At 45.9% G+C, this 144,179-nt stretch overlaps 1 protein-coding gene across 1 annotated transcript; it reads left to right on the plus strand.

Annotated features, from left to right (window-relative positions):
* The first annotated feature begins 7,482 nt into the window (after positions 1-7,482).
* Positions 7,483-68,327, plus strand: LOC141243646 (uncharacterized). The gene is made up of 19 exons (XM_073668942.1): positions 7,483-7,539; positions 7,652-7,819; positions 7,903-8,026; positions 8,145-8,662; positions 10,728-10,745; positions 11,594-11,884; positions 11,970-12,069; positions 22,677-22,837; positions 26,996-27,818; positions 30,500-30,620; positions 30,700-30,876; positions 33,345-33,456; positions 33,562-33,729; positions 33,813-33,936; positions 34,055-34,152; positions 43,221-43,302; positions 44,544-44,746; positions 55,272-55,353; positions 63,485-68,327. Exons 1-19 carry the CDS (start codon positions 7,483-7,485, stop codon positions 64,243-64,245), a joined length of 4,188 nt encoding a protein of 1,395 aa, XP_073525043.1. The 3' UTR covers positions 64,246-68,327.
* The last annotated feature ends 75,852 nt before the right edge of the window (positions 68,328-144,179 follow it).

Raw genomic sequence — 144,179 nt, forward strand, 5'->3', positions numbered from 1 at the left:
GCACAGATACCGCAGAGAAATATATATATAGTACAATCCAAAGATTTCACTTCTTATATTACATGAGCGATATCTATTGTAAATTCCACAATAGCTCAGAAACCGGCGAATCGCTCCACACAGAATACTGTCCCCCATATAAGGTCCCATACGGAATACTGGGCCCCATATAAGGCCCCATACGGAATACTGGCCCCCATATAAGGCCCCATACGGAATACTGGCCCCCCATATAACGCTCCATACAGAATACTGGCTCCCATATTATGCTCCATACAGGATACTGGCCCCCATATAACGCTCCATACAGAATACTGGCCCCCATAAAATGCTCCATACAGGAGACTGGCCCCCATAAAATGCTCCATACAGGATACTGGCCCCCATATAACGCTCCATACAGAATACTGGCCCCCATATAACGCTCCATACAGAATACTGGCCCCCATATAACGCTCCATACAGGATACTGGCCCCATATAATGCTCCACACAGAATACTGGCCCCCATAAAATGCTCCATACAGAATACAGGCCCCCATATAACGCTCCATACGGAATACTGGCCCCCATATAACACTCCATACAGGATACTGGCCCCCATATAACGCTCCATACGGAACACTGGCCCCCATATAACGCTCCATACAGGATACTGGCCCCCATATAACGCTGCATACAGAATACTGGCCCCCATATAACGCTCCATGCAGGATACTGGCACCCATATAACGCTTCATGCAGGATACTGGCCCCCATATAACGCTTCGTACAGAATACTGGCCCCCATATAACGCTCCATGCAGGCTGTTCCCACACATAATGCCCCACGCAGGCTGTTCCCCCCACATAATGCCCCATGCAGGCTGTTCCCCCCCATATAGGAAGTCACCCCCCCTTATAATGCCCCATGCAGGATGACACCCCCCCTTCCTTATAATGCCCCATGCAGGATGTCACACACACACCCTCCCTTATAATGCCCCAGTTAGGATGTCACCCCCCCTCCCTTATAATGCCGTATGCAGGATGTCACACACACCCCCTCCCTTATAATGCCCCATGCAAGACGTCACCCCCCCCTTATAATGCCCCATGCAGGATGTCACACACACCCCCTCCCTTATAATGCCCCATGCAGGATGTCACACACACACCCCTCCCTTATAATGCCCCATGCAGGATGTCACACACACTCCCCTCGCTTATAATGCCCCATGCAGGATGTCACCCCCTCCCTTATAGTGCCCCATGCAGGATGTCACCCTCCCCCTCCCTTATAATGCCCCATGCAGGATGTCACACCCTCCCTCCCTTATAATGCCCCATGTAGGATGTCACCCCCCCCTTATAATGCCCCATGCAGGATGTCACCCCCCCTCCCTTATAATGCCCCATGCAGGATGTCACACCCCCCCTACCTTATAATGCCCCATGCAGGATGTCACCCTCCCTCCCTTATAATGTCCCATGCAGGATGTCACACCCCCCTCCCTTATAATGCCCCATGCAGGATGTCACACACACCCCCCTCCCTTATAATGCCCCATGCAGGATGTCACACACACCCCCTCCCTTATAATGCCCCATGCAGGATGTCACACACACACCCCTCCCTTATAATGCCCCATGCAGGATGTCACACACACACCATTCGCTTATAATGCCCCATGCAGGATGTCACCCCCTCCCTTATAATGCCCCATGCAGGATGTCACCCTCCCCCTCCCTTATAATGCCCCATGCAGGATGTCACACCCCCCTCCCTTATAATGCCCCATGCAGGATGTCACACCCCCCTCCCTTATAATGCCCAATGCAGGATGTCACCCCCCCTCCCTTATAATGCTCCATGCAGGATGTCACACCCCCTCCCTTATAATGCCCCATGCAGGATGTCACCCCCCCTCCCTTATAATGCCCCATGCAGGACGTCACACACCCCCTCCCTTATAATGCCCCCTGCAGGATGTCACCCCCCCTCCCTTATAATGCCCCATGCAGGATGTCACATCCCCCCCTCCCTTATAATGCCCCATGCAGGATGTCACACACACACCCCTCCCTTATAATGCCCCATGCAGGATGTCACACACACCCCCTCCCTTATAATGCCCCATGGAGGATTTCACCCCCCCTCCCTTATAATGCCTCATGCAGGATTGCAGGATGTCACACCCCCCTCCCTTATAATGCCCCACGCAGGATGTCACACACCCCCTCCCTTATAATGCCCCATGCAGGATGTCACCCCCCCTCCCTTATAATGCCCAATGCAGGTTGTCACCCCCCCTCCCTTATAATGCCCCATGCAGGATGTCACCCCCCTCCCTTATAATGCCCAATGCAGGTTGTCACCCCCCCTCCCTTATAATGCCCCATGCAGGATGTCACCCCCCTCCCTTATAATGCCCCATGCAGGATGTCACCCTCCCTCCCTCCCTTATAATGCCCCATGCAGGATGTCACACACCTCCTCCCTTATAATGCCCCATGCACGATGTCACACACACCCCCTCCCATATAATGTCCCATGCAGGATGTCACACACCCCCTCCCTTACAATGCCTCATGCAGGATGTCACCCCCCTCCCTTATAATGCCCCATGCACGATGTCACACCCCCCTCCCTTATAATGCCCCATGCAGGATATCACCCCCCCCTCCCTTATAATGCCTCATGCAGGATGTCACCCCCCCTCCCTTATAATGCCCCATGCAGGATGTCACACACACTCCCTCCTTTATAATGCCCCATGCCAGATGTCACACACACGCCCCTCCCTTATAATGCTCCATGCAGGATGTCACCCCCCCTCCCTTATAATGCCCTATGCAGGATGTCACCCTCCCTCCCTTATAATGCCCCATGCAGGATGTCACACACACCCCCCTCCCTTATAATGCCCCATGCAGGATGTCACACACACCCCCTCCCTTATAATGCCCCATGCAGGATGTCACCCCCCCTTCCCTTTTAATGCCCCATGCAGGATGTCACACACACCCCTCTCCCTTATAATGCCCCATGCAGGATGTCACACACACCCCCTCCCTTATAATGCCCCATGCAGGATGTCACACCCCCCCTCCCTTATAATGCCCCATGCAGGATGTCACATCCCCCTCTCCCTTATAATGCCCCATGCAGGATGTCAAACACCCCCTCCCTTATAATGCCCTATGCAGGATGTCACCCTCCCTCCCTTATAATGCCCTATGCAGCATGTCACCCTCCCTCCCTTATAATGCCCCATGCAGGATGTCACACACACCCCCCTCCCTTATAATGCCCCATGCAGGATGTCACCCCCCTTCCCTTTTAATGCCCCATGCAGGATGTCACACACACCCCTCTCCCTTATAATGCCCCATGCAGGATGTCGCACACACCCCCTCCCTTATAATACCCCATGCAGGATGTCACACCCCCCCTCCCTTATAAGGCCCCATGCAGGATGTCACCCCCCTCCCTTATAATGCCCCATGCAGGATGTCACCCCCCTCCCTTATAATGCCCCATGCAGGATGTCACCCTCCCTCCCTTATAATGCCCCATGCAGGATGTCACCCCCCCTCCCTTATAATGCCCCATGCACGATGTCACACACTCACCCTCCCTTACAATGTCCCATGCAGGATGTCACACACCCCCTCCCTTATAATGCCCCATGCAGGATGTCACCCCCCCTCCCTTACAATGCCCCATGCACAATGTCACACCCCCCTCCCTTATAATGCCCCATGCAGGATATCACTCCCCCTCCCTTATAATGCCCCATGCAGGATGTCACCCCCCTTCCTTATAATGCCCCATGCAGGATGTCACACACACCCCCTCCCTTATAATGCCCCATGCCGGATGTCACACACACGCCCCTCCCTTATAATGCCCCATGCAGGATGTCACCCCCCCTCCCTTATAATGCCCTATGCAGGATGTCACCCTCCCTCCCTTATAATGCCCCATGCAGGATGTCACACACACCCCCCTCCCTTATAATGCCCCTTGCAGGATGTCACACACACCCCCCTCCCTTATAATGCCCCATGCAGGATGTCACACCCCCCCTCCCTTATAATGCCCCATGCAGGATGTCACCCCCCCTTCCCTTATAATGCCCAATGCAGGATGTCACACACACCCCTCTCCCTTATAATGCCCCATGCAGGATGTCACACACACCCCCTCCCTTATAATGCCCCATGCAGGATGTCACACACACCCCCTCCCTTATAATGCCCCATGCAGGATGTCACACCCCCCTCCCTTATAATGCCCCATGCAGGATGTCACACACACCCCCCTCCCATATAATGCCCCATGCAGGATGTCACCCCCCCTCCCTTATAATGCTCCATGCAGGATGTCACCCCCCTTATAATGCCCCATGCAGGATGTCACCCCCCCTCCCTTATAATGCCCCATGCAGGATGTCACACACACACCCCTCCCTTATAATGCCCCATGCAGGATGTCACACACCCCCTCCCTTATAATGCCCCATGCAGGATGTCACCCCCCTTATAGTGCCCCATGCAGGATGTCACACACACCCCCCTCCCTTATAATGCCCTATGCAGGATGTCACACACACACCCCTCCCTTATAATGTCCCATGCAGGATGTCACCCCCCCTCCCTTATAATACCCCAATGCAGGATGTCACACACACATACCCCTTCCTTATAATGCCCCATGCAGGATGTCACACACACCCCCTTCCTTATAATGCCCTATGCAGGATGTCACCCCCCCTTATAATGCCCCATGCAGGATGTCACCCCCCCTCCCTTATAATGCCCCATGCAGGATGTCACACACACCCCCCTCCCATATAATGCCCCATGCAGGATGTCACACACACCCCCTCCCTTATAATGCCCCATGCAGGATGTCACCCCCCCTCCCTTATAATGCCCCATGCAGGATGTCACACCCCCCCTTCCTTATAATACCCCTTGCAGGATGTCACACACACCCCCCTCCCTTATAATGCCCCATGCAGGATGTCACACACAGCCCCCTCCCTTATACTGCCCCATGCAGGATATCACCCCCCTCTCTTTATGATGCCCCATGCAGGATGTCACCCCCCCTCCCTTATAATGCCCCATGCAGGATGTCACACGAGCCCACCTCACCCCCCCTCTCTTATAATGCCCCATGCCTCCATACAATAAAAAGAAAATCATATACTCACCTCACTTCTCACCTGCTGCCGCTGCTCCGGACTCCTCAGCGTCGCCGGCCTCATCCCGCTCTGCACTGTGACTGCTCAGGAGAGAGCGCGGTGTAAAGACGTCACCGCGTCCCCTGACCTGAGACGTCGCAGTGCAGCAGCCGCGGAGGATGCAGGAGCTGCTGCGGAGGCACGGGGAGGGGCAGGGCAGCAACTACAACCGGGGCAGCCGGGGCACTGCCCCGGGGCCCCAACCACCCAAGGGGCCCCAAACTGATGGTAAAAAATGGTATTTTAATACCTTAATTTCTCATAAAATACCCAGCTCCTATATTCTTGTCAGGCAATGTCACCCGGAGGACAGAAGAGACTATCATTTCAATAATTTCCAGGAGCTCTGCCAGCTGTCAATGAATGGAAACCTGCACTGGCCTGGAGAGTCTCATAGCACAAGATTTGTAACAATATATTAGTCTGGAGATCACAGAGAGTTGGCAAGGCCGGCACAGTGCCCACTGACCGTGACAAACTCTCAGAATCATGAAGAGGAGACAGTCTCAGCAGACACAAAGATCTCTGTGGCAAACTGTGAGGAGCCCGGCTGCTATTTAATAAACATATACAGTTATTTGAAAATTGTGCAATATTTGGAATTATTCACCTTATTAATTTTCCAAACATATTCACTGAATATTTAACTTCTAAAACTTGCATCATAAACAACAAAATCTATTAAAGGTCTTGCGGAAGGTGGTGAAGCCTGTGTGCTGTATACAACAATGCGTAGCAGCTTCACCACGTTCCGCACAACCTCTAGTGATTGAAATGTTGAAATGTTGAGGGGCCCCACTATGAAGTTTTGCCCCGGGGCCCCGAAGTTTATAGTTACGGCACTAGGGAGGGGTAAGTATTGTGCCGGGTGCCGGGGCCCTGAGCAAGCAGGGGGGAGCGGGCGCTGACACCGCTCTCCTCCTCTCACGGCTCCCATAGCGCGCGGGGTGCCCGACGGTGAGGGCCCCCCCTCCGCCTGCTCAGGGCCCCGTACTGGAGTCAGGACAGTCATGCCCTGATGGCGGCCCTGCTGGAGGTTGGAGGGGCCCCCTCTCCCTCGGAGCCCCCGTTCAATGAACGGGCTGCACGGGCGGTAGGTCCGCCCCTGGTGTGTGTGTGTATATGTGTGGGCAAAAAAAAGGCAACCTCCCGACTCTCAAAGCAGTAGGCAAAACTTCTGGGTATAACCTAAATGAGTATTTCCAGGGGGTGTCCTTTACCTGACTTAGGGATGCTCGTTCATTAGTATGGAGTCCAGTTACGCTTTCAATGAGTCTAGGTAGGGCCGTTTTCTCAAGGGTAACAAGCTTCTCACAACTTTCCACAATACACTCAAAAGAAGGGGAAATAGTTAAAATAAAAAATCCCGTGCAGTACCCATGATTGATATCAGTGACAGACTGGTAGGGAGGAACCAGCCCTGTGGTAACGTACAGTAGGTGCGGGGAGAAGCTGCTCATATGGCATCTGGTGGTTGTAGGCTTTCCTCAAGAGGTGGAATTTCAGATTGCTTTTGAAGATGGCAGAGTTTGATCAGCTGGGGTAGCATGTTCCAGAGTAAGGGCTCGTTCACACACTGCTTTTTTGCACCAAAAATACACTGCATTTTACTGTACCATTTCTGAAATCTCACGCACATGCAGCTTATTTTTTACTTGCAGATGTGAAGCAGTTACAAATCTGCATGTCGATCCTTTCACCGCTTATCAAATGAAGGGGAAAAAAACGCGGCAAAAACACACGTATTTTATGCAGCAGTTTTCTTGCCAAGAGACACATTTGTTGTGCAGAAATCTCTGCTGCAAATACTTAACATACCCTAACAGAGAAGCGTGGGAGAAAACTTCGAAATGCTTGTCGGAGAAACAGGGAATAGAGAGTAAAGGAGATTTTGTGAAGACCAGAGATTGACGGGAGGTATCGGTACACTATGGAGGGGATAGGTTGTGGACAACCAAGTATGACCTGAATTCTCTGGGAAGCTGTAGTGAAGGGATTGGCAGAAAAAGCAGAGGAATAACGAACGAAGAGTAGAGTTGAGGATGGATTGGAAGGTTACAAGGTGGTTAGTTGGAAAGCTGCAAAGTAGTCAGTTTGTGAAACAATGAATATTATGCTCTTCCAAATAAAATTTGGTGATCAGTTTTCCCTGTTTTCCCTCCGGTTCAAGACTCCGCTTAAGATTTTTTTGATATAAGATGAGTCTTTCCAACAATCGCCCTCTGGGTATGGAGCAGGACAGAGGCAACATGGCTGCTCGGATATTAGACCTCACATTGAAGATAATCTACTGGATCACTGGAGAGGTGAGAGCTTCACATCACATCACTCTGATCTCTAGGAATAAAGCAGAGAAATGACGGGAAAGGTGAAGGATCCTTAGAATAGATGTAGTGATCGGCGTCTCCCCATACACAGGATCACACAGTAGTGAAGACGTCGTCTGGGGAGTGTGTGACCCCCCGTGTGTCAGGAGGGCAGAGCAGGACCCCGAGTGACATCACCGAGCCTCCACCTCATTCACTGATACATGAGCAGAAGATCCTAGAACTGACCCACAGGATCACTGAGCTGCTGAGCGGAGAGGTGAGTGCTGCCGGGAATGCTGGGACATTATATAATAACGCCGGGGGAGGGGTCTGCTAATGACGGGTCATTGTGTGTGTCAGGTTCCTATAAGGTGTCAGGACGTCACCGTCTATTTCTCCATGGAGGAGTGGGAGTATATAGAAGGACACAAGGATCTGTACAAGGACGTCATGATGGAGGATCACCAGCCCCTCACATCTCCGGGTAAGAGGAGACCGTGCTGATTATAGAGGAGAGGCCGGGACTGAGTTCACCTAGACTCCCCCATCATCTGATCATCACATGTAGACGATGTATTCAGTCCTGTGTATATTTCCTATAGATGGGTCCAGTCCGAGAAATCCACCGGAGAGAAGTCCCAGTCCTCTATATTCCCAGGATCGTCCAGAGGAGAAGCAGAATGTCCCCCTGGATCATCAGGTAGATGGAGCTGAGATTTCTGGAAATCCACCGGAGAGAAGTCCCAGTCCTCTATATTCCCAGGATCGTCCAGAGGAGAAGCAGAATGTCCCCCTGGATCATCAGGTAGATGGAGCTGAGATTTCTGGAAATCCACCGGAGAGAAGTCCCAGTCCTCTATATTCCCAGGATCGTCCAGAGGAGAAGCAGAATGTCCCCCTGGATCATCAGGTAGATGGAGCTGAGATTTCTGGAAATCCACCGGAGATAAGTCCCAGTCCTCTATATTCCCAGGATCGTCCAGAGGAGAAGCAGAATGTCCCCCTGGATCATCAGGTAGATGGAGCTGAGATTTCTGGAAATCCACCGGAGATAAGTCCCAGTCCTCTATATTCCCAGGATCGTCCAGAGGAGAAGCAGAATGTCCCCCTGGATCATCAGGTAGATGGAGCTGAGATTTCTGGAAATCCTCTATATATGAAGCTTCCTACTGACCTCCAGCAGTGTCCGCTGGGATCGGTAGCTACAAATAGTTTCTGGATTCGTAAAAGATTGTGATAAATTTGCACTAGTTTGGATCCACTTGGCCATTGAATCAGGGAGGATAAATGTTCTGCCGTGTAGATGGAAATATCAGCACAATGCCAATATGCTGCTTCTAAGGTGAACAGAATAATGTTGTGTACAGTAAGAGCTAATCACTGATCTTAGCAAGACCTGGTAAAGAGCAGACTAAGCACTCCACGTCCGCAGTAGGGATCAATGATCCATATATGTAGTGTTTGTAGTCTCCAAGACATCTGATCAATTTTAAAAATTTTTAAAATGTCCAAGTTTAATTCATATCTTTAAAAAAATTCACGTCATCATAAAGTCGGTGAAGATGCTGTGGCATTTGGAACAAAATAGAATGTTCTTAATCAGAGAATAGTCTTCATTTCCAAACATTGGTCATATCCTGATACTGAAAAATTCTCATTTACAGCAATTTTTAACTACAATTTTGCCTTAGCCTCAAATTCTTCATTCTGAACCTGTAGGGAGCTAGAAAGCACAGAAAAATTTGTGAAGTTTTTACTGAAAGCATCGATACGCCGTATGTGCTCGGTATCTACTGTTTGGGCACACGGCATAGAGGGAATGGAGCGTTATTTCACTTTTGAAGCGCAGTTTTGGCTGCAATGGATTCTGGACGCCCTGTCGCATTAGCAGAGCCCCCAAAATGCAGAAACCCCCACAAGTGAACCAATTTTGAAAGCTACACCCCTCAAGGAATTCACCTTGGGGTGTACTGATCTTTTTGGACTCACAGGTGCTTCACGCAAGTTTTTAACATTGCCGATCTAATGTCAATTTTCACATCCCAATCAAACAAGTGGAAGTTGATGTCCTGTACTGGGTCTAAGTAAAAAAAGTGGAAAAAAATAACTAATACTTTTTTAAAAAATATGAAAAACAAAAACAGAATTTTTGTTTTCCCAACTAAAAAAAAAGCACACATAATTGGCAGAACGGCCTGGTCTATAAAAATGTCCCTTTATTTAACCTATAGTGTTAACAGCGTAATAATAAATTAAAAACATACCATAAATACAGCTTTTCATCATACTTACACACAAAACAGAATAAAAAGTGATCAAAAAGTCATATTTTAAAAAAGAGGTCACTGAAAATATCTCATTCCGCAAAAAAAACCCCTAAAAAATAAAAAAAAGTAATAACTAAAGCTACAATATTGAGATGCAAAAACTAATTGTTTGCAAAAAAAAGTTTAGTGTGGAAAAGTAGCAAAACATTAAAGATAAAAAATGACATAAATGTAGTATCATTGTGATTGTACTAACCCCTAGAATATTTTTTTTATTTATTACTTTTACTGCACGTGAATGGCATAAAAAAAAAAAAAAAAGTTCATGAGTTGAAAACCAACTCATCCCGCAAAAAAACAAGTCCCCAATCAGCTCTTTTGTCAGAAAAATAAAAAAGTTATAGATATCAGAAAATGGTGATGCAATTTTTTTTTTTTTTTTTTAGGAAAAACAGTGTTTTTAGTATGAAAAGTAGCAAAATATAAAATACTACACTGTATTTTATTGTATTGCTATTTTTGTTCAATCTATTTCTCAAAAATCGGAATAAAAAGCCATTAAAAAAATTATGTACCCCCAGCTCCCTGAGTGATATAGACCTATTTCTCTATTGACTGTGGATATCAAAATATTGGCTAAAATATTACCTAATAAGCTGTCAGGAATTATGTCTAAAGTGATACATCCAGACCCCACAGGCTTTATGGCCAACGAATCCACAGCAATTAATTTGCGCCGCCTCTTTTTGAATATGCAGTTCGCAGCAGATAACATCGGGCATAGAGCGGTGCTGTCATTGGATGCAGAAAAGCCGTTCGATAGCATAGAGTGGAACTTCCTCTGGGAGGTGTTGAAAAAAATGGGGTTCGGACCCACGTTTATATCATGGGTACAGTTGCTATACTCCTCCCCTGCAGCTAAAATCAAAGCAAACGGTGAGCTGTCTCAAAGCTTCAGATTATACAGAGGCACAAGACAGGGGTGCGCTCTGTCACCATTATTGTTTGCCATTGCAATAGAACCTTTGGTGGCAGTAGTGAGGAATTCTTCTGAAGTTAAAGGATTTCAATATGGGAACATAGAAGAGAAGATTGCATTGTATGCGGACGACCTTCTACTATTTCTGGGAGACTATGGTAGATCCCTGAATAGTGTAATGGATATACTTAAACAGTTTGGGCGGTTGTCAGGTCTGACTATTACCTGGGATAAATCTGTACTATTCCCCTTGCATGGCCCGGTAGACCGTTCAGCATACCCAGATAGAGGTGGTCTCCCAGTTCAAGTACTTGGGGTTGGCAATATCGTCCCCGCTAAGAGATTATGAAAAACAAAATCGGCTGCCTCTTCTAGACAAAATGAAGTGCAAAATAACGACATGGTGTAAACTCCAACTCTCTGTGGTGGGCAGGTTAAATCTTATTAAGATGGTGTTAATGCCTCAGATTTTATATATTCTACATAATGCTCCCATTTGGCTCCCGCTATCTAGATTCCTTAAGGCAAACAAGCTTTTCAGAGATTTGATCTGGCGTAAAGGGCAATCCAGAATAAGACTAGAAACTTTGCAGAGACCAAAAGACGACAGTGGCCTGGCACTGCCCAATGCATGGTTATATTTCCTCAATGCCAACATATGAAGGGCTGGAAAGAAAATGTCACGGGCAGTTCGGTATGCAAAATTATCCAAAACACTGTGGGACAGGAGCCCCTTGTGGAAAGCTTGGAGGCAGGGAGGTTTGGGGGTCTCTCAGTATACCCTACATTGAACTTAATTTTCAAGGTTTGGTGTAAAGTCAAACAAATAAGAGAGGTCATACACTTATCAATGTACACACCTATTTGGAATAATGACTTACTTTCAGAATTTGCCAAATTAACTGAGTTTGGGAACTGGAAGAATATGGGTATACAGTACGTTCAACAGGTGATCGGTAATGAGGGACTTAAATCCTTTGACTGTCTACAAAAAGAGTTCCATCTACCTGATAGTTGCTTCTACCAATACTGTCAACTCAAACATGCCTATAGAGCCCAATGTAAAGTGAAAGATGTTAAAACTCAGAGAGATGTGGTATTGGACACTATTTGCTCAGATGGAGCCACGAAGGAGGGTAATATCCAGTGTCTTCAATGACCTTCTCTTTGTCTTCCTTAAGAACTTCCCTCTGTTGGTTAAACGGAAATGGGAGACGGATATTAGTGTTATCACAGATGAGGGGGCTTCGGTGCTGGAATACAAACCCAATCTTTCGCCTAGTGAGCCTAAACGACTCTCACAGCTATGTCATCCACAGAGTGCACAGATCACCTAAAATGATGTTTAAAATAGGTCTTAGAACTGATTCTGGATGCCCAAGGTGCGCCCAACTGGAAGCAGGGATATTGCACATCTTATGGTCATGCCCACGTTTACACATATATTGGGGAGCAGTTTTGGGCTATATAGAGTCAGCGTATGGGTGCGTGGTGACTAGTAACCCTCTGACCTGCGTACTGGGATATGTAGACGAGAGGAGTACTGTTGAGACTGGGAAACTTGCCATAGCGCGATTACTATACATGGCTAGAAAACTGATTGCTAAAAACAGGATTTCTGCAACTCCCCCGACAGGCAGAGAGTTTACTAAACAAGTTGAGTCCCTTATATCATTGGAAAAAGGGGTATACCTCAAAAGGGATAGAAGTAAATATTTTGATAAACTATGGGGTCCCTGACTTGGAGACAACCAGTTATCAGCCTTGATAGGGTCTTGTTAGATGTGTAGCAGTTGTTATGGAATCACTACACATTGTGTTAGCAAATGCCAAATGGTTCTGTGCCTTTCGACTTGGTTGGTCTTGATCGACCTGATTTATTCTGTTTTGTTTGGACATATACCTACGATATGGTATTCTCAATAACATATGTTGATGTTGGGGGGGGGGTTCAGGGTATAGGGGAGAGGGTTAAACACATTGGTTGAGAATGTTATTTGTATATGTGCAACTGTTATAAAATGAATAAAAATTGACTTGATTAAAAAAAAATAATTATGTATCCCAAAATGGCACAAATAAAAACTTCGACTTATTCTGCAAAAAACAAGTCCTTATTCAGAGCTGTCGTCCGTCAACAGAAAAATGGAAGATTTCCAGGTCACAAGTAGCAACAGAATTCTCCAAAAATAATCCAGTAAAATCCAGGGCCGCTGTCCAAGCAGTTTTCAGCTGATCATCAGTGTTCGTCCCCACACCTCTAATTGAGATGAATCGTTAATTGTTAGGTTCTGGATAACTTAATTTATGGGGCGCATGACTTCAGAAGCACACGTCAGGCACAATGTACTAGGCACTAAAATTGAGTATTTTCACTTTTCACTCTGCAACATCCACTGTGCACACTAATTTCTGGAAAACACCTGTGGCATTAAAATAGTCATGACATCTATAGACTATTTCCCTAAGGCCTCAATCCCATCTGCATGAAAAAAAACAGAGGGGGCAATACACGGTATTAAGAACTGGGGTATGGGAACTTCTGATCAGGGTCATTTGGATGTTTTTTGTTGTCATTAAGATGTAAAAAGAGAAGACACAGGAGTTTGACAATAAATGGCTTCACCCAACCAATAACCATGAGGGGAGGAAAAGGTTTTTTGTTATCATTCATATTCTCTGAAACAAGACCAAGAAAGGAAAAATTCTGCCGGGGTATGTAAACTTTTGAGCACAACTGTATATATACTGTATATACTATAATATATATTGTGGCAAAGTATATAGTGCCCATATACATGAGAATGGATACAATTGAAACAAGAAGTTTCCATACACTATATAAAAAGACATGTTTTTCTCAATATCTGACATGAAATGAGAATAAACTTTTCCCGTTTTAGGACAATTAGGATTAGCGTAATTTTTAATATTTGCAAAATGCCAGAATAATGAGAGAGAGAATGTTTTAAGGCATTTTTATTACTTACTGCAAAGTCAAAAGTTTCCATCCATTTCATTAGTATTTGGTGCCATTGCCCTTACACTGAATGACTTGGGTCACACGTTTGGGATCTCCTTCCACAAGCTTCTCACAATAGTTGGTCGGAATTTGGGCCCATTCCTCCTGACAAAACTGGTGTAACTGATCCAGGTTTGTAGGTCGCCTTGCTTTCAGCCTTTTCAGCTTTCCCCATAAATTTTCAATAGGATTGAGATCAGGGCTTTGTGATGGCCACTCCAAAACATTGACTTTGTTATCCTTAAGCCACTTTGTTACCATTTTGGCAGTATGCTTCGAGTCATTGTCCATTTGGAAGACCCATTTCCGCCCAAGCTTTAACTTCCTGGTTGATGTCTTAAGATGTTGCTTTAGTATTGCCACAATCTTCTTTTGTCATGATGCCATCTATTTTGTGAAGTGCACCAGACCCTCCTGCAGCAAAACAACCCCACAACATGATGCTGCCACCACCGTGTTTCACAGTTGGGATGGTGTTCTTAGGCTTCCAAGCTTTTCCCTTTTTCCTCTAAACATAACGATGGTCATTATGCCAAAAAAGTTCCATTTTAGTATCACCAGACCACAGAACATGTCTCCAAAAATGAAGGTCTTTGTTCCTGCGTGCATTTGCAAACATTAATCTGTTTTTTCTATGTTTATTTTGGAGTAATGGCTTCTTCCTGGCAGAGTGGCCTTTCAGCCCATGTTGATACAGTACTCGTTTCACTGTGGATATTGACACAATCTTACCAGCTTCTGCTATCATCTTCACAAGGTCTTTTGCTTTTTTCCTTGTATTGATATGCACATGTCGGACCAAAGCACGTTCATCTCTGGGACACAGAACCTGTCTCCTTCCAGAGCAGTATGATGGGTGGACATTCCCATCTTGTTTGTACTTGCGTATAATTGTTTGTACAGATGAACGAGGCACCTTCAGGTATCTTGAAATTGTACCCAAGGATGAGCCAGACTTGTGCAAGTCCACAATTCTCTTTCTGATATCTTGGCTGATTTCTTTAGACTTTCCCATAATGCTACAGCGTGTTTCAGGTGTGCATTACAATACATCCACAGGTGTGTCTCTATTTGACCCAGATGTTGCCAAAAAACAGAAGCTTCCAAACACATGATATCATCATATGGGCAGTCCAGAATTGTTAAAAGGCATAGTAATCTTACTGTATGTAAACTTTTGACTTTGCAGCAAGTAATAAAAATGCCTTAAAACATTCTCTCTCTCTCATTATTCTGGCATTTGGCAAATATGAAAAATTATGGTATAATCCTAACTGACCTAAAACGGGAAAGGTTTATTCTGATTTCATGTCAGATATTGAGAAAAACATGCAGATGTGTCTTTTTATACAGTGGATGGAAACTTCTGGTTTCAACTGTATATACTGTACATACTGTACATACAATAGACAGAAAGATGTCAGTGACATATATAATTAGTGCAGTGAGAGGGTAGTTTACTGTACATGTATTTTAGCAATAAATTAATACATTTCTGAAAAAAATTTAAAAAAATGGCGTGGGATCCCCCGTAATTATATTGACCAGCAGAGGGAAAGCAGACAGCTGGGGGCAGATGTTTATAGCCTAGTAAGGGGGTAATATCTATGGAGGTTCCCAGGCTATTAATACCAGCTCTCAGCTGTGTACTTAGCCTATACTGGTTATTAAAATGGAAGACCCCCACCCCCCAAAAATATGACGTGGGGTCCCCCCTATTTTAACAACCAGGAAAGACTAGGCAGACAGCTGGGGGCCAATATTAATAGCCTAAGAAGGGGCCATGGATATTGGCCCCCTCCCAGACTACAAACATCAGCTCTCGGCCGCCCCAAAAATCATATGGATGCGCTTAGCCTCCGCTCTTCCCACTTGCCCTGGTGTAGTGGCAAGTGGGATAATAGGGTTGATGTCAGCTTTGTATTAGCAGCTGACATCAAGCCCAGGGGTTAGTAATAGAGAGGCATCTATAAGACGCCCCCATTACTAACCCCATAGTCAAATAGTGAAAAAAAACCACAAACACCCAGAATAAATTAATTTATTTGAAATAACCACACAGACTCCTTTAATAAATCTAAATTTAACTTAAAGTCATAAACTTACCATAACGCTCATTCCATTGAAGACCATGTCACCTGCAATAAAGTAAATTAATAAAGCAACATAATACTCACCTGTTCCCGACGTGAAGATAATCCTCCAGATGCCCTTGTCCCCTATTAAAAAAATAAACAACCATATTCCTCCCCTCTCCGACATGCAGATAATCCAATTGTCCCACAGCGCGTCCAGCTCTGCTACATCTGCTTGGCAGACTGAACACTGGCATGATGCTAGCGCTCAGCTTGTCAGGAAGCAGAGACAATGAGCTGTGCGTGCTGCTCAGTGCCTTGCGGTGCCGTCAATGACGTGAGCAGGGTTCATAACCAATGACGTCCGTTCACCTCAAAGACGTCACCGCGAGCGCCGTGGGAAAGTTCTGGGTGTTTGTGTTTCATTTCACTATTTGACTATGGGGTTAGCAATGGGGGCGTCTTATAGAGGCCTCTCCATTACTAACCCCTAGGCTTGATGTCAGTTGCTAATACAAAGCTGACATCAACCTCAACCCTATTACCCCACTTGCAACCACACCAGGGCAAGTGGGAAGAGCGGAGGCTAAACGCCAGAATTGGCGCATCTTATGGATGCGCCATTTCTGGGGCAGCTGAGAGCTGATGTTTGTACTCTGGGAGAGGGCTAATATCCATGATCCCTTCCTAGGCTATTAATATCAGCCTGCAGCTGTCTGCCTAGCCTTTGCTGGTTGATAAAATAGGGGGGGACATCTTTTTTTTCTGGGTCCCCCATTTTAATAACCAGTAAAGACTAAGTATACAGCTGAGAGCTGATATTAAAAGCCTGGGAACCTCCATGGGTACTACCCACTTCCCAGGCTATAAACATCTGCCCCCACCTGTCCGCTTTCCCTCTGATGGTTAATATAATTAGGGGGGATACCACACCATTTTTTCCAGAAATTTATTTTTTTATTGCTCAAATACATGTACAGTAAACTTCACTCACTGCACTAATTATATATGTCACTGATATCTGTCCATCTATTCTATGTATATATCTATACTTCTCTCTATTCTATAATGTCGGGTCCCGCTGTGATTTTACTGTACGCGGCTGATGAATTATCGGGATATCTATTATCTATCGTGGTAGATCGGCTCACTCGGCTGCACACGGAGGTAGACACGGAACACTCTTGTTTAGTCTCTTGTTGGTTTATTAAACGGTATAAACCAATATAGAGTTCATAAAAATAAACAAAGCCCTTCTGGCATAATAGAAAAACAAAAGATAACGTCCAGCATAGTCCTTGTACCTGACAGGGTCCGGCCACTCAGGGTTAGCAAAACACAACGTTCAGATTAGCCCAAGTTAACACAAGCTCCTCTCTCTGGAACTGGCCTCCAGATACTGAACCACACCTGAGTCAAAAGGCTGGCTATCTATAGGTCAGGCCACTCCCTGGGGTGGAGATATGGTGAGTGGCCTCTCACCTGCACTATGGCCATTCACAAACAAAAACCAGATCTTTTAAAATCACAATTTAACCCTCTCAGCACATAACATGCTGGAGAAGACTTTCCGGTTTCACATCACTGAAGCTCATAGCCTCAGTGAAACATATCTAGGATATATCACATATATAGGATTTTTACAGGATGAAAATTGTGAAATGGTAAGAAAGGATGTTGAGAAGACAGAACTTTTTAATTCTTATTTTGCATGTTTTCTCTCAGAAAGAAAATGTAACATCAACTGATCTTAACTTGGATTCTTCTATTCCTTTAATAGGACAGTGATCTGTAAACAGAGAGATTGTGAGGGAATATTTAGCTAACATAAATGAGTTCAAGTCTCCAGGTCCAGATGAATTACACCCCAGAGCACTGAAGGAGATCGTAGAAGAAATTTTAGAACCACTCTCCATAATCTTTGAAAATTCTTGGAGAACAGGAGAAGTCCCAGAAGACTGGAGAAGAGCAAATGTTGTTCCTATCTTCAAAAAGGGGAAGAAGGTGGACCCAGGGAACTATAGGCCGGTGAGTCTGACTTCTATACCAGGAAAGATCTTTGAACAAATTATTAAACAACATGTATGTAAGTACATGGATAAGAATGAAGTGATTAACCAGAGTCAGTATGGGTTTGTAACTAACAAGTCATGTCAGACTATGGTAACTTAATTTCCTTCTATGACAGAATCACTGACTGGGTGGATCAGGGAAATGCTGTAGATATAGTATATCTTGACTTTAGCAAAGCATTTGACAAAGTATCTCACACCATCCTTATTGAAAAAATGGCCAAGTATGGAATGGACTAGGCAACTGTTAGGTGGATTCATAACTGGCTTAGTGATCGGACTCAAAGAGTGGTCGTAAATGGCTTCACATCCAGTTGGATGAATGTCTCAAGTGGGGTACCACAGGGCTCTGTCCTGGGACCTGTATTGTTCAACATCTTTATCAATGATTTAGATGAAGGAATTGAGGGTAAACTGATTAAATTTGCTGATGAAACAAAGCTAGGAGGGATAGCTAATACAAAGAGAAGAGGGAGAGGATTCAAAAAGACCTAAACTGGAGCAGTGGGCAGCAACTAACAGAATGTTTTTTAACAGGGAAAAATGCAAAGTACTACATCTGGGCAATAAAAATGAAAAAAGCATATACAGAATGGGAGGAATAGAGCTAAGCAACAGTACATGTGAAAGACGTAGTTACTTACCGGTAACGGGATTTCTCAGAGCCCATGACGGCACCACGGAGAGAGGGGATCCGCCCTTCAAGGACAGGAAACCTACAGATAAAAAGGGCGGCACCTCTCTCCTGCATCAGTTGTTTACAGACCACAGAGAGGACCCCCAGGTTAGTAACACAAAATGTAACATTTTTAAGGAGTTTACCAGACACACCTCATGACTACATATAAGTAACAAATAAGAGTGTACACCCATGCGTGAAGGAAGGGAATGTTCGGGTGCCGTCATGGGCTCTGAGAAATCCCGTTACCGGTAAGTAACTACGTCTTTCTCCTTCCCCCATGACGGCATCACAGAGAGAATTGCAGAGAAGTGTCATTTAGGGAGGGACCACCGCTTCCAGAACCCTTCTACCAATGGTAAAGTCTGAAGAGGTTAGATCCAGCCAGTAGTACTTAAAGAATGTAGAAGGGGAAGACCAGGTTGCAGCTCTACATATCTGTTCGATTAAAGAGCTGGCTTTCTCCGCCCAGGAGGCTGCTACTGCCCTAGTCGAGTGAGCCTTTAGATTCTACGGGGCGGTTTCCCCGCTTGACGAGTATGCCAGGGAGATGGCGTCTCTTATCCATCTTGCCAGTGTGCCCTTGGAAGCTTTTTGTCCCTTCCGAGGTCCCTGGAAGCACACAAAGAGAGACCTATCCTTCCTATACTCCCGTGTGACCTCTAAGTATTGGATAATGCATCTTCTGAAGTCTAAGGTGTGTAGGTCCCCCCCCCCCCCCCCCTGTTTTTAGGATTTGGGCAAAAGGAAGGGAGGGTGACCTCCTGCGATCTATGGAAGTGTGATCCCACCTTAGGAAGGTATGCTGGGTCAGTCCTAAGTGTCACCCTGTCCTCTAGGATTTGCGTGAAGGGGGCCCTGCTGATAGGGCTTGTATGTCGCTAACTCTTCGTGCCGATGTGAGAGCTACTAAGAGTGACGTCTTAAGAGATAGGGCTTTTAGAGATGCATCCGCTAAAGGTTCAAAGGGATGTTTGGTTAGGGCTGAAAGAACTACGTTTAAGTCCCAAAGGAGGAGTATTCCGGGAGGGGATGGGCCTAGACCTGTGTGATGCCTTGATGAACCTAGAAATCCACCTATTTCTGGCCAGGTCATAGTTGTATAGGGCTCCTAATGCTGCAACTTGAACCTTTAGAGTGCTTGTGGCCAGACCCCGCTCTAACCCCTTTTGCAGGAACTCTAAGATGGAAGTAATGGGGGCCTCCCCTTGTACCTTCGAACCCGAATATGAGAGGAATTTTTTCCAGGTTTTACCGTAAACTCTGGTGGTTACGGGCTTCCTACTCTGTAGTAGAGTGGAGATCAAATTTGGGAAAAAACCTCTATCCCTTAAGAGCGCCCTCTCAAAATCCAGGCTGTCAAGTGTAGATTTGCTACCTGAGGATGGAGGATTGGTCCCTGGAAAAAGAGATCTGGAATTTCCAGAAGAACCCAGGGGTTGGAGGAGGACATTATCCTCAGCCAGGAAAACCAGGGCCTCTTTGGCCAGAAGGGGGCTATCAAAATTATGTATGCCTTGTCTTCCCTGACTTTCCTCAGAACCGCCGGAATCAGAGTGATCGGTGGAAAGGCATAGGCTAGCTGGTGTTTCCATTGGATTGAGAAAGCATCCAATGCTGATGGTTCCCCTTGGGGTTTATTGAGCAGAATAAGTCCACCTTTTTGTTCTGTCAGCTGGTGAATAGATCTATGGAAGGGTTTCCCCATATTTCCGTAAGTTGGTTGAGCACTAACTGATTCAGTTCCCATTAGCCCTGTCTCAGCTGGGTTCGGCTCAGGAAGTCTGCTGTGAGATTTTCTGTTCCTTTTATGTGAAGTGCAGACAGAGACTCCAAATTGTTCTCTGCTAACTGGAGGATGGATTTTGATACTTGTAGTAGAGAATGGGACCGGGTCCCCCCCTGGTGATTTAAGTATGCCACTACTACCCTGTTGTCCGAGAACACTCTTACATGGTGTCTCTTTAGAGTGTTTAGAAATTTTGAGAGGGCGAATTTTACTGCCAGAAGTTCCTTCATGTTGGAAGATACCCCTTCCAAATCCTCTGACCAGACCCCATGAGCTATTTGGTCGTTTAGGTGAGCCCCCCCCACCCCCTGGGGCTTGCATCTGTAGTTAGGACCTGCGACACTGAAATAGTCCATGGAACGCCTCTGGTTAAACTGTCCACCATGTTAGAGAAAGCAAGGTTTTTGATGACAAAATTAGCTGACCTTCTAAGTGCCCTTTTAGTGATTTTTTTGCCCCCAAGATTTCCCATTGTAAGTCCCTGGTGTGTACCTGAGCCCAATGGACCCCTGGGATACAAGCAGTCATGGAACCTAGAAGGGACATTGCTGATAGTCATAGAGGGGTGGTCTTTCACATGAGATATCCGGGCTATCATATTCTGGATTTCCCCTGCCGGGAGACGGCATTCCTGATTCCTCAAATCTAATAAGATGCCTAGATACTCTTGTACTTGGTCCAGCTCCAACTTGGACTTTTTTTTGGTTCAGAAGCCAGCCTAAATTCGTCAAGGAATCCATGACCCTTGCAATGATTGAAAGAGTTGCATATTATTAGCAAATCGTCCATGTACGGGGTAATCAGAATGTTTTGCTCCCTCAGATGGGCCATTACCTCTGCCACTATTTTTGTGAATACCCTTGGGGCTATAGCTAGACAGAATGGGAGGGCCGTATACTGGTAGTGTTTGATTATTCCTTTTAGTGATATTGCTACTCTCAGGAATTTCTGGTAGTCTCTGTGTATGGGAACATGATAATAGGCGTCCTTCAGATCCAGGACAGCCATAAAACAGTCTGGGAACAATTTCACTGACGATTTTATTGATTCCATCTTGAAGGTTTGCACCCTCAGAAATTTGCTCAATTTTTTCAGGTTTACAATTGTCCTGAAAGTCCCGTCTGTTTTTTTCCTTAAGAACAGAGGGAAGTAGAATCCTTTGCCTTTCTCCTGGGCAGGGACATCTTGAAGGACTGGTTTTTCTATTAGGCCTAGAATTTCTTGTTCTAGTGCTAGTTGTTCTACCTCTGATGACCTCTTGGGGGTTATAACAAAGTTCGGACGGGGAATGGAGTGAAACTGAAATTTTAGCCCTGCTTTTATTAGGTCTAAAATCCAAGAGCTGTTTGATATTTTTTCCCAGGCTGGGAGGAAATGAAGAAGTCTCCCTCCCCCCACCTGGGGCTGACTCTCATTGGGCGGGTTTCCTGTTGTCACTGGGGGGGCCTGTTAAACATAAATCCTTTGGCTTTTTTCTTCCTATCCTCCCACCTATCCTGGTCTTTGGGGGGCTTCCTGCGCATAAATTTTCTGGTCCGAAAGGACTTCCTGTATGAAGTACTAGAGAGGACCGGGAACAGTTTCTGGTTATCCCCAGCCTTGTCGAGGATATCGTCCAGAGTAGGTCCAAATAGGAACTCACCCTCTCAAGGAATGGAACACAGCTTAGATTTTGTTTGGTGGTCACCCGGCCAGCAGTTAAGCCAGAGGGCCCACCTGGCTGCGTTAGAGAAGCTCGCAGCCCTGGCTGCCAGCCTAACAGAATTGGCTGATGTGTCAGCCAATAAGTTGTGTCTCTAGTTGATCTAGCCAGACCATCAAAGATCTGGCTGTACATGTGGCTGCAACTGCGCGTTTTAACCCTCCCCCTGCGGCCTCCCAAGCCCCTTTTAGGAAGGTGTCCGCTTTTTTGTCCATTGGGTCCTTTAGTACCCCCATGTTTTCAAATGGCAGGAAAAATTTTTAGAGGCTTTAGCTATTGCCACGTCTAATTTTGGAATCTTTCCCCAGAAGGAGCATACTGGGTCCTCAAAGGGGTATTTCCTCTGAGGGGACAACAGGCCCTTTCTTTCCAGGTTTTTCCATTCCCTTTTAATCAGGGAGTGGACTTTGTCATTGAGAGGGAAAGATCGTCTTTCCTTTTGTTCCAGGCCACTGAACATCATGTCCTGGACTGATTTCTTGGGGTGAGGATCTACCAACCCTATAGTGGGCCTAACTGCCTTAATTAAATGGTCCGTACCCTCTATAGGGAAACTGCTACGTCCCCCTTCCTCAGAAGATGATGAGGACGAAGATAAGAAGGAAGAATCTGAGTCTACCACCTCCCCGTCCGAACTGCTAGATCCTTATACAGGGGATAGGTTCCTGGTTTCCCCCCGCTTCTTCCCTCCCTTCTGCAGGGACTTGAAGGTATCCTCACCTGGGATTTAATCAGGGATCTGAGCTCTGAGGCGAACTTAGGGGTCTCCTCGCAAATTGTTTGTTCAATACCCGAGTTGCATAGTCTTTTTTCCCATGTGGTGGGCAGATCCTCTGCGCAAAGCGCTCAGGTCCTGTGTTTGGACTTGCCCGTGCTCTTCCTTCCCTGATAAGAAAAAGAGGGGGGGGTTCAAGTTAAAAGTGAGCTTTCACAAAGATCACTTACCGTCCTGCTGTAAGAGGGAATACCGGATTTGGAGAGGAATCCGTTCCTGTAGATGGGCCTTTCCTCGAGGTTGACGCCACGCTGGAGTCCTTGCCGCGTTGCGAAGACCTGCCAGACCGCCCGCTTCCACCGTGACCTTGGCCGTGCTGGTGTGAAGGGTCACTGGGGGGTCCTTTCGCACGCTTCCCATGTTGCGGTGGTGGTGAGTGGGGGTGCAGGGACTGCACCTCCTGTAGCTCCTGCTCGCTCATAGCCGGTGCCAGAGTGTGCTAGGAAGCACTTCCCTGGTGCATAACCCGGCATTTTAACCCCTATAGGCCTCCGCCCCCCTCACCTGGCTTGCGTTCCACAACCAGATGTGGGCCCTTTTTGTGCTACCCCCCTTGGGGAATATTGGTGTGCACCTTTCCAGCATGGGGGACGCGTCCCCCCCCAACACTTTCCTCTTGGCTGGGCGGACATAACTTGCTCCGGGTTCTCGCGCGCGCGTTCAAACGCGCCGTTCCCAGAGAGGCACCGCGACACTGCTGCCTGCATCAGAGGTAAGCACCCAGCGAGTGTGCTTCTGCAATGGGCCCCGGAAGCCCAGGCCTACTCACCGTCCTGGGCCCCTACACCATCGGAGAACGCAGCGGCTCCGGACTTCTCCTGCGCCGCGTCTCCCTGCCTCCCTGGAGACCCACTGACCTCAGCGGTGGCGCTTCAGGACATCGCACCAGCCGAGGCAGGGAACCACCGCTGCCTGAGCCGGTCTGGCTGGGCCTGGTATGTCGTCCATATACTTCTTTTAGGATTCTTTCTTCCTTTCTTTGCTGTAGGTCCCCGTCATGGACAGGAAACCAACTGATGCGGGAGAGAGGTGCCGCCCTTTTTATCTGTAGGTTTCCTGTCTTTGAAGGGCGGATCCCCTCTCTCCGTGGTGCCGTCATGAGAAAAAGACTTAGGTATACTAATAGATCATAGACTGAACATGAGTCAACAGTGTGATGCAGCAGCAAAAAAGGAAAATACAATTCTGGGATGTATTAACAGAAGCATACAGTCTAGATCACATGAAGTCATTATCGGACTTTACTCCTCTTTGGTCAGACCTCATCTGGAATACTGCGTCCAGTTTTGGGCGCCACATTTTAAAAAAGACATCGACAAACTGGAGCAAGTTCAGAGAAGAGCGACCAGAATGGTGACCGGTCTGCAAACCATGTCCAATAAGGAACGGTTACAGGATTTGGGAATGTTTAGCTTGCAAAAAAGAAGACTGAGAGGAGACTTAATAGCTGTCTACAAATATCTCAAGGGCTGTCACATTGTAGAAGGATCATCTTTATTCTCATTTGCATAAGGAAAGACTAGAAGCAATGGAATGAAACTGAATGGGATGAGACACAGATTAGATATTAGAAAAAACTTTTTGACAGTGAGGGTGATCAATGAGTGCAACAGGCGGCCACGAGAGGTGGGGAGTTCTCCTTCAATGTGTAGCATCGGCGTCCCTGCCTCCTGCTAGGCAGGGACGCCGTTCCCCTCACCTCTCCGTGACCGGCGTCTTCCTCCCGCTCTGCTGGCAGCGCGCGCCGCTTCCCGGCCTCGGTGCTTAGGGCGCGCGCATGCGCGCTCCCCCTCTCTTAAAGGGGCCGCGCGCGCCGTCCTAAGGAGTCCCCGGCCAATGGCCGGAGGACCTCACCATATATAAGGCACCTCCTCCAAAATGGAGGTGCCCGAGCAATGTTGTTGCAAAGCCTTTCAACTCTGCTTCAGCCCTCAGGTCCCGTTACCAGTTACCTGCCAGTCACCTGCCAGATTCCTGCTTGATACCTGCTTACCTGCCTGCTAGCCTACCTGGAGGCTCTGCCGTCACTTGCCGTGACCACCTGCCTGTCCAGAGACTCTTGCCCGCTCACCTGGGAGCGCTCACCTGCTAGCCTACCTGGAGGCCCTGCCGTCACTTGCCGTGACCACCTGCCTGTCCAGAGACTCTTGCCTGCTCACCTGGGAGCGCTCACCTGCTACCTGCCTGCTAGCCTATCTAGAGACTCTTCCCTGCTGCCACTTGCCGTGACCACCTGCCCGTCTAGAGACTCTTTCCCTGCTGTCACTTGCCGTGACCACCTGCCCGTCTAGAGACTCTTACCCTGCTGTCACTTGCCGTGACCATCCGCCTGTCAAGAGACTGTTCCCGTCACTTGCCGTGACTTCCTGCCCCTTCTACCCAGAGACTGTCCCTGTCACTTGCTGTGACTACCTGCCCGCCTTCCCTGGGAGCCACCCGCTTCCTTACAAGGACAGCCCCTTTGTATAGTTGCTCAGAGGTTCCACCTCCCAGACCCGTTACACAATGGACGTCTTCAAACAGAGGCTGGACAGACATCTGTCTGAGATGGTTTAGTGAATCCTGCTTTGAGCAGGGGGTTGGACCAGATGACCCAGGAGGTCCCCTCCAACTCTACCATTCTATGATTCTATGATCTCCCGTCCATCACTCTGTCAGTGACTTTGTCACACTATCTATCTATCTATTCTATAATGTCAGGTCCCGAGCCTTAAGTGTAATTTGCAAAATGGGGCCACATTTTGGCAATTTCTGCTGTTTTGGCTCTTAAGGGGCTCTGCAAATGGTGCCACAAACTACTCCAGAAAACTGTGCCCCAAAAGCCAAGAGGAGCTCCTTGTCTTCCAAGCCCTGCCATGTGCCCAAACAGAAGTGTACGACCACATATAGGGTATTGCCATACTTGGGAGAAATAGCGTAAGATAAATTAGAGTACTTATTTTCTTACTAGCCATGGTAAAGATGAAACATTTTGAGCTAAATCTAACTTTTTAAAAGCACCAAATTGGTCAACAAAGATCATTACAAATCTAGATGAATTCATTAAGGAATGTACTTTCCACAATGGGGTCATTTATGAGGGGTTTCTGCTGTTTTGGCACCTCTGGGGCTCTTCAAATGTGACATGGTATCTGCAGTCTAATCCAGCCAAAATTTGTGCTCCTAAAGTCAGTTGATTCTGACTTCATATGGGGTATTGGCAAACTCAGGAGAAATTGCTTTACAAACGGAGTGGCTCATTTTCTTCTGATACTTTTGTGAAAATAAAAAATTTGAGGTTAAAACAACATTTTCATGGAGGAAACATTTTTTTTTTTCATTTTCACATCTCAGTGTTAAAAACTTTTGTAAAACACCTGTGGATCCAAAAAGATTGCGAGACCCCTAAATAAACTCCTACAGGGGTGTAGTTTCCAAACAGATGGCCACATATCCCCCCCACCCACCCCAGACTAACCAGGAGGGGACCCATAAAGGAACTTTATCTTAGCCAAAAGCCTGAGAAACAACCATTGGCCCCCTGCGATTGCATTGTGAGGGCTAATGGTGTCAAAGGAAGCCCCCACCCTCTGTCATCCTTCAAGTTGTCATGGTAAAAGTTTTGTCAATTCCCCTCGCGCAATTTGTATCTCAATGCTGCAAAGCCTCAAATTGCCCAGAAAATACATGTAGTAGAGCCATCTGAGGTCTCCTATAACTGTATCCAACCTCTTGGGCTTTTTGCACAGCTTTATTCATTTCGAGGTGACTTCAACCTATTTGGAGAGTGAAAATATAGTAACTAGTGGTGAATAACAGGCTTGTTAACACCAGACTACAGTATCAGTCTAGTTAGGGTGTTTAAGTTGTAAAAAAAATGATCCCATTTTTGAGGCCTATGCCGCCCTTGTTGGTGTTTATGCACAGTTTATACTCATTTAGGGAGCAAAAACTGCTCAACATTTTTGAAGGTGAAAAAGTAATGGTTTCTCAACAGAAGAGTGAACATATATAGCCCTTAAAAATATAACTATTGAAAATTGTTTAAAAATTACCAAAACTTCCATGCAAAAAAAGGTAAATAAAAATCAGATATTAAATCTGGTATCTCTAGAGATTACTCGTATGGATGGACACAGCAGAGGGCAGCGGTCGTAGCAGAGGGCAGCGGACGTGGCAGAGGGCAGTGGACGAGGCAGAGGGCAGTGGACGCGGCAGAGGGCAGCGAACGTGGCACAGGGCAGAGGGCAGCGAACGCGGCAGAGGGAAGTGGACGAGGCAGAGGGCGGCAGACGTGGCAGAGGGTAGCGAACGTGGCAGAGGGCAGAGGGAAGTGGATGCGGCAGAGGGAAGCGGACGTGGCAGAGGGCAGGGGACGCGGCAGAGGGCAGCGAACGCAGCAGAGGGCAGTGGACGTGGCATAGGGCAGAGGACGTGGCAGAGGGCAGCGGACGTGGCAGAGGACAGAGGGAAGTGGACGCAGCAGAGGGCAGCTGACGTGACACAGGGCAGCGGACGTGGCACAGGGCGGCGGATGCGGCAGAGGACGCGGCAGAGGGCAGTCGACGCGGCAGAGGGCGGCGGACGCGGCACAGGGAGGCGGACGCGGCAGAGGGTGGCGGACGCGGCAGAGGGCGGCGGACGCGGCAGAGGGCAGTCGACGCGGCAGAGGGCAGTCGACGCGGCAGAGGGCAGCAGATGCGGCAGAGGGCAGCGGACGCGGCAGAGGGCAGCCGACGCGGCAGAGGGCAGCGGATGCGGCAGAGGGCAGGGGACGCGGCAGAGGGCGGCGAAAGTGGCACAGGGCGGCGGACGCGGCAGAGGGCAGCGGACTGTCCCAGATTTGGGTTTACACCCTGCAGTCTCAGGCTTCTGCCGAATGTCCCTCACTACCACCGGCCCCCTGACATCTCTTCCTGCCAGAGGGGAACGATATGGTAAATTGGTGCGGCCAAAATTTGCAGCATAATTGGTCCCTCAGTTTGTTCTTCAAAAATTTGGAGGTATGACAGACCCCCCCCCTAATTATACATCCCCGCTATCCCAGCACAGACCCCCACATATCACACACTCTCCCCAGTCCATTGCTCCTCGTCTCCGGCCGCTTCTCCTCGATGCAGTAAACAAATGCGACCAGAAGATGGAGCGCGCTGCATGCTGGAAGAAACAAGAAGAGGCCATGTGACCGCAGACACGTGACGTCACGACTACTACCAGGAGCCCCTATAGTCTAGCATCGACCGGAGCGCGCCGCTGTGACTGTGAGAGGCCGCGAAGGACGCTGGGAGTTGTAGTTTACACAGGACAGGAAATGCTGCTGCAGGACTGAGAGAGAGCCGAGGAGGCGAAACCTCACAACACCAGAAGACGAAGACGCAGCGACCGCAGCTCCGGTATATGTGCGTCTCCTGTGCGGTCACAGCCCGGAGAGGGCGGGACCAGTCCTGACCGCTGCTCCGCTCCTCTGTGCTGTCACTATGGAGCTACCGAGCACCGAGCACCATGAGGAGGGGAAGAAGGGCTGAGAGCTCATGTGTATATGTGTATATAATGTGTGTGTGTATATATATATATATATATATATATATATATATATATATATATATAGCTGATATTGGACGACTCTCCCATGATATTCGGCGGCTCCTGGTGTTTCGGTTAATGTCCCGGCGTCACCTACATGATCGTTGCCGGAGTCTTCTTGTTGCCTGACGCCGGGACGCTCCGCCGGTGTATGGGGGGCAGTTGCGCTCTCCGGGGAGTAGAAGGAGCGTGGACGGACCGTGGTCTCATGATTCACGCTGATCAGATTCACGCGTCTCCTACCCTCACAAAGTTAGCAAATCTGATGTCATATACAGATATATAAAACAACGTGTGTGTGTGTGTATATATATACAGTACAGACCAAAAGTTTGGACACACCTTCTCATTTAAAGATTTTTCTGTATTTTCATGACTATGAAAATTGTACATTCACACTGAAGGCATCAAAACTATGAATTACCACATGTGGAATTATATACTTAACAAAAAAGTGTGAAACAACTGAAAATATGTCTTATATTCTAGGGTCTTCAAAGTAGCCACCTTTTGCTTTGATGACTGCTTTGCACACTCTTGGCATTCTCTTGATGAGCTTCAAGAGGTAGTCACCAGAAATGGTCTTCCAACCATCTTGAAGGAGTTCCCAGAGATGCTTAGCACTTGTTGGCCCTTTTGCCTTCACTCTGTGGTCCAGCTCACCCCAAACCATCTCGATTGGGTTCAGGTCTGGTGACTGTGGAGGCCAGGTCATCTGGCGTAGCCCCCCATCACTCTCCTTCTTGGTCAAATAGCCCTTACACAGTCTGGAGGTGTGTTTGGGGTTATTGTCCTGTTGAAAAATAAATGATGGTCCAACTAAATGCAAACCGGATGGAATAGCATGCCGCTGCAAGATGCTGTGGTAGCCATGCTGGTTCAGTATGCCTTCAATTATGAATAAATCCCCAACAGTGTCACAAGCAAAGCACCCCCACACCATCACACCTCCTCCTCCATGCTTCACGGTGGGAACCAGGCATGTAGAGTCCATCCGTTCACCTTTTCTGCGTCGCACAAAGACACGGTGGTTGGAACCAAAGATCTCAAATTTGGACTCATCAGACCAAAGCACAGATTTCCACTGGTCTAATGTCCATTCCTTGTGTTCTTTAGCCCAAACAAGTCTCTTCTGCTTGTTGCCTGTCCTTAGCAGTGGTTTCCTAGCAGCTATTTTACCATGAAGGCCTGCTGCACAAAGTCTCCTCTGAACAGTTGTTGTAGAGATGTGTCTGCTGCTAGAACTCTGTGTGGCATTGACCTGGTCTCTAATCTGAGCTGCTGTAACCTGCGATTTCTGAGGCTGGTGACTCGGATAAACTTATTCTCAGAAGCAGAGGTGACTCTTGGTCTTCCTTTCCTGGGGCGGTCCTCATGTGAGCCAGTTTCTTTGTAGCGCTTGATAGTTTTTGCAACTGCATTTGGAGACACTTTTCAAAGTTTGCCAATTTTTCGGACTGACTGACCTTCATTTCTTAAAGTAATGATGGCCACTCGTTTTTCTTTACTTAGCTGCTTTTTTCTTGCCATAATACAAATTCTAACAGTCTATTCAGTAGGACTATCAGCTGTGTATCTACCAGACTTCTGCACAACACAACTGATGGTCCCAACCCCATTTATAAGGCAAGAAATCCCACTTATTAAACCTGACAGGGCACACCTGTGAAGTGAAGACCATTTCCGGTGACTACCTCTTGAAGCTCATCAAGAGAATGCCAAGAGTGTGCAAAGCAGTCATCAAAGCAAAAGGTGGCTACTTTGAAGAACCTAGAATATAAGACATATTTTCAGTTGTTTCACACTTTTTTGTTAAGTATATAATTCCACATGTGGTAATTCATAGTTTTGATGCCTTCAATGTGAATGTACAATTTTCAAAGTCATGAAAATACAGAAACATCTTTAAATGAGGTGTGTCCAAACTTTTGGTCTGTACTAATATATATATATATATATATATATATATATATATATATGTGTGTATATATGCATATTGTTTCTTTAAAGCTCATGCAGAGACCATGTACTGCAGATATGAGCAATGTACGAGCAGGGTTTCTCTACATGAACGAATATAAGATAGGAAACGTCCGACAGAGAGGCCCCGGCCCCACAGGGGCATCCAAGCTACAAGGGAAGGGTAGAGCCGGCAGGTGAGAGCGGAGAAGCTGCTCATGTGGCGTCGGGTGGGTGTAGGCTTTTCTGAGGAGAGATGTCAGGTCACTTTTGAAGGTGGGAGAAAGTCATTGATTGGGGTAGCAAGATCCAGAGTAAGGGGGAAGCACGAGAGAAACCTACAAAATGTTCATGTGGGGAGAGCGACGAAGGAGATCTTGTGATCATCTGTGGGGAGGGATCAGGAGATCATGGAGGGATCAGATTAGGGATTATCTGGGATGAATTATCTGAGTAGTGGAGGGACCTGTGAAGGAGAAGTTACAAGGGAAGAGGTGGATTAACCGGGCATCAGAATGGACCTGAGGGACAAAAGTGGTCCCTGGCTACAGAGGAACCACATTGATGGGTGAGGTGGATTTTCTAAGCCGTAGGTCGGTGTGAGCAGCACAGACAGGTAACGGTGAATAATAATAATAATTTTTATTTCTATAGCGCCAACATATTCCACAGCACTTTACATTTTAGAGGGGACTTGTACAGACAATAAAGACATTATAGAATAACAATAATCACATAAATCTACAGATACCAGGAGGAGAGAGGGCCCTGCTGCTCGCAAGCTACAATCTATGAGGAAATGGGGGAGACACGAAAGGTGGATGGTAACAATTGCTTGTATTGTACGGTCAACCATCAATGTAATAAATAGGGTGATCACCTAATGCTAAATGAACCCGTCACCCAAAAAAATTTGAACAAGTACAGACACAGAGGTCTAAGTGATGGGGTGTGTGAACAGAAGATGCGCGGGACCTGATTTGGAAGGAAGTTTTGTATGGGGGGGAAAAAAGGGGTAGGGTGGTGAGGTGAGGCGATAAGCCAGTCTAAAGAAATGTGTTTTTAGGGCACGCTTAAAACTGTGGGTATTGGGGGTTAATCGAAGAGTCCTGGGTAGTGAATTCCAAGGAATTGGCGCAGCACGTGAGAAGTTTTGGAGAACGGAGTGGGAGGTCCAGATTATTGAGGATGTTAATCTTAGGTCATTAGCAGAACGGAGGGCACGGGTAGGGTGGTAGATTGAGACGAGTGAGGAGATGTAGGGCGGTGCAGAAGCATGGAGAGCTTTGTGGGTAAGGTTGATGAGTTTATATTGAACTCTATAGCGGATGGGTAACCAGTGCAACAACTGGCACAGGGTGGAGGCATCGGTGTAGCGGTTGGCGAGGAATATGATCCTGGCTGCCGCATTCAGGACTGATTGGAGATGAGAAAGTTTAGTAAGAGGGAGACCAATTAGTAGAGAGTTGCAGTCGACCAGACGAGAATGAATCAGAGCGACAGTAAGAGTTTTTGCAGAGTCAAAAGTAAGAAAAGGTCGAATTCTAGAAATGGTTTTGAGGTGTAGATGACATGAGCGGGCGAGTGATTGGATCTGGGGAGAGAAGGAAAGATCTGAATCAAGTATAACCCCAAGACAGTGGGCTTGTTGATGGGGAGTAATGGTTGAGCCACACATGGAAAAGGCAATATCGGGCACAGGTAGGTTAGTGGAGGGAGGAAAGACGAGGAGTTCAGTTTTTGACGGGTTCAGTTTCAGATAGAGGGAGGACATAATGTTAGAGTCGGCAGAAAGACAATTACTGGTGTTTTGTAATAATTTAGGGGTGAGGTTAGGAGATAATGTGTATAATTGGGTGTCATCAGCATAGAGATGGTACTGAAAACTGAATCTACTAATTGTTTGTCCCATAGGGATGGTGTATAAGGAGAAGAGGAGTGGGCCTAGGACCGATCCTTGAGGAACCCCGACAGTAAGAGGAAAAGGGGAGGAAGAAGAGCCGGCAAAAGACACGGTGAAGGAGCTGTCAGGTAGGAGGAGAACCAGGAGAGAACGATTTGACCCCGATAGAGCGGAGCATAGTGAGGAGGAGCTGGTGATCCACAGAGTCAGATGCTGCAGAGATCCAGGAGATCAGCAGGGAGTAGTGACCATTAGATTTAGCTGTTAGTAGATCATTAGGGCAGTTTCAGTGGAGTGTAAGGAGCGGAAACCAGATTGTAGAGGGTCAAGAAGAGAGTTGTCTGAGAGATAGCGGATTAGACGGGAGTGGACCAGGCGTTCCAGGAGTTTAGAGATAAAGGGAAGATTAGAGACCGGTCTGTAGTTAGCAGCACAGTTTTGGACGAGGGACGGTTTTTTAAGTAATGGATGTATGCTGGAGTGTTTAAATGAGGAGGGAAAGATACCGGATGAGAGAGAGATTAAATATTTTAGTTAGGTGAGTGGCGACAGCCGGGGAAAGGGACTGAAGGAGATGTGGGGGAACTGAGACGCAGACTAGCTGATTTCCAGTGAAATTATTCTCAACAAATTGAATGTCCCTTATTGTACTGTGGGGTCTCTCCAGCCCCCAGAGCAATAATGTTACATGAATCAAAAGACTATACTCACCGCTCAGCTGTCCACCCCTCCGCCGTCCGGTCCTCACAGCTGCCTAGTAGTTCCTGACGCGTGCTGCATTTCCTGGCCTGGTTGGTCTCGAGTGGGTCACCGCATGTCACTTGTTTGCTGAATCTACGAGAAGTGAATTTACATAAGTTCATATTCTCAAAAAGGAAGATTTTTTTTTTTTTTTTATATTTGAGTAGAATTAATTTCCACTCCGTTCTTCATGTTCTTCCATATAGAATTTTCCATCCACTTCTTGTTCTCTCATTCCTTAGATTCACGACTTTCACGGTTAAAGTTTTCTTTGGAGGACGATGGTCCTTCCCATCGATGACCCTCCGAGGATGGAGCAGGATAGAGACCACATGGCGGCTCGGATATTAGACCTCACCCTGGAGATAATCTACTGGATCACTGGAGAGGTGAGAGCTTCACATCACTGATCTCTAGGAATAAAGCAGAGAAATGACTGGAAAGGTGAAGGATCCTTAGAATAGATGTAGTGATCGGCGTCTCCCCATACACAGGATCACACAGTAGTGAAGAGGTCGTCTGGGGAGTGTGTGACCCCCCGTGTGTCAGGAGGGCGGAGCAGGACCCCGAGTGACATCACCGAGCCTCCACCTCATTCACTGATACATGAGCAGAAGATCCTAGAACTGACCCACAGGATCACTGAGCTGCTGAGCGGAGAGGTGAGCGCTGCCGGGAATGCTGGGACATTATATAATAACGCCGGGGGAGGGGTCTGCTAATGACGGGTCATTGTGTGTGTCAGGTTCCTATAAGGTGTCAGGACGTCACTGTCTATTTCTCCATGGAGGAGTGGGAGTATATAGAAGGACACAAGGATCTGTACAAGGACGTCATGATGGAGGATCACCAGCCCCTCACATCTCCGGGTAAGAGGAGACCATCCTGATTATAGAGGAGAGGCCGGGTCTGAGGTCACCTAGACTCCCCCATCATCTGATCATCACATGTAGACGATGTATTCAGTCCTGTGTATATTTCCTATAGATGGGTCCAGTCCGAGAAATCCACCAGAGAGAAGTCCCAGTCCTCTATATTCCCAGGATCGTCCAGAGGAGAAGCAGAATGTCCTCCTGGATCATCAGGTAGATGGAGCTGAGATTTCTGGATATATATACAGGTGTATCTCACAAAATTAGAATATCATCAAAAAGTGAATTTATTTCAGTTCTTCCAAGCAAAAAGTGAACCTCTTCTATTATATAGAGTCATTACAAACAGAGGGATGTATTTCACGTGTTTATTTCTGTTAATGTTGATGATTATGGCTTACAGCCAATGAAAGCGCAAAAGTCATTATCACAGTAAATTAAAATAATTAACAAAAAACACCTGCAAAGGCTTCCTAAGCGTTTAAAAAGGTCCCTTAGTCTGTTTCAGTAGCCTCCACAATCATGGGGAAGACTGCTGACTTGACAGATGTCCAGAAGGCAGTCACTGACATACTCCACAAGGTCCCAGAGTCTGGAGGAAGAGTGGAGAGGCCACAATCCAAGCTGCTGGAGGTCTAGTGTGAAGTCTCCACAATCAGTGATGGTTTGGGGGCCATGTCATCTGCTGGTGGAGGTCCACTGTGTTTTATCAAGACCAAAGTCAGCGCCGCCGTCTACCAGGACATTTTAGAGCCCTTCATGCTTCCCTCTGCCGACAAGCTTTATGGAGATGGAAATGTCATTCTCCAGCAGGACTTGGCCCCTGTCCACACGGCCAAAAGTACCAATACCTGGTTTACACACAACAGTATCACTGTGCTTGATTGGCCGCAAACTCGCCTGACCTTAACCCCATAGAGAATCTATTATAGAGAATCTATGGGGTATTGTCAAGAGGAAGATGAGACCCCAGACCCAACAATGCAGACGAGCTGAAGGCTGCTATCAAAGCCACCTGGGCTTCCATAACCCCTCAGCAGGGCCACAGGCTGATCCCTCCATGCCACAGGCTGATCCCTCCATGCCACAGGCTGATCCCTCCATGCCACATTGCCGGATTGATGCAGTAATTGATGCACAAGGAGCCGACCAAGTATTGAGGCATTTGCTGAACAGACATTTCAGATTTTAAAAACATTTTCAAGCTGTTATAAAGTATTCTAATTTACTGAGATAATGACTTTTGTGTTTTCATTGGCTGTAAGCCATAATCATCAATAGTAACAGAAATAACCACGTGAAATAGATCACTCTGTGTGTAATGACTCTATATAATAGATCCCTCTGTGTGTAATGACTCTATATAATAGATCCCTATGTGTGTAATGACTCTATATAATAGATCCCTCTGCGTGTAATGACTATATATAATAGATCCCTCTGTGTGTAATGACTCTATATAATAGATCGCTCTGCGTGTAATGACTCCATATAGTAGATCCCTCTGTGTGTAATGACTCTATATAATAGATCTCTCTGTGTATAATGACTCTATATAATAGATCCCTCTGCGTGTAATGACTCTATATAATAGATCCCTCTGCGTGTAATGACTCTATATAATAGATCCCTCTGTGTGTAATGACTCTATATAATAGATCCCTCTGTGTGTAATGACTCTATATAATAGATCCCTCTGTGTGTAATGACTATATAATAGATTACTCTGTGTAATGACTCTATATAATAGATTCCTCTGCGTGTAATGACTCTATATAATAGATCCCTCTGCGTGTAATGACTCTATATAATAGATCCCTCTGTGTGTAATGACTATATAATAGATCGCTCTGCGTGTAATGACTCCATATAGTAGATCCCTCTGTGTGTAATGACTCTATATAATAGATCCCTCTGTGTGTAATGACTCTATATAATAGATCCCTCTGTGTGTAATGACTCTATATAATAGATCCCTCTGTGTGTAATGACTCTATATAATAGATCCCTCTGTGTGTAATGACTCTATATAATGGATCCCTCTGTGTGTAATGACTCTATATAATAGATCCCTCTGTGTGTAATGACTCTATATAATAGATCCCTCTGTGTGTAATGACTCTATATAATAGATCCCTCTGTGTGTAATGACTCTATATAATAGATCCCTCTGTGTGTAATGACTCTATATAATAGATCCCTCTGTGTGTAATGACTCTATATAATAGATCCCTCTGTGTGTAATGACTCTATATAATAGATCCCTCTGTGTGTAATGACTCTATATAATAGATCCCTCTGTGTGTAATGACTCTATATAATAGATCCCTCTGTGTGTAATGACTCTATATAATAGATCCCTCTGCGTGTAATGACTCTATATAATAGATCCCTCTGCGTGTAATGACTCTATATAATAGATCCCTCTGCGTGTAATGACTCTATATAATAGATCCCTCTTCGTGTAATGACTCTATATAATAGATCCCTCTGCGTGTAATGACTCTATATAATAGATCCCTCTGCGTGTAATGACTCTATATAATAGATCCCTCTGCGTGTAATGACTCTATATAATAGATCCCTCTGCGTGTAATGACTATATAATAGATCCCTCTGCGTGTAATGACTATATGTTAGATCCCTCTGCGTGTAATGACTCTATATAATAGATCACTCTGCGTGTAATGACTCTATATATTAGATCACTCTGCGTGTAATGACTCTATATATTAGATCCCTCTGTGTGTAATGACTCTATATAATAGATCCCTCTGTGTGCAATGACTCTATATAATAGATCCCTCTGTGTGTAATGACTCTATAATAGATCCCTGTGTGTAATGACTATATATTAGATCCCTCTGTGTGTAATGACTCTATATAATAGATCCCTCTGTGTGTAATGACTCTATATAATAGATCCCTCTGTGTGTAATGACTCTATATAATAGATCCCTCTGTGTGTAATGACTCTATATAATATAGGAGCTTCACTTTTTGTATTGAAGAACTGAAATAAATTAACTTTTATTCGTACTCCCATGACAGCACTGCGAGAGAGAGAGGATCCGCCCATCATGGACAGGAAACCTACAGGTTAAAAAGGACGGCACCTCTCTCCCGCCTCAGTTTAGGTTTCCTGTCCTTGATGGGAGACCTCTCAGGCTTACCTGCAGGATGAAGACGGTCTCTTGCCCCAGATGGAATCGACAGGGTGTTGGAGCAGTGAAGGTTTCCACCCTAGGTCGGCCCTGGAACTCTGGAGACGCCATGGCAGGGCTCATTGGGACACCTCCGTGTGCTTTGCGGCAGGCATGACATCCCCTCTCGTGTAGGTAGATGTCCGCCATGTGTGGAGCCGCATGCGGGCATCCTCTCTCCCCCCGCTATACTGTGCAAGAGATCCGGGCCGCGCCGGCGGGGAACTTGACAGGCGCGGCCCTATGACGTGCTTCCGGTGCGTCGGATACTCCACCGGAAGTGGGCGGAGCTCGCGCTCGCAACCAGGAAGCCGCATGCGAGCATGATGACGCCGGAGCAGGAGTCCAGGAGCGTTCCGCTGGTACTGCAAACAGCGGCGATTACCCCACCGGGGAGGGGGGGGGGGGGGTGTGTGAATTCTTCCAGAGCCCTAATAATGAAAAAAAACAAAAACTCCACACAGGTACCAGGTATGGCCAGTATAAAAAGTTACTGGCAGCATACGGAGGTGCTTCCCAGCCCATTGTTTTTTGCCTTGTTAAACATGGGAGATACACGGGAGCAGCTATCGCCTCAGCAAGAGCAACTGCTGCAGGAGCAGCCCTCTGGGGAGCCCTCACAATTGGCGGTGCAACGACGTTCCCGGTGTGGGTCCAATTTTTCGGCTAGAAAATTCACCGCAAAAAGCAGGAAAGAAGGTCCGGTGGTTCGGCGTGATTCTCCGCCGGTTAAGATGGATTCTTCTGCTTCTACGGTACCAAATATTCCATGGGGTAAGTGGAATCTTCGTGAAAGTTGTACTAATTCTTCCTCCTCCTTCTCTGTCTATAACTTTCTTTCAGAGCAAGAAATGTTCACTTAAGTCTAAACATAAGGAATGTGCCCTATGCAGCAATCCGCTCCTTGATGCGTATGTTAAATTGTGCCAACCTTGTATTGACAAGGTAATGACGGAAGAAACCCCGGGTTTTTCTTAGGCCTAAAGACTTTAATCAGAGAAGAAATAGGCAAGGCTTTGCAACAGAATTCTGAGTCCAGGCATGTTCCCCGGGACCCTCAGCCAGGCTCGGACTCTGATATCTCAAACATTTCTTCCTCCTCTCTCTCTTCTTCTGATAGCGAATCGGATAGACAGTGTTTTCCTCTGCAGGAGGTTGATGCCTTTGTGAAAGCTGTCCGGACCACCATGGGCATTGTAGACACGAGACCAGAAAAATCTGTAGAAGATGTAATGTTTGGGGGTTTAGGACAAAAGAAGAAGAGATGTTTCCCCATAAATACAATAGTCAAAGATCTCATTGATAGCGAGTGGCAAAAGCCAGACAGGAAGGGCAGCGTTCATCCCTCTTTCAAAAGGAGATATCCATTTGATGATGCCGCTTGTACCTCTTGGTCTAAAGCACCAAGGTTAGATGTTGCCATTGCTAAGGCATCAAAAAAGTCTTCTCTCCCATTTGACGACCTGGAAGCATTGAGAAACCCCCTGGACAGACGAGCCGATACCTTCCTGAAAGGTGCGTGGGAGACAGCTGCAGGAGCTCTGAAACCAGCAGTAGCAGTCACCTGCACATCGAGAGCCCTAATGGTTTGGCTGGAACAGTTAGACAATCAACTAAAGGAGGGTGTCTCCAGGAAGGAGATTATTTCTTCCTTTCCCCTGGTCCAGGGTGCAGCGGCCTTTCTTGCTGATGCGTCGGCGGACTCGGTTAGACTGGCAGCAAAATCATCAGCTCTATCAAATGCTGCTCGGCGAGCCCTTTGGATTAAATGCTGGCCTGGAGATGTGCAAACGAAGTCTAGGCTTTGTACAATTCCTTGCGAGGGGGAATATCTTTTTGGCCAGACCATGGACAAACTGTTGGAAAAAGCCGGAGATCCTAAGAAGGGATTCCCATCTGTACCTCGACCCTCTTTTAAGAAATTGTTTCGGAAAAAGAAATTTCTCCGAAGAAGATTTTTTAGAGAACAAGAAAAATTCGAAGAAAGAGGTCGTAAAGGTAGAGGCCTACTCTTTGGTTCTTCTTCCAAAAATGAGCAGAAGCCAGGGAAATCACAGTCGGCCCAGGTGGGATGGAGATTGTCTTATTTTTCCCAGCTTGGGAACGTATTTCACATAGTAATTGGATTTTGAGCCTGATTAGATTTGGTCTTAAATTTCAATTTCAAACTCTTCCTTACAGAAGATTCTTGATTGTTCCCTCTAGTTCCTCCCCAGAGCGGCAGACTGCCCTCGTATCGGAAGTTCAAGTCCTAATAAAGAAAAATGTCCTGATTGAGATTCCGGATTCAGAAGAGGGTCACGAATTCTACTCCCCGCTTTTCCTGGTCCCCAAACCAGATGGGTGTTTCAGGACAATCATAAATTTAAGATCCTTAAATAGCTTTCTTAAAATAGACACCTTTAAAATGGAATCATTAAAACGATAATGAAATTACTTTTTCCCCATTGTTATATGGTAGTTCTGGATCTTAAAGACGTATATTACCATGTTCCAATTCATAAGGTCTATCAAAAGTATCTGAGGGTGGCCATTGAAATAAGTGGGGTGGTTAGACACTTTCAGTATACCGCACTTCCCTTTGGGTTAGCTATAGCCCTGCGAATTTTTACCAAACTAGTGGCAGAGGTTATGGCCCATATAAGAGAAAAAGACATCTTAATAATCCCTTACCTTGAGGATTTCCTGATAGTGGGGAACTCCTTTGTTCAATGCGAGGCCCACCTTCAGGTAACTATCTCTGTCCTGGAAGGACTAGGTTGGTTTCTAAATTTGGAAAAATCTAGGTTGACTCCACTAAAAGCTCAACAGTTTCTGGGGGTCATTTTAGATTCTGAAAGACAATTATGCTATTTATCATAAGAAAAGATTGCAAAAATCCAGGGCTTGGTAAGATATTGTATAGATAAACCGTCTATGACACTCCGTAAGGCCATGTCATTATTAGGGACCTTGACCTCAAGTTTTACCGCAGTGCGTTGGTCCCAATTTCACTCAAGGGCACTTCAATGGGATATATTGTATAACGACTCAATTCTAGATCTACATCTAGACCAGCAGTTTACCTTGGCCCCTCGCTCATTACAATCCCTTCGTTGGTGGTTGGTATACACTAATCTTTCTAGGGGAGTCCCTTGGGAAAGTAAACCTACTGCAGTCTTGACTACAGATGCAAGTGCTACAGGTTGGGTAGCTCATTTTGAAGGTAGCTTAATTCAGGGGACCTGGTCAGAAAATGAGGTGCGGTTTTCCTCGAATGTTAAGGAACTTTTGGTGGTTGATTATGCGTTCAACAAGTTCCTTGTATATTTACAGGGCCAGGATGTCCGTATACTCTCGGACAATCAAGTCTCAGTAGCTTATATAAATCACCAAGGGGGAAACCGTTCAAGAGACTTAATGAAAATAGCGGACAGACTTCTTCAGAATGCAGAGGATCATTGTCGCTCCCTTTCTGCTGTTCATCTAAGAGGGAAGGAAAACGTCACAGCAGATTATCTCAGCCGTACTTCCATAAAAGAAGGAGAATGGTCCTTGAACCCTCAGATATTCTCCAGGATTGTGGCAATGTGGAGTCTTCCAACAGTGGACTTGTTTGTGACAAAATCCAATCGTAAGGTGACAGCGTTTTGTTCCCTTAACCCCAGGGAAAGTCCCCTGGCAGTGGACGCCTTCATGGTTCCCTGGGAGTTCCCTTTGGCGTATGCATTTCCTCCCATGATCCTGCTTCCATCAGTCATAAGGAAGATCAGGGCAGACATAGCCAGAATAATCCTCATATGCCCCTTTTGGCCCAAGAGACTGTGGTTCCCTTGTCTCCGGAGAATGTCCATATCAGACCCCTGGGTCATTCCGGACCTTCTCACTCAGGGTCCGGTTTCCCATCCTCCAGCCTCAAATCTCCATTTAACGGCATGGAATTTGAAATGGAGCTATTAACCAGCAAAGGTTTCTCCTCAAATATAGTGAACACTCTCTTATGTAGCAGAAACCCCGTTACTACCCGCATCTACGCTAGGACTTGGAGCAAGTTTCTGTCCTTTTCAAAATTTAAACCAGAGGATGAGCCCCCTATTGGGAAAATACTAGAATTTCTGCAGCGGGGTTTAGAACAGGGCCTTACCACGAGTACATTGAAAGTACAAGTTTTGGCTTTGGGAGCTTTGTTTTCTTGCGATATAGCGGCTAATTATTGGGTAGCACAATTTATAAAAGCTTCTTTTAGGTGTAGACCTATTATTAAAACTAAATCCTCTCCCTGGGATTTAAATCTAGTCCTAAATGCCTTGACTAGCCCTCCCTTCGAGCCCCTAGATTTTGCCTCCTATAAAATTATTCTTCTTAAAACAGCCCTATTAGTTGCCCTGACTTCAGTGAGGAGAGTAAGTGACATACAGGCTCTTTCTATATCCCCACCATTTACTCAAATTCTAGATGATAGAATTATATTAAAGCCTGAGCCAGCCTTTCTTCCAAACGTAGTCTTTCGGTTCCATAGGACTCAGGAGATTAATCTTCCAACTTTTTGTTTTCCCCCTAAAAATCAGAAAGAGGAGAAACTACACACATTAGATGTTAGGAGGTGCGTGCTTTAATACCTGGAGGTTTCACACAGTTTTAGGAAAGATAGTTCCCTATTCATATGCCATCAGGGGGCTAGGAAAGGCTGTAAAGCTTCAAAATCTACGATTGCGAGGTGGATTAGAGAGGCCATCGCCCTCGCCTACTCTTCAGGGGATAAGGAAGTACCGGAGGGGTTGAGGGCTCATTCCACCAGAGCAGTAGCAACCTCCTGGGCGGAGAAGACAGGGGTTTCCATTGAAGACATATGTAAGGCTGCCACCTGGTCTTCTCCCTCCACCTTCTATAGTCATTATAGATTGGATTTGGGTGTCTCTTCTGATCTCACCTTTGGGAGAAGGGTGCTTCAAGCTGTGGTCCCTCCCTAGTCTCTTTTTGTCTCTATAATTCTCTCGTGGTGCTGTCATGGGAGTACGAATAAAGCCTTAGTTACTTACCGGTAACGGGATTTTTCGGAGCCCATGACAGCACCCTTATATTCCCTCCCTACACTGGTGTTTTTTCGCACTCCCGTAGAATTAATTTCCTTTTTTGCACCCTTGGGGGGGGAAGTTAGTTAAAGTAATTGGTTTAAAGTGAATTTGTTTTGTTGTTCTTAACCTTGGCGGTCCTCTCGGTGTTCTGTTAACTAAACTGAGGCGGGAGAGAGGTGCCTCCCTTTTTAAGCTGTAGGTTTCCTGTCCATGATGGGCCGATCCTCTCTCTCACGTGGTGCTGTCATGGGCTCCGAAAAATCCTGTTACCGGTAAGTAACTAAGGCTTTTGATGATATTCTAATTTTGTGAGATGAACCTGTGTATCAATGTAATGAAGCTTTCTACTAACCTCCAGCAGTGCAGTGTCGGAGGTATATCAGCTGTCAGGGTCAGTAGCAGCTATTAATAAAAGGTTTCTGGTTTCATAAAAGATGATGATAAATTCCCCTAGGTTGGATCCACTTGGCCATTGATAATCACTGAGGATAAATATTCTGTCATGTAGATGGAAATATCAGCACAATGCCAATCAGCTGCTCCTAAGGTGAACAGAATAATGTTGTGTATTGTAAGAGCTAAGAAGTGATCAGTGATCTCAGAAAGACCCGGCACAGAGGAGCGGGATCGCGGCCCGTCAGCAGGAGGGATCGATCATCCATACGTGTAGTGTTTAGTCTCCGGGACTCGTGGTGAATTCTGAAATGTCCAAGTTTAATTCATTGTTATAAAGTCGGGGAAGACGCTGAGGAGTTTAGAATAAAACAGATGGTTTCTTAATTAGAGACTTATTTTAATTTCCAAACACTGGTCCTGTCCGGATACTGGAAAAGTCTCATCAATAGTAAAAGTATGACGTCCATGTAGTCCTGGCAGTGTAGAATACTTGGTTGGTTGTTGATCCCGTCTGATCCTCACATGACGAGATCCTTCTCCTTTTACAGAAATTTGGTTGATGACTTTTCTGGGTTTTTTTGACCTTTTTACTGGATGTAAAATAAATTAATTTCCTTCTTTCTTTTAGGCCTTTAATATTGTGACCTTGCAGGAATCTCCTGGCGGAACAACGAACGGACTGGAAGAACCGGTATCAGAATCCACCAATGGTAAGAGGCTTTCATAGATCCATGTATTTATGGGATCGGTCAGTGAGTTGGATCGGTTCATTTCATCTTGTTGTTTTACCACTAAGTTCAGAGAAATATTATTAAATATCAATAGACTATTAGTAATAAAAAGTATTTACTATTGATTATTCTACTGAAGAAGGGAGAAGTTACATTATACAGCCCAAGTTTCCAATCTCTGGTACCTGAACCCCATGGACCAGTCTCTGAGTAGTATTGGGGTACACGGACTGGGCTCTAAGCAGTTATTGGGATACACGGACTGGTCTCTGAGCAGTTATTGGGGTACACGGACTGGTCTCTGAGCAGTTATTGGGGTACACGGACTGGTCTCTGAGCAGTTATTGGGGTACACGGACTGGTCTCTGAGCAGTTATTGGGGTACACGGACTGGTCTCTGAGCAGTTATTGGGGTACACGGACTGGTCTCTGAGCAGTTATTGGGGTACACGGACTGGTCTCTGAGCAGTTATTGGGGTACACGGACCAGTCTTTGAGCAGTATTGGGGTACATGGACCAGTCTCTGAGCAGTATTGGGGTACATGGACCAGTCTCTGAGCAGTATTGGGGTACACGGACCTGTCTCTGAGCAGTATTGGGGTACATGGACCAGTCTCTGAGCAGTATTGGAGTAAACGGACCAGCCTTTGAGCAGTGTTGGGGTACAGAGATCAGTCTCTGAGCAGTATTGGGATACACGGACCGGTCTCTGAGGAGTATTGGGGTACACAGACCAGTCTCTGAGCAGTATTGGGGTACATGGAAGCAGTATTGGGGTACACGGACTGGTCTTTGAGCAGTATTGAGGTATATGGACCGGTCTCTGAACAGTATTGGGGTACACAGACCAGTCTCTGAGCAGTATTTGGGTACATGGACCAGTCTCTGAGCATTATTGGGGTACATGGACCGGTGTCTGAGCAGTATTGGGGTACACGGACCAGTGTTTAGAGCTATTGTTCTTGAATTAGCCTGTTCAGAGTTTACAGGGGTGTAAAAAGTCTTCAGTTAAGTAATAGACCTCCCTAATATTTAGGGATTCTGTTGTGACCCGATCTGCTCCACAAGACTGACAATAAATATGGAGCCAATATTCAAAAAGTGACCAGAATGAGTCTGGAAACCCTAAGCCCGTGACGGTCTGAGGTCACCTAGACTCCCCCATCATCTGATCATCACATGTAGACGATGTATTCAGTCCTGTGTATATTTCCTATAGATGGGTCCAGTCCTAGAAATCCACCGGAGAGAAGTCCCAGTCCTCTATATTCCCAAGATCGTCCAGAGGAGAAGCAGAATGTCCCCCTGGATCATCAGGTAGATGGAGCTGAGATTTCTGGAAATCCACCGGAGAGAAGTCCCAGTCCTCTATATTCCCAGGATCGTCCAGAGGAAAAGCCGGATTTCCCCCTGGATCATCAGGTAAATGAAGATGACATTTCTGGAAATCCTCGATAGATCGATGTAATGAAGCTTTCTACTGACCTCTGGCAGCAGTGGGGTGTAGGCGCCGTGTCCGCTGGGGTCAGTAGCGGCTACCAATGCTTTACCAGGTCATCCGTCATGACAGCACGACAGGAGGTAGTCCTACTTATCCTCTACGGACAGGAAATAAATGAGGTTAAAAGTCCCCCCACTTCACCTCACCCTCAGCGTTTTTCCTGTCCGTAGCATTACAGGACACAGTAAGAAGATGCCAGCAAATGAATGAAGAAAAGGTACCTGTGAGCCACCAGGGAGGGTCAGGGGAAATCGATCTCTCCCCATCCCCTTGTCAAGACGCTCCATGCTGACACCCCACTGGGCGGGGGTCCCTCAGCCAGGTCAGTGGAAGCAGGGGGCTCCCAACTATGCCGCTTCCATCTTCGGAGGGCTCTTGGCTCCACACCACGCTCACCTCCGGCAAACTTCTGGTTCCGGCCTGCACATGTGTTCCACTTCCGGGGCACATTTTGATGATGCACGCGTTCCAGACTAGACAGACCGCCGAAGATACTAAGCAACCGCTCCACACCGGACACCAGGGTGTGCATCCCTGCACAGTAATGCTGCGGATGATGAAGGGGGATGGGGCACAGTCACCTGGACCAAGTAAGACCCTATAAAAGGATACTCAAACAGTATGTTCTGACAGAATGGATTCCAATCCTGCCCACTCAGAAACTCCAGCAGAATCCCTGGGTAGTGTGAGTATAGCCCCCCCATCTGCCAGGCCTCTATTTCCTGAAACACAATAGGACAAAATGTAATATAAAGTTCCCGTGTCTCCTTCTGTAAATAGGATAGAGGAACCCAGAGGTCCAGATCCTCCTCACGGAAGAAACACAGAAAATGCCTATTATGTAGCTCTAAGCTTCAGGATTCCTATAAGAAACAGCTTTGCCCAGAATTCTTCACTAAGATTCTCAAAGAAGAACAGGCAACATTCTGAACGGACATGCGTTCCATAATCAGAGAGGAGGTCCAGGATGCGGTCTCCAGCCTCATGCCCCCCTAGACACCTCAGTTTTCCCAGTCGGTCCAGCCCTCCTGCCATAAGAGAGCTAGGTGGCAGATGGAGGAGTCATCTGAGGGAGGAGGATATTCTGATTCAGTCTCAGAACAAGATCTGGAGGGCGGAGGAGGAAACTTTTTCCCACCTGCCATCAGAGGAAAGGAAAAAGTATCCTCTGCCGAATATATTGATGATTTACTTAAGTCGGTAAGGAGTCCTCTGAAGTTAAGAGGACACGCACGCAACTCACTCCATACAGGACGAAATGTTTGCAGGTCTGAGGACACAAAGGAACAGGGTGTTTCCCCGTTAATGAGGACATCAAGGCCATGATTCTGAAGGAGTGGGAAGATGCGGAAAAAAGACTGATTATTCCGAGAGTCTTTAAAGCCCGTCTTCCATTTGATCCGGAGGAAATTCAAATTATGGGAAGAAATTCCCAAAGTAGACATTCCTATTGCCAAGGTCGCAAGGAAAAACATCTATTCCTTTTGAGGATTCCTCTTGCCTTAAAGACACAATGGACAGGAAAGCTTGAGAGTCTACTAAAAATATGCTGGGAATCTTCCACAGCTAACATTGCAGCTACTTCAGTGGCTAGGGCCATGTGCCTCTGGATAGATGAGCTCTCGAATCAACTTAGATCTAATACCCCTAGGGAAGTAATGTCAGAATCCCTTCCCATGTTAAAGTTAGCAACCCAATTCATGGCTGATGGCGGTTCTCATCCAGGGGTAGCGTTCTCTCTAATTTAGCGAGACGTGCGATATGGCTTAAAACATGGTCAGGTGACAGTAATAAACTCGGCTCCATCCCCTTCTAAGGTTCTCAGGTTTTCGGCATTGTCTTAGATGAGATCCTTGAGAGAGCGTCAGATAAGAAAAGGGGTTTCACTGAGCATAAAGCAAAAAGGTACCAATCCTTTCCTAAATCCCGTCATTCCCCTAAGTGAGATTTCAGGGGCAAGACTAAATCGGGTAGGTGGTCTTAGCCCAAAAGGGGGAAAGGGTAGAGCAGCCCAGTTTTCCTCTGGTCAGTCGGGCTGACCCTGATGCCATAACGGTTGGGGGGAGGCTTAGTGTTTTCCTAGAAGGTTGGCAGGCCATAACAAGCAACCAGTGGATCTTACGGACCATAAGGGAAGGATACAAAATAGACTTTTCCCATCCTCCCCCCACACCATTTTCAGCTTACCTGACCAAAATCAGTTTCAGCCTCAGAAAAAATCTGGCAAGACATAGCAAACCTGGAGAGACTAGGTGCCGTCAGACTTGTGCCTCCCTCAGAACTAGGTCTGGGGCATTATTCTTGCTTTTTTTCGGTAGTAAAGCCCTCGGGCAAACGCACGGTCATAAGCCTAAAACCTTTTAAATCAATGGGTGGAATACAGGAGATTCAAAATGGAGACAATAAAATCCAGCATCTCATTAATAGGGAAAAACTCTGTAATGTGCACCTTGCACCTAACGAATGCATATTGCCATGTACCTATCCATCCAAGTCATCAACAGTTTCTGAGGTTTGCTCTGGAGAAGAACAACACAGTGCATCATTTCCAGTTCACATGTCGAATTTTTACGAAAGTAATGACAGAGGTAGCGGCCTTCCTAAGAAGACAGGGTACAATCATAATTACAGGTGATCGAGACCTTAGAATCCCCAGGGTGGTGCATCAACTGGGAAAAATCGGACCCCCAACCAGGCACCAAAAAAGTGTTCCTAGGAGTGCTCTTGAACTCTTGTCTTCAAAATTCCTCCATGACTCTAGCAAAGGAGGAGGAGATCAGACTAAAAATCCGGAGTTTCCAGATAAGGAACTCCACGTCAGTCAGGTACTGTCACGGGTGTGTCAGGGTGTTATGGACAGTCGCCCTGGATCTGGCTGTAGAAGGTCTCTGCGCTTGGCATTTGTCGTCGCCACATAATGAGAGACGTTCTGAGACGTTGTGTCTGCTACAAATTAAATTGTAAATTCAAATACATGCACGGAAGAGCCATGACTGATACATTGAGCATCAGGGTAGGTCTATTTTTATTACATCATTGGTCAAGGTTTTATAACTTGTTAATAGTCATACATGGTAACAATATAATTGGCTCAGTTTATTTCTACATATGTGTTGACATTAGGCATACATACATCTCATTGGCTAAAAGTAATTCTGTCTACACCCAGCTTTCTGGCTTTTGTTTCTTATGTTTTCTCTGAGTCTTCAGACAAAGACATTCCTGAGGGACCCTTTCTCACACACATACTGACTCAATCTCCATTCTGGTAAGCAGAAGATGCACGTACAAAGATCAAAATGGAGTCGGAATAGATAAAATAACTCCTGCTCTCACAGCATTGCAGACGCCTTCTTAAGCCTTCTTCCTTTAGGATCCAGCTTCGACCTCCCTCCTGCTGTTAATTGACACACCCTTGCATGGGAGTTAAAAACTCTGGTTGCTGCAGGAAATCGCCGGTGATACTTCTATATTCCTTTGTGCATGCTTGGAGCACTAGCTGTTGGCTGGCTTCTTCTCTGGTGCCCTTAGAGGACAGTTGGCGTTTCTACTCTGGTGTCTGCTCACGCTAAGTTTATCCCCTTTGTTTGTTTACCTTGTTGTCTTTAGTTTGTAGTGGGGCCTGAGCAGTGCCTACCCCTTCCCCCTCCCTATCTAGGGCCAAGCTCTAGGGATATACAGGGTTTAGGGTCCTGCTCGGCGATAGGTGTGGAACCCAGGGCTGTGGAGTCGGAGTCCGTGTCCATTTTGGCGGAGTCAGTATATAATGGACCGATTCCGACTCCTAAAATATATAATAAATTGGGTAGAGTAGTTCAATGCAGTTTGTGGGGAATATTTTTTCCATAAGCATTTGGGGAAAGTTATGAAATGTCCTATAAATGTCTGTTCTATTCCTGATCTAAGGGTGTAGACTTTTATCTGAGATGAATCTGTGCTACAGTGAATTCATCACTTAAACATGAGCCGTGTATGAGGGAGTCGGAGATGGAGTCGGTGTCATGGAAATTGAGGAGTCGGAGTTGAAGTCGGAGGTTTGGCTTACTGACTCCACAGCTCTGGTGGAAGCTGTATAGGGACGGTAGGATAGGCAGGGTGATATTAGATATGCCTAGGGGTCTCCACTCCCCCTTTCCCTAGTGTTTGGGCTTCCGTCCCCTCTTCCCTCTGTGTTGCACTTAGTCTTTCCCAAACCTTGCGTGACAGGTACGTCATGAGAGTCCTAATGACGTCCTGCATCCCAAGTGTAAGATGGGCCTAGGCTTGCTCAAGGCCTTTACAGAGGGCAGTCCTGTCGATCTAGAACAGACAGACATCTGGCTTGGACAAAAAGATGAGACTATCTGCAGAGCTAAAGTCTTCCCTTTCTTGGTGGACATCCCAATCCAACCTAAAAAAGGGAGTAAAATGAATCCTTTTCCCCTCCATTCGGATCACTACAGACTCCAGCCAGAAAGGCTGGGGCGCAGACATAGAGGGCTCAGGACACATGGTCTCTCGAGGTGCAAAGAAGATCATCCAATTACAGGGAATTACGGGCTGTCTGGGAAACATTCCAGCAATGCCAGGATTTGGTCAAGGGATGTCCCATAAAGATCTTCTCAGACAACAGTACAACCGTCTCCTTCCTACGCCGACAGGGAGGCCCAAAGGGAAAGCTGTTACAACTGTTTGCGGAATAGATCTTCCAGTGGGCAGAGAACAGCGTTCATTCAGTGTCAGCAGTCCATCTCAAAGGATCCGAGAACAGGATAGCAGATTTCTCAGCAGAGAGAGCATCTGGTCCTCCGAGTGCGAGCTGAACTCAGAAGTCTTCCAGCAAATATCCAGAGATGGGGCATGCCCAGCATAGATTTATTTGCAACCAGAAAAAAAACAAGAAACTGCAGAGATTTTTTTCCATGAACCCAAAGGACAATCCAGAGGGAGTGGACACTCTAGCTCAGCCCTGGGGAATAGACCTTCTGTAAGCTTTCCCACCGATTTCTGCTCATCTCAAGAGTATTGAGAAAGATCTGGGAGGAACAGGCAACTCTAATTTTGATAACCCCCCTACTGGCCCAAAAAAGAACTCGTTCCTGCTGTTACACCACATGTCTCTGGATTACCCGTTCAGCCTTCCGGACAGAGAGGATCTACTGTCACAGGGACCCATTTTGCATCAGGATGTTCGCTTCCTTCAATTGACTGCATGGATCCTGAAAGGCGGATCCTAAGTTCCAAAGGCCTTTCAGATCTGGTAATAACCATGTTACAGTCTAGTAGGAAACCGATAACGTCAACAATATATTCCAGAATATGGAGACAGTTTTGTGCTTTCACAGTGGATTCTTCTCGTCCGGATATCCCTAAAGTCTTAGAATTCCTCCAGCGAGGATTTGATAAAGGATTGAGACCAAGCACATTAAAAGTAGAGATTTTTGCCCTTAGTGCCATCTTGGACTACTCCCTGGTAGACCACCCTAAAAGTTGAGATCTCTGCCCTAAGTGCCATCTTGGACCACCCATGGATATCGAGATTCACAAAAGCCGTTACTCGCCTAAAGCCTACAATTAGAAACCACGTCCCACCATGGGATCTAAATCTAGTGCTAGGAGCCCTATGTAAACCTCCTTTTGAGCCCTTACAACAATCAATCTACTCACTGTGAAGGCAGCGTTCTTGGTGGCAGTCACCACAGCAAAACAAGTGGGCGCTTTCAGTGTTAGCTCCATATTTGAAAGTTTTAGAGAGCCGAATAGTCTTCAGGCTAGATACCTCTTTTTTTTTTTCCCAAGGTGGTATCCAACACGAACCTAAATCAGGAAATAATTTTACTATCTTTTTGCCAGTTTCCAAAAAACTTCAAGGAAGAATTATTCCATACCCTGGATGTAAAAAAGGTCGGTGGTCCACTATGTGGAAGTAACAGCACCTTGGAGGCAGGACTCAAATTTTTTTCCTACAGCACTCAGGAAGAAAGGTACCTACAGGTACTCAGGACGTACAGGTTTCCTACAGCACTCAGGAAGAAAGGTACCTACAGGTACTCAGGACCTACAGGTTTCCTACAGCACTCAGGAAGAAAGGTACCTACAGGTACTCAGGACCTACAGGTTTCCTACAGCACTCAGGAAGAAAGGTACCTACAGGTTTCCTACTGCACTCAGGAAGAAAGGTACCTACAGGTACTCGGGACCTACAGGTTTCCTACTGCACTCAGGAAGAAAGGTACCTACAGGTACTCAGGACCTACAGGTTTCCTACAGTACTCAGGAAGAAAGGTACCTACAGGTACTCAGGACCTACAGGTTTCCTACTGCACTCAGGAAGAAAGGTAACTACAGGTACTCAGGACCTACAGGTTTCCTACTGCACTCAGGAAGAAAGGTACCTACAGGTACTTAGGACCTACAGGTTTCCTACAGCACTCAGGAAGAAAGGGACCTACAGGTTTCCTACAGCACTCAGGAAGAGGTAAAAAAACGCCTCCAAACCAACTTTGGCTAGATGGATAAGCAGAACTATCGCTCTCGCATAGGAGTCAGAGGGAAGAGAGCGATAAACTAGCATTAAAGCTCATTCCACTAGGGCAATTTCCGTATCTTGGGCGGAGAAGGCAGGAGCATCGGTGGACCAGATTTGTCAAGCAGCAACATGGTCCAATATACAGTATCTACCTTTAGTAAACACTATAGGTTTAGTCAACAGCTGGCCTATGGACGTAAAGTCCTTCTAGCAGTAGTCCCACCCTGAGGAACCATTGATTTGATTTTTCTCCTGTCGTGCCGTCATGATGGACGACTTGGTAAAATAGGAATTATTCCTACCGTTAATTACATTTCCAGGAGTCCATCATGAGAGCACCGTTATATTCCCTCCCCTGCTCTTAATACTACTGTGAATGTGAATGTAACATTGGTGTAAGTTTAATAAAATAGAGTTGCATCCATCCTGGTGTAGTGATCAGTACAAACACTGAGGGTGGGGTGAAGTTGGGGGGCTTTTAACCTCTCATGTATTTCCTGTCCCTAGAGGATAAGTAGGTCTACCTCCTGTCGTGCTGTCATGATGGACTCCTGGAAATGTAATTAACGGTAGGAATAATTCCTATTTTCCTCAGTTTGGATCCACTTGGACATTGATAATCACTGACGATAAACATTTTGCTGTGTAGATGGAAATATCAGCACAATGCCAATCAGCTGCTTTCAAGGCTTACAGAATAATGTTGTGTATTGTAAGAGCCAAGAAGTGATTGATGATCTCAGTAAGTCCTGGTACAGAGGAGCTGGAGCGCGGCACGTCAGCAGTAGGGATCAATGATCTATATAAGTAGTGTTTAGTCTCCAGGACTCGTGATGAATGCTGACATGTCCGAGTTTGTCAGTGTCATAAAGTTGGGGAAGATACTGAGGAGGTTAGAAGAAAACAGATGGTTCTTAGTTAGAGACTCGTCTCCGTTTCCAAACCCTGCTCCTATCCAGACACTTTCAGTAAGAGAATTGTACACTGCTCTTAAATACATAAAAGGGAAACTTCATAATTGGGGCCTCAAACAGGGCGAAGGAAAAAAAACCTCAATCTAAAAGGCCGTTTTAGTCCTCTGTGGTCTCTGTGAGGTCTTCTGTGGTCTCGGTGACATTCTCTGTTGTCTGTGTCGTCTCACTGTGACATCCTCTGTGGTCTCTGTGACATTCTCTGTAGTCTGTGTCGTCTCGCTGGGACGTCCTCTAGTGTCTGTAGTCTCGATGACTTTCTATGTCGTCTCTGTTGTCTCGCTGTGATTGGGGACGTGGTTTTCTCTAGTTTATATTATAATAAAGACAAAGCAGTCTCGGCGACATGGCAAATTTTTTTTTGTTTTTTTTCCCCTCCTGCCAGGAGCCCTAACTTTTTTTTTATATTTCTGTCCACACGGCCTTATGAGGGCTCGTTTTCTGGCCGTATGAGGGCTCGTTTTCTGGCCGTATGAGGGCTCGTTTTCTGGCCGTATGAGGGCTCGTTTTCTGGCCGTATGAGGGCTCGTTTTCTGGCCGTATGAGGGCTCGTTTTCTGGCCGTATGAGGGCTCGTTTTCTGGCCGTATGAGGGCTCGTTTTCTGGCCGTATGAGGGCTCGTTTTCTGGCCGTATGAGGGCTCGTTTTCCGGCCGTATGAGGGCTCGTTTTCCGGCCGTATGAGGGCTCCTTTTCCGGCCGTATGAGGGCTCCTTTTCCGGCCGTATGAGGGCTCCTTTTCCGGCCGTATGAGGGCTCCTTTTCCGGCCGTATGAGGGCTCCTTTTCCGGCCGTATGAGGGCTCCTTTTCCGGCCGTATGAGGGCTCCTTTTCCGGCCGTATGAGGGCTCCTTTTCCGGCCGTATGAGGGCTCCTTTTCCGGCCGTATGAGGGCTCCTTTTCCGGCCGTATGAGGGCTCCTTTTCCGGCCGTATGAGGGCTCCTTTTCCGGCCGTATGAGGGCTCCTTTTCCGGCCGTATGAGGGCTCGTTTTCCGGCCGTATGAGGGCTCGTTTTCCGGCCGTATGAGGGCTCGTTTTCCGGCCGTATGAGGGCTCGTTTTCCGGCCGTATGAGGGCTCGTTTTCCGGCCGTATGAGGGCTCGTTTTCCGGCCGTATGAGGGCTCGTTTTCCGGCCGTATGAGGGCTCGTTTTCCGGCCGTATGAGGGCTCGTTTTCCGGCCGTATGAGGGCTCGTTTTCCGTCCGTATGAGGGCTCGGTTTCCGTCCGTATGAGGGCTCGTTTTCCGTCCGTATGAGGGCTCGTTTTCCGTCCGTATGAGGGCTCGTTTTCCGTCCGTATGAGGGCTCGTTTTCCGTCCGTATGAGGGCTCGTTTTCCGTCCGTATGAGGGCTCGTTTTCCGTCCGTATGAGGGCTGGTTTTCCGGCCCTGTGAGGGCTCGTTTTCCGGCCGTATGAGGGCTCGTTTTCCGGCCGTATGAGGGCTCGTTTTCCGTCCGTATGAGGGCTCGTTTTCCGGCCGTATGAGGGCTCGTTTTCCGGCCGTATGAGGGCTCGTTTTCCGGCCGTATGAGGGCTCGTTTTGCGGCCGTATGAGGGCTGGTTTTCCGGCCCTGTGAGGGCTCGTTTTCCGGCCGTATGAGGGCTCGTTTTCCGGCCGTATGGGGGCTCGTTTTCCGGCCGTATAGGGGCTCGTTTTCCGGCCGTATGAGGGCTCGTTTTCCGGCCGTATGAGGGCTCGTTTTCAGGCCGTATGAGGGCTCGTTTTCAGGCCGTATGAGGGCTCGTTTTCCGGCCGTATGAGGGCTCGTTTTCTGTGGGACAAGTTGTACTTTTGAGTGAAGTCATTGATATTTTCATGTAATGTACTGAAAAGCGGGAAAAAAAATTCCAAGTGCAGCGAAATAGCGAAAAAAGTGCAATTTCACAATTGTTTTTTTCTTTATAGCGTTCATTATACGGTAAAAATGAGCTGGAAATGTGATTCTCCTGATCAAGTACTATTACGACGATACCAAACATGCATTGTTTTGTTTAAGTGGTGAAATTTTTTTTTAAAAAAATTGTAGCTAAATAAAGTCTAAGAGGTAAAGTTTCTCCTTGTGGAGAGTGACATACCGGCTCTGGCATGCCAATGTAAGGAGGCTTAATGATCCTCTGGGAAATTAAATATGCAAATTTCCTCTTCAGAGAGGAAGAGGACTAGAACTCTAGTGCCACCTGTTGGAAGCATTGATCCTACAAGCCACTGTCGACCCTTTAACAAGCCTTGCAATATGACGTGGCACATAAAAGTCAAATCAGAATCTCAATTTTCAGACAAGGTACTTCAGGGCATTGCCCCTCATCAGTGCAAGGTATGAGAACTGATTTGGCTGGGTGAGAAGCTCTGGACTGAGGTCTAAGGGGTAACGTTAATTGAGATTCTGATTTGGCTTTTATCCTAGGTTTTACTGCTAGGCTTGTTAAAGGGTCTATAGTGACTTGTAGGATTGCTGCTTCCAACTGGTGGCGCTATAGAGTTCTAGTCCTCCTGAAGAGGCGATTTGCATAATTAAATAAATAAATTTCACTTGTCGCTGTTCTCCGAGACCCATAACACTTTACATTTTCATGTACGTTAACTGTGTGAGGGCTTTTTTTTGTGCCTTGAGTCAACGTTTTTACTGACATGATTTTGGGGTTGACACGATGTTTCGATCGCCTCTAGTTGCTTTGTTTTTGTGTTGCTGCTGTAGCCAAAAAAATGCAATTCTGGAGTTTTGATTTTTGTTATATATTTTCATATATATATATTTTTTTTTAACTTTATTTTCGAGTCCCCTTAGGCGACTGGTTCCTGTGATTGTCCGATTTGCTTGTGCTTTTAACAGCAATAGGATAGCAAAATCACTTTCTCTTATGAATGTCGGCGCCGGCTGGCTTTTATAGGAGCATTGTCACGACAGGCGTCTGAACTTATCCTGGATGTAAAATAAACTAGAATTTCTTCTTTTTTTTCCTTAGGACTTTAATATTGTGACCTTGCAGGAAATTCCTGGTGGAACGACAGATGGACTGGAAGAACCGGTATCAGAATCCACGAATGGTAAGACCCTTTCATAGATCCATATATATTTATGGGATCGGTCTTCTTCTTCCTGATGGTTTTCCTACGGAAGAGATGTCTATGGCAGAGAAACCGGCCGATCTTTTCTGATTTCCTGGATCATTTGATTTCATCTTGTTGTTTTTCCACAAATTTTAGAGAAATATTATTTATTATCAATAGACTATTAGTAATAAAAAGTATTATATTTTAATTATTCTACTGTAGGAGGAAGAAGTTACATTATAAAGCCCAGGTTTCCAGTCCGTGGTGCTTGCTCCCCACATATAAGTGTGACAGGTGTATCAAGTGTGACAGTCGCTCTGGATCCGGCTATAAAAGGTCGCTGCTCGTGGCATTGCAGATGCCTTCTTGATCCTCTCATCTCTGTAGTGTAGTGATATCCTTCTCCCTTTAAGACCCAACAGCGACCTCCACCTTCTACTGCTAATTGACTCACCCTTGCTTGGTAGTTAAAAACTCTGTGTCTCCAGAGACTCACCGGTGATAGTTCCATGTTCCTCTATCCATGCCTGGAGTCCTAGTAGTCGGCTAGCTTCTTCTTGGACTTCCCTTGGAGGAAAATTGGCGTTATCTCTCTGGTGTCTTCTCAAGCTAAGTGTATCCCCTTTGTTTGTTTACTTTGTTGTCTTTAGTTACAGTGGGGCCTGACTAATATTCACCCCGTCCCCTCCCTACCTAGGGCCTAGCTCTAGGGACAATTCAGGCATTAGGTTTCCTGCTCGGCGATAGGTGCAGAACCTATTTAGGGACGATAGGGTAGTCAGGGTGATATTAGATCTGCCTAGGGGTCTCCACTCCCCCTTTCCCTAGTTGTTGGGCTTCCTTCCCCCTCTTCCTATCATTGTACACTTGTTCCTTCCCTCACCTTGCGTGACATTATCACCAACAGTACATAAAAAAAAAAAAAAACCTGACGCTTGTGTTTTTTTTGTTTTTTTTTGGTGTGTTTTTTTTTGTGGTAAAAAGGGACATCTGATTTGGATCTGTCCCTCGATTCCTAAGCAAAAAGAAACTCTATTAACGCTTGGTAGTCTGGAGTTGGATAATCAGGGGGTGTGTATGTCGTCAACCTGCAGTTCTCGGTTTGTCCTGACAGCAGAGGTGGTGCTAGAGAGCAGGTCTGAGAAAATTTGTGTTTGTTGACAGTGGAACTGACGTCAACATGGTTTATGCTGAGTTTGTGAGAACTCATGGGCTTGCTTGCTGTACTTCAGCTAAGCCCATTCCTATTTATGCCATCGACTCAGCGCCACTTGCACAGAAAGCTCTGACTCAGATTGTACATAATGTGAGACTGAGGGTGGCGTCTGTTCATTGTGAGATAATTCCTTGTTATGTCCTGGACGGCCTTCCCACTCCGATAGTGCTGGGTCTACCCTGGCTGGTAAAACATAATCGGATAGTGGATTATCAATCCAGAGAGAGTGTTGAATGGGGAGATTACTGCCATGAGAACTGCTTAAACATTTCCCTTTCTGCAGTCTCTACGGAGACCTTACCTGCATTTTTGTCTGGTTTTGAGGACGTATTTTCTGAGAGGGGGTGTCAGGATTTGCCTCCTCATCGTGCATATGACTGTCCTATTAACCTGACCCCTGGAGCTAAACTACCAAAGTCCAGACTGTATAATCTTTCTGTCCCTGAGAGACAAGCCATGAAGGATTTCGTTGCGGAGAGTCTGGAGAAGGGACGTATTAGACCCTTATCTTCGCCCGTGGTGGCAGGGTTCTTCTTTGTGAAGAAGAAAGATGGCAGTCTCCGTCCCTGTTTAGATTTCCAAGAATTAAATCAAATTAACATCTGAGATCCATACCCTCTTCCTATGATTCCAGATTCGTTCAGCCAGGTTGTGGGGGCTAAGGTGTTCTCCAAATTGGATTTAAGGGGAGCCTACAATCTGGTTAGAATCAGAGAAGGGGATGAATGGAAAACAGCGTTCAATACCCCTGAGGGGCATTTCGAGAGTCTGGTTATGCCTTTCGGTCTGACCAATGCTCCCGCGGTATTCCGGCATTTCATAAATGATGTTTTCCATCATTTGGTGGGCAGGTTTGTGGTGGTCTATCTGGATGATATTTTGGTTTACTCACCTGATTTTGAGACACATCGGGGGCATGTTAAACAGGTGCTTCAGATATTAAGAGATAACCAGCTATATGCCAAATTAGAGGAATGTGTTTTCGCCGTTCAGGAAGTACAGTTTTTGGGGTACCTGTTGTCATCTTCGGGGTTTTGGATGGATCCGGAGAAGATCCGTGCTGTCCTTTATTGGGACCGTCCCGAGAACCTGAAGGCTTTTCAGCGTTTTCTGGGCTTTACTAATTTTTACCGGAAATTCATCCAGAATTATTCGGTAATTGTGTAACCCCCTCACTGACATGACAAGGAAGGGGTCTGACTTTTCTAATTGGTCGAATGCCGCCCAACAGGCTTTTTCCTCCCTAAAGAGTTGTTTTGCCACAGCACTTGTAATCAGTCAACCCAATGTTTCTCAATCTTTTATCGTTGAAGTTGATGCGTCGGAGGTGGGGGTTGGGGCTGTGTTGTCTCAGGGTCCGTCCCCTGGTAAATGTCGTCCATGCGCTTTCTTTTCCAAGAAATTATCTTCGGCTGAGAGAAATTATGACGTGGGTAGTATGGAGCTTTTGGCGATTAAATTGGCGTTCGAAGAATGGCGACATTGGTTGGAGAGGGCTGTCCATCCTATTACTGTTATCACGGACCATAAGAACCTGTCATATCTTCAATCAGCTAAACGTCTCAACCCTAGGCAAGATGGTCCCTGTTTTTAACTAGGTTCAATTTTGTTATCACTTTCCGTCCAGGGTCAAAAACATCAAGGCTGATTCTTTGTCCCAGAGCTTTCCTGGTGGTGGTGACCATGAGAACCCTACCCCGATTTTGCAGAAGGAGGTAGTCATTTCAGCATTGTACCATGACCTGGAGAGAGAGATGTTGGAGGCTCAGCGGGACGCCCCTGCCTCCTGCCCTTCGGGGAGGCTATTTGTAACATTTAATCTGTGCCATAAAGTAATTAGGAAACATCATAACTCGGTGCTTGCTGGACATCCAGGTGGTAAGGCAACTGCGGACCTCCTTTCTCGTCGTTTTTGGTGGCCGGATTGCATCAGGATGTGGTTGAACATGCTTCTGCTTGTAGAATTTGCGCACGTTCTAAAGTATCGCATACCCGTCCGTCTGGTCCTCTTCTTCCACTACCTATCCCTAGCAGGCCATGGACACACTTGTCCATGGATTTTATTAGTCACCTACCGGTATCTGCAGGTAAGACTGTGGTTCTGTTGGTTGTAGATAGGTTCAGTAAAATGGTTCACTTCGTCGCATTACCAGCACTTCCGAATGCCAAGACTCTTGCTCAGGTATTTATAAATGAGATCGTGAAGCTTCACGGGGTACCCTCCGATGTGGTGTCAGATTGGGGGACCCAGTTTGTTTCTAAGTTCTGGAAAGCTTTCTGTACTCGACTGGGGGTGCAGCTGTCCTTTTCCTCTGCCTTCCACCCTCAGTCGAATGGACAGACCAAGCGCATTAATCAGAACTTAGAGACTTACCTCAGGTGTTTTGTCTCTGAGAACAAGGAGGATTGGGCATCTTACTTACCGTTGGCCGAGTTTGCTATTAATAATCATCGCCAAGAATCTACCAGCAGGTCACCATTCTTTGGTGCATGCGGTTTCCATCCACAGTTTGGTACTTTTAGTGGGGGAGGGACTTCAGGAGTTCCTGAGGAGGAGCGTTTTGCTTCGTCAGTCTCCTCTGTGTGGCGGGGGGGGGTTCAGAGTAATTTGAAGATCATGGGAGACAGGTACAAAACGCATGGCTGACTGGAAACGCTCGCCAGGTCCGGACCTAAGTGTGAATGACTTTGTGTGGTGTTGTATAGGTGGTGTTGCGGTCCATGAATCCATTTATAAGGGATGTTCGGGAACATGAATCAGCTTTTTAGGGGGGGATCGATGGATCAGGCTATGGGATGTATCCGCACTGTCCTCGTGAATTCAGTATCCAGCTCAGTGTTTCACTATAGTTTTGGCACGTTGATATTATTTGTATGTGTAGGATTAGGTTACAGGTGGTTTGTATGAAGAGGGTGGGCAATGTGTAGGATGTTGTAGGTTTTTCCATAGGATGTAAAGCTCTTTTCGGAGAATGTGAAGAGATATAGCAAAGGAGGTCAAGTGCAGAACTTACATTTGGGCTGTAATTTAGAAATATAAGGGGGAGTCAAGTTGCCGTGATTGTAGGTGACTAAAATGATAAGGATTAAAGCTGAAAATCTCAATGTTGAAAAGTCATAAGACCAACGAGCGATCGCAAATGCAAAACGGAAGAATCTTTTTTTAGGTTCATACGTAGGCCACCAGAAGAGATGATTTAGCCACAGAAAGGCAATTCTTGTCGATCAGAGGCAATTTCTCCAACGTGGCCTAGAGATGGTTTTGTTGTAGTTTCTTCAGGACAGAGCGGATATGAAGGCGATGAGAGTCTAGGTCTCTGGAGAAGATTAGGATGTCATACAGATGGACTACGACGGACTAATACAGGACATCACGAAAGATCTCATAGACAAAATGCTGGAACACAGCCGGTGCTTTGCACAATCCGAAAGGCATAAGTGGATATTCAGAGTGACCATCGAGATGTTGAACACTGTCTTCCATTCATCACCTTCTTTGATGTGGATTAGGTTATAGGCTCCAAACAAGTCTAATTTGGTGAAAACAACAGCACCTTTAAAACCTTGCTCTCAAATAAATAATTCGGAGAGTAGGGGCAAAGGCTAACGGTCTTTCAGAGTGATTTTATTAAGACCCCAATAGTTCATGCATGGTCTTAGGAACCCATATTTCTTTTTAATGAAAAAGCCTGCACTGTCTGAGGATGAAGATTTTCAGATGAATCCCTTTTCCAGGTCATCTTTAGTGTTGGTGAACATTGCCTCAGTTTCTAGGAGAGGTAGATGATAAACTCTCCCTCCGTATCTGGAGGATGGATAATAGTGCAGTCATACGACTGATGAAGAGGTAGTGTCTCTGCTTGGAGAAAACATCTACGAAGTCCTGATGGGTGGCAGGCTGATTGGAGGCAATGGATGCGGAACAGAGTTTCAGAGAAATGTGGTTGGTAGAAATAACATCTTTGAGGCAACTACGAAAAGATGATTCCCACTGGGTGTTCTGGTCTGTAGATCAGTCAATGACCGGAGCTGTAACTTTGCAAGGCCCAAAAGTATCAGAAAGTGGCAAGATTAAAAAAGAAATATCCTCAATCTGTAGTGCACCAATCTGAAGAGTTACCTTCTCTGTCCGGTATTGGATACAACCCCCAAGAATTGCAGAGCCATTTGCCGAGGTTAGCTTCAGATGCTTCCACAAGGAGACAAAATAAATTTTAAGGGTTTTCGCCATAGAGAAGTCTAATGAAATTCTCTGCTGCTGTGGATTCAATGAATGATTGTCCTGTGAACACTGAGAACCAAACGAAACAGATATAAGCATGAGTAATTTATCTTTAGTGGAGGATAGCGTTAATCCCAGGGTGATTGTTTCCTCCTTGCCTAGGGGGTGAAGTTTCCCTGTTTGGCTTTCAATTTGGAACAGTCAGTTCGGAGTGATCTCGTTCACCACAATATAAAGAGTCGTTCTGTAGGTCGACTTCATCGGCCAATGACCTTCTCTTCTGATCAATTGGCATAGGTTCCAGCACAACCGTACTGGGAGAGGTGTATGAGGACGCTCTTGGAAGAGGAACATGTGAATGCAGGGTTGTTTCCATAGACAATTCTTTAAAGCGTAAGTCCGCAAGTGAAATTGAATCTGCAAATGAGGAAGGCAAATCTCTACGTGGAAGCTAGCCTTTGACAAGACTGGATAGACCATAGTAGAAAGCAGCCAAGAGAGCATCATTGATAGTATATGTACACGGTGTGTTTTTGATACGTTTTCGTGTTGGACGAAGCGAAGATGCGCTGCGTCCAAAGATCTGCTAGTTGCTGATCGTGGGGATGTAGCGGCTAATCAAACAGCTGTGAGCTGTTATTAATAGCCAGGAAACATGTTGGCCTTCCTAGGCTAAAAATAGCAGCTCTCAGCTGCCCCAGAAATGACATGAATGTGAAGTAGGGCTAATGGGATTACGGTTTATGGGATTAGGTGTCGCTGACACCAAGCTCTTTGTTTAGTGTCAACCAGACACCCTGATTACTAAATCTGTAAGTAAAGAATTAAATAAACACACACGGAGAGTAAAACACTTTATTTGAAATACAACAGACACATTCTTTAATCATTTAAATTACCCAATATACTCACCCCAGGTCCGATGGTAATCCAAGGGTTAAAGCGATGTCTCACTTTTCTTTTTTCATATATATTTATTTAATTCCTAAAAGCATAAATTGCTGCCAAGAGATGCAGAAATTTTGCAGAAATTTCTGCAATCAAATCCTGAACATGCACACATACCCTTATAGGCCAATTTAGCAGTTGAGGATCGGAACTGGATGACAATGTCCCACAGAGTTGGTTCCTTTTCTTGGCCGCAGTATGTAGTAAGGCAGACAGGAAGAATAGTAGAGAATTCATTATCGGGTTGTGTCACTCCTACAATGGCGTAGGCCAGAACAAGACACCTCCAGGTAAAGAAAAAATTATGCCATTTTAGACTGGTCAAAAAAAATCGCTGAGGACACAGCTCAAAGTACTTGGTGCATTGGATCACAAAAACTCAGCAGGCCTTAGGAACTGCATCAAAACATACAGGAGTGGGCAAATGTGGAGATGTTTCCAACGCAGAATGTCCCAGGTGAGTATTAGGCTGTGGCAGGTGTTGGAGAGCTGGTGGTGAACCTGCAGGACTGAGGAAGTGCATCCAGATGAGCTGAGAGATCCTGCACAACCTGGACAATTTCCTGTTGGAGGATAGCAAGTTGCAAAACCAGTCCAGACAAATCCCCCATATCCAATGTTCCTTCATTTGTAATACATGGTGTGAGCGTTCTGTTAGGCTCACCTAGAGAGGTGGATCCGCGCAACCACAGGTCAGAGTGGATACAAATACACAGGACGTCGTCACATCAGGCTGGGACTCAAGTGGAACAATGAGGACATGACTGTGCTGAACGGCGGACGAAACAAGTAATAACAAGTAATACAGGACACAATGGAGCCAAACAACCAGGAGGACAAGTGTATGAAGATGGCAGGTCTGAAGCAGATGTTGGTAATGCAAACAGACTTCAATAATAGGTGAAGATGAATAAGGCAAGGGATGAGTTAACCAGCTGATATTGAGAGAGTTCTCAGTAATCTGAGGAGATTACTGGAACCGAGGGCTTGGATTTAGTCATAGTTCCTCTGTCATTGTGGAAATGTGTGTTGTGCAAGATGCTCTCCTCAATAGTGTCTGATGATAAGCCCAAACTGACACTGGGTTAGAAGGTTAATAGTGATCAAAACTAATCTTATTAGCTTGTTGGATGGGGACTGGCAACCTTCTGCACTCCAGCTTCTGCTAAACTGCAACTCCCAGCTCGCCTGGACAGCTTGTGGCCGTCGGGGAATCCGGGAATTCGTCTTTTCACCACAGCAAGTGTGTCAAAAGTTGCCACAGCGCTTTACAGACATCATCATTGCTGTCCCCATCAGGGCTCATAATCTAAATTCCCTATCAGTCTTTGGAGTGTGGGAGGAAACTTACTCTTTGGGAAGAATCAGACGGCAGTGTAACTCGGATGTGGATCGCAACGCAATACTTGGACAGGCCATTGACTCTCCCGACCCAAATGTGACCGCTGCATAGAAGTACATGCTGTCACACTCTGGCCAGTCCGAGCATTGCAATCCTCATCCGAGTTATAGTGGCCGTTTGACTCCATTTGGCAGATTATTTTTGTACATTGCTTTATATATATATTACATTCTTTACACATTACTTTATTTGATATTTTCTTGTGTAACTAGGAAAACGAAAACCCATCTTGATTTATTGACTGCTCATACATGCTTTACTCGCCTTCTGGATGTTACGTATAGCATTAGTAAACCAACAAATAATTTATGGATTTTTTTTTTTTTTCTTTTTTCAGGTGAAGACAGTAAGAGAAATTACCAGGAAAATCTCCTTTTACCTCTTCACGTTAAAGTTGAAGATATTGAAACTCCAATTGATGAAAAAAGAACAGAACCTAAAGTGGATACAACTTCTACAAGTTCTAAATGTGGAAAACATTTAAAAAAAAAGTCTAACCTTTCCTCAAACAAGTGCATTAACAAAGATGTGAGTTCATTCCCATGTTCGGAATGTCGGAGACGTTTTCCTCATCCAAAACTTCTTGAGGAGCATCAGAAAGTTCACACAAGAGAGAAGCCGTTTCCATGCTCAGAATGTGGGAAACGTTTTCTGTATCAATCACTTCTTGCTATACATCAGAGAGTTCACACAGGAGAGAAGCCATTTTCATGCTCGGAATGTGGGAAACGGTTTACTCGTAAATCACAATTAGACGATCATGTAAGGACACACACAGGGGAGAAACCATTTGTATGCACAGAATGTGGAAAATGTTTCCGCCGTAAAACCTATTTGGTTGATCATGTAAGGACACACACAGGGGAGAAGCCATTTTCATGTTCACAATGTGGGAAAAGTTTTTCCCAGAGATATTCGCTTACTCAGCATCAAAGACATCACACGGGAGTGAAGCCATACTCTCGTCTTGAACATTGTATAGATTTTAAACAAAACTCAGGTCTTCTTGGAAATCTGGGAACTCCAACAGGGCAGAGGCCTTTAGCTCCAAATGTGGGAACTATTTTAGTAATAAATCAGCCCCTGTGGTACGTCTAAGAATTTACACAAGGCAGAAGCCATTTTCATGTTCAAAATGTATGAAATGATTAGCTTATAGAAAAGGTTTCATCAGACATCAGAGAGCTCGCACGGCTGAAGAATAAAAAATGTGTTAACTAGAAAGCCAAACTTGTTAGACATCAGACGAGGATCGGATTCTCTCTAGAGATGATTTTATGAAGATTCGGATTTGACAAATCGCACGGATTTTACAATGAAAAGGTATTCTCTGCGAACTGACTGATCTTTATTTTTCTCTGTGGTCTCTGCAGACAACCACACAATAATAAATGTAGGATGAGAAAAAAATGTTTCTCACCGCTCACCTGTCCCACCTTCCAGTCATCCATGCCTCTTTTCCGCATTCTTTTCGGCCCTTTCACTCCAGCAGATGGCTTCCAGCTTGAATAAGTCTTTGCCATTGCTGTGTCGTCGCCGCATAATGTGGGACATTCTGAGATGTTGTGCCTGTTCCAAATTAAATAGTAAAATTCAAATACGTGCACGGAAGAACTACACTGATAACTTTTGAGCATCAGGGAAGCTCTGAGTTTTATTACATCATCGGTCACTTATATAGGTTGTTAATAGTCATACATGGTAACCAGGGCTGTGGAGTCGGTAAGCCAAACCTCCGACTCCTCAATTTCCATGACACAGACTCCACGACTCCGACTCCCTCATACATGGCTCATGTTTAAGTGGTACATTTGGCTTTTAAAGGGTTACTTTTTAAGGGGCTAAAAATGAAATATGCCAGAAGTGACCAGAAGGTATGGATAACTATCTACTATTTGTACTTAGATTCACTTTCTCAGTCACACTTAGCATTCATTATGCTTACATATGCATTTATTGTTTTTGCCCCACTAATCCTCACTCTCCTTCGCTATCCCCAAACCCCAGCACCCTCTAACCAAATCATCATCTCTCCTTCCCTCTTACCTCCCCACCTAACCTCATCTACAGTACAGACCTGTTCCTCAACTTCTGATCGATCCTACCGAAACATAAAACAAGCCGGACGCTCTCCCTCTCTCTGCTTCTCCTCACTGCTGGCGCCATATCTCCTAATCCTGGACCCCCACAGCTTGTACCTTCCACCAATTCCCCCACCTATCGCATCAGGCCAACTGCAAACTACCACAACTTCTCTTACGCAAAACCGGTCCCCCTGACACCCACCCCGCTGCTCCCTCTCTCTGGAGCACTGTGGAATGCACGCTCTGTCTGCAATTAGCTCCATTTTGTCCACGACCTCTTTACCTCTCATCATTATAACAGAGACATGGCTGACACCCTCTTGACACTGCCTCCCCTGCTGCGCTGTGTTACGGCGGCCTCCATTTCACCCACACTCCTCGCCCTGGTAACAGACATGGTGGAGGAGTGGGTCTTCTCCTCTAACAACTGCACCTTTAGCCCTACTCCTCCTCTTCCCTCCCTTATTCTCTCTTCTTTTGAAGTCCACTCTGTCTGCATTTACTCTCCCTCCAACCTCCAAGTGGCTGTCATATACCGACCTCCGGGCCTGATCACTGCCTTTATTGACCACTTCTCCTCCTGGCTTCTTTACTTTCTCTCTGCTGACATTCCCACAGTCCCTCGTCAGTCAGCAGCATCCAAACTCTTGTCGCTTACTTCATCCTTTGGACTTACGCAGTGGTCCTCCTCAGCCACCCACACAGACGGACACACACTAGACCTCATCTTCACCCGACTCTGCTCCCTATCTAACCTCACAACCTCCCCCCTACCCCTATCTGACCACCATCTACTCACATTCTCATCCCTGTCCTCCTCACCTGTGACCCATGTTCGGCAACTAGCACACCCCCGCAGAAACCTTGCACATCTAGACACTCTCTGACTCTGTTCTACCACTGACATCCATATCCTCACTCCATGACACAGACAGCGCCACCGCTTTCTACAATGCCACTCTCGCATCAGCTATTGACTCCTTCGCCCCTCTTGTGCATGGCAGAGCCCGACAAGTCAACAGGCAACCCTGGCACAACAACCTCACTAAACAGCTTCGACAAGCGTCCAGGGTTGCCGAGCGGCTTTGGACGAAAACACATACTCAAGATGACTTCACTGCATTCAAACAAGCAACACTCGCATTCAAATCAGCCCTCACCACTGCTATACAAGCCTACTTCACAACCCTCATATCCTCCCTATCCTACAACCCCAAACAGCTATTCAACACTTTTAACTCTCTCCTCCGCCCTCCACTGCCCCCTCCGACCTCCATCATCTCTGCTGAGGAGTTTGCCACACACTTCAAAAACAAGATTGACCAAACACGGCAAGTCTTTACTGTCCGACCACCACAACCCCTTTGTTTTCCACACCATTTCTCTACCCCATAACCTCCCTTCCCAACATCACGGAAAGAGACATTACTCGTCTCCTCTCCAAATCACACCTCACCACATGTGCACTCGACCCCATCACACCTCCTCCCCAACCTCATCCCCACACTCATCCCATCCCTATCCCATCTCTTCAACCTATCACCACTATCTTCTGGTACTTTCCCCGCTGCCTTCAAACATGCCACAATCATGCCCATCATCTCTGCTCCCATTTGCCTCCAAGCTCCTTGAGCAACACGTTCACGCTGAACTTTCCTCCCACTTTTCATCTAACTCTCTCTTCGACAATCCGGCTTCCGCCCCCACCATTCCACCGAAACTGCCCTTACCAAAATCACCAATCACTAATGACTTACTTACAGCCAAAGCTAACAGACAATTCTCTGTACTCCTTCTTCTTGACCTGTCCTCTGCTTTCGATACAGTTGACCACTGCCTCCTACTACAGATATTCTCTTCCTTTGGCGTCAAAGACCTTGCCCTATCTTAGATCTCCCCATACCTTTCTAACCACACATTTAGTGTCTCCCACTCCCACGCTACCTCCTCACCCCGCCCCCTCTCTGTTGGAGTCCCTCAAGGCTCTGTCCTAGGACCCCTACCCTTTTCAATCTATACCTTTGGCCTGGGACAGCTCATAAAATCCCATGGCTTCCACTACCATCTGTACGCTGATGACACCCAGATCTACCTCTCTGGCCCAGATGTCACCTCTCTGCTGTCCAGAATCCCAGCATGTCTAGCAGCCATGTCCTCCTTCTTCTCTTCTGGCTGCCTCAAGCTCAATGTGGACAAAACTGAACTCCTCTTTCCCACCTGATCTTTCTAACACAATAAATGACATCACTCTTTCCGCTGTACCGACAATCCGCTGCCTCGGAGTAACCCTTGACTCTGCCCTGTCCTTCAAGCCCCACATCCAAGCTCTCGCCACCAGCTCAAAAATATTTCCAGAATCCGTCCTGTCCTCAGCTCTCAATCTACTAAACTGCTTGTGAATTCCCTCATCATCTCCCGCCTCGACTACTGCAACATCCGCTGTGGCCTACCTGCTGACACTCTCTCACCCCTCCAGTCCATCCTCAACTCTGCTGCACGACTCGTTCATCTCTCGCCTCGCTACTCCTCTGCTACCCCCCTTTGCAAATCCCTTCTCTGGCTCCCATTCCCCCAGCGTATCCAGTTCAAACTACTCACCCTGACCTACAAAGCCATCCATAACCTCTTTCCTCCGTACATCTCTGAACTAATCCCCCGATATATTCCCTCACGTAACCTCCAGTTCTCCCAAGACCTCCTTCTTTCCTCCACACTTATTCGTTCCTCATGCAATCGCCTCCAAGATTTCTCCCGAATATCCCCCATCCTATGGAATTCTGTGCCTCAACAAATCCGATTATCCACCACACCTGGATCCTTCAGACGGAACTTGAAAACCCATCTCTTCAAACAAGCTTACAGCCTGCCATGACCTTGCTTGCTGCCACCCCCAACAACACCGGAGCTACTGCAACCCCTCAACCTGTCTCCTCCCCCATTCCTGTAGAATGTAAGCCCGGAGGGGCAGGGTCCTCCTCCCTCCGTACCGTGCTATCATTGTTAGTTTGTTTACTGTAAGTGATATCTGTATTTTGTATGTAACCCCTTATGTACAACGCCATGGAATCAATGGCGCTATATAAATTAATAATAACATTTACTGTAGCACAGATTAATCTCAGCTAAAAGTCTAGACCCTTAGATCAGGAATAGGACAGACATTTAAAGGACATTTCATAACTTTCCCAAAGTCTTATGAAAAAATATTCCCCACAAACTGCATTTGTAAACAATTTATTATATATTTTAGGAGTCTGAGTCGGTACATTTTAAACCGACTCCACCAAAATGGGCTCCGACTCCACAGCCCTGATGGTAACAATATAATTGGCTCAGCTTATCTCTACATATGTTCTGGCATTCGCATACATACATCTCATGGCTGAAGGTAATTCTGTCTACACTCAGCTTTTGGATTTTAGGAATCTCTACATTCTAGTTTCGTTTCTCTTTCCTATGTTTTCTCTAAAGCCCCCGTCTCACATAGCGATATCGCTAGCGATATCGCTGCTGAGTCACGGTTTTGGTGACTCACCAGCGACCTCACCAGCGATGTCGCTGTGTGTGACACTCTGCAGCGATCAGGCCCCTGCTGTGAGTTCGCTGATCGTTGCAAAGTGTCCTGGACCATTTTTTCCTCGTTGGCCTCCCGCTGGTCAGCACACATCGCTGTGTGTGACCAGCGGGACCAACGATCTGGCTGGTAACTATGGTAAACATCGGGTTACTAGGGGCACGCGCGCACTTAGTAACCCGCTGTTTACCATGGATACCACTCTGCTACGGTGCACGGAGGCTCCCGCGCACCGTAGCAGAGTGGTATCCATGGTAAACAGCGGGTTACTAGGGGCACACGCGCACTTAGTAACCCGATGTTTACCATAGTTACCAGCCTGCTCCTGCTTGCAGCAGGCTGGTAACGGGAGCAGGACATCGTGGAACGATTCTTTCCACGATATCGCTGCTCCCCTGATCGCTGGTGAGCCTGCCTGTTTGACAGCTCACCAGCGATGTATTAGCGATGCAGCAACGATCCCTGACAGGTCGTATCGTTGTCGGGATCGCTGCTGCATCGCTTAGTGTGACGGGGCCCTAAGTCTTTAGACAAAGACATTCCTAAAACCTTCTTATCTGATCACAGGTTTCTCTTTGCAAGCAAAGTACTTGGACAAAACACACATGCTGACTCAAACTCCATTTCAGAAAGCAAGGAGTTACACGTACAAAAAATCAAAATGGAGTCAGGATAGATAAAGTATAAATCCTGTTCTCACAATTCCCTTCTCTTGTGGCAGTGGGTGGTGTTCCAGCCGAAGTGGCCAGCTACTGACTCCCCCCAGATACATTTTCCCCCCAATAGAAGAAGCCAGTCTTCCTACACTGCTTCACCGGATTCTGCGGATCGGTCTGTCTGCCACACCATCGGATGACCAGGAAAAAGAAAAGGCGGTTTGGAAGGAGCGCCAAATAGCTAGGATGAGGCAAATAAGTGGAATTAAAATTTTTTATTTATTAATCACAACGCGTTTCGGCGGAAAAAAAACACCTTTATCAGGCGCTCTTTCCAAACCGCTTTTTCTTATTCCTTGTTGCCTACTTCCCTCTTTGAGGTTGCGGTGGAGCTGCCAATTGCTTGGAGATTATCTAGGACCTTGTCTCTCCAGGACCTTGCTGATGCTTGGTCACATGACCGCTGGAATCCAACCCTCCAGTGGTGTGTGAGCTGCCAGCGGCATGCGATCGCTCCAGGACCTTTGTTGACGCTTGGACTCGTGACTGCCGGTCTACGGCCCTCCTGCGGCGTGCGAGCTGTGTCAGCATTTCCCTCTTGTCTTGTCCGAGGTTGTGCAGGGGTGCACAACCTAGTAAGGTGAGCCCCACCAGTCTTTTTTAACCCCATTCACATCCAGGTTTCACCCATTTGCGCCCCTTTGTCCTTTCTTCTTTTCTACACCATCGGATGGACACACACAAGTCACAACAAGCAATGAAACTATACGGGTGCCACATTCATGTGCTGGTCAGAGTTGGCATCCAACAGTTTGTCATTGTAGATATTTATCCAGTCCACATTTTTATTCGCTTTAATGATGGAGAATAGCGATTCGAGTCCTGCTGCTTCTTGATCTCTGGCTTTGAACTCGTCCGGTACTAGTCTTGGAACCCCAATAGAGTCGATGTACACATGAGGGTCAAAAGAAGTCAAAATGCTGGTGTCACGCTTGTGTCTGCGATTTTTTGTTGCATATTCATGGAGCTTTCTGTATTTGGAGTTACAATCTGGAGTGGTATCAGGAATTTAACAATAGCACAAGAGCTCTCCCATCCCACTGGCAGTACTGATAATCATTTCAACACACCTACCACAAGTCATCCCTTGCTACCGTCTGATTCTAGAGGGCATGGCCTCGTTCCAACTGACTGGTGGTGGTGGAACTGCAGTAGGAGGAACCTAAATGCTTTAGGTCAATGGTAGCTGTTAAACTCTGGAAACAAGTGTGATTCCCAGGCCCATTGGCCTCTATGTTTTTAGGGTTGGTAACGGGATACAACTGCTGGAGCAGATTACACTCTGAAGTATTTTCTCCTTATGTAGTAGAAAATAGTAGAATTATCCAGGAGAAAGCAATGAGATTTGTCTAGTTGCTTATAGGGAAGGGCACCAGGAATAAGTCTTTGGAAGTATTAAGTTGCAGGGTCTCAGTCTTATTTAGAATAGGTCGGTCCCTGATATCTTTAAGGTAATAGTGTCCTAATCGGTCAGTGCCCTCCAGGATATTTATGCCCATTACATATGTAATCCTGCATCTGTAACAGGGATTCTCTATCGTCAAGTATATGGGAAGACAGTTGTCAGACTTTACAAGTAAGGCAGGACCCTACTATTCAACGTTTGGACACATTCTGGTTGTAGCAGAGTCATTCTAGTAAGAAGGGTTCTACTCTGCTGTCTGTCTTCTATCAGGCTACGGAAGGGTTGTAGGCTCAGTCTTCCCAAATGTTCCACAAACAGTGATCTATTTCAAGTGTATATTTCTGTTAATGTTGATGATTATGGCTTACAGCCAATGAAAACACAATAGTCATTATCTCAGTAAATTAAAATAATTAAAAAGGTCCCTTAGTCTGTTTCAGTAGGCTCCACAATCATGGGGAAGACTGCTGACTTGACAAATGTCCAGAAGGCAGTCATTGACACACTCCACAAGGTCCCAGAGTCTGGAGGAAGAGAGGAGAGGCCACAATCCAAGCTGCTGGAGGTCTAGTGTGAAGTCTCCACAATCAGTGATGGTTTGGGGGGCCATGTCATCTGCTGGTGTAGGTCCACTGTGTTATATCAAGACCAAAGTCAGCACAGCCGTCTACCAGGACATTTTACAGCACTTCATGCTTCCCTCTGCCGACAAGCTTTATGGAGATGGAGATTTGATTCTCCAGCAGGACTTGGCCCCTGTCCACACTGCCAAAAGTACCAATACCTGGTTTACACACAACAGTATCACTGTGCTTGATTGGCAGCAAACTCGCCTGACCTTAACCCCATAGAGGATCTATTATAGAGAATCTATGGGGTATTGTCAAGAGGAAGATGAGAGACCCCAGAGCCCACAATGCAGACGAGCTGAAGACTGCTATCAAAGCCACCTGGGCTTCCATAACACATCAGCAGTGCCACAGGCTGATCGCCTCCATGCCACATTGATGCAAAAGGAGCCCCAACCAAGTATTGAGTGCATTTACTGAACATACATTTCAGTAGGCCAATATTTCAGACATTAAAAACATTTTTCAAGCTGTTTTTATAAATTATTCTAATTTACTGAGATAATGACTTTTGTGTTTTCATTGGCTGTAAGCCATAATCATCAACATTAACAGAAATAAATACTTGAAATAGATCACTCTGTGTGTAATGACTCTATATAATAGATCCCTCTGTGTGTAATGTCTCTATATAATAGATCCCTGTGTGTAATGACTCTATATAATAGATCCCTCTGCGTGTAATGACTCTATATAATAGATCCCTCTGTGTGTAATGTCTCTATATAATAGATCCCTCTGCGTGTAATGACTCTATATAATAGATCGCTCTGTGTGTAATGTCTCTATATAATAGATCCCTGTGTGTAATGACTCTATATAATAGATCCCTCTGCGTGTAATGACTCTATATAATAGATCCCTCTGCGTGTAATGTCTCTATATAATAGATTCCTCTGTGTGTAATGTCTCTATATAATAGATCCCTCTGCGTGTAATGACTCTATATAATAGATCCCTCTGCGTGTAATGGCTCTATATAATAGATCCCTCTGCGTGTAATGACTCTATATAATAGATCCCTCTGTGTGTAATGACTCTATATAATAGATCCCTCTGCGGTAATGACTCTATATAATAGATCCCTCTGTGTATAATGTCTCTATATAATAGATCCCTGTGTGTAATGACTCTATATAATAGATCCCTCTGTGTGTAATGACTCTATATAATAGATCCCTCTGTGTATAATGTCTCTATATAATAGATCCCTCTGTGTAATGACTCTATATAATAGATCCCTCTGTGTGTAATGACTCTATATAATAGATCGCTCTGTGTGTAATGACTCTATATAATAGATCCCTCTGTGTATAATGTCTCTATATAATAGATCCCTCTGTGTGTAATGACTCTATATAATAGATCCCTCTGTGTGTAATGACTCTATATAATAGATCCCTCTGTGTATAATGTCTCTATATAATAGATCCCTCTGTGTAATGACTATGTAATGAGTTTCACTTTTTGCATTGAAGAACTCAAATAAATTAATTTTTTGATGATATTCTAATTTAGTGAGATGCACTTGTATATACTTTTGGGCAAGTATATAGGTGTCCCCACGCTGCCACTCCTCCCTAGGTCAGGAGACCAGGTTACACAGGTCAAATTTATAACAGACTGCTGGGTCTGAGGTATTAAACCAGAAAGTGGTAACTGCTTCCCCATTCTTTCTCTCTTGGGACATAGTCCTCGATGAGCCCCCATTTATCAAGGAGTGTGCATCCACATCACTCGGTAGCTTTCTTGGGCTCAGCTGTCTTCCTGCAGTGTGAGGCATGGATCCAGTTGGGGTTTCTATCGAACTTTGCAGCCGTCTAAGTTGTCATCAGAACTTGGAAAGGTCCATCAAATCGAGGCTTAAGGGCCTTCCTGATGTGTCTTTTGACCACCACCCAGTTTCCGGGTTGCAGGGGGTTGCTTCCTTCCACAGAATCTGGATGTCGAAAATAAGAGTAAACTTGAGAGTATATGTCAGACAAGCGTTTTGTAAGTGCAATAACATAAGAAGACAGCCTATCATGTTGCATCTGGAGCTGCTGTGGAAAATACAACCCTAGCCTAGGGGCTGACCCAAATAACACCTGATATGGGCTGAGACCTGTCTTATTGTTTTGAGTATATCTGACTGAGAAGAGTGCAAGGGGCAAGTATTCTGGCCATGGTCTGCCCATTCAGCCATGGCTTTCTGGATTTTCTGTTTCAGGGTCCCATTCAATCTGTCTACTCTATGGCTACTTTGTGGATAGTACACTGTATGTAAGGCCTTTTCCACTCTCAGGGCGGACATTATTTCCTGCATTGCTTCTCCGGTAAAGTGGGTGCCTCTGTCATTCTTTATGGTCTCAGGCACCTCATATCTGCAGACGACTTCTGAGATTAGTCTCTTTGCTGTAGCCTTGGCAGTCGCTTTACACACGGGGTATGCTTCTGTACATCCTGATTAGAGGTCAACACACACAAGTACATACTCATAGGTTTGCATCTTGGGAAGTTGAATGTAGTCCTTCTGAAGACTCTGGAACGGGTACAGGGGCCTCAGTGTGTGTCTCATAGGCGTCTTTTTGATGCGTCTCACGTTGTTGAGCACTCAGGTCAGACAGGCTTGAATGTGTTGGCTGCAGTGACACTGAACCCAGGGGCACACCAATGGCAGTGGACGAGGTCTGTCATGGCAGTCTTTGACTGGTGGGTATTGCCGTGGGTAGCTTGAGCCATCATGGGATACAGAACTCAGGAAAGGCAAACTTTGTCTCCCAAGTGCCACAGTCCTTCTGGTGACTGCTCGGCTCCCTTCTCTTGCCATCTGGCGAATTTTTTATCACCAGCATGTTGTCGCTTCTGGAGAAGGTCATAGGTTACAACGGGGTCTGCGGCGGAGGCCACCTGTGCAGCTGCCACCTCGACAGGGTTGTCTCTTGGTTGGTAAGCTGCAGAGTTTGCAGTCTGGTCGGGAAGGTGGTTGCCTTTAGCTGTATTTGAGTTGTCTTTTGCTTGGCCTTTGACTTTCACCATGGCAACTTTCTCAAGTAAAGGTAGGTCCTCCATCAGGCGTTGGATGGATTTATCATTCTTGATTGGCTAAATTGCGGCTTCGAGGAAAGATCAAGCTCTCCATATAGGTCCATAGTCATGAAAGCATAGCAGCAGTCTGCATAAATCATGGCAGTCTGGTCTTTAGCATGTCTTCAGGCTTCTTTAAGGGCACGGAGTTCAGCTTCCTGGGTGGACATGTGTGAGGGCAGCTGCTGTGCTTTTATGGAGGGAAACAGCATATACAGTGTAGAACTGGCCAGCCACGCCATACTGTGATCCATCCACAAAAAGCTTATGGTCTGGTTTATCTAGTGGGACATTGGTAACATGACTGAAACCTCCCCGTGGGGCATTATTTGTACACAGTCATGTTCCTTTTGTAGCTTACCTAGAAGATCACCCACATTATCACTACCACCCCCTCTCCCTCCTCTACAGGCAACAAGGTGGCTGGATTCAGAGTAGTGCAACGGTGAATGGTGATGTTATCAGGCATGAGGAAAGCACATTAAAGTCTGAGATGTCCAGCAGTACTGAGAAAGAATTGCCGTAACATCATGAGAGACGTAAACAGTGAGAGAGAAAGTTAAAGAAATTCCAGCAGACTTATACAGCAGGAGCTGCGCAGCATTTATGACTTAGTGAGCTACTGACTTTCCCCCCTTCCTGCTGGAGAAGGAGGAAGGAGGGGGAATTATCACACTCTCCTCTCCCTTCTGACCTCAGACTGCAGTTTCTGTTTGTCCAGGCTTTTCACGATTATAACATGTGAAATTTATTTGTCCTGGACTTGACTGGTTGTACATAAGAGGAGCTCTGGACAGGGTTTTTGCCTTGTTATTCAGGGCATTTGTTGCTTCCACACCCTTGGCTACTTTGTATAACAGCCAGGTACTCTAGGTGGGACACTATTAGTGGCTCTTTAATCACAGGCTTTAAACTTTCAACAGAGGCACAAGACAGTAAACGTCCTGCCATCTTTGCCAGAGCCGGGTATAATCTTTTTCTACTAAAAGGAGAAAGCCTTTCTGATTTTCTCTACTTTCTCTAACAAATGGCATGGGAAACATTTCAGGGTCTGGCATTCTACTCCTCATGGCCAGCATTTCACTAGGATTCCAGGGACGCAACACACTCTTCTGGGGGCTCTACAGTATCGGGTCCCCCATACTGGAGTGTCAGGGCTGGTGGTAGCAGTCTGGGATAGCACTGCAGGCGAGAGCTGCGGGCGAGCAACAGGGAGGGTTAAGGTGAGCTGCCCACCCTGACTGAGTAATTGTCCTAGTGAATCTTGGATGGCAGCAAAAAGACTGATGTATAACTGCTGCATCCATTTGGGTTGTGTCAGGGGAGAAGCTGGAGGGCAGGGCAGGGTCTTGAAGGGGCATTATTCCCATCCAGTGCAGGCATAATATTCATTGGGGGCTTGGCCGAGACTCATGGGGGCATAGCACTTGGGGCACTAACCAAGGGGAGGTGCCACACTATGCAAATGGATTGTCGGGCATTAACAAAAAGGGTAAAATCCTGTTTTCGGAGTAGGAGGTTTAATGGTTCCTATGTGCCAACAGGGGGCACCACATATACAGCAGGTCTCCACTCAATCTGGATTCTGATTCCTACATACACAACGTGTCCATCCCATCCTTAAGGGACAATGAACGGGGGTGGAGTCAAACTGGGAGCTTCAGGGGAATGAATGAATGCCACTTTTGTTACATACTTTAACACACAAAAACTTATCACCATGTTTTTCTTCCTCCAACTTGCCTGTAGTTACAGATTTAGAGTTTTTCCACTATATCTCAGCCTGTGTAACTCAGAAGGACAGACTTGAGTCTATACCCAGAAGCGATCCATGATAAAAGACAACATTTTATTACATCAGTTAAAATACAATACAAAGCAAAAAATGTCCTACAGGGGACACAGTGGTGACAATGATAAATACCAATGGAATATTGTAGTATCAAATAAATTATATAAGTTCACAAAAGGACCTAAAATGTCATGCATGAATGCAGCACTAGGCTAGCCATAAACAATCTCGGATGAACACAAGGTTTAAATGCATCAGTGAGGGGGTAAAGATAAGATAATCGCACGCGTGGAACGCAAGCGGGTCATGTGATGAGCGTCATCAGAAGTCACGGAGGAGCATAGAGCGGCGCATGCGCACAATTATAAAGGAGACCTCACTGAGCATACTACGAGGAAAGGAAGGACAGAAGGCATAAAGTACGAATGTCAAAATAAAGTGAACTTACTGATATAAAATGTATTAATTGCAAATAAATATGTGATGTGCAAATGATGAAAAAGGAAGAAAATCAATATATGGTGTAAAAAATGTTGAGTGAAAATAAATAAAAGTTGATAAAAGGAAATACAGGAAAAATGTTGGAATAACCATGAATCTCATGAGAGAATAAAGTGACATATGCTGAGAAAAGTGTGTGCAAGTTAATTGTTTGTACAAAAAGTGACAATGGCTTGAAAAGTGACCTGTCGTGAAAAAGTTACTATTGTCTAGAAGTTAGTGTAATTAGTACATAAATACTAAAATAGACAAATTTAATAATTGATTTAAGGCTATGTGCGCACGTTCAGGATTTGAAGCAGAAATTTCTGCAGTGTTTCTGCATCTCCTTTTGGTGAGACATTGCTTTAAGCCTTGGATTACTGTCAGAACTGGGGTGAGCATATTGGTTAATTTAAATGATTAAAGAATGTGGCTGTTGTATTTCAAATAAAGTGTTTGCTCTATGTCTGTGTGTTTATTTAACTCTTTACTTTAATTAGGTTTGTTGATGAAAGGGTCTGATTGACTCCTTGTCATCACCAAACAAAAGACCTGGGTGTCAGCTAATCCCATTCACCCAGTCTTCATTAGCATTTCCATTCATGTAATTTCTGGGGCAGCTATGAGCTGCTATTTTTAGTCTAGGAAAGTGCCATTAGAAAAACATGGTCCCTGGCTATTATTAAAAGCTCACAACTGTTTCGTTAGCTGCCACGTCCCCACGAACAGCAACAAGCAGCGCTTTGGACGCAGCATATTTTTGCTGCATCCAAAACGCTGTGTTCTAATGCCACACTTTTGTTGTCGGTACATGTGAATCCACTGCATATAATGACACTTCAATCGGTCAAAATCTGCAGCAGATCCTGGTATGTCCACTACAGAAATTGACATGCTGCGGAGGAGTTTGGGTACGTGGCCACGATCAGGAGCCGCTGCAGGTTTGACGCTGCGTGTTTATACAGCGTCAAACCCGCAGCGTCCAGATGTTACAGCATAGTGGATGGTATTTCTAGAAATCCCATGTCCACTATCCGTGCATCAGAGGCTGCGAATCACCCGTGGACACTGACATACGGCACGTCTTTCAGGACCGCAGCATGTCAAATTCTCTTGCAGAGTCGCTAGTCTCCGCAACAGAAATTTGACCACTAGAAAGTATTGAATGCGATAAATCCGAATGGTTCAGTGAAGCTATGCGGATTTGCCTGCGTTCAATAGAACGCAGCATTTTGGACGCAGCAAAAATATGCATCCAAAGCGCTGCTACGTGCGGATCGTGGGCACAGAGCCTAAAATAAAAAAAAATGGAGTGGGCTCCCACATCATTTTTATAGCCAGCAGAGGGAAAGCCGACTGATGGGGGCTGATATTAATAGCCGGGGAAGGGGCCATAAGCCAACAATGTTCCCTGGCTATTAATATCAGCCCGCAGCTGTTTGTTTAGCCTTTACTGGCTAGATTACAGGGGGACACCAGAAAAAAATTGACGTGGGGTTCACCTATAAAATCTAACCAGAATAGGCTAAACAGACAGCTGCGGGCTAATATTAATAGCCAGGGAAGGGGCCATGAATACTAGCCCCCTCCGCGGCTAATATGATCACCCCTCAGCATTCCCAGAAATGGCGCATCCATAAGATGTGCCAAATTTGGCGCTTAACCTCTGCTCTTCAGACTGTCCTGTAGTGGTGGGGTAATGGGGTTGGGGTTCATGTCAGCCTTGTATTAGCGGCTGACGTGAAGTCCAGGTTGATAATGGAGGGCGTCTATAAGACTCCCCCATTACTAACCGTATAGTAAAGTTTTCGCCGCTTTTTCAATGAATACACTGCCAGAATAAAGTATTTTAATGAAATAAAAAACACAGTTTTAAATTTTTTTTTTATTATACTCTCAGTCCCCGAATCCCTCGATCTTCTGAAAAAAAAGTAAAATAAAAAACAACAATATCCCTCACCTGTCCGCCGTCACGACGTAGTCCAAGATTACCGACGTCACGATTGTCCTTCGGTGATCTGGGTCACTTCTACAGCAGTAGCATCAGCAATCACTGATGTCACTGCTGTAGAAGACAGTAATGTATACTGACAGGAGTGTAAAATCACTCCTGTCAGTGTACATCCTGCTGCAGGAGTGAGGTCACCGGGGTTCATCAGCTGATCAACTGATCAGCCCCAGTGACCTCAGCATTAGTACTGGTGGAAACATTCTTCAGAATGTTCCCACGCAGCACCGATGCTGTAAAGTGAGGTCACGTGAGCTTTCAGCTGAGAGCTCATGTGACCGCAGGTCCTGGCAGCGCAGTACACTGCTGGGAGCAAGGGCTGAAGACATTGTGAGGACCGGGGGCCGCCAGACAGGTGAGAATAAAGTGGGGTTTTTTAATATTTTTTTTTTTACGTTTTTTTTTTTTTTTTTTTTTAACGCATGCAGTCACGGCTTGACTAAGGAGACTACTGCTACCCCCAGCAGCCCCGCTCTCGCTGTTATCAGCAGGAGCGGTGGTCGGATGAGGGGAGTAGTAGTCCCCTTCTGCCGACTCGGGTACCACTCACAGCGTTTCTCCACCCATTGACCTTTAATTTAAATGCAGCAAATCCGCAGGTATAAGTATTATACCTGCGGATTTGCTGCAGTTCAATTAAAGTCAATGGGCGGGAAACGCTGCATATAAAGGACATGCTGCTTTTTTTTCCACAATGTCAATCCTGAAAATGCATCAAAAATGCTATGTGTGCACTTAACCTAAAACCAAGTTAAAATATAAAATATATTGGTGCCAAAATATTATGCAATAAAAATAATGAACATAGGCAAGTTAAGAATAGATAATATATAGGTTACTAATAAGATGTCAATGATAAAGTTGACACCCAATAAAAAATACAGTACATAACTAATGTAGGGAGCGTACTCACTTGGGTGCAATGGGAGGCAACAGGAGGCATGTTCCTTTAAATGTCCATAACGGTTTATTTGCTTCATGAACCGGTCAAAAGCAAAGTGCAAACAAACAGCCTTTAGTGCAGGCAAAAACAAAGGAAACAGTCCTTTTAGCAAAGTCTCTGGTCAGCCAGTGCTGTGGTCACACAGGCTGGTAGCCATCCAGTACACGGCCCAGTCTGGAGACAACCACACACAGGAGGCCTTCTCCCTCCAGACACACAGATCATGTGCCAAACAACAGCCTCCATTATATAGGCTGTTAACCACACCCAGAGGTGAGGTATGTGGGAAGCTAGACCCGCCCAACTCTCTAAACTACCCATAACCCGATCCCAGGTGCACCAAACGATCCTCTTAGTGCTTACTTGCACTAGAGAAACACTTCGGGTTACAACACAGAGGCCAGCCATCTCTGTGACACATACCTCCCATCGACTATGCGACCATTAGCCATCTTATATACCCCACCCTCTGCCTAAAGCTGTGGGGCTTGACACTTTCTACTACCAAACAAGGGAATCTCGAGAGGGCATTGGCTTTACCATGTAGCTTCCTTGCTCTGTGTTCTACATGGAAATTGAATTTCTGTAGGGCTAAGAAACGGCGGGTGACCCTAGCATTTTTACCCTTTGTTTCCCTCATCCACCTGAGTGGGGCATGGTCGGATACTATTCTACACTTATGTCCTAACAGATAGTACCGTAATGTGTCCACCGCCCACTTTATGGCCAAGCACTCTATGACCGAATAATTCTTCTCACATGAGGACAGCTTCCTACTCAGGTATAGAATAGGGTGCTCCTCTCCTGGGAAAGGACTGCTCCCAAACCAACCATCTGAGGCGTCCTTTTGGAGTACAAATTCTTTCTTAAAGTCGGGGCAACCAGGACCAGTTGCTTACACAGAGACCCCTTTTAATTTTTTGAAAGTCCGTCTCTGTCTCTTCAGACCATTTGGCCATTGCCGATTTCATCCCTTTAAGGAGGTCAGTCAGGGGTGCGGCTATCATGGCGACGTTTGGGATGAACCTCCTGTAGTATCCCACGATCCACAGGAAGGCTCTAACTTGCTTTTTTGACAGCGGCCTCGGCCAAGTTTGGATTGCCTCCACTTTACTGATTTGGGATTTGATCTTGCCTCTACCCACTACATAACCCAGGTATCTGGCTCCTTCTTTCCCCATGGCACATTTCTTCGGGTTTATTGAAAACCGCACTTTCCTCAGAGCATCAAACACTGCCTTGACCTTCTCTAGATGACTCTCCCAGTCTGGGCTGAATATAACAATATCGTCCAGGTTGAATATAGCAATATTGTCCAGGTATGCTGCGGCGTATTTCTTATGGGACGCAAGGATTTGATCCATGACTCTCTGGAAGGTTGCAGGGGCCCCCTGCAGTCCAAATGGCATCCGGACATACTGGAAGTATCCGTCTGGTGTAGAAAACGCAGTCTTCTCCTAGGCTCCCTGTGCCATGGGGATCTGCCAATATCCATTTGTCAAATCCAAGGTGGTTATGTACCTCGCTGGCCCAAGTCTCTCGATCAGCTCATCGGCGCATAGGCATGGGATATGTGTCGAATTTGGAGTCCTCATTCAACTTCCGATAGTCATTACAGAATCTCCATTCACCATCGGGCTTTGAGACCAAGACAATCGGGCTCGACCAACTGCTCTTGGATTCTTCAATGGCTCTGGGTTTCAGCATACGAGCCACCTCTTTGGAGATCAACTCTCGTCGGGCCTCAGGTATCCGATAGGGCTTCAAGTTTACCCGCACATGTGGCTCCGTCAGAACCTCATGTTTTATGACCCTTGTGCAGCCCCGCAATTCCGAGAACAGATCCTTGTTCCTCTGCAGCAACTCCCGACACTGCTGTTTTTGGGCCTTCGTTAGCATCTCCTCTATTACGACTCCTCCAACCTCACCTTCTGGTTTGACCAGCAAGCATGGAGCTTCAACCGCCTCTCTGTCTTGCCACCGCTTGATGAGGTTGACGTGGTATAACTGGTATGGCTTACGTCGTCCTGGTTGATGAATCTTGTAGTTCACTTCACCAACCTTTTCCACCACTTCATATGGTTCTTGCTACTTGGCGGTAGGAATCAAGAAGAGGACTTTGTCACCAGGATTGAACTGCCACACTCTGGCTGACCGGTTGTAGACCCTGGCCTGCACCTCCTGGCCTGGAGGAGATGTTCTTTTACGATGGGCATCACCTTCGCAATCCTCTCCTGCATCAGGGCGACGTGCTCGATGACACTCCTGTAGGGCGTGACCTTGGCTTTCCAGGTTTCCTTCGCTACGTCCAGGAGACTCCGTAGATGTTGGCCATACAGGAGTTCAAATGGCGAGAACTCAGTAGAGACCTGTGGAACCTCTCGGATAGAGAACAATAGAAACGGCAGGAGACAGTCCCAGTCTCTCCAGTACTTTTCTGTGGCCTTCCTCAGCATACTCTTCAGGGTTTTGTTGAACCTCACCACGAGGCCATCTGTCTGAGGATGGTATACTGACATTCTCAGTTGAGAGATTTGCAGGACCTTGCACAACTCCCTCATCACCTTACTCATAAAAGGTGTTCCCTGGTCGGTCAGGATCTCCTTTGGCAGCCCTGGCCAGGAGAAAACATGGACTAACTCACGAGCTATACTCTTGGCGGAGGAGTTTCTGACTTCAGGACAGCAGGTGGCATAGTCCAAGATGACGAATATATACTGATGCCCACGAGCAAATTTAACCAGGTGACCGACCAAGTCCATAGCAATTCTCTCGAATGGCACTTCAATAATGGGCAATGGCACGCGGGGACTTCGAAAGTGAGAGGTGGGGCAGTTAACTGGCTCGTGGGTCAGGACCTGCAATACTTTAATATTTCCCGGTGACACTCGGGCCAATAGAACCTCTGCACTATCCTTTCCTGTGTTTTTCCACTGCCAGATGTCCCCCCAAGATATGTGAATGGGCCATGTCCAACACCTTTCATCTATAGGGCCCCGGCACCAATAACTGTTTCACAAGCTCCTCCCTCACTTTCATAACACGGTCCAACAACTCCCTACTCATCATAAAATGGAGAAATCTGGTGTCAGCCCCAGGCTCCTGTGTGACCCCATTTATGACCGTGACATTATTAAAGGTTTCTCTCAGAGTTAGGTCCCTATGTTGGGCAAAATTCTCACTGATCACCCCTAATTCCGAAATGTCAGACCCAGGGGACACTTCCTCCTCATTCCCCACCAGGACACAAAAGGGAAACCCGTCTGACTGGGTGTGGTGATTCCTCAACAGGGTTAACTGGTTTCTTATCCGAGCCAGCGAACCCGTAACCCTTCCCCCACAGATTCCAAAATAAACAAAAGTCCCAGCCTATAATAATAGGGTGCAAAAAGTCCTGAACGACGCTGACCTCGTGGGCCTCAGTACCGTGGGACATTTCAATGTCCACTCTGGCCATGCGGTAGTCCTTAGCATCATGATGAATGCACCGTACGCCAACCTTTTTCCCCGGGATCAGTTGAAGAGGAAGGGTGGCCATCACAGGGGTCACCAGACTCCCGGAGTCTAGCAATGCCATTACCTGCCGCCCATTCAACATCACGGGACACGCTTGTGGCCCCTCGCTGGGTGGACAGTTCACATTGCAGGCCGGATACACAGAATTTGAACAGGGGCGTCCCATGTTGCAGTCCATCTGCTCAGGGGTCAGTGGACAACGGGCGGCTATATGGCCTGGTGCCGTGGCGCTTCCAGCAAATCACATCGCCCGTAGGGACCTTGGGCATTACCTCCCCCGCCCCTTTTCACCTTGGATGTCCCACTCCCTTTTGGGCCTCCGCCCCCTCTTGGGACCCCCAGTGTGGAGTGGGCTGCCTTCCCAAGGAACTCCCAACGCCCTAGTATCTCTCAACTAGTCCAACCAGTTCATCGGCATTCCTGGGATCACCTTGGGCAACCCAAGTCTGTATTGGCCTTGGTAGTGAATGTACAAACCGGTCCATCACAACTTGCTCAACCATCTGCGCAGGTGTAGAGGACTCCGCCTGCAGCCACTTCTGGACCAGGTGCAAAAAGTCAAATATCTGAGAGCGAGGGGGTCTGTTACCGTGATACGCCCAGTGGTGGACCTGCTGTGCCCTGATAGTCATTGTCACCCCCAAGTGCGCCAGAATATCGGTTTTTAGCTTGCCATACTCCTTGGCATCCTGCAAAGCTAAATCATAGTACTCCTTCTGGGGTTCCACCATGAAGTATGGCACCAGTACCTCTGCCCACTGCTTTGGCAGAAGTTTCTCCCTCTCGGCGACCCTTTCAAACACTGTCAGGAAGGCCTCAATGTCATCCCCCAGGGTCATTTTCTGCAAGACCTGTCTTACCGCCTTCTGGACGTGAGCGTCTTCAGCCGGACTTGGGGTTAGGGCGCTCGTCCTGCCCTGTATGGCGGTTGCCAGAAGCTGCATCTGCTGCCACTGTTCCTGCTGGTGCTGCTGGATCTGTTGTAACAACAGCCGATTGGTCTCCTGTTGCTGCTGCTGCAACTGAACGAGGTGTTTAAGCAGGTCCTCCATCTTGACTGGCAATGCTTGCTGGCTTGTTGCAGACTTTACCCAGGACATGCAATCCGTTTTGTAGCAGTCACACGTATCTGCTGGGAATGCTGCCCACATATCTAACACCAATTGTAATGATCGTACTCACTTGGGTGCAATGGGAGGCAAACAGGAGGCATGTTCCTTTAAATGTCCATAATGTTTTTTTTTGCTTCATAAACCGGTCAAAAGCAAAATGCAAACAAACAGCCTTTGGTGCAGGCAAAAACAAAGTAAACAGTCCTTTTAGCAAAGTCTCTGGTTAGCCAGTCCTGTGGGCACACAGGCTGGTAAGCATCTAGTACATGGCCCAGTCTGGAGACAACCACACACAGGAGGCCTTCTCCCTCCAGACACACAGACTATGTGCCAAACAACAGCCTCCATTATATAGGCTGTTACCCACACCCAGAGGAGAGGTATGTGGGTAGCTGGACCCACCCATCTCTCTGGAGAAACACTCCGGGTTACATCACAGAGGCCAGCCATCTCTGTGACATATACCTCCCATCGACTATGCGACCATTAGCCACCTTACAATAAGTATATAGATATAATTATACCAGCCTATCACTAAATGAAAAATAGGAAAAAGTCCAAGGTAGGACCAACTAACTGTCCATTTGGGTAAAGAAGTTTTTAGAAAAGTCCTAAGAAATGCAAACCAGGATGATTATCGGCACCGATAAAAGTCTCAGGACAAATCCCCAGATGTTATGATCCTCTCAGGTGCTTAATTGTCAACGAATGCACTTAGGACTTTTCTAAAAACTTATTTACCAAAATGGACAGTTAGTTGGTCCTACCATGGACTTTTTCCTATTTTTCATTTAGTGATAGGCTGGTATAATTATTATATTTATATATTTATTTATGTACTGCATTTTTTATTGGGTATCAACTTTATCATTGACATCTTATTAGTAACCTACAGTGAAGGAAATAAGTATTTGATCCCTTGCTGTTTTTGTAAGTTTGCCCACTGACAAAGACAGGAACAGTCTATAATTTTAAGGGTAAGTTAATTTTAACGGAAAAAACTGAAACCGTACTACCGCGCTCGCACTCCCTAAACACACGAAAAAGTGTACCTAGTTGGATAGCATCAATATGTGCATAAAAAATGGGTGGATATAAGATAAGGTCTGATAAAACTGAAAATAGCCCACTATGGTGGCTGCTCCACCTCCAACCGATTAATTATGCCTATAGACAAGTGAGTAGGGCATATGTAGAAAATTGGATAGTGTTTGGCACATACGTTGTCAAAAGGTCGTGCACAGAAAAGCAGTGAGAAATAAGTATTTGATCCCCTACTAACCATTATGAGTTCTGCCTCCTACAGACCAGTTAGACTCTCCTAATCAACTCGTTACCTGCATTAAAGACAGCTGTCTTACATAATCACCTGTATAAAAGACTCCTGTCCACAGACTCCATTAATCAGTCAGACTCTAACCTCTACAACATGGGAAAGACCAAAGAACTTTCAAAGGATGTCAGGGACAAGATCATAGACCTGCACAAAGCTGGAATGGACTACAAAACCATAAGTAAGACGCTGGGGGAGAAGGAGACAACTGTTGGTGCAATAGTAAGAAAATTGAAGAAATACAAAATGACTGTCAATCGACATCGATCTGGGGCACCATGCAAAATCTCACCTCGTGGGGTATCCTTGATCATGAGGAAGGTGAGGGATCAGCCTAAAACTACACGGGGGGAACTTGTTAATGATCTCAAGGCAGCTGGGACCACAGTCACCAAGAAAACCATTGGTAACACATTACGCCTTAAAGGTTTAAAATCCTGCAGTGCCGCAAGGTCCCCCTGCTCAAGAAGGCACATGTGCAGGCCCGTCTGAAGTTTGCCAATGAACACCTGGATGATGCTGTGAGTTATTGGGTGAAGGTGCTGTGGTCAGATGAGACAAAAATTGAGCTCTTTGGCACTAACTCAACTCGCCGTGTTTGGAGGAAGAGAAATGATGCCTATGACCAAAGAACACCATCCCTACTGTCAAGCATGGAGGTGGAAACATTATGTTTTGGGGGTGTTCGTCTGCTAAGGGCACAGGATTACTTCACAGCATCAATGGGAGAATGGATGGAGCCATGTACCATAAAATCCTGAGTGACAACTTCTTTCCCTCCGCCAGGACATTAAAAATGGGTTATGGCTGGGTCTTCCAGCAAGACCCAAAAAATACAGCCAAGGCAACAAAGAAGTGGCTCAAAAAGAATTAAGGTCATGGAGTCGCCTAGCCAGTCTCCAGACCTTAATCCCATAGAAAACTTATGGAGGGAGTTGAAGCTCCGAGTTGCCAAGCAACAGCCTCAAAATCTTAATGATTTAGAGATGATCTGCAAAGAGGAGTGGACCAAAACTCCTCCTGACATGTGCACAACCCTCATCATCAACTACAAAAAACGTCTGACTGCTGTGCTGCCAACAAGGGTTTTGCCACCAAGTATTAAGTGTTGTTTGTCAGAGGGATCAAATACTTATTTCTCACTGCAAAATGCAAATACATTTATCTAATTTATAACTATTTCCTTCACTGTATATATTATTTATTCTTCACTTACCCATGTTCATTATTTTTATTGCATAATATTTTAGCACCAATATATTTTATATTTTAACTTGGATTTAAGTCAATTATTAAATTTGTCTATTTGGTATTTATGTACTAATTACACTATCTTCTAGCCACTCGTAACTTTTTCACGACAGGTCACTTTTCAAGCCATTGTCACTTAATATACAAACAATTAACTTGCACACACTTTTCTCAGCATATGTCACTTTATTCTCTCATGAGATTCATGGTTATTCCATCATTTTTCCTGTATTTCCTTTTATCAACTTTTATTTATTTTCACTCTTTCAACATTTTTTACACCATATATTGATTTTCTTCCTTTTTCATATCATTTGCACATCACATATTTATTTGCAATTAATACATTTTATATCAGTAAGTTCACTTTATTTTGACATTCTTTCTTTATGGCCTTCTGTCCTTCCTTTCCTCGCAGTATGCTCAGCGAGGTCTCTTTCGGGATTGTGCTCATGCGCCGCTCTATGCTCCTCCGTGACTTCCGATGACGCTCATCACATGACCCGCTTGCATTCCACGCGTGCGGTCATTGAGCGCCGGAAGGTTCACATTGAGGGAGGCGCGGACAGTGATGACATGCGCCTACAGCATCCCACGTACACCGATCTTCCCAGCACAGCTATTGGCCACCGCTCGTATAAATACTCCAGCCGCCCCTCACCCTGACACGCCCCCGGAAGAAGCTGGTGGCGAAACGTGCGTCGGGGTGAGAGGACGCCGTGGTGACCTTTCACTTACCTCCAAGATCTGCACCCTTAGGCTTCCATTACAGGTATTGTTTACTACTTCATCATCATACTATAATTATTATTACCATTGCATCTCGTATTTCTCTAGTAGCCTTACTTACTTGGACACTGATCCTTACTATTATTACTACACTTTTTTAGTAAGTAAAAACCTACAAAGATAGTGGAAGCAGATAGCCAATAGCATACAGTGATAATCTTTATTTAACAAGAAAAGATAAAAACAGCTTAAAAAGGGAAAACAATTAGCTGAAAAAATTCAACAAAACTGGTCATATCACACTGCAGACACTAGAGGGAGTTCATGCTTCATAATTATCAGAAATTCATACCAGAAGCTACAGATATAAATTAATTCCAAGTGGCATTAAGGACTCAGCATGTGTGGGCTAGCACACTCCATAGATGTGTGTAATGACTCTATATAATAGATCCCTCGGTGTGTAATGACTCTATATAATAGATCCCTCTGTGTGTAATGACTCTATATAATAGATCCCTCTGTGTGTAATGACTCTATATAATAGATCCCTCTGTGTGTAATGACACTATATAATAGATCCCTCTGTGTGTAATGACTCTATATAATAGATCCCTCTGTGTGTAATGACTCTATATAATAGATCCCTCTGTGTGTAATGACTCTATATAATAGATCCCTCTGTGTGTAATAACTCTGTATAATAGATCCCTCTGCGTGTAATGACTCTATAGAATAGATCCCTCTGTGTAATGACTCTATATAATAGATCCCTCTGTGTGTAATGACTCTATAGAATAGATCCCTCTGTGTAATGACTCTATATAATAGATCCCTCTGTGTGTAATGACTCTATATAATAGATCGCTCTGCGTGTAATGACTCTATATAATAGATCCCTCTGTGTGTAATGACTCTATATAATAGATCCCTCTGCGTGTAATGACTCTATATAATAGATCACTCTGCGTGTAATGACTCTATATAATAGATCCCTCTGCGTGTAATGACTCTATATAATAGATCCCTCTGTGTGTAATGACTATATATAATAGATCACTCTGCGTGTAATGACTCTATATAATAGATCGCTCTGTGTGTAATGACTCTATATAATAGATCCCTCTGCGTGTAATGACTCTATATAATAGATCCCTCTGTGTGTAATGACTCTATATAATAGATCGCTCTGTGTGTAATGACTGTATATAATAGATCACTCTGTGTGTAATGACTATATATAATAGATCACTCTGCGTGTAATGACTCTATATAATAGATCGCTCTGTGTGTAATGACTCTATATAATAGATCCCTCTGCGTGTAATGACTCTATATAATAGATCCCTCTGTGTGTAATGACTCTATATAATAGATCCCTCTGTGTGTAATGACTATATATAATAGATCACTCTGCGTGTAATGACTCTATATAATAGATCCCTCTGTGTGTAATGACTCTATATAATAGATCCCTCTGTGTGTAATGACTCTATATAATAGATCACTCTGTGTGTAATGACTATATATAATAGATCCCTCTGTGTGTAATGACTCTATATAATATATCCCTCTGCGTGTAATGACTCTATATAATAGATCCCTCTGCGTGTAATGTCTCTGTATAATAGATCCCTCTGCGTGTAATGACTCTATATAATAGATCACTCTGCGTGTAATGACTCTATATAATAGATCCCTCTGTGTGTAATGACTCTATATAATAGATCCCTCTGTGTGTAATGACTCTATATAATAGATCCCTCTGTGTGTAATAACTCTATATAATAGATCCCTCTGTGTGTAATAACTATATATAATAGATCACTTTGTGTGTAATGACTATATATAATAGATCCCTCTGTGTGTAATGACTCTATATAATAAATCCCTCTGCGTGTAATGACTCTATATAATAGATCCCTCTGTGTGTAATGACTATATATAATAGATCACTCTGCGTGTAATGACTCTATATAATAGATCCCTCTGTGTGTAATTACTATATATAATAGATCCGTCTGTGTGTAATGACTCTATATAATAGATCCCTCTGCGTGTAATGACTCTATATAATAGATCCCTCTGTGTGTAATGACTCTATATAATAGATCCCTCTGCGTGTAATGACTATATAATAGATCCTCTGCGTGTAATGGCTCTATATAATAGATCCCTCTGCATGTAATGACTCTATATAATAGACCCCTCTGCGTGTAATGACTCTATATAATAGATCACTCTGCGTGTAATGACTCTATATAATAGATCACTCTGCGTGTAATGACTCTATATAATAGATCACTCTGTGTGTAATGACTCTATATAATAGATCCCTCTATGAGTAATGAATCTATATAATAGATCGCTCTGTGTGTAATGACTCTATATAATAGATCCCTCTGTGTGTAATGACTCTGTATAATAGATCGCTCTGTGTGTAATTACTCTATATAATAGATCCCTCTGTGTGTAATGACTCTATATAATAGATTCCTCTGCGTGTAATGACTCTATATAATAGATCCCTCTGTGTGTAATGACTCTATATAATAGATCACTCTGTGTGTAATGACTCTATTTAATAGATCACTCTGCGTGTAATGATTCTATATAATAGATCACTCTGCGTGTAATGACTCTATATAATAGATCCCTCTGTGTGTAATGACTCTATATAATAGATCACTCTGCATGTAATGACTCTATATAATAGATCCCTCTGTGTGTAATGACTCTATATAATAGATCACTCTGCGTGTAATGACTCTATATAATAGATCCCTCTGTGTGTAATGACTCTATATAATAGATCCCTCTGTGTGTAATGACTCTATATAATAGATCCCTCTGTGTGTAATGACTCTATATAATAGATCCCTCTGTGTGTAATGACTCTATATAATAGATCCCTCTGTGTGTAATGACTCTATATAATAGACCCCTCTGCGTGTAATGACTCTATATAATAGATCCCTCTGCGTGTAATGACTCTATATAATAGATCCCTCTGTGTATAATGACTCTATATAATAGATCCCTCTGCGTGTAATGACTCTATATACTAGATCCCTCTGTGTGTAATGACTCTATATAATAGATCGCTCTGTGTGTAATGACTCTATATAATAGATCGCTCTGCGTGTAATGACTCTATGTAATAGATCCCTCTGTGTGTAATGAATCTATGTAATAGACCCCTCTGTGTGTAATGACTCTATATAATAGATCCCTCTGTGTGTAATGACTCTATATAATAGATCCCTCTGCGTGTAATGACTCTATATAATAGATCCCTCTGTGTGTAATGACTCTATATAATAGATCCCTCTGTGTGTAATGACTCTATGTAATAGACCCCTCTGTGTGTAATGACTCTATATAATAGATCCCTCTGTGTGTAATGACTCTATATAATAGATCCCTCTGCGTGTAATGACTCTATATAATAGATCCCTCTGTGTGTAATGACTCTATATAATAGATCACTCTGCGTGTAATGACTCTATATAATAGATCGCTCTGTGTGTAATGACTCTATATAATAGATCCCTCTGTGTGTAATGACTCTATATAATAGATCACTCTGTGTGTAATGACTATATATAATAGATCACTCTGTGTGTAATGACTATATATAATAGATCCCTCTGTGTGTAATGACTCTATATAATATATCCCTCTGCGTGTAATGACTCTATATAATAGATCCCTCTGCGTGTAATGTCTCTGTATAATAGATCCCTCTGCGTGTAATGACTCTATATAATAGATCCCTCTGCGTGTAATGACTCTATATAATAGATCCCTCTGCGTGTAATGACTCTATATAATAGATCCCTCTGTGTGTAATGACTCTATATAATAGATCGCTCTGTGTGTAATGACTGTATATAATAGATCACTCTGTGTGTAATGACTATATATAATAGATCACTCTGTGTGTAATGACTATATATAATAGATCCCTCTGTGTGTAATGACTCTATATAATATATCCCTCTGCGTGTAATGACTCTATATATTAGATCCCTCTGCGTGTAATGTCTCTGTATAATAGATCCCTCTGCGTGTAATGACTCTATATAATAGATCCCTCTGCGTGTAATGACTCTATATAATAGATCCCTCTGTGTGTAATGACTCTATATAATAGATCCCTCTGCGTGTAATGACTCTATATAATAGATCCCTCTGTGTGTAATGACTCTATATAATAGATCCCTCTGTGTGTAATGACTCTATATAATAGATCCCTCTGCGTGTAATGACTCTATATAATAGATCCCTCTGTGTGTAATGACTCTATATAATAGACCCCTCTGTGTGTAATGACTCTATATAATAGATCCCTCTGTGTGTAATGACTCTATATAATAGATCCCTCTGTGTGTAATGACTCTATATAATAGATCCCTCTGCGTGTAATGACTCTATATAATAGATCCCTCTGTGTGTAATGACTATATATAATAGATCACTCTGCGTGTAATGACTCTATATAATAAATCGCTCTGTGTGTAATGACTCTATATAATAGATCCCTCTGTGTGTAATGACTCTATATAATAGATCACTCTGTGTGTAATGACTATATATAATAGATCACTCTGTGTGTAATGTCTATATATAATAGATCCCTCTGTGTGTAATGACTCTATATAATATATCCCTCTGCGTGTAATGACTCTATATAATAGATCCCTCTGCGTGTAATGTCTCTGTATAATAGATCCCTCTGCGTGTAATGACTCTATATAATAGATCCCTCTGCGTGTAATGACTCTATATAATAGATCCCTCTACGTGTAATGACTCTATATAATAGATCCCTCTGTGTGTAATGACTCTATATAATAGATCGCTCTGTGTGTAATGACTGTATATAATAAATCGCTCTGTGTGTAATGACTCTATATAATAGATCCCTCTGTGTGTAATGACTCTATATAATAGATCCCTCTGTGTGTAATGACTCTATATAATAGATCACTCTGTGTGTAATGACTATATATAATAGATCACTCTGTGTGTAATGTCTATATATAATAGATCCCTCTGCGTGTAATGACTCTATATAATATATCCCTCTGCGTGTAATGACTCTATATAATAGATCCCTCTGCGTGTAATGTCTCTGTATAATAGATCCCTCTGCGTGTAATGACTCTATATAATAGATCCCTCTGCGTGTAATGACTCTATATAATAGATCCCTCTACGTGTAATGACTCTATATAATAGATCCCTCTGTGTGTAATGACTCTATATAATAGATCGCTCTGTGTGTAATGACTGTATATAATAGATCACTCTGTGTGTAATGACTATATATAATAGATCACTCTGTGTGTAATGACTATATATAATAGATCCCTCTGTGTGTAATGACTCTATATAATATATCCATCTGCGTGTAATGACTCTATATAATAGATCCCTCTGCGTGTAATGTCTCTGTATAATAGATCCCTCTGCGTGTAATGACTCTATATAATAGATCCCTCTGTGTGTAATGACTCTATATAATAGATCCCTCTGTGTGTAGTGACTCTATATAATAGATCCCTCTGTGTGTAAGGACTCTATATAATAGATCCCTCTGTGTGTAATGACTCTATATAATAGATCCCTCTGTGTGTAATGACTCTATATAATAGATCACTCTGTGTGTAATGACTCTATATAATAGATCCCTCTGTGTGTAATGACTCTATATAATAGATCCCTATGTGTGTAATGACTCTATATAATGGATCGCTCTATGTGTAATGACTCTATATAATAGATCCCTCTGTGTGTAATGACTCTATATAATAGATCCCTCTGTGTGTAAGGACTCTATATAATAGATCCCTCTGTGTGTAATGACTCTATATAATAGATCGCTCTGTGTGTAATGACTCTATATAATAGATCACTCTGTGTGTAATGACTCTATATAATAGATCCCTCTGTGTGTAATGACTTTATATAATAGATCCCTATGTGTGTAATGACTCTATATAATAGATCACTCTGTGTAATGACTCTATATAATAGATCCCTCTGCGTGTAATGACTCTATATAATAGATCCCTCTGTGTGTAATGACTCTATATAATAGATCCCTCTTTGTGTAATGACTCTATATAATATAGTAGTTTCACTTCTTGTATTGAAGAACTGAAATAAATTAACTTTTTGATGATATTCTAATTTAGTGAGATGCACCTGTACATTACTTAGGTACTAAATACATACACAGATAAGTAAAGTGCTTAGTGCATAAGTGCAGAAGCCTATAGATAATAGATTAACTCTAAAGGTAGAATTCATATAGCGAATGATAAGAATATTATATTGTGCATCGTGCACAGAGAAGTCATTCTAGTAGTAGGACATAAAGTGCAATTAGTGGAGCAAACAGAGCAGTGGATATGACCTGAGTTTGATGAGGATTAGCCCCAACGTGCGCGTTTCACACAATGCTTCTTCCAGGGGGATAATATACTTTTTTTTGTTGATTTTAGGAAGTGCGGCTTATATTTTTATGTCTGTTTAGTAGGTTTAAACTTCTAAGTAAGTAGTTTGTATCTCAACTCATACACTTTTGGGTTTATCTTTACCCCCTTACTGATACACTTAAACCTTGTTCATCCAAGATTGGTTATGGCTAGCCTAGTGCTGCATTTATGCATGCCATTTTAGGTCCTTTTGTGAGGCTATATAATTTATTTGATACTACAATATTCCATTGGTATTTATCATTGTCACCACTGTGTCCCCTAAGGGACATTTTTTGCATCTTATTGTATTTTATTTGATATAATAAAATTTTGTCTTTTATCATGGATTGCTTCTGGGTATAGACTCATTAAGTCTGTCCTTCTGAGTTACATTTGCATATGGAATGCCATTTTTTGTATTATTGGACGTGTAACTGCCGTACCTCAGCCTGATAAAGCAGCATCATTTAAACAACCTGTTCCTTCAATACTTTCCAGAAACCTTCATCAATTCTGCCACCCAGTGGACAACCAGACACTGAACAATACCTATGCATTTTCTGCACAAATTTCTTTCTTTTCTTTTACGAATTCAGCAGCAGTCCTACCATGCTCAATCTGTTCCTTACTGAACAGATTACCCACCATCTGTTTCTTTAAAAACAGAAATACAGGACTAGAGAGACAAACCAGCGAGGACTCTTACTACACTCACTATGGTTTTCTATTCTATACAGCATCTCTACCATGCTCAATCTGCCCTTTATTGAACAGATTACTACCCATCTTCTGTTTCTTTAAAAACAGGAATACAGGACTAGAGAGACAAGCCAGCGGGGACTCTTACCACACACTATGGCTTTCTATTCTGTCCCACCATGCCTGACTTATAATCAGCCGAAAACCATCAGTCCCTATGTCTAGGAACCGGAACCGTATGGGTTTCCTTAGTAATACAAGAGGCTACTGCCGACAATCACCAACGTCTGCTCCACTGGGTACAATCAACTAATCACTACAATCCAACCTCACAGATGACCAGCGAAATGCCAAATTCACACTCCCCATACAACATACAACACAGAAATTCAACACAGTGCACAAGGTCCCATCAGGGTTCTTTGTCTAACAATAATGGACCCACTTACTGTCAGGCAAAATGTATTTTTGGTCCCAGTTTTAAAAAATGAAAGCTGTCTTAAATTTCCACCCCTGTCCATTTGTAAGACATAGAACTGCAGTGCTGGTCCCCATCCTAAGAATTTCTATTAGCGTCATAAAAAACCCTCAGTGTAGAGCAGCTTCTAGCTCAAACTAGATTATTCCCTCCAAAATTCCCATTGTTTAAAAGCTTGTACAGTTAATGTAGAATTTAGTACCACACAGGACTGTCACTAACCCAGGGACCACATTTTTGGAATGCTCACATTTTCCTGGTTACAATGATATATTTTTCATAACTGGGATACCCCCAGAAATCGAGGAATTGGTTTCTTAGCTTCTGAGCATCATAGAGAGGTCCTGTTTAATATCCATCTGCATGAAAATTAGTGACAGCCAACATGATGTCTCCATCTTGGATGTGGGACCCCCCCACACCAAGATATGAAATCTGAAGGTTTTTATGTTCTATGCAGCTGAGTGGTTTCGCAAAGCCGAGCCCCCTTGTGAGGTGAATAAAATGGGTGTTTCCTAATCGTTTGGCCTGTTAGTAAAAACCAGATCGGCCATTTTCCAAGTCATTCTTCTCAGGGACGTCAGACGCACGCACATCACGCTGCGTAGAAGAATTCCCTCTAATTTCCGGGGAGCCGTCCCCCCCACAGAATCTGAGACCATCACCTTGTGAAGCAGGTTTTGCTATTACTTATCCCTTTCATTTTAATAACTGTTTATGCATATTTGTAAATTGTCTCTTTTATAATATCTTGTATATATTTTGTAAACACTGCCCCCCTTTGGGAGTAAATTATTATTATTTACCAGTTTCATTCTTCTTGTCCTATGTCGAGCAAACACGTTCCTCACCCGCTAATTCACGTTACCTAACGGGTACCCGATCCACCTGTTAAGCGATCGGTGGTGGCAGTATACCAGTATTTATGTGATATTGTGGTTTGAGGGTGGCTGGTCGGAGGTATATATACGTTCCTGGAAGGAACTGGTGGTATATATACGTCCTGTCACATCACGTGCCGCAATAGTCGACATAAATTAGAGCAGCTGCACCCGTGCTTATCCTCGGTCAATACCGTGTTTGACCAGCAGGATAAGGGGGCGCCAGAGAGCTGCAAGGTCTGACCCAAAAGTGGGTGTTTTCCTGACAAATTGGTGGCAAGCGGTGGGATCATAGGACATTAGTGATCTGGTTTGAGCAATCATTCCTCTCACTAAAAGCTTGCACGGTTCTTACCTGTACCCTGCACAAAAGTTTTGAAGATCACACTCAGTGTTTATTAGATCTGAGACAATACTGTATGTGTAGCAGTTACCCCTACCTTTCTTCGTTTTTTCTTTTCTATTTTTATTTTGGTGATCATGGTCATCGTTGGGGAGCACTGGTACAGCCAGCAGAAAAAGGACACTCTTATTGGAATATGTATAACCAAAGGCATTGACCCCCTCGGAAAAACAAAGAACAAATGGCTGCTGCATTGGTGCAGCTGGAGACCGAGCAAGCCCTTCTCCATACCTCAGCAGGACCAGGGGTCAGCCGAGATATGGACAGTACTGCTGCAAGGGTCCCACCTGTAGACGCACGCCGCGTCAGCGACCAGGGCAGCGTGGACCCCTATCTGCAGATGACTCTACAGCAACTGCCTGCAGAGGATCATGAAGGACGGCTGAAAGTAATTCAGTAGCACCAGGAGGCTGCCGAGCGGCGAGCAGAGGCCGAAGGCCAGCGAGAGGCCGAGAGAGCCGAGCGAGAGGCCGAGAGAGCCCAGCGAGAGGCTGCCGAGCGGCGAGCGGAGGCCCAAGCTCAGAGGGCCCATGAACTGCAGATGGCCCAACTCGGGATCCCAGCTTCCACCTCACGGAGCAGTGAGACAAACAATGCTGCCCTGTTTAAGCCCCGTCCAGAGCATTTTCCTGTGATGGAAAAGGACGGCGACCTCGACACCTTTCTGAGGGGTTTTGAAAAGACTTGCAGACAGTACCAGCTGCCTGAGGAACAGTGGGTGCGATACTTAACTGCAGGGCTGCGAGGCAAAGCTCTGGATGTGTTTGTGGCTCTTCCTCCGAGCCTCGATGGGAACTATGATGCCATTAAGCAGGCCCTAATCCAGAGGTTCCAACTGACTCCTGAGGTGTACCGTAAAAAGTTCCGGAACCTCCAACATGGACCGCACGACAGTTACAGCGATGTGGTGCATGGGCTCCGAACCAACTTTTAGCAGTGGATCCAAGGACTGTCAGCGACCACCTTTGAGCAGCTAAAGGACCTGATGGTGAAAGACCAGTTCCTGCATCTGTGTCCGACTGAGGTACGGCAGTTCGTGATGGATCGGTAGCCACCTGATGCCAATAAAGCAGCGCAGATCGCAGACACCTCTGAGGCCAACCGGAGACCAGAGGTGCGTAAGCCGGTCGTCGCCAGCTGGAGAGGGGGTAAGCCATCAACCACCATCCCTGCCCCTGCCAGCCGACCTTCCGGAGGCCTTTTTCCCGTTACCAATGCCCGGCCTGCATCTGATGCCCGCAGGTGTTATTTCTGCAACCAGACTGGTCATCTCAGCGCCACTTGCCCAGAGAAGCAGAGGAAGAACCCCCCATCCAAGGCCCCAGGGCCTAAGACATCAGTTCTTTTGGTGGGTGGGCTGGTTGGGAGGGCCTGTGAAAACTTGCAGTCTGTCAGGGTGGGGGACACTCTCACTGTAGGCCTCAAGGACACTGGGGCCGAACGAACCCTCATCCGACCCGAACTGGTGTCCACTGAAGAGCTTATTCCGGGAAAGACCCTGACTGTCTCCGGGATTGGGGGCGTCCGATGCCCCTTGCCCATGGCCCGGGTTTTTATTGATTGGGGTGCGGGGAGTGGGGTGAAGGAAGTGGGAATATCTGCAAACCTACCTGCAAATGTTTTGTTGGGAACTGATTTGGGGAGGATGTTTGCTTATTATGTCCCTGACACCCCTCCCAGATCTGATACGGTTGGTAAGGTTAATACTGATACTGTGAATGTCAATGCTTTACCTGATGATGATGATGATGATGATGTATTGGAAGGTACAGGAGAACTCAGCCATGTCACTCTGCTTGGTGATGTTGCTGAGGATTCCCTAGCAGGAGCAAATGTCAGTGCCAAGGGTAATGGGGAGAGGCACGAGGACCATGAAGCAGGTGGTGCTGTGCCAGTGACCAGTGTCACAACAGAAGGTGACCTGGCTGATAGTCGCTGTCCCATACGTAGCACGGTGCCTGAGGTAATGGAGGATGATGGAGAAATAGTTCTCATGGCCTCGCAGGCTAATGAGATGGTGTTATTCCCCGGGGAGACGGCCTATATAGCCGCTGTTACCCGCAGTCAGAGTGCCCAGAACGTAAGTAACGCCCTGCCTTCTGGACCCTCCTCGGACAGAGGAATAACAGGATCAGGTATGGACCCAGAGTCGGTCCCAGAGGGTCCCAGTGAGGACGTGGCCTTAACCTCACTTCTGGCTTCCTCCAGCCAGGAGTTTCAGGCAGCTCTGCACTCAGATGCTAGCCTGGAGACGTTAAGGAGCCTCGCTGAGAAACCCACCTCCGAGTCGGATAAGGAGAGGGTATTCTGGGACCAAGGGAGGTTGTACCGGGAGGCAGTTCCCTGTACACCCCAACAGGAGTGGCTGAGGGAAAGACAGCTGGTCATCCCCTACCAATTCAGGGATGAGTTGTTGCGGATCGCCCATGAAATTCCACTTGCTGGACACTTGGGGGTCAGCAAAACCAAGGCCCGGCTGTCTCATCACTTTTATTGGCCCAAAATGAGGACAGATGTGGTGAACTACTGTCGCTCCTGTACCACGTGTCAAAGAGTGGGAAAGTCAGGGCCGGCCCCCAAAGCCCCCCTGATCTCTTTGCCAGTGATAGAGGAGCCTTTCCAGAGGATTGCTGTGGACATTGTGGGACCACTGGCCATGCCCAGCAGATCTGGAAAACGTTTCATCCTTACCATGGTAGACTATGCTACCCGGTATCCGGAGGCAGTAGCCCTGTCCTCAATTAGGGCAGATAAGGTGGCGGACGCCCTCTTGGCCATCTTTTCGCGAGTAGGATTTCCCAGGGAGATGCTTACCGACCAGGGGACTCAGTTCATGTCACGCTTAATGGAGGCCCTATGTAAGAAAATGCAGGTGCAGCATTTGGTATCGAGCGCGTATCACCCACAGACCAATGGTTTGTGGGAGCGATTCAACGGTACCCTCAAACAGATGTTAAAAATGCTGGTTGAGACCCAGGGTCGCGACTGGGAGCGTTACCTCCCACACCTGTTATTTGCTTACAGAGAGGTTCCACAGGCCTCGACGGGGTTCTCCCCCTTTGAGCTCCTGTATGGCAGGCGTGTCCGAGGACCCCTTGGGTTGATAAGGGAATTCTGCGAAGAAGAGCCGAGCTCCCCAGGAGTGTCCATCGTGGAGTATGTCATGCGCTACCGTGACAAGATGCAGACCTTAACGCAGTTGGTGCATGACAACATGGCGCAAGCCCAGGCTGACCAGAAGCATTGGTACGACCAGAACGCCCGAGAACGGACCTACCAGGTGGGTCAGAAGGTGTGGGTGCTGGTCCCCGTACCAAAGGACAAGCTTCAGGCGGCCTGGGAAGGCCCGTACGTCATTCACCAACAGCTCCACCCGGTCACCTACGTGATCACACTTGACCACGAGCGGGGTAGGCGGAAGGCGTTTCACGTTAATATGATGAAGGCTCATCAAGAACGTGGAACCTGCGTCCTACCGCTCTGCAACCTGCCCGAGGATGGGGAGGATGACCCCCTCTTGGACATGCTCGCCCAAGCGAAGGCCAGCGGGTCCCTAGAGGATGTAGAGATAAGCGCCTTGCTATCCGCAGACCAGAGGTCTCAGCTGCGAGCAGTGCTGAAACCCTTCCAAGCAGTGTTCACCAACATGCCTGGCAGGACTGAGGCGGCGGTCCATGAAGTGGACACCGAGAATCATGCCCCACTCCGGCGGACAGCCTATCGAATCTCCGACGAGGTGCAGCATGTCATGCGCCAGGAGGTCGAGGAGATGCTGAAGTTGGGGGTGATAAAGCGGTCCAAAAGCGCGTGGGCCTCACCTGTGGTCCTGGTGCCAAAGAAGGACCGGATCACCCGGTTCTGTGTGGACTACAGGGGGCTCAACGCTATCACCGCCTCTGACGCACAACCAATGCCACGCATTGAGGAGCTGCTGGAGCGGTTAGCCAGTGCGAGCTATCTCTCCATTATGGATTTGAGTCGGGGATATTGGCAGATTCCCTTGAGCCCCGGGGCCCAGGAGAAGTCCGCCTTTATCACCCCCTTCGGATTGTATGAATCCACGGTCATGCCTTTCGGCATGAAAAATGCCCCTGCCACTTTCCAGCGAATGGTCAACCACCTGCTCCAGGGACTGGAGAGGTACGCAGTGGCGTACCTGGATGACATTGCCATCTTCAGTCCCACCTGGGAGGATCACCTCGAGCATCTGCAGCAGGTGCTCGGGCGCATTCACCAGGCGGGCTTGACCATCAAGCCGGGAAAGTGCCAGATGGGCATGAACGAGGTCCACTACCTGGGGTACCGGGTAGGTGGGGGTACTCTGAAGCCAGAGCCTGGAAAGGTGGACTCTATCGTGTCCTGGCCCACCCCCAGGACCAAGAAGCACGTGCAGTCCTTCTTGGGCACCGCAGGGGACTATAGGCGCTTTGCACAAAACTGTAGTAGCCTTGCGAAGCCCTTGACAGATCTCACCAGTAGGAGCCTACCCCATTCTGTCAAATGGACAGATGAATGTGAGGTGGCCTTCCGGGCTTTGAAGACTGCCCTGAGCAGCTCTCCTGTACTAAAGGCGGTCGACGGCACACGACCACTCTTAGTACAGACCGACGCCAGCGAATTTGGCCTCGGTGCTGTACTCAGCCAGGTCGACTCGGGAAACCAAGAACACCCCGTGTTGTACCTAAGCCGGAAACTGCTGCTGAGGGAAGTGGCCTATTCCACCATAGAGAAGGAGTGCCTGGCCATTGTATGGGCCCTCAACCGCTTACAGCCTTACTTGTACGGGCGCCCCTTCACTGTCGTGACTGACCACAACACCATGAGTTGGCTGCACACCATGTCAGGTGCCAACGGAAGGTTGTTACGCTGGAGCCTCACCCTCCAGCAGTACGACTTTACCGTTCAACACCGCAAAGGCAGCGAGCATGGCAATGCCGATGGGTTGTCCCGGCGAGGGGAGCCTCCAGACATGCGCTTGGAGGAGTACCAGAAGGTCCTACCTCCATAGCGCAGTCAAAAAGGGGGAGGTGTCAGGCAAAATGTATTTTTGGTCCCAGTTTTAAAAAATGAAAGCTGTCTTAAATTTCCACCCCTGTCCATTTGTAAGACATAGAACTGCAGTGCTGGCCCCCACCTTAAGAATTTCTATTAGCGTCATAAAAAACCCTCAGTGTAGAGCAGCTTCTAGCTCAAACTAGATTATTCCCTCCAAAATTCCCATTGTTTAAAAGCTTGTACAGTTAATGTAGAATTTAGTACCGCACAGGACTGTCACTAACCCAGGGACCACGTTTTTGGAATGCTCACATTTTCCTGGTTACAATGATATATTTTTCATAACTGGGATACCCCCAGAAATCGAGGAATTGGTTTCTTAGCTTCTGAGCATCATAGAGAGGTCCTGTTTAATATCCATCTGCATGAAAATTAGTGACGGCCAACATGATGTCTCCATCTTGGATGTGGGACCCCCCCACACCAAGATATGAAATCTGAAGGTTTTTATGTTCTATGCAGCTGGGTGGTTTCGCAAAGCCGAGCCCCCTTGTGAGGTGAATAAAATGGGTGTTTCCTAATCGTTTGGCCCGTTAGTAAAAACTAGATCGGCCATTTTCCAAGTCATTCTTCTCAGGGACGTCAGACGCACGCACATCACGCTGCATAGAAGAATCCCCTCTAATTTCCGGGGAGCCGTTCCCCCCATAGAATCTGAGACCATCACCTTGTGAAGCAGGTTTTGCTATTACTTATCCCTTTTATTTTAATAATTGTTTATGCATATTTGTAAATTGTCTGTTTTATAATATCTTGTATATATTTCGTAAACACTGCCCCCTTTGGGAGTAAATTATTATTATTTACCAGTTTCATTCTTCTTGTCCTATGTCGAGCAAACACGTTCCTCACCCGCTAATTCACGTTACCTACCAGGTACCCGATCCACCTGTTAAGCGATCGGTGGTGGCAGTATACCAGTATTTATGTGATATTGTGGTTTGAGGGTGGCTGGTCGGAGGTATATATACGTTCCTGGAAGGAACTGGTGGTATATATACGTCCTGTCACATCACGTGCCGCAATAGTCGACATAAATTAGAGCAGCTGCACCCGTGCTTATCCTCGGTTAATACCGTGTTTGACCAGCAGGATAAGGGGGCGCCAGAGAGCTGCAAGGTCTGACCCAAAAGTGGGTGTTGTTTTCCTGACACTTACTATGAACAGATCGATTGATCTGCGACATACCCAACCCACACTGAAACCACCAAAACAGAGGGATAAATTCAGGTAGTGTAAGAATAAAGCTTTTTACCAATTGCTGCAGTTATCCGCCTGTCTGGGGTCCAAAAAATTGGTTGGGTCAGCAGTAGTGATGAGCGAGGACTAAAATTCTCGGGTACTCGTTGCTCGGGTCAAGCAAATTGGAAAACTCGGGTGCTCGACCCGAGCAATGAGCCCAATGTAAGTCTATGGGAAACTCAAGTATTTTTCAGGCGGCTCCCCCCGGCTGTCTGCAGAGGGCCTAAAAATTGCCCAAATTGACGGGAACAGTGCTCAAATGACATGGGAACAGCGTGGGGAAGACCCCTGGAAGTATTTCTGACTCCCAGGGCACTGCTGTCAACAACGTTGTCAGAGTATTCAGAGTATTACGCCACTTTTACAGACTCACAATAAAACATACAAAGACTAAACAAAAATGGATTTTCCTGGGAAATATGTTAAGGAACATCCTTTCCAGGGTAATGACTTGTATATAAGGCAAAATAAATAACCAAAAACAAAAATACTCCTCCACACCTTAGGCTATGTTCACACGTAGCGTTTTTGATGTGTTTTTGCACTTTTGCATTGCTTTCAACCAAGACAAATGCATTCACTAGGAAATGTTATTTTAACATTTTACAACGTTATCTGGCCATGTGATGTGTGAGATATCACCAGACACATTCATACAGTGCTGAAAAGACATGGGAACAGCATGGGGAAGACCTCTGGAAGCATTTCTGACTCCCAGGTCACTGCCTAAAAGTGTGCCTATCATAAGTGATCCTTGGCGCATGCGGAGATGCCTCCCACCATGCACCTGTCATTGCAGACTTGCAACAATCACCGTCCACGTCCTTGTCCCAGTGCAGTATTCAGTTGTCCCTACCCCATTCCTTGGAATGCAAGCGCAAGTATGCAGCCAGCCACCCACCCACCCACAGGCTGCAATACTACACTGCCAAATTTTTGACAGCTGCTTGCACTTGAAATGTGTACTTTTAGGCTCGTGGAGGCGGAAGCTGTCCACAATCTTATGGTGGCGGCGACCGGGTATCCATACTCAGTCCCCAGCCGCCACTATTTTTCCCGGTATCGTCTCCGCCTTCCACAAGCATGGGTCGGACAACATTACCCGTGCCCTCCGCACTTACTGGGAAGAACTGCCTAACCACAAACACGTGGACAGGTGAATGTGGCCAGGGACGGTACGGAGCCAGCCCACAGCTTTTTCTGCTGAGAGTCGTATTTAGCTTGGTGAAAGGACTGGCATAGAGGGAAACCGTATCTACTCTGGGTGTCATTTCTCCCAGGAAGTCCTCTAAAGCTGCTTTCACTTGAAATGTGGCCTTTTAGGCTCGTGCAGGCAGAAGCTTTTGATAACGTCATGCCGTCAGCGGCCGGGTGTCCGTACTCGGTCCCCAACAGCCACTAGTTCTCCCGGTATTGTCTCTGCCTTCCACAAGCACGGGTCCCACAACATTACCCGTGCCCTCCCCAGTGCACTTACTGGGAAGAACTGCCTAACCACAAACACGTGGACAGGTGAATGTGGCCAGGGACGGTACGAAGCCAGTCCACAGCTTTTTTTGCTGAGAGTTGTATTTAGCTCGGTGAAAGGACTGGCATAGAGGGAAACCGTATCTACTCTGGGCGTCATTTCTCCCAGCAAGTCCTCTAAAGCTGCTTTCACTTGAAATGTGGCCTTTTAGGCTCGTGGAGGCGGAAGCTTTTCATAACGTCATGCCGGCGGCAACCGGGTGTCCATACTCGGTCCCCAGCCGCCACTATTTCTCCCGCTATCGTCTCCGCCTTCCACAAGCACGGGTCCCACAACATTACCCGTGCCTTCCCCAGTGCACTTACTGGGAAGGACCGCCTAACCACAAACACGTGGACAGGTGAATGTGGTCAGGGACGGTACGGATCCAGTCCACAAGCTATTTTTGCTGAGAGTTGTATTTAGCTCGGTGAAAGGACTGGCATAGAGGGAAACCGTATCTACTCTGGGTGTCATTTCTCCCAGCAAGTCCTCTAAAGCGGCTTTCACTTGAAATGTGGCCTTTTAGGCTCGTGGAGGCGGAAGCTTTTCATAATGTCACGCCAGCGGCGGCGGCGACCGGGTGTCCATGCTCGGTCCCCAGCCGCCACTATTTCTCACGGTATCGTCTCCACCTTCCACAAGCACGGGTCCCACAACATTACCAGTGCCCTCCCCAGTGCACTTACTGAGAAGGACCGCCTAACCACAAACACGTGGACAGGTGAATGTGGCCAGGGACGGTACGGAGCCAGTCCACAGCTTTTTTTGCTGAGAGTTGTATTTAGCTCTGTGAAAGGACTGGCATAGAGGGAAACCATATCTATTTTAAATCTGGTGGAGCTTAGTATAGATGGCCTAATAGAATCAGTACTGCACACTGCTACAAAGCCCAAATTATTTTCCAGCCAAGATACAGATAAACATGATTAGTAATTTTAAATCTGGTGGAGCTTAGTATAGATGGCCTAATAGAATCAGTACTGCACACTGCTACAAAGCCCAAATTATTTTCCAGCCAAGATACAGATAAACATGATTAGTAATTTGAAAGCTTAAAACGGTTGGTGAGGTGATTTTAACCAATCATCAAGCTTTTACTCTCCCCAGGATGACACAGGGGTAGAAAAGTCATTTCGGATCCATGATTTGTTCATCTTTATGAACTTGAGTCTGTCTACATTATCAGTGGAGAGCCGCGTGCGTTTATCTGTCAGCACACCGCCAGCAGCGCTGAACACACGTTCAGACAGAACGCTGGCTGCGGGGCATGACAAGATCTCCAAGGCATAAGTGGCGAGCTCCGGCCATTTATCCAGATTGGAAGCCCAAAAAGAGCAAGGGTCCAGTGACACAGTCATGGCTTCAATGTTTACTTGGAGATAAGTATTAAGTATGGACACACCGTCCATACTTAATTAATCCACCTGACCCACTCAGCTGATCCCCGTCCATACTTAATTGATACTTAATTGATCCCCCGTCCATACTTAACTGATCCCGCACCGATATCTAATCGATACACTTGCACATCCCTAATTGATCCCCGTCCATACACCTATATATAAATAATTGTGTTTTGTACTTGTACATATATACTGACTGTATCCCCATATTTAGAATGACGTCCATGTTGGCCGGAGCCGTGCAGTGTACATCTTGCGCAATGTATGCATTCCCTGAGCTACCGCTCAGGGATCCATACTGCTGCGAGAGATGTGAGCATATCGTGCACTTGGAAGCCCAAATCCTGGATCTAAGTGCTCAGATAGCGGTACTGAGGAGCATCGACAACATGGAACGGAGTTTGCTGCTCACCGAGCAGACACTCAATGGGTCAACACTGGGGGTGGAGCTTAGTGGGGAAGCGCAGGCTGAACAGGCAGGGAGCTGGGTAACAGTTAGAAGGGATAGAGGGAAGAAGTATAGGAAGGCTGGTTCAGAACCGGCATTATTGGAGCACGACAGATCCTCTGACCGCCGGGGGAGTGTATGCTCCAGTAATGAGGGGGAGGGGGGAAGTGTAGGGCAGGCTAGACAGGTCCTGGTAGTGGGTGACTCTATTATTAGGGGGACAGATAGGGCAATCTGTCACAAAGACCGGGATCGCCGAACGGTGTGCTGCCTCCCTGGCGCTCGAGTCCGGCACATCGCGGATCGGGTTGACAGGTTACTGGGTGGGGCTGGCGAAGACCCAGCGGTCATGGTCCACATTGGCACCAATGACAAAGTGAGTGGTAGATGGAGGGTCCTTAAAAATGATTTCAGGGATCTAGGTAGGAAGCTTAGGGCAAGGACCTCCAAGGTAGTTTTCTCAGAAATACTACCAATCCCGCGAGCCACACAGGAGCGCCAACGGGAGGTTAGGGAGGTGAATAAGTGGCTAAAGAGTTGGTGCAAGGCAGAAGGGTTTGGGTTCATGGAGAACTGGGCCGACTTCGCTGTCGGCTACAGGCTCTACCGTAGGGACGGGCTGCACCTCAATGGGGAGGGTGCAGCGGTGCTGGGGAAGAAGATGGCTAATAGGTTGGAGGAGTTTTTAAACTAGAGACGGGGGGGGGAAACCAAGGAAATAGGTGGGATGTGAGGCAAGCAAGGGGGAAGGGGAGAAGTGAATATAATGAGGGTGGAGAGGGGGGTGGGGATAGTACAGTTAGATCATTAGAGAAGAATAGGATGCTAAATAACCCCAAAGTTTTATCTTGCATGCTGACCAACGCAAGAAGCCTGACCAATAAGGCGGATGAGCTGCAGGCGCTTATATCGGAGGAGAGGTATGACATCGTAGGTATAACAGAGACTTGGCTAGACGATAGCTACGACTGGGGGCTAAATTAAACAGATTATAGTTTATTTAGAAGGGACCGGAAACAGGGGAAGGGCGGAGGAGTCTGCTTATATGTAAAGTCACGTCTAAAGCCCAGACTAAGGGAAGATATAGGAGAGGGAGAAGAGGGGGTCGAGTCCATGTGGGTAGAGATAGAGGGGGCAAAAAATAATAATAAAATATTACTGGGGGTCTGCTATAAGCCACCCAATATAACAGAGGAGAATGAGAAACTGCTATTAGGACAAATAGACAAAGTAGCAAAACATAATGAGGTGATTGTAATGGGGGACTTCAACTACCCGGATATTGACTGGGAAACAGAAACCTGTAGATCGCAGAAAGGAAAAAGGTTCTTGACAAATATCAAGGATAATTATCTCTCCCAACTAGTGCAGGAACCAACGAGAGGGAAGGCCGTGTTGGACTTAATATTGACTAATAGGCCTGATAGAATAACTGAGGTACAGATAGGGGGGCACCTAGGTAATAGTGATCATAATATTATCAATTTCAAAATGCCCTTCAGTAGGGTTATCAATAAGGGAACAACTAAAACATTAAACTTTAGCAGGGCGAAGTTTGATCAGCTGAAAGAAAACCTTCAACTTATAGACTGGGACAAAGTTCTTAATCAAGGAAATACGAATAGTAAATGGGAAACCTTCAAAAGAATTCTGAATACTCAGTGCGAGAGGTATATACCGTATGGGAATAAAAGGGCCAGAAATAAGAGGAAACCAATATGGTTGAACAAGAACGTAAAAGGGGCGTTAAATAGCAAAAAAGAGGCATTCAAGAGATTAAAACAGGAAAACAGCAAGGAGGCACTAATGTGTTACAAGGAAAAAACGAGAACCTGTAAAAAACAAATAAAAATAGCGAAGGAGGAAACAGAGAGACGTATTGCTAGGGAAAGTAGATCAAATCCCAAACTGTTCTTTACGTATATAAATAGTAAAAGGATTAAATCGGATAATATTGGACCGATAAAAAGTGAGGAAGGCAAAATCATAGAGAAAGATGAGGATAAAGCTAATCTATTAAATAAATTTTTTTCGTCAACTTTCACAAAGGAAAAAGAACAGGAGAAATGAGAAGTGACAAACTTAATCCTCCACTAAGTATGACAAATCTAACCCAAGCTGGGGTACAGAAACGCCTCAGTAACATTAAAATAACCAAATCACCAGGACATGACGGCATACACCCACGGGTACTAAGGGAACTAAGTCATGTGATAGACAGACCGTTATATCTTATATTTAAGGACTCTGTTGAGACTGGGTCTGTGCCACTTGATTGGCGACAGGCGAATGTAGTGCCAATATTCAAAAAGGGAGCGAAAAGTGACGCCGGAAACTATCGGCCGGTGAGTCTGACGTCCGTTGTGGGCAAAATTTTTGAAAGCTTCATTAAAGAGGCAATTACGGAGCATCTTGATGCTAATAATCTTTTAATCCCGAACCAACATGGATTCATGAGGAATCGCTCCTGCCAAACAAACCTGATTGACTTCTACGAGGAGGTGAGCTCTCGAGTAGATCAGGGGGAACCAGTGGATGTCGTGTATCTCGACTTCTCAAAAGCGTTCGATAGCGTGCCACATAATAGGTTGGTATACAAAATGAGAATGATGGGGCTGGGGGAAAATGTCTGCAAGTGGGTAGCTAACTGGCTAAAGGATAGAAGGCAGAGGGTGGTTATAAATGGAATATACTCAGATTGGGTAAGCGTCACTAGTGGGGTACCACAGGGGTCTGTACTAGGCCCAATGTTATTTAATATCTTTATTTACGACATAGTCAATGGGATAAATAGTAAAATATCAATATTTGCAGATGACACAAAGTTATGTAAAACAATTAATACAAAAGAGGACAGTGCAGACCTACAGAGGGATTTGGATAAGCTGGGTAGGTGGAGCATTAAATGGCAAATGAGGTTTAACGAGGAGAAATGTAAGGTCATACATATGGGAAGGAAAAATGGAAGTCACCAGTACTCACTGAATGGGAAATCATTGGGGAATTCAGAGATGGAGAAGGACTTGGGCATCTTGATTGATAGCAAACTAAATTGGAGTGCCCAAAGTCAGGCGGCTGCTGTAAGGGCAAACAGGGTAATGGGATGTATCAGAAGAGGTATAGCTGCAAAGGATGAGAACATTGTTCTTCCACTGTACAAAGCACTGGTCAGACCACACTTGGAATACTGTGCTCAGTTATGGGCCCCAATATATAGAAAGGATATAAATGAGCTTGAAAAGGTACAAAGGAGGGCAACAAAATTAATAAAGGGAATGGAGGGACTGCAATACCCAGAGAGGTTGGCAAAACTAGGACTATTCAGCCTGGAAAAGAGAAGGTTGAGGGGGGACATAACAAATGTGTACAAATATGTTAGGGGACAGTATAGATGTAACGGGTCCGGGAGGCGGAACCTCTGAGCTATTATACAAGGGGGCGGCCCTTGTAAGGGAGCGGGTGGCAGTCTCTGGGTGAACGGACAGGGAGTTACGGCAAGTGATCAGGGCAGTCTCTGGGTAACGGGTAGGTACGACCTGTGATGGCAGAGCCTCCGGGTAGGCTAGCAGGCAGATGGTAGATGTGTGCTCCCAGGTGAGCAAGCGAGAGTCTCTGGAATAGCAGGTGGTCACGGCACGTGACGGCGGGACCTCCGGGCTGGCAAGTAGGCAGGTAACGGAGATGCGCTCCCAGGTGAGCGGGCAAGAGTCTCTGAGATAGCTGGTGGTCACAGCACGTGACAACGGAGCCTCCGGGCTGGCAAGCAGGCAGATAACGGAGAAGCGCTCCCAGGTGAGCGGGCAAGCTGGTCCATAGACAGACTGACCGGAGTAGTAAGGCAGACCGTCGGACCTCAGGCAAGCAGGCAGGTAGCTGATATGCGCTCCCAGGTGAGCGGGCAGGCTGGTCCTTTAGACAGACTGACAGGAGTAGTAAGGCAGACCGTCGGACCTCAGACTAGCAGACAGGTAACAAGTATTCAGGCAGGAATCAGGCAGGTAACTAGCAGGAAACTGGCAGGAAACTGGCAACGGGACCTGAGGGCTGAAGCACAGGTGAGACACAGGTGCAAACAACATTGCTCGGGCACCTCCATTTTGGAGGAGGTGCCTTATATATGATGAAGTCCTCCGGCCATTGGCCGGGGACTCCTTAGGACGGCGCGCGCGGTCCCTTTAAGAGGAGGGGAGCGCGCGCGCGCGCGCCCTAAGCACAGGGGCCGGGAAGGAGCGCGCGCTGAGAGCAGAGCGGGAGGAGGACGCCGGGAAGGAGCGCGCGCTGACAGCAGAGCGGGGAGAGGACGCCGGGCACGGAGCAGAGCGGTGAGGGGAGCAGCGTCCCTGCCTAGCAGAGGGCAGGGACGCCAGCGCTACAGTACCCCCCCCTTTAGGCCCCCCCTTTTTTAGGCCAGACAGAAATTTAGCTAGGATGAGAGGGGCATGGATGTTCTCCCGGGGCTCCCACGTTCTCTCCTCAGGACCAAACCCCCTCCAATCTACCAGAAAAAAGGTCTTTCCTCTTACCCTTTTGGTGGCAAGAATGTTCTCTACCTCAAACTCGTCCTCAGCAGAAACCGGAGCAGGAGGCGTACCTGTAGACTTGGAAAAAGAGTTAAGCACTACAGGTTTGAGGAGAGATACATGGAAGGAGTTAGGGATCCGTAAGTTGGCCGGGAGTTTCAATTTATAGGCCACCGGGTTGATCTGACTGATGACCTCCAGTGGGCCGATGAACCGAGGCCCTAACTTATAGGAAGGGATCTTGAGCCGGACATATTTGGACGAGAGCCAGACTTTATCCCCAGGGCGGAATTGAGGAGGGTCCAGACGTTTTTTGTCAGCGTGTCTTTTCATACGCTCGGAAGACAGAAGGAGTGCGGACCGGGTACTCTCCCATATGGAGGAAAATTTGTTAACAAGAGATTCCGCAGCCGGATTGTCCGCCGAGGTGGAGACGGGAAACGGGATCCGAGGATGCTGACCGTAGACTACAAAAAACGGGGATTTGGAGGAAGACTCGCTCTCGTGATTGTTGTACGAGAATTCGGCCCATGGCAGGAGATCCACCCAGTCAGAATGGTGGGCATTAACGAAGTGCCGAAGGTAACTGGTCAGGTTCTGATTGATCCGCTCCACTTGACCATTAGACTGTGGGTGGTAAGCGGAGGAGAAGTCCAGGGTGACGTCCAGCAATTTACAAGTGGCTCTCCAGAAACGGGAAGTGAACTGTACCCCACGATCCGACACGATGTGACGGGGCAGGCCATGAAGACGGAAGATGTGGTGGATAAAGTCTTTAGCCAGCTCAGGTGCAGACGGAAGACCTGGCAGTGGAATGAAGTGAGCCATCTTGGAGAAGCGGTCAGCGACCACCCAAATGACCGTACAACCGGCAGAGACGGGTAGATCAGTAATGAAGTCCATCGCTATATGCTGCCAGGGGGCAGCAGGTACTGGCAGAGGTAGGAGGCGGCCGGCCGGCAGGTGTCTCGGAACTTTGTTGCGGGCGCAGGACACACAGGCAGAAACAAAGTCTATTACATCCTTGTGCAGGTTAGGCCACCAGTAGTGCCGGGTAATAAGCTGGAGGGTCTTTTTCTGACCGGCGTGGCCAGCTAGTTTAGACGAATGACCCCAGTGTAGGATCTTCTCCCGATCAGGTACTGGTACGAACGTCTTACCAGGAGGAAGACGATTTAGACTCACGGGAGCCACCTGCATTACTCTGGCGGGATCGATGATATGTTTCGGATCCTCCTCGAGATCAGACACCAGAAAGGACCGAGACAAGGCGTCCGCCTTGACGTTTTTGTCAGCCGGGCGAAAATGAAGGACAAAATCAAAACGAGCAAAAAACAAGGACCACCGGGCTTGGCGCGGGTTAAGTCTCTGGGCATGCTGGAGGTAAGCCAAGTTCTTGTGGTCAGTGTAAATTATTACCGGGTGAAGAGCCCCCTCGAGCAGGTAACGCCACTCCTCCAATGCCAGTTTGATGGCCAATAACTCTCGGTCTCCTATGGAATAGTTGCGCTCAGAGGAGGAGAAGAGTTTAGAGAAGAAGCCACAAGTTACCATCCTCCCGGAAGATGATTTTTGAGTAAGTACCGCTCCGGCTCCAGAGGAGGAGGCGTCAACTTCCAGGAAGAACTGTTTGTTGCCATCTGGGCGATGCAGCACCGGGGCGGAAGAGAAGGCCTGTTTAAGGGAAAGAAAGGCCTCCTCTGCTTCGGGTGGCCACTCTTTGGGATTAGTACCTTTACGGGTGAGCGCAGAAATTGGGGCCGTCCGGGAAGAGAAGTGTGGTATGAAGAGGCGGTAGTAGTTGGCGAAGCCCAGGAATCGCTGAATGGCCTTCAACCCCTCCGGTCGGGGCCATTTCTCGATGGCAGACAGTTTCTCAGGATCCATTTGTAGGCCGGTCTGAGAGATAATGTAGCCCAGAAACGGAAGCGAGGTCTGCTCAAAGAGGCACTTCTCAAATTTAGCGTAGAGATGGTTCTGCCTTAGCCTGAGCAGGACCTGACGAACGTCCCTCCGGTGAGTCTGGAGATCCGGAGAGAAGACCAAGATGTCGTCCAGGTACACCACTACGCAGGAGTAGAGAAGGTCCCGGAAGATGTCATTGACCAACTCTTGAAAGACGGCAGGAGCGTTACAGAGACCAAAGGGCATTACCAGGTATTCATAGTGGCCGTCCCGGGTGTTGAATGCCGTCTTCCATTCATCCCCCTGACGAATACGAACCAGGTTGTACGCCCCACGAAGGTCCAGTTTGGTGAAGATCCTAGCCCCCCTCAGGCGATCAAATAATTCTGGAATGAGCGGAAGGGGGTACTTATTCTTCACCGTGATCAGGTTTAGGCCTCTATAGTCTATACAGGGACGGAGAGAGCCGTCCTTCTTTTTGACGAAAAAGAAGCCTGCTCCCGCCGGGGAGGTAGATTTCCGGATGAATCCTCTGGCCAGATTCTCCTCAATATATTCAGACATTGACCGGGTCTCAGCAGCGGATAAAGGATAGATACGCCCACGGGGAGGAGTAGTACCGGGTAGCAGATCGATGGGACAGTCGTATGGTCTATGTGGTGGTAATGTCTCTGCCTCCTTTTTATTAAAGACATCTGCATAAGACCAATAAGGAATCGGAAGTCCAGGTAGATTAGCTGGGGTAGGAGAGGGACGGACGGGATGGACGGGAACCAGGCAGGTTTTATGACAGTCTTGTCCCCAGCGAAGGACCTCTCCGGTTTGCCAGTCTAGCACGGGTGCATGTCTCTGGAGCCAGGTCAGACCTAGCAAGAGGGCGTGAGAGAGTCCAGGCAGAACATGAAAGGAGATACTTTCAGAATGCAGCATTCCCACCTGCAGGGTAATGGATTCGGTGATGAGTTGAATGGGGCGAGGTAAGAGGCCCCCATCCACGGCAGCGACAGACAAGGGTACAGCCAGAGGTTTGGTAGGGATGCGGTATTTCTCAACCAGGGACTGTGAAATAAAGTTCCCGGCTGCTCCAGAGTCAAGTTGGGCTAGTTCGAAATAACGGTTCTCCCCGTAGATGATCGAAACTGACAACAGCAGGGATGGAGAGGATTTATTCTTGTCTAGGTGGACCTCTCTGAGCGAACCTAGACACAGGCGTTTCCCGACCTCTCCGGGCAGGCACGGATCCGGTGCTCCTTACTGCCACAGTAGAAGCAGCTCCCCTCGGCACGGCGTGAGTCCTGACGGGTTTTGACCATCTTGGTCTGGTCGACCTGCATAGGCTCAGGAGAGTGTACCTGGGGAGAGATGGAGGGAATGACGGGTTTCTGGGAAGTAGGAGCTAAACGTGGAATCCTTCTCTCACGGGTGACCTCTTTGGCACGCTCCTGGAACCGTAGGTCAATCCGGGTGGCAAGGGTTATTAGATCATCGAGAGAGATAGGAATGTCCCGACCAGCAAGTTCATCTTTAATACGACCGGACAGACCCTCCCAGAAGACGGATACCAGAGCGTCGTTATCCCAGGCCAGCTCCGAGGCAAGGGTGCGGAACCGTATGGCATATTGGCCCACGGTGAGACCCTCCTGACGGAGGCGTAGCAGAGAGGATGCGGATGAGGTCTTCCGTCCGGGTTCGTCGAAGACTTTCCGGAAAGCCGAGAGAAAAGCAGGCAAGTTGGACACCAGGGGGTCTCCTCTCTCCCATAAAGGATTTAGCCAGGCCAGGGCCTCCCCGGTGAGATGGGACATGATAAAGGCAATTTTGGCCCGGTCGGAATTAAACTGATGGGACAAAAGTTCAAAGTGCAGGGTGCACTGATTTATGAAGCCCCGAGCCTGGACGGGGTCGCCTCCGAAGCGAGGAGGTGCAGAAAGCCGGGGTCCGGGGTAGGATACCATAGTATTAGTGGGCAGCGGAGCTGCCGGATTGCAAGATATGGCACTGGCGGAGGTTGTTGGTGGATCAGACAGGGTGTTCAGGCGAGTATTAACATTCCGCAGATGACCCAGGATGGCCTCCTGTTGGGACTTCTGACGGGACAGTTCAAGACAGAGGTCCGAGAGCGAGGGAGCTTGGGTGCCACCGGGTTCCATGGCCTGAGCAAACTGTAACGGGTCCGGGAGGCGGAACCTCTGAGCTATTATACAAGGGGGCGGCCCTTGTAAGGGAGCGGGTGGCAGTCTCTGGGTGAACGGACAGGGAGTTACGGCAAGTGATCAGGGCAGTCTCTGGGTAACGGGTAGGTACGACCTGTGATGGCAGAGCCTCCGGGTAGGCTAGCAGGCAGATGGTAGATGTGTGCTCCCAGGTGAGCAAGCGAGAGTCTCTGGAATAGCAGGTGGTCACGGCACGTGACGGCGGGACCTCCGGGCTGGCAAGTAGGCAGGTAACGGAGATGCGCTCCCAGGTGAGCGGGCAAGAGTCTCTGAGATAGCTGGTGGTCACAGCACGTGACAACGGAGCCTCCGGGCTGGCAAGCAGGCAGATAACGGAGAAGCGCTCCCAGGTGAGCGGGCAAGCTGGTCCATAGACAGACTGACCGGAGTAGTAAGGCAGACCGTCGGACCTCAGGCAAGCAGGCAGGTAGCTGATATGCGCTCCCAGGTGAGCGGGCAGGCTGGTCCTTTAGACAGACTGACAGGAGTAGTAAGGCAGACCGTCGGACCTCAGACTAGCAGGCAGGTAGCAGATAATCAGGCAGGAATCAGGCAGGTAACTAGCAGGAAACTGGCAGGAAACTGGCAACGGGACCTGAGGGCTGAAGCACAGGTGAGACACAGGTGCAAACAACATTGCTCGGGCACCTCCATTTTGGAGGAGGTGCCTTATATATGATGAAGTCCTCCGGCCATTGGCCGGGGACTCCTTAGGACGGCGCGCGCGGTCCCTTTAAGAGGAGGGGAGCGCGCGCGCGCGCGCCCTAAGCACAGGGGCCGGGAAGGAGCGCGCGCTGAGAGCAGAGCGGGAGGAGGACGCCGGGAAGGAGCGCGCGCTGACAGCAGAGCGGGGAGAGGACGCCGGGCACGGAGCAGAGCGGTGAGGGGAGCAGCGTCCCTGCCTAGCAGAGGGCAGGGACGCCAGCGCTACAATAGAGACCTTGCCCGGGATTTGTTCAAAAGGAGGGATATTACGGTAACAAGAGGGCACTCACTAAGACTGGAAGAGAAAAGGTTTCAGCACCAGCATAGGAAGGGGTTCTTTACGGTAAGAGCAGTGAGAATATGGAATTCACTGAGTGAGGAGACGGTAATGTCGGATTCACTACACCAGTTCAAGCGGGGACTGGATGCTTTTCTAGATACCAGGCAAATTTCTGCATATACTTAAAAATAAAATAAAATAGTAAGTTGATACAGGGATTTATTCTGACTGCTGGTTTCAGAGTCGGGAGGGAATTTTTCCTCAGGTGAAGATTGGCTAAATCATTTGGGGTTTTTGCCTCCTCTGGATCAACTTTAGCAATTACAGAACTAACAGGTCGAACTTGATGGACGCAAGTCTTTATTCGGCTTTACTAACTATGTATATGTAACTATGTATACTCCTGTACCATCGTCTCTAGGCGTTGACTATGTGTCAGACTTCTTGTCTCCTGTGGCCTTGCAAAGGATGAGCTAAAAAAGTGGTGAAATGATTCCGCAAAATTGATGTTACCAGCAGATACTGTGGTTCTGTCACGGTTTGAGTGCTGAACACTTGACGGTCCCACGGTTGGCAAGTTGGAACTGTGAGATTCACTACGTGCACCACTGGTATTTTGTGGAAAAGCACATGTAAGATTCTGCAACAGTCTCTGCTGATACTCCTGCATGCGTGCATCCCTTTCTATGGCAGGAATAATTTCTGCAAATTTACTTTTGTACCGGGGATCTAACAGTGTGGCAACCCAGTAGTCAGGATTATTTCTAATTCTCCCAATTCGAGGGTCATGTTGCAGGTAGTGCAGCAAGAAGGCACTCATGTGTGTTGCGCATCCAGGAGCACCAAGTCCCTGTTGTGTTGGTGGCGAGGTAACAATCATGCTTCCTTCCTCTGTCCTCTCCCCCCAACCTCGCACAACAGAAATGTGATCAAGGTCTCCCTCATCTGATGAGTCTTCCATCAGTTCGTCCTCCACTTCTTCCTGGGCTTCTGCACCTTCCTCACTAGTTTGGCTGCTACCATGCGCCCTGGTAAAACCATCTCCCCCACCCTCACATGCCTGCCGCCTTGGTGCTGCCGACCGTCTGGACCTTGCAGATGTTAGCCCTTCCGCATACAACTCCTCCTCCTCTACTTCCTCCACCTCCTTTTGTGCCACCACCTGACTCCGAATTCTGTTTAGCATGTAAATCACCGGAATAGTCATGCTGATAATGGCATCGTCAGCACTAAACATCTTCGTCGCCATTTCAAAACTGTGCAGAAGGGTGCATAGGTCCCTGATCTGAGACCACTCCTCCAGCGTGATTTGCCCCACCTCTGGATCCCGTTGGCCCAGGCTATACGTCAGAACGTATTGCACCAGAGCTTGTCGGTGCTGCCACAGTCGCTGCTACATGTGCAGAGTTGAATTCCACCGGGTAGGCACATCGCATTTTAGCCGGTGAAGTGGCAGGCCCAACGACTTCTGTAGAGATGTAAGTCGCTGAGCTGCGGGATGCGAACGGCGGAAGTGAGCACACAGCGACCGTGCCCTCTGCAGAAGGCCATCTAGTCCGGGATAGTGGGCTAAAAATTGCTGGACAACCAGGTTCAACACATGAGCCATACAAGGCACTTGTGTGACATTGCCCCGGCGAAGGGCCGCACCCAGGTTTGCAGCATTGTCGCACACGGCCTTCCCTGGTTTCAGGTCCAGTGGAGACAACCATTCATGAAATTGGTTCTCCAGAGCTGACCACAACTCCTCAGCTGTGTGACTCACATTTCCCAGACATTTCAAAGTAAAAACCACCTGATGACGTTGAGCCCTACTGCCAGCATAGTAAGGAGGTGTGCAGGATCCCTTCTGCGCAGTTAGAAAGCGGGTGGCATTACCAGACAGGCTTTGGGTGCAGGTGGAAGACCGAGAGGAGGTTGAGGAGGCAGAAGCAGTGGAGGAACTTTGACATAAAGAGGATTGACGCACAACTCGTGGGGACGGCAAGACTTGGACAGCAGCCCCTTGTCCTGCTGTCACCATAGTTACCCAGTGCCCAGTCAGCGACATGTAACGCCCCTGTCCATGCCTACTCGTCCAAGTGTCTGTGGTGAAATGCACCCTGTCACACACAGAGTTTCTCAAAGAAGCGGTGATGTTGTGTGCGACATGCTGGTGGAGCGCAGGCACACCTTTCTTTGAGAAGTCGTGCCGACTGGGCATCTGGTACTGGGGCACTGCGACGGACATAAGGTCTCGAAAATCCTCTGTGTCCACCAGACGGAAAGGCAGCATTTCTGTAGCCAAGAGCTTGCAGATGGTGAAATTCAACCTCTTAGCTTTCTCATGGCTAGGAGGAAATGGTCTTTTACTTGTCCACATTTGAGGGACTGAGGGCTGGCTGTTGTGCTTAGACGGGGTTGATAAGGGTGTCCCCGGCAAACTGCCGGTCTGTGAGGAAGATGCAGGCAGACATGTTAGGTTGCCTTGATCCAAAGGTGGTGCTATCGACAGCGCTCAACACCAGCTGGTGTTACCACCTCCAAAGAAAATGATGACCTGCCAATCACGCTGGCTGTTGCGGGTAAAGAGGTGGCAGGTCTGCGTCCCAAAACAGGTGTGACTGCTGTCCCCCCAGTCACAGAGGATGAAGAGGCCGCAGATGCACAAGATGGGGCAGACGGTGGTTGGCCCGGCCGGCTAGACCGCATTGTAGCACACTGAGCTTCACACTGCAACTTATGCTTCATGTCCATGTGCCGGTTCATGCATGAAGTACTCAAACTATGTGTTTTTTTGCCTCTACTTAGCTTTTGTTGACAAATGTTACAGATAACACGAGTTGGGTCATCTTTATCGATCTGAAAAAATGCCCAGGCTATGCAAGGCTTAGCACCCATATGACCTGAAGAGCCACTACGACTTGTGGTGAGAGGCAGAGTTGTGTTTGAGGATGCAGTTGTTGACTTGCTTCCAGTACTACGTCTCTGTCCAGGAAGGCGCAACCTGACCTCGTCGTCACTAGCATCTTCCTCCACCTCCTCTGCTGACCTCATCTCTTGGCTGACTGTGGGTTGACAGTAAGTGGGATCTCCGACCTCATCATCATCACCCTGTGCGTTATCACACCCGTCGTCCTCAGAGCCAACCTGTTCCTGCCCTGACAAAAAACTAAAGTTGTCGCTCCAATCAGGTATTTGAGTCTCATCATCGTCTTCCTCATTGTCTCCACCAAGAGGAGTTACAGTTTGGGAATGAGGGTCTACATTATGGTCAGAACCTTCTGCGTCTGGTCCTGGATCCGACTCATAAAGATTCTGGGCATCAGTGCAGATCATTTCCTCGTCTGGATTCACAGAAGCGCTGGAGTCGACCTCTGATTCCCAGGCTATAGTATGAGTAAACAGCTCTGCAGACTCAACCATCTGTTCTACCTCATACTCAGACGGGCAGCTGGAGATTTGGGAGCTGTGAGGAAGCAAGTGCGATTGGGGTGACACCTCTGAGGACAGGAGTATTTGTGATGTTGAAGTTGATGTGGAGGAGAGCCCACTTAAAGGAGCACTTGATATCCGTTGAAGCACTTGCTGTTTTTGTGCCTCATCTGGAATTTGTAGCGATTGGCGTGGCCGTAAGAAAGGGATCTTATCACATTGTCCGCTAAAAGAAGTAGACATTTTATTTTTGCTGGAAGATGGTCTTTCTTCTGCAGATGTTACTGTTGCTTTAACACCTACTCCACGGACACAACCTTTTTTCCCCTTCCCAACACGCCTATTCCCCTTTCCACCAGCAGCAGGCCTTTTTCCACTAATTTTGGTGGTTAACTAATTCACAACTCTGGAGTTGTTTGCACAAAAAAACAATGGATGGGAACCGAGCAGAGCTGAGTGGCCAAACTGTGGTATTAGGCCAAAACTATTGGCTGGGTTAGATGCAGAAAAAAATTATATTCAATTTGCAACCTGATGGAGGTCAGTATAGATGGACTAATAGACCAAGTCCCACACACTGCTAGAAGGCCAAATATTTTTTCAGAGCTAGTGTAGCGTCGGCGTCCCTGCCTCCTGCTAGGCAGGGACGCTGTTTCCCTCACCTCTCCGCTCCGTGCCCGGCGGCATCCTCCCGCTCTGCTGGCTGCGCGCGCTGCTTCCCGGCCTCTGTGCGCACGCCGTCCTAAGGAGTCCCCGGCCAATGGCCGGAGGACCTCACCATATATAAGGCACCTCCTCCAAAATGGAGGTGCCCGAGCAATGTTGTTGCAAAGCCTTTCAACTCTGCTTCAGCCCTCAGGTCCCGTTACCAGTTACCTGCCAGTCACCTGCCAGTCACCTGCCAGATTCCTGCCTGTTACTAATCTATCTGCGGTCCAACAGTCTGCCTACCAGCCCTGCCAGTCTGTCTATGGATCAGTCTGCCCGCTCACCTGGGAGCGCTCACCTACTACCTGCCTGTTAACCTACCTGGAGGCTCCGCCGTCACGTGCTGTGACTACCTGCCTGTCCAGAGACTCTTGCCCGCTCACCTGGGAGCACTCACCTGCTACCTGCCTGTTAGCCTACCTGGAGGCTCCGCCGTCACGTGCTGTGACCACCTGCCTGTCCAGAGATTCTTGCCCGCTCACCTGGGAGCGCTCACCTGCTACCTGCCTGCTAGCCTACCTGGAGGCTCTGCCGTCACGTGCCGTGACCACCTGCCTGTCCAGAGACTCTTGCCCGCTCACCTGGGAGAGTCCACCTGCTACCTGCCTGCTAGCCTACCTGGAGGCTCTGCCGTCACTTGCCGTGACCACCCGCCTGTCAAGAGACTGTCCCCGTCACTTGCCGTGACCTCCTGCCCTTCTACCCAGAGACTGTCCCCGTCACTTGCCGTGACCTCCAGCCCCTCTACCCAGAGACTGTCCCCGTCACCTGCCGTGTCCTCCTGCCCTTCTACCCAGAGACTGTCCCCGTCACTAGCCGTGACTACCTGCCCGCCTTCCCTGGGAGCCACCCGCTTCTTTACAAGGACTGCCCCCTTGTATAGTTGCTCAGAGGTTCCACCTCCCAGACCCGTTACAGCTAGATGCAGAAAAAAATTATATTCAATTTGCAACCTGATGGAGGTCAGTATAGATGGACTAATAGACCAAGTCCCACACACTGCTAGAAGGCCAAATATTTTTTCAGAGCTAGATGCAGAAAAATATTACATTCAATTTGCAACCTGATGGAGGTCAGTATAGATGGACTAATAGAATGATGCTATGCCCAAAAGGTTTTACTTCACTAGGTGCAGTAAAAGAATTGGTATTCTATACACAGGTGGTATATCTTGCAACACAGATAGGCTACTCCACTGACTAACACACTCTGCAATAGGCCAAAAAGGATTAGCTTTGCTAGATTTAGCCAAATGCTGTGAAAAAAACTTGCACAGCACTGGCACAGACCTGCCTGGCAAAAACTGATAGGAACTGATGTAACTTAGTCCTGAAAAGGACTGCAATTACAATTAGTCTTTACTCCCAACCTATCTATTTAAGAGCACAGACCTCCCTGATAAAAGTCGTAGGAAATGCTGTAACCTAGTCCTTAAAAGGACTGCAATCACAACTCTTCCCTACTCCCAAGCTATCTGTAGATTTGTGCGAAAATTGGCTTGAAATTAACAAGGTATAGCGCACACAGCAACAGCGGTGCCGTCTAACACGCAGCTGCAGCAGTGAGAGAATGGTGGCGATGGGGAAAATGGCTTGGTCTTATAGGGAAAGGACATGTGACATACACTGCCAATGACACATGCCCTTGCTTGTGTGAAAAAAAGCACTTCGCTCCGTGTGTGCGCTGCTGATAGGCTGACAGATTGCACCTCCCCACTGCAAATGCGGGAAAGAGAAAAAAAAATGGAGATCTTCATTGTTCCTGCAGAGATCCATCCCCTGCCCCTCCCCCCACCCCGCTGTACACTCAAACTGCGTATTAACATTAATTTTCATCATTACTGAGAAAAAATCCAGTTATGATTTTGGTGCACGAACAGTTATCGAACATAACCTCGAACAGCCGAATTTTTCTCAAATCGTTCGTGTTCGCCGAACGGCTCGAACACCGCCCAAAACAGCTCGAATTTGAGATTGGCGAACAGTTCGAGTCGAACAACGCTCATCTCTAATAATCATGTCCTTATTGCGTGAGGGTCCTCAGACTTGGGCATTCTCTTTGTCCCCTCTAGCCCCAGAACGGTCTTCTATCGGCGCCTTTTTTACGCTTTAGGGATGATTTATGACGAACCTGACAGGGTCCAGGTCGCAGAGGCTAAGATCACGAATCTGACACAGGGGGCCGCACTGCTGAGGATTATAGTTCAGAGTTCCAGTAATTGTCCTCTGAGCTTTTTTGAAATGATGCTGCTCTCAGGTGTCAGTTTCGCCGTGGCCTTACGGATACACTTAAGGACGCTCTGGCCTTGCATCCTCCACCTTTGTCTTTGGGGGAGGCTATGACTCAGGCCAATCATATGGACTGCATGATTCGGTAGAGACATGAGGAGCGACAAGGGAGTCTTTTTCCTTATCTGAGATGGAACCAATGGAGGTTGGAGCAGCCAGCTCTCGGACCGTGGAGAGGAAACGTCAGCGCGATCTCAGACTGTGCTTCTACTGTGGTTGCGCTGCACATTATCTCAAGGACTGCTCGAGTCACCCTCAAGCAAATAAGTCGTCGGGAAACGCTTAAGTCTGGGTGATTGTCGAGGTCACCCCGGCTTCCAGGTACCTTTTTACTCCTCAGATAAAGTACTGTTGAACATGGAACTATGTTTTTAGAACCTATGGTTATCTGCACTTGCTTTCATTGACTGTGGGTCTGCTGCAAACTTTATTGATTCTGGACTGGTTCTAAAATTAGGATTAGGGACAGTTAGATTGGAAAGACCCATTCAGATTGCCGCCATTGACAAGACCCTGTTACTCCAGAACTTTGTCCAGCTGTTAACGGTGGAATTCACACTAAGAGTAGGAACACTGCACTCCATCTCCTGTTATGTGTTGGATAATTTTCCCGCTGAGTTGGTGTTGGGGTTTCCTCGGCTGCATGTTCATAATCCTGTTATAAATTGGTGGTAAAAGGATATTGTTAGATGGACCCCCAACTGCCATAAAAGATGTATTTGTTCTGTACAAATTTGCTCCGCTAGTATGGAGGGTCTGTCGGCGTACCTGAAAGACTTCGGAGATACTACCTCCCCATCATCCTTATGATTGTATTATTGATTTAATTCCTAACGCCAAATTGCCTAAAGCTTGCCTGTACAATTTGTCAGGACCTGAACGGACCGCTATGAAAGAATATGCTAATGAAAGTTTACGGAAAGGTCATATCCGTCCTTCCTCCTCACCTGTAGCGGCTGTTTTTTACTTTGTGAAAAAGAAAGATGGTGACCTCCGTCCTTGCCTCGATTTTCGTGAACTAAACAAAATCACTGTTAAAAATACTTACCCCCTTCCACTCATCCCAGGCCTATATAATCAGCTTACTGGGGCGAAATGGTTTTCTAAAACTTGATCTTAGAGGGGCGTATAATCTGATACGTATCCGGGAGGGTGCTGAGTGGAAGACAGCGTTTGAGAATCTGGTCATGCCTTTTTGGTTTAACCAATGCATCTGCTGTCTTTCAGAACTTTATGAATTAATTTTTTTCTGGTATCATTGTAAGGTTTATTGTGAAATACCTTGATGACATTCTAACTAAGTTCACACTATGAGAATATTCGCTTTGTTTTACAAAGACTCAGGGAGAATTCTTTGTTTGCCAAATTAGAAAAGTGTATTTTCTCTGTTCAGGAAATATCATTTCTGGGGTTCATTGTATCTGCTGAGGGTTTTAAAATGGAAAGTGCAGGCTATAATTGATTGGGTTCAACCTCACGACCTTAAAGCACTAAAGCGTTTTTTTAGGATTCGCCAATTACTATAGAAAATTTATAAAGGGTTTTTCGCAGATATTTAAACCTCTTACCGACCTCACATGTAAAGGGGCGGATCTTAAGGTTTGGTCTTCGGATGCTATTGGGGCCATTAATAAACTAAAAGAGTGCTTCACGTCTGCTCCGGTTCTGATTCAACCGTTTATTGTAGAGGTGGATGCCTCAGAGGTTGGAGTGGATGCTGTTTTATCCCAAGGTCCCAAAACCCTGACTAATTTACAGCAATGTGCATTTTTTTTCTAGGAAATTTTTGTCTGCTGAGCGAAACAATGATGTTGGAAATCGTGAGCTGCTTGCTGTGACGTTACCTTTTGAAGAATGGAGGCATTTTTTGGAGGGAGCTATTCATCAGGTCACGGTTGTGACTAATCATAAGACTTTGGCTTATATTGAATCTGCTAAACGTTTAACCCCTAGACAGGCCAGGTGGTCCTTATTTTTTTCCAGATTCAATTTTTCCATCACGTTCCGACCAGGGTCTAAGAATTTTAAGGCTGACACTTTGTCAAGCAGCCTTGATGCAGTATCTCCTCCTGAACCTCCTTCCTCCATTTCTCCTAAAGGTATAGTAATATCGATGGTGTCCTCGGAATTGGAGGCTGAGATTCGCGAAGTCCAGTCATCGGCTCCTTTCGCTACTCCTGGATCTAAATTATTTGTGCCCGTGTATCTAAGATTACGTCTGTAGCAAGAGTTTTATGACTCTATCTTGAGTGGTCACCCCGGGGTCACTGCTACACAGAAGGCTATATGTAGACCCTTTTGGTGGTCATCCATGCTTAATGACATTAAAAGTTTTGTACACACTTGTGAGGTTTGCGCACGTGCTAAAGTTTGTCTGTTATGAACTGCTACAAACACTAAGGAAAGATAGGAAAACTGTCCCTACAATAGAACTAAGCTGATTCCCTACGATGCAGCGGGGGACCTGTTCCTTGTGAACAGACCCGCCTAAGTCCTTGGCTAGTCTGAACGCAGACCTATAGATATAAGGGAGGGGTCCCTACAAGAACTAAGGACTGGGATATAGTTGGTCACCTCCTAGCAGAAATTGCAGCAGAGCAAAGACAAACAAACAAACAGAAATACTAGTGGTCAAAAGACCAAGCAAACTACAGAGTAAGGTACAAGGCACCTGGCTAGCTTAAGAGTAAATGAAACACTGAAGTCCATCAAGGCCAGGAGGGCGGAGCTGGATTATATAGGCAAAAAGTCATGTGACCAGCAAAATAGAAAAAACTAACAGGAGGGTTCTAACAGTACCCCCTCTTCTATGAGGATCCTCCAGATCCTCCAGGCCCAGGTCTATCAGGAAACCTCCTGTGAAACGCTCTGATAAGTCTAGGAGCAGAGACATCATCTGCCCTTACCCAGGAGTTATCCTCAGGACCGAAACATTTCCAAGCGACGAGATACTGCAATCTCCCTCTATGCCATCTAGAATTAAGAATGCGAGAAATTTCATATTCACTGTCTTCCGCCACCGGAGGAACTGTGACAGTGGCGTCTCTATCTGATACATCAGCTTTTTTCAATAAGGAAACATGAAACACCGGATTAATCTTCCAGGAGGTGGGAACCTCCAACCTAACAGCAGATTGGTTAACTACCTGAAGCACCTTAAACGGACCCACAAACTTCGGGCCCAATTTCTTAGAAGGAATCCTCAACCGCAGATTCCTAGAGGACAACCAAACCATGTCACCAACAGCAAACAAAACCTCTTGACGTTTCCTGTCAAAGTACCTCTTGGATTTTTTGTTAGCCTCTTGAAGGTTACGACGTACATCAGTCCAAACTCTCTCCAAATCACCGGAAAAATTCTCCTCCTCCGGCACAGCCGATACCAATTTGGAGAATGACCCAAACGACGGATGTCTCCCAGTACAACAAAAAAAAGGAGAACACCCAGCAGAAGAGGATGTATGGTTGCTAAGAGCAAATTCAGCAAGCGGCAGAAACTCAGACCACCCCTCCTGATTGTCTGCCACAAAACAACGCAAAAACTGTTCAACATCCTGGTACTTTCTTTCTGTCTGGCCATTAGACTCAGGATGATAACCAGATGAAAATGACAAATGGACTCCCAACCTGTCACAAAAGGCACGCCAAAAACGAGCCACGAACTGAGGACCCCTATCAGAAACAATGTCGGTAGGAACGCCATGTAGTCTGACAATTTCTTTAACAAAAGCCTTAGCGAGTGCCTTGGCGCAGGGCAGTTTGATGAAGGGAACCAAGTGACACATCTTGCTAAAACGGTCCACGACCATCTTCTGAAGTATGTACAATAATTTTCCACATCACCTGATCCCTGCTTCAAATGTCTTAATTCAGTTTCAGCAGATGAGACTCGATCAGGATCATCATACAACAACCCCATAGCAGAAAAAAAATCTTCCACAGATCTAAAACACGGATCATTAGGTTGTAGAGAAAAGGCCCATCCCTGTGGTTCTTTGCGCAAAAGTGACATTATAAACCCAATGCGCTGTGATTCATTCCCCGAGGATCTGGGTCTTAAACGAAAATATAATAAACAAGCGTTTTTAAAGGAAAAAAAATCTTGCCGTTTACCATAAAAAAAATCTGGCAGTCCTACCTTCGGTTCGACAAAATGCGCTCCAGGACAGCTACTCACGTGTTGCTGGAGCTCGGCCACCTCCAAAGACAGTCCCTGCAGGCGTTGAGCCAACTCCTGAACCGACACCATGCTGAAATCAGGATTTCTTTCCTTAGAGTGTTTTATTTTTGGGCTGGACTTACTGTTATGAACTGCTACAAACACTAAGGAAAGATAGGAAAACTGTCCCTACAATAGGACTAAGCTGACTCCCTACGATGCAGCGGGGGACCTGTTCCTAGTGAACAGACCCACCTAAGTCCTCGGCTAGTCTGAACGCAGACCTATAGATATAAGGGAGGGGTCCCTACAAGAACTAAGGACTGGGATATAGTTGGACACCTCCTAGCAGAAATTGTAGCAGAGCAAAGACAAACAAACAAACAGAAATACTAGTGGTCAAAAGACCAAGCAAACTACAGAGTAAGGTACAAGGCACCTGGCTAGCTTAAGAGTAAATGTAACACTGAAGTCCAGCAAGGCCAGGAGGGCGGAGCTGGATTATATAGGCAGAAAGTCATGTGACCAACAAAATAGAAAAAACTAACAGGAGGGTTCTAACGTTGTCATAACCGGCAGGCCGGGGAATTGTCTCCTTTGCCTATTCCAGAAAGACAATGGACTCATTTGTCCATGGATTTCATAACCGATTTGCCTTTGTCTTGTGGGAAAACCGTTATTTGGGGGGTGCTTGACCGATTCAGTAAACAAGCTCATTTTGTTCCATTATCAGGGTTACCTAATGCTGAGACGCTTTCCCGGTTATTTATCAATCATGTGGTAAGATTGCATGGCATTCCCTTGAACATTGTATCCGATAGGGAGGTGCAGTTTGTTTCTAAATTCTGGAGAGCGTTTTGTAAAAGATTAGGGATTGACTTGTCATTTTCCTCTGCTTACCATCCTGAAATTAATGGTCAGACAAAGAGGACCAATCAGTCATTGGAGCAAATTCTTAGATGCTTCATTGCGGCTCAGTAGGAGGACTGGTCCTCAATCTTACCTCTCGCTAAGTTCGCCTTTAAGAGTTGGGTTAACTAGTCTACTGGGACCTCGCCTTTTTTTTGCAATTATGGTTTTCATCTTCATTTTGGTGAATTCTCGAGAATGAGTTCTGGTTGTCCAGGAGTAGAGATTGTCATACAGAAACTTGGAGATATTTAGAGGGAGGTTCAGAAGAATATTGGGGTGGCCCAGCATCGCCAGTAACGGAAGGCCGATAGGAAACATTCAGGGGGCCCTATATTCAAAGTTGGTGATAAGGTATGCCTGTCTTTCAAAAATATTAAATTGAAAGTGCCATCAGCAAAGCTGGGTGCTAAGTTTATTGGTCCATATGAGATTTTGGAGATAGCTAACCCAATGGCCTTCAGATTAAAACTCCCTCCGTCGTTCCGCATTCCAAATGTATTCCATAAATCTCTGCTAAAAGAGTTTGTCCCTTCCGTTTTGTCTCCTTTATCTCCACCTCTGCCAGTTTCCGTCAATGACAGTTTGGAGTTTGAAGTGCAAAAGATTGTTGATTCTTGGAAAGTCCGTAATTCCCTCCAGTACCTCATTCATTGGAGAGGTAACAGACCAGAGGAGAGATCCTGGGTCCCTACTCGAGCTTTAAACAACGATCGTCTGGTCAGGGCCTTCTATCACAGGTTTCCTGGGTCCGGTGGCCCCCCTTAAAGACGGGGTACTGTCACGATTCCTGGACTCAGTGAGGGATTGCTGTGCTGTCCTATGGAAACTGGTTCCTGCAGTGTTTTGATGGACAGCTTGGCTGTCCAATCCTATGAATGGCAAGCCGGGTTGTCGGTGCTTTGATTGACAGCTCGGCTGTCCAATCTTTGACTGGGATTTGCGGGACTTTCTCCAGGTGTTCTGTGTTCTGGAGATTGCCCAAGCTATTTAAGTGAGCTGACGGCCCGTTCCCTGCCAGACGTAGTTTGTGCTTCCTGGTGAGTGTTTTCCTCGTTCTGATCTTCTGCTGCCTGACCCTTTGTGCCGTGTTCTGACTACCCACTTGCCTTGTCCTTTGTTTCTCTTGGTTTTGACCTTGGACTGTGACATGACTTACTCCTGTCTTTTCCCTTGGTTTCTACATGCTCTCTTGGTATTGACCCTGGACTGTGACCTGACTTACGCCTGTCTTTTCCTTTGGAATTTACGTGCTCTCTTGGTATTGACCCCGGAACGTCTATATATCTGCCTCACGGTTTGTCTGTGAGTAGTGACTAGCATCACAGTCGACCCATTAAGTGGGGAAGGAACACTTGTTTCTTTAGATTGGAAACACTGTTCCATCTTCCCTGTACACTGTGAGACCCTGTGTGGGCCCCCAACCCAATGGGCTGGCACTGGCTATTATCATTATTGGGTTCAACACTTTCCATGGAATTCCACCACTCCAGCCATTGATATGTATCCTTGGGGACTGTCATCAGAATGTGTAGCTGTATGTTCTTCCCCTCAAGATACTTAGAATATAAACGTGAAGGCATCTGAAGTATCCTTGTGCTGATTGTTCTCTTGGAATGCAAACCCTCAGGATTGACATGACCTTTCTTGTTATCATCCATGGTCATGAGAGTAAGTCCTCCACTGATGTACTTTGTGAACTTTTCCCTGGGCAGAAAACATGTTTGTGGAGTTCAGTGTATGTGTAAAAAGTTCTGATGCTTCAATGGGATTAGAACTTACTTCACATAATTTATAAATCATGGCTAGTCTTAAGAATGTCTGATATGCTTTGAGGATGTGTTAACATTATTATTTTTTATTATTATAGCGCCATTAATTCCATGGCGCTTTACATGTGAAAAAGGGGGTATACATAGCAATAAAGACAATAATCTTAACAGAACGAGTCAGCAACTGGTACAGGAGAAGAGAGGACGATGCCAGCGAGGGATCACAGTCTACAAGGGATGAGAGGAGATGCAATAAGTGAGGGTAAAGCTGGTCGTACAGTGATCTGGTGGAGGGGTGGTTACTGCAGGTTGTAGGCTTGTCGGAACAGGTGGGTCTTCAGGTTTCTTTTGAAGGTTTCCATGGTAGGCAAGAGTCTGAAATGTTGAGTTAGAGAGTTCCAGACAAGGGGGGATGCACGGGAGAAATATTGTATGCCATTGTGGGAAGGGGAGTAGAGAAGGAGATCTTGTGAGGATCAGAGGTTGCGTGCAGGTAAGTAGCTGATCGTGACGTGGGTACCACGTGGTGCCGACGCCGCGGGCCGCCCCGCCTATCATGACGCGGTATGCGTCATCAAAGGTCCTCAAACAGACTGATCAGAACATGGATATCCGGTTTTGGGCACGTGATTGGTGTGGGGACATTTAAAAGGATGACACTGACACTGCCATATACCCCCTGACGAAGGTTCGCCGAAACGCGCGTTGGGGTGGATGTACACCATCCAACCATTGGAACGCTCCCGGCTCCCTGTATTTAAGGTAGCTATATATTCTATTCAACATACATAATCATGATTTATAAACTGCCCCAGACTGGTGGGAATACTTGAGTGGCAATATGGATTGGATCATGCTAATTTAATCATTGATTGTATTGTTATGCCAAAAGGGCTGGATGTTTGATACGTCCGTTCTTCTTTGTACATGGCCATTGGTGTTAAATACTCCTTATGCGATTGAACTGGTTTTTAACTAAGATATGTTTAATAAAGATATATATATTTTTTTACATCAAACAAATGTTTATGGACTTTATGTCGCTACTTTTCTCGTCTCCCTTCTCCAGTTGCCTTTGCGATGCCCCCTTGCTAATTGTCCATGAGTCTTCCCATTGTGGTGGTATACCTTTTGTGAGATTATGCGGACTCTTGTGTGGTATGTCTTAATCATTTCTATTACTGTGGTTTACACAGGTTCTTATCCCTCTACAGAGATGGACTATAGAGCTAATGAAAAAGGTTGGCTCAACCATATTGACCAAGCATTTGGAGTTAATGGCACGAATGATTTACAGGTGGGTGATCATAATTGGGACAAACAAATACATGTATTTCAACAAATACTTACCAAACGTACAAGGCTTTGGTGGAACCGGGCCTTCCTACAGAACTATCTTGCATGTAAATTAATACCAAGAGGACTACGTGTCCGAACTATCTCCACTTTTGTTGTAGAAGATAGTGACTTCATATCAGGATGGGAAGAAGCTTGTAGTAGGTGCTCAGTTAGTTTAATGCAGCTTCTCATTGACTATAATACTAAGATGATTAATGAGCTTGATAAATCGATTGACGAGACACAACTCACTTTGAAAACTTCTTGTCCTGCTGAGCGTCTCTCAGTATATAATACACAAATTTAGAAGGATCTTGATCTGTGTGTCCAAAAAATCCAGGACACTTAGTCTAGAAAATTATTGAGAGACCAGAAGGACTTTAATACCAATTCTGTCTATCTATGGAGAAAAAAATACAGGCCAGGCATCACGAGCTGTGCGGTTACCCTCGGACTCCTCACTGTCCTCTGCTAGTGAGTCTTCGATCACATCTTCATCATCTATGAGAACAAGATCTGGTCGGGATCTTAATAGGACAAGAGACCTAGGTTTCCATCCATATAAACGACGTTACTTTAAATCCCCGGAGGGAGGCAAGAAAGACAATAAGGTAATCAATTTAAGTGACCATCAATTAAGTTCAACTGATCTAACCTTATTAAGCAAAGGTCTAACATTTTCCCCCAAATCTAAATTTGATCGATTTATAGCCACAAAAGAATTGCAATTGTTTGCAAGAAAACTCATGTTTAAAAAATACTTTCATGATGATCAATTATATGCTCTCTTCCCAACAGAGGAAGAACAAAATGCATTGAGAACTTAGGAAGATTTGGCGGAAGAGAATATTACAGCTAAAGGAGGTAAGATCCCCAGTTCCATCAAATCTCGGTCAAAAAAGTTTTCCTCACTTGCCTCATGTGCCAGCATTGATATGTTCGTACAGGTGGTAACTCATGAGTTAAATTAAATTCCTTGTCATATTGAACATGATAATTTAACAAAGGTGGAAAGGGAACGGTTGCGGGTTCTTCGGGGGCTCCCCGATGTAGTACTGAAGCCAGCAGATAAGGGTGGTAATATCGTTATATGGCCAAAAACACTCTACAAAAAGGAAGTATATCAACAACTTAATAATGCTTCCTGTTATAAACACCTAACTTTCAACCCGCTACAGTCATTTGTTTCAAAACTATCTAAGATTATAAATATAGCGGTTGATAATGTGGTTATAACTAAAGAGCTGGCTTCGGCACTGCAGGTCGGGGAGCCCTCGATTGCAACCCTATACCTATTACCAAAATTACACAAAAATATGAAAGAACCTCCTGGTCGCCCGATCATATCTGGCACAGGAAATTACTTGGAGAACGTAAATCGGTGGATAGACTCTAAGTTACACCCACTAGTTGAAACTTTGCCTTCCTTTTTGCTGGATACTGGGGATCTTTTAAAGAGAATCGATGGTCTGAGTATAAGCAATGATATGATGCTGGTAGCGGGTGACAATGAATCGCTTTATACCAGCATCAAACATGCAGACGAGATTATGGCTACTAGGTTTTTTCTTGCGAGTTCAAACTTACCTACCGACTTTGTGGCGCTTGTGCTCGAACTCCTTGAGTTCTCCTTAACGCACAATTTTTTCACATTTAAGGGGTCCTTCTACCTGCAGCTCCAGGGGACAGCCATGGGGGCCTCTTTTGCCCCCTGGTACGCCAACCTGTTCCTGGGGCTGTGGGAGAGGGACCTTGCCCTGCCAGATTGGCAGTCGTCAATGGACATTGACGACATATTGTTGATCTGGCAGGGATCAGAAGAGTTGCTACATCAATTCATGCAGTCCATAAACAAGAACAGCATGAATATTCATATAACATACCAATTTGATGCAAGGGAAATTACGTTTCTTGACGTAACCATACGCAAGGACGATAATAATTTCCTACAAACTTGTATTTCAGGAAAATCACAGCCAGCAATACCTTGCTGCATGCCTCTTCGGCACACCCTAAATATATGATCCAATTGGTGCCGAGGGGCCAATTTCTTCGATTGCAGAGGATTTGCTCCAATAATCGGGAGTTTGAGAAGCAAGCAGAGGATTTGAAATCCCGATTCTATGAAAGGGGTTATAGCAAAAGAGCAATTAAAAAGGCATTTAATCGAGCCAAATATTCTACACGCTCCGAATTGCTATATAAGAAACGGGAGAGTGAAAACAATAATAAAGTGAGGTTTATTACCGACTATCATGCTCAATTCTCCCGTATGAAATCTTGTCTAGCTAAGGTTTGGCCCATCCTCCAGACTGACCCTACGATCTCCAAATTTATATCTCCTACTCCAAGCGTAACAATTAGGAGATCTAAAAATTTACGTGATCATTTAGTATGTAGTCACTATCAAGAAACGCCAGAAAGGGCCTTTATTGACGGGATTGGCCCTGCACCTGGATGCAGGCCGTGTGGCCGATGTGTTGCGTGCCCAAATGTTGAACGTGCTACTCAATTTTATGATTCATCAGGATCTAAGACTTATGAGATTCGCAAACATATCGATTGTACATCTAGGTATATTATATACTTTGCCACATATCCCTGTGGACTCATATATGTGGGGTTAACCTCTCGACAGTTGAAAGTAAGGATCCGAGAGCACGTACTGGGCATTCAGGCAGCAGTTGACCACTCGGATGTGTCCACGCTCAGGACCATACCCCGTCACTTTAAATTATATCATGACTGTGACAGTACACAACTAAAAGTCAGAGGTATAGACCAACTTGTTGGTACTATAAGAGGTGGAAAGGTAAGCCGACGTTTGGCTCAATTAGAAACTCGTTGGATTTGAACCTTGGATACTGTTCATCCCAAGGGACTCAACGAACATTTGAGCTTTGTCCCATTCTTATGATCACCCGTTAGGAATACATGAGCATTTTTGTTTTAAGTGTTTTTATTTATTGTATTTATTTTAATTATCCCTAGATGGTCACACGTCTATCCACGTATCTAATCATGATCTGTTACGGATGTCATTATTACTTCATCACTTCTATACATATTATGTGGGAGCTGCCATTATGAACGTTACGTATTCTAAAAATTAAGAAGATATCTACATCTACATTTATTCAATAGGGCTAAATGCCCAATTGACTGCGAAGAATCAGTGCTTTAAGATCGGAAATTGTAACATCTTGAATATGGAAATGATGGCAACATACTGTGTGGGAGCTACAACTACAAATGTTAGGCGCCTCTTTTTTTGAAAACGATTTTTATATGTGAAATACGTGACTGATACTTATTATTGTGCAAAATGGCATAAATGTTAAAATCTGTACTCTTTGGATTTGTCATAATTAAGGGTTTATAAGGGGCAGCTGGTTGGGCATCCAGTCCTTTGGAAGTGCATTGAGCTGTAGGGTGCATTGCTGGAAAAGGGGAAAAAAAAACCAAACAAAACTCTTTAAATCTCTTAGTTTGCGAGTGTGAAAGAGCTGAGTGTGGCCGGAGCGTAAGTGCGAACGAAAGTAAGTGTGTGACTTGTTTTTCAGTGACTTGTGATTCAGGGAGTTTGGAAGGGAGGACTTTGGACTGAATTGCTGTCTGTATTTTATTAATTCTTTACTTTTCTTTTTACTTAACATTCTGTCTATTGCAATCTCCATTAGAAAATGAGCTCCATTATTGACAATGCTATCCTGTGTACATCTTGCCACATGTATGCATTCCTTGAACAGCCGGTCGGGGTTGCTTACTGCTGCGCGAGATGTGTGCACATTGTGCGTTTGGAAGCCCAGATACTGGATCTAAATGAGGAGCTGGCAACACTGAGATCCATTGACAATATGGAAAGGAGTCTGCTGCTCACTGAGCAGCAGCTCACTGGGGTAGATGTGGGGGAGGGTGGTAGTCGGGAGCTGCAGGACAGTGAGGTCGCTAGTTGGGTGACAGTCAGAAGGGGAGGTAGAGGGAAGAGTGCCAGGGAGGCTAGTCCTGATCTGGCACACCCCAATAAGTTTGCAAAGTTGGCAGATGAGGGGAGTGACGGTACAGGGGTAGCACTGCTGCAGCAAGGCATGTCCCCTGAAAGCCAGGGGAGTGTCAGCTCCAGTAAAGAGGGAAATAGGAGAGCAGGGCAGGCCAGGAGGTGCTGGTAGTGGGGGACTCAATTATTAGGGGAACTGATAGGGCAATCTGTCACAAAGACAGGGATCGTCGAACAGTGTGCTGCCTACCTGGCGCTCGAGTCCGGCACATCGCTGATCGGGTTGACACATTACTGGGAGGGGCTGGTGAGGACCCAGCGGTCATGGTGCACATTGGCACAAATGACAAAGTTAGAGGTAGGTGGAAGGTCCTTTAAGATGATTTCAAGGAATTAGGCTGCAAGCTGAAAGCAAGGACCTCCAAGGTGGTATTCTCTGAAATACTACCGGTACCACGTGCCACGCCAGAGAGGCAACGGGAGATTAGGGAGATAAATAAGCGGCTCAAGAACTGGTGTAGGAAGGAGGGATTTGGGTTCCTGGAGAACTGGGCTGACTTCTCAGTTGGCTACAGACTCTACGCTAGGGACCAGCTTCACCTCAATGGGGAGGGTGCAGCTGTGCAGGGGGGGGGGGGAGGGTATTCATTTTATATGTGGGGAAGATATTGCAGATAGTGACCTGGGCACAAATAAAGAAATTGGGGGTGGGGTTAGAACAGTCAATAAAGTAAGAAGGAATAGAGATACAGAGAGATACATAAACTGCATGTACACTAATGCCAGAAGCCTCACCAACAAAATGGAGGAATTAGAATTAATTTTGTTGGAAAATAATTATGACATGGTAGGGATATCTGAGACGTGGCTGGACGAGAGCCATGACTGGGCAGTTAATTTACAGGGCTATAGTCTGTTCAGAAATGACCGTACAAACAAGCGAGGGGGGTGTGTTTATATGTAAAATCATCCTTAAAATCCGTCTTGCGGGAGGATATATGTGAATCTAATGAAAATGTAGAGTCCCTGTGGGTGGAGATAAGGGGAGGGGGAAAAATAATAAATTACTGATAGGGGTTTGTTATAAGTCTCCAAAACTAATGGAAGTAGCGGAGAATATCCTCGTAAAGCAAATAGATGAAGCAGCGACTCAAGGAGAAGTCATTATTATGGGAGACTTCAACTACCCTGAAATACATTGGGGGACAGAAACATGTAGTTCAAGCAAAGGTAATAGGTTTTTGACAACTATGAGAGACAATTACCTTTCACAACTGGTTCAGGACCCAACAAGAAGGGGGGCACTGCTAGACCAAATATTAACCAATAGGCCAGACCACATATCAAATATACGAGTTGGGGGTCACTTAGGTAATAGTGATCACAAAATAATACGTTTTCATGTAACCTTTAATAAGATGTGTAGTAGAGGGGTTACAAGGTCACTAAACTTCAGGAAGGCAAATTTCCAACGGTTGAGAGATGATCTTAGTGCAATAAACTGGGACGATATCCTGAGACATAAAGCTACACAAAGCAAAGGGGAGACATTTATTAACATCCTGAATAGGACCTGTGCACAATATATACCCTATGGAAATAAACATGCTAGAAATAGGAGGAAACCACTATGGCTAAATAGAGCTGTAAGGGGCGCAATAAGTGACAAAAAGAAAGCATTTAGAGAACTAAAGCAAGTAGGTAGTGATGAGGCATTAAATAAATATAGAAAATTAAATAAATTATGTAAAAAACAAATCAAGGCAGCAAAGATTGAGGCAGAGAGAATCATTGCCAGAGAAAGTAAAAATAACCCCAAAATATTCTTTAACTACATAAATAGTAAAAAACTAAAAAATGATAGTGTTGGCCCCTTAAAAATAGTCTGGGTGAAATGGTGGATGAGGATGAGGAAAAAGCCAATATGCTAAATGATTTTTTTTCAACCGTACTTACACAAGAAAATCGCATGACAGAAAACATGATTAGTGATAACAAAAATTCTGCATTAAATGTCACTTGCTTAACCCAGCAGGAAGTTCGGCGGCGTCTAAAAATCACTAAAGTTGACAAATCCCCAGGCCCGGATGGGATACACCCGCGAGTACTGCAGGAATTAAGTAACGTCATAGATAGACCATTATTTTTAATCTTTAAAGATTCCATAATACCAGGGTCTGTACCCCAGGACTGGCGTATAGCAAATGTGGTGCCAATATTCAAAAAGGGGACAAAAACTGAACTTGGAAATTATAGGCCGGTAAGCTTAACCTCTACTGTGGGTAAAATCCTGGAGGGTTTCCTAAGAGATGCTATACTAGAGTATCTGAAGAAGAATAACCTCATGACCCAATATCAACATGGGTTTACGAGGGACCGTTCCTGTCAAACTAATCTGATCAGTTTTTATGAGGAGGCAAGTTCTGGACTGGACCAAGGAAATGCAGTAGATGTTGTGTATATGGACTTTTCAAAAGCTTTTGATACGGTTCCACACAAAAGGTTGATACATAAAATGAGAACAATGGGGATAGGGGAAAATATATGTATGTGGGTTAAGAATTGGCTCAGTGATAGGAAACAAAGGGTGGTTATTAATGGAAAACACTCAGACTGGGTCTCAGTTAACAGTGGCTTACCACAGGGGTCAGTATTGGGCCCCCTTCTTTTAAACATATTTATTAATGACCTTGTAGGGGGCATACAGAGTAATATTTCAATATTTGCAGATGACACTAAACTCTGCAGGGTAATCAATACAGAGGAGGACAATTTTATGTTACAGGAGGATCTATGTAAACTAGAAGCTTGGGCTGATAAATGGCAAATGAGCTTTAATGGGGATAAATGTAAGGTAATGCACTTGGGCAGAGGAAATAAAATGTATAATTATATGCTTAATTGTAAAACACTGGGCAAAACTGTAACTGAAAAAGACCTGGGTGTATTGGTGGACGACAAGCTCACGTTTAGTGGCCAGTGTCAGGCAGCTGCTGCAAAGGCAAATAAAATAATGGAATGCATTAAAAGAGGCATAGATGCTGATGAGGAGAAGATAATTTTACCTCTATACAAGTCATTAGTGCGACCACACTTAGAATACTGTGTACAGGTCTGGTCTCCGGTGTATAAGAAAGACATAGCTGAACTAGAGCGGGTGCAGAGAAGAGCGAGCAAGGTTATTAGAGGACTGGGGGGTCTGCAATACCAAGACAGGTTATTAGAGGACTGGGGGGGTCTGCAATACCAAGACAGGTTATTACTAGAGATAAGCGGTGTTCGACTCGAACTGTTCGCCAATCTCAAATCGAGCTGTTTTGGGCGGTGTTCGAGCCGTTCGGCGAACACGAACAATTTGAAAAAAATTCAGCTGCTCGAGGTTATGTTCGATAACTGTTCGTGCACCAAAATCATAACTGGATTTTTTCTCAGTAATGCTGAAAATTAATGTTAATACGCAGTTTTAGTGTACAGCGGGGCGGGGGGAGGGGCAGGGGATGGATCTCTGCATAAATAATTAAGATCTCCATTTTTTTTTCTCTTTCCCGCATTTACAGTGGGGAAGTGCAGTCTGTCAGCCTATCAGCAGCGCACACACGGAGCAAACTGCTTTTTTTCACACAAGCAAGGGCATGTGTCATTGGCAGTGTATGTCACATGTCCTTGCCCTTTAAGACCCAGCCATTTTCCCCGTCGCCACCATTTTCTCACTGCTGCAGCTGCGTGTTAGACGACACCGCTGTTGCTGTGTGCGCTATACTTTGAGTGTTAATTTCAAGCCAATTTTCGCACAAATCTACAGATAGCTTGGGAGCAGGGAATAGTTGTGATTGCAGTCCTTTTGAGGACTAGGTTACATCATTTCCTACGACTTTTATCAGGCAGGTCTGTGCTCTTAAAAAGATAGGTTGGGAGTAAAGACTAATTGTAATTGCAGTCCTTTTGAGGGCTAGGTTACATCAGTTCCTATCACTTTTTTCCAGGCAGGTCTGTGCCAGTGCTGTGCATGTTTTTTTTCATAGCATTTGGCTAAATCTAGCTAAGCAAATCCTTTTTGGCCTCTTGCAGTGTGTGTTAGTCAGCGGAGTAGCCTATCTGTGCTGCAAGCTACACCACCTGTGTATAGAATACAAATTTTTTTACTGCACCTAGCCAAGTAAAACCTTTTGGGCATAGCATTATTCTATTAGTCCATCTATACTGACCTCCACCAGGTTTCAAATTCAAAATAAATTTTATCTGCATCTAGCTCTGAAAAAATATTTGGGCTTGTAGCAGTGTGTGGGACTTGTTCTATTAGTCCATCTATACTAACCTCCACCAGGTTGCAAATTCAAAATAATTTTTATCTGCATCTAGCTCTGAAAAAATATTTGGGCTTGTAGCAGTGTGTGGGACTTGTTCTATTAGTCCATCTATACTAACCTCCACCAGGTTGCAAATTCAAAATAATTTTTATCTGCATCTAGCTCTGAAAAAATATTTGGGCTTGTAGCAGTGTGTGGGACTTGTCCTATTAGTCCATCTATACTAACCTCCACCAGGTTGCAAATTCAAAATAATTTTTATCTGCATCTAGCTCTGAAAAAATATTTGGGCTTGTAGCAGTGTGTGGGACTTGTTCTATTAGTCCATCTATACTAACCTCCACCAGGTTGCAAATTCAAAATAATTTTTATCTGCATCTAGCTCTGAAAAAATATTTGGGCTTGTAGCAGTGTGTGGGACTTGTTCTATTAGTCCATCTATACTAACCTCCACCAGGTTGCAAATTCAAAATAATTTTTATCTGCATCTAGCTCTGAAAAAAATATTTGGGCTTGTAGCAGTGTGTGGGACTTGTTCTATTAGTCCATCTATACTAACCTCCACCAGGTTGCAAATTCAAAATATTTTTTATCTGCATCTAGCTCTGAAAAAATATTTGGGCTTGTAGCAGTGTGTGGGACTTGTTCTATTAGTCCATCTATACTAACCTCCACCAGGTTGCAAATTCAAAATAATTTTTATCTGCATCTAGCTCTGAAAAAATATTTGGGCTTGTAGCAGTGTGTGGGACTTGTTCTATTAGTCCATCTATACTAACCTCCACCAGGTTGCAAATTCAAAATAATTTTTATCTGCATCTAGCTCTGAAAAAATATTTGGGCTTGTAGCAGTGTGCGGGACTTGTTCTATTAGTCCATCTATACTAACCTCCACCAGGTTGCAAATTCAAAATAATTTTTATCAGCATCTAGCTCTGAAAAAAATATTTGGGCTTGTAGCAGTGTGTGGGACTTGTTCTATTAGTCCATCTATACTAACCTCCACCAGGTTTCAAATTCAAAATAATTTTTATCTGCATCTAGCTCTGAAAAAATATTTGGGCTTGTAGCAGTGTGTGGGACTTGTTCTACTAGTCCATTTATACTAACCTCCACCACGTTGCAAATTCAAAATAATTTTTATCTGCATCTAGCTCTGAAAAAATATTTGGGCTTGTAGCAGTGTGTGGGACTTGTTCTATTAGTCCATCTATACTAACCTCCACCAGGTTGTAAATTCAAAATAATTTTTATCTGCATCTAGCTCTGAAAAAATATTTGGGCTTGTAGCAGTGTGTGGGACTTGTTCTATTAGTCCATCTATACTAACCTCCACCAGGTTGCAAATTCAAAATAATTTTTATCTGCATCTAGCTCTGAAAAAATATTTCGGCTTGTAGCAGTGTGTGGGACTTGTTCTATTAGTCCATCTATACTAACCTCCACCAGGTTGCAAATTCAAAATAATTTTTATCTGCATCTAGCTCTGAAAAAATATTTCGGCTTGTAGCAGTGTGTGGGACTTGTTCTATTAGTCCATCTATACTAACCTCCACCAGGTTGCAAATTCAAAATTTTTATCTGCATCTAGCTCTGAAAAAATATTTGGGCTTGTAGCAGTGTGTGGGACTTGTTCTAATAGTCCATTTATACTAAACTCCACCAGGTTGCAAATTCAAAATAATTTTTATCTGCATCTAGCTCTGAAAAAATATTTGGGCTTGTAGTAGTGTGTGGGACTTGTCCTATTAGTCCATCTAAACTAACCTCCACCCGGTTGCAAATTCAAAATAATTTTTATCTGCATCTAGCTCTGAAAAAATATTTGGGCTTTTAGCAGTGTTTGTGACTTGTTCTATTAGTCCATCTATACTAACCTCCACCAGGTTGCAAATTCAAAATAATTTTTATCTGCATCTAGCTCTGAAAAAATATTTGGGCTTGTAGCAGTGTGTGTGACTTGTTCTATTAGTCCATCTATACTAACCTCCACCAGGTTGCAAATTCAAAATAATTTTTATCTGCATCTAGCTCTGAAAAAATATTTGGGCTTGTAGCAGTGTGTGGGACTTGTCCTATTAGTCCATCTAAACTAACCTCCACCCGGTTGCAAATTCAAAATAATTTTTATCTGCATCTAGCTTTGAAAAAATATTTGGGCTTGTAGCAGTGTGTGTGACTTGTTCTATTAGTCCATCTATACTAACCTCCACCAGGTTGCAAATTCAAAATAATTTTTATCTGCATCTAGCTCTGAAAAAATATTTGGGCTTGTAGCAGTGTGTGGGACTTGTTCTATTAGTCCATCTATACTAACCTCCACCAGGTTGCAAATTCAAAATAATTTTTATCTGCATCTAGCTCTGAAAAAATATTTGGGCTTGTAGCAGTGTGTGGGACTTGTTCTATTAGTCCATCTATACTAACCTCCACCAGGTTGCAAATTCAAAATAATTTTTATCTGCATCTAGCTCTGAAAAAATATTTGGGCTTGTAGCAGTGTGCGGGACTTGTTCTATTAGTCCATCTATACTAACCTCCACCAGGTTGCAAATTCAAAATAATTTTTATCAGCATCTAGCTCTGAAAAAAATATTTGGGCTTGTAGCAGTGTGTGGGACTTGTTCTATTAGTCCATCTATACTAACCTCCACCACCTGTTTATGTAATAAAATTGTTTTACTGCATCTAACCCAGCCAATACTTTTAGGCTAGTACCACAGTTTGGCCACTCAGCTCTGCTCGGTTCCCATCCATTGTTTTTTGTGCAAACAACTCCAGAGTTGTCAATTAGTTAACCACCAAAATGAGTCAGTCTTCATGTATTGTTTGGCCCACTGGAGCAGTTTCTGCTTGTGTGCAGTGGATAGAGGAGGTCGACAGGATGGCTTACGCACAGCTGCAAACCTCTGAAGGACCCTGCATCTTGTTGTTCGGGGGACGTTGGAGGCACCAGCAGCTTCAAAAACTTGTCTGCTGCTATGACAAGGCTTTTTTGCCGCTGCTCTTTTAACCTGACGTAATTGCCTGTAGGAAAGAGTCCTCAATTTTCCCTTATCAGCACGCACACGTGTGTACTGTGAATCAGCTACATACTTCTTGATTATGCGATGATCAGGATGAAGTGTCTTGGCAATGTTGATTGTAGTCATGCCTTGACCTAAACACTCCACAATTTGTTGCTTCTCAGCAGCCGACACATCCTTTTTCTTTCCCATTTTGGCAGAAAATGTAGGCTGCTTAATAATGTGGGACAGCCTTCTTAAGTAGTCTTGCCTTTCATTGGACACACCTGCCAAACTAATTAGCACAGGTGTCTGCAATTGCTTACAGTGATATAAAGAGCCCTGACACACATCACCATCAATGAGTTTAACTAACAAAAAAATTCTTACCTTATCACTCCGAAACACTTTTTGCATAATAATTTGGAACACAGTGTACATGTGCTTTTCCACAAAACACCAGTGGTTCACGTAGTGAATCTTACAGTTCTAACTTGCCAACCGTGGTCTGTATTGAGTTGTTCAATAAAGGGCCAAAAATTAAGATAACATAGACGGGAGAGGTCTCTATGAATACGAATTCCTAAGTATTTGATACCCTATGAGGGCCAGGCAAAGGGAAAGTTGGACTGGATGGAATTCTGTATGGATTTGGGGAGGGAGACATTGAGGGCCTCAGACTTCGCTGCATTGATTTTAAAATTTGACCATGTAACAAAGTGATCAATTTCAGCCATAACAGCAGGGATGGATATATGTGATTGAGTGATATATACTAGGACATCATCAGCAAATGCAGAGCACTTGTACTCGGTGCCTCCCACCTCAATCCACCTAATATTGGGGTTATGGCGAATTGATGAGAGCAGGTGCTCCGTCACTAGGATGTATAAGAGAGGGGACAGAGGACATCCCTGCCTTGTCCCATTGGTGATTATGTTCCATTTATCATCAGCCTAGATTACGCATTGCGATACAGGGCCATGATTTTGCCTATAAAAGGGTCCCCTAGACCCCTACCCCAAGCTTTTTAAGAGAATAATATATGGCGTGCCAGGAGACTCTATGGAATGCTTTCTCAGCATCCAACGAGAGTATCTAATTACAAATTTTTAACTGCATCTAGCCCAGGAAATACTTTGTGCCTAGTAGCAGTGTCTGCTAGTCAGCGGACTATCCCAGCTGTTAAGCAAGCTACACCACCTGTAGTTTGGACACTTAATTTCTTCAAAGGAAATGGTTCGGGCCCCCAGGACACACAATGAAGAGCATCGGGGAGGCACCCCAAGGCACAGGGGCTGGGACTGGCGGTAGGACGCCTTGCGGTGGACAGCCGAGCTCGATCCTTATAAAAGCTTTTTAACTGCAGCAGCTTTAGTGGACGCTACTGGAGCTGGAATTATGCGGCTGCTGGCATGAGACTTGCCCTCCAATAGATCCTTGTAAAAGGATTTAAAGTGTACTCATTCAAATTAGAGAGACAATTTAAATTAAAAAGATTAGACCTGCCTCCACCGCAGGGGGGCTCGCTCGACCCACCAGCGGACAGGCACCAGTATTGGGAGAGGGGGGCTGGCCGTCAGGGTCCACCGCGGCTCTGGCACAAACCCGGCGACACGGAGGTCGCACGGGCAGGAACGGACTGGCCGTGTCGGCTTCGAACTTTTTTGGTTTTAGAAGGGCATGACATGCCTATATCTGTGTCTCCCCCTCCTTTTACTCCTCCACCTCTTTTCTTTTCGCATGACTATATGTACTTGTCACTTTTCCATGTGTTAATTGTGTCTTCTGAGCAGTTTGTCAGCTTTTGGACACCTTTGAAGTGTTTTCTATGTGTTGTTGTTTGCCTGCCATTGGTTTTAACGGTGTTTTAACAGAGTTCGACGAACCGAACCGAACTCGAACACTACGGGGGTGGCTCAACAATAGTTATTACACTTGGGGTTATTTACTGTGGAAAAAAGAAGGCTTAGGGGTGATCTTATTACTATGTACAAGTATATGAGGGGACAGTACAAAGACCTTTCTCCTGATCTTTTTACTCTGAGGCCAGAGGACAAGGGGGCATCTTCTACGTCTGGAGGAAAGAAGGTTTAATCATAATCACAGACGCGGATTCTTTACTGTAAGAGCAGTGAGACTATGGTACTCTGCCGCATGATGTTGTAATGAGGGATTCACTACTAACATTTAAGAAGGGCATAGATGCCTTTCTTGAAAAGTATAATATTACAGGTTATATATACTAGATTCCTTGATAGGGC

The sequence above is a fragment of the Phyllobates terribilis genome, unplaced genomic scaffold (assembly GCF_046119375.1).
Source record: "Phyllobates terribilis strain yellow unplaced genomic scaffold, ASM4611937v1 Scaffold_2__4_contigs__length_985480577, whole genome shotgun sequence".
NCBI classification, from domain to species: Eukaryota; Metazoa; Chordata; class Amphibia; order Anura; family Dendrobatidae; genus Phyllobates; species Phyllobates terribilis.

Bases quoted from the DNA above. Each gene is read 5' to 3' on its own strand.
- LOC141243646 (XM_073668942.1), top strand. From the start codon at position 7,483: ATGGCTGCTCGGATATTAGACCTCACATTGAAGATAATCTACTGGATC. The intron at 12,070-22,676 runs GTGAGCCTAAAC...TACCCTCTATAG, and splicing joins CAAACCCAATCTTTCGCCTA to GGAAACTGCTACGTCCCCCT. The intron at 30,621-30,699 runs GTGAGAGCGGAG...TCACTTTTGAAG, and splicing joins GGGAAGGGTAGAGCCGGCAG to GTGGGAGAAAGTCATTGATT.